The sequence below is a fragment of the Ammodytes marinus genome, assembly GCF_949987685.1.
Source record: "Ammodytes marinus genome assembly, chromosome: 3".
Lineage (NCBI taxonomy): Eukaryota > Metazoa > Chordata > Actinopteri > Uranoscopiformes > Ammodytidae > Ammodytes > Ammodytes marinus.
Genome location: NC_137232.1, coordinates 17,915,048 through 18,059,226, shown reverse-complemented (window position 1 = coordinate 18,059,226; position 144,179 = coordinate 17,915,048). Strand labels below are relative to the sequence as shown.

General features: G+C 40.8%; 8 protein-coding genes across 8 annotated transcripts; 5 read left to right on the top strand and 3 right to left on the bottom strand.

Moving 5' to 3' along the window:
- Positions 1-662: 662 nt before the first annotated feature.
- LOC307248365 (odorant receptor 131-2-like) lies at positions 663-1,556 on the bottom strand (the record flags this gene model as incomplete). Its single annotated transcript, XM_080024767.1, has 1 exon — positions 663-1,556. One exon carries the CDS (start codon positions 1,554-1,556, stop codon positions 663-665), a length of 894 nt encoding a protein of 297 aa, XP_079880893.1.
- A 5,488-nt stretch (positions 1,557-7,044) lies between these two features.
- On the bottom strand, positions 7,045-7,935 carry LOC307248364 (odorant receptor 131-2-like; the record flags this gene model as incomplete). Its single annotated transcript, XM_080024766.1, has 1 exon — positions 7,045-7,935. The coding sequence occupies one exon, from the start codon at positions 7,933-7,935 to the stop codon at positions 7,045-7,047; it is 891 nt and encodes a 296-aa protein (XP_079880892.1).
- A 5,982-nt stretch (positions 7,936-13,917) lies between these two features.
- LOC307248632 (diablo IAP-binding mitochondrial protein-like) lies at positions 13,918-17,169 on the top strand. Its single transcript, XM_080025075.1, has 6 exons — positions 13,918-13,984; positions 14,249-14,381; positions 15,308-15,430; positions 15,932-16,042; positions 16,195-16,291; positions 16,666-17,169. Exons 1-6 carry the CDS (start codon positions 13,950-13,952, stop codon positions 16,869-16,871), a joined length of 705 nt encoding a protein of 234 aa, XP_079881201.1. The 5' UTR covers positions 13,918-13,949; the 3' UTR covers positions 16,872-17,169.
- A 5,991-nt stretch (positions 17,170-23,160) lies between these two features.
- Positions 23,161-56,271, top strand: nectin3a (nectin cell adhesion molecule 3a). The gene is made up of 6 exons (XM_080025194.1): positions 23,161-23,296; positions 38,125-38,472; positions 43,058-43,357; positions 44,974-45,091; positions 47,736-47,887; positions 50,142-56,271. The coding sequence occupies exons 1-6, from the start codon at positions 23,209-23,211 to the stop codon at positions 50,798-50,800; spliced, it is 1,665 nt and encodes a 554-aa protein (XP_079881320.1). The 5' UTR covers positions 23,161-23,208; the 3' UTR covers positions 50,801-56,271.
- Positions 56,272-78,213: 21,942 nt separating this feature from the next.
- On the top strand, positions 78,214-89,474 carry LOC307270686 (uncharacterized protein). Its single transcript, XM_080053509.1, has 14 exons — positions 78,214-78,338; positions 80,224-80,559; positions 80,826-81,134; positions 83,422-83,703; positions 83,802-83,958; positions 84,669-84,838; positions 85,305-85,586; positions 85,723-86,022; positions 86,125-86,409; positions 86,523-86,685; positions 87,305-87,465; positions 87,628-87,703; positions 88,903-88,930; positions 89,034-89,474. The coding sequence occupies exons 1-14, from the start codon at positions 78,272-78,274 to the stop codon at positions 89,181-89,183; spliced, it is 2,766 nt and encodes a 921-aa protein (XP_079909635.1). The 5' UTR covers positions 78,214-78,271; the 3' UTR covers positions 89,184-89,474.
- A 583-nt stretch (positions 89,475-90,057) lies between these two features.
- Positions 90,058-95,382, bottom strand: rrp8 (ribosomal RNA processing 8). Its single transcript, XM_080025074.1, has 9 exons — positions 95,211-95,382; positions 94,988-95,106; positions 94,330-94,499; positions 93,710-93,924; positions 92,535-93,366; positions 91,438-91,567; positions 91,240-91,346; positions 91,052-91,148; positions 90,058-90,552 (listed from the first exon to the last, which is right to left on the bottom strand). Exons 2-9 carry the CDS (start codon positions 95,090-95,092, stop codon positions 90,439-90,441), a joined length of 1,770 nt encoding a protein of 589 aa, XP_079881200.1. The 5' UTR covers positions 95,093-95,106; positions 95,211-95,382; the 3' UTR covers positions 90,058-90,438.
- Positions 95,383-97,176: 1,794 nt separating this feature from the next.
- Positions 97,177-112,004, top strand: LOC307269815 (scaffold protein ILK). The gene is made up of 13 exons (XM_080052878.1): positions 97,177-97,275; positions 98,507-98,764; positions 104,856-105,021; positions 106,248-106,343; positions 106,458-106,554; positions 106,651-106,734; positions 106,951-107,036; positions 107,149-107,258; positions 107,497-107,624; positions 107,824-107,945; positions 108,083-108,182; positions 110,198-110,328; positions 110,442-112,004. Exons 2-13 carry the CDS (start codon positions 98,676-98,678, stop codon positions 110,589-110,591), a joined length of 1,359 nt encoding a protein of 452 aa, XP_079909004.1. The 5' UTR covers positions 97,177-97,275; positions 98,507-98,675; the 3' UTR covers positions 110,592-112,004.
- Positions 112,005-112,764: 760 nt separating this feature from the next.
- apbb1 (amyloid beta (A4) precursor protein-binding, family B, member 1 (Fe65)) lies at positions 112,765-122,066 on the top strand. Its single transcript, XM_080054011.1, has 14 exons — positions 112,765-112,886; positions 113,505-114,154; positions 115,347-115,546; positions 115,632-115,691; positions 115,866-115,945; positions 116,051-116,117; positions 116,634-116,780; positions 117,166-117,293; positions 117,966-118,080; positions 118,190-118,271; positions 118,355-118,435; positions 118,567-118,682; positions 118,897-119,073; positions 119,338-122,066. The coding sequence occupies exons 2-14, from the start codon at positions 113,527-113,529 to the stop codon at positions 119,491-119,493; spliced, it is 2,037 nt and encodes a 678-aa protein (XP_079910137.1). The 5' UTR covers positions 112,765-112,886; positions 113,505-113,526; the 3' UTR covers positions 119,494-122,066.
- Positions 122,067-144,179: the final 22,113 nt, after the last annotated feature.

Here is a 144,179-nt window from a genome sequence, read left to right as displayed (position 1 = left end):
CTGATGAAATACAGTAACTGATAGACCCTGTTGTGAATCATGGTCTCTCATTGAGATAGGCAGGGTTGAGAGTGCAACCCAATCTGAAAAGATCTAAAGTTGCATCTGAAATACAAATTTTCCAGCAAACAAACAGCTTAGAAATGCATCCTTACAGTAAATTACAACATTAGAGAAATTGATTTCTGTATTCAAATTATAGAGTATTTACACAGATAAATACTACATTTGGAAATGCTATCAATAAAATATACAAAATGTTTATCTATTGAAGCAAACTTCTGATTTAAATTTTTGTTCTCCTAAATAAAACTGGTATGTTATAAAATAAACAATTTCATGTGAAACAATTTCACCCTTTCATCAAAGAAAATATTACGTTACTCAAATTATTCAAAATGTGCTAATGCTAATGTAAATTTGTATCAAATAAAATAAGGTCACCTTAATGTAAGTTAGAAAATGTGTAGGGAATGGGATGGGATGGAATAAGTGCAATATAATCACACACATGCTCATATGTCATACCGTATAGCCATTTTGATGCCGTTGCAAATCGATCATTTAATAATTTCAGTACTTTTCTTAAAGATAATTATAAACACAGCCAGAGACACATGTAAAATGTGGTGTTTTAGCATAACATCATTACTTTTTTTAAATCAAAATACATCTGAAGGTTTCTTATAAATACCACAGAGAAGGTTGTATTTCAGTGCATGAAAAAACAATTCATCCCTAAAACCATAAATGAGAGGACTCAGACATCTTGGAACAAGAATGAAAGTGATGTAATTAAAATACCTGACATTAATAAATAAACTTAAATTAATTTCAAGTACATATGCTTCTATGAATGGGGACCACAACTGGATGAGACAGAGCACTAGCTGGAAAGCATGAAGCATTACTGTTTTGAGCCCTTTCAACGATGACTTCTTCTTCTCTCCTGATGCAGCTTTGGCCACATGCATTATTTTAACATAGGAGAATACAATGATGACACACATGAACAAGAAGTAGAATTGGCCTATGGCTGAACGAAGATGACCCTGCCACCTGTGAAAGATGAAAGATTCCACGGAGCATACTTTGACCTGAGTATAGAAGCTGGGGGTCGCAGATGCAAAGGAGATGGAGAGAACAACAATGCAGGGAACAAAGCTGATGCAGTGAATGATGAGGATAGAGTTCAGCGACCTGCGTATGGTGCACAGCTCTCCATGGCGCAGTGGCATGCAAATGGCCACATATCGCTCCAGGGTCATTGCTGTCAGAGTAATTGGTGTGATAAAAGTGCAAAGCGCCGAAATAATATAGATAATGACACAAAAGCCACTTTGTATAGCAAACCTAAAGTAGGCGAGGATGAGCAGGATATCAGACATGATTAATATTATGCTATCAGACAGTAGTGTAACAGCAAATAAGATGTAGCGCATGGTGGTGTAGAAAGAGTCCTTTGAAAAAAAAGTCACAATGAGCAAAATGTTGATGCAAAGGAAAACAATCACCAGAGTCTGCACAATAATGAGTCTGTCATCGTTCTGTTGCATGGCTCCGACATTAAAGAATGACTTATTATCTGCCATAGAGCATATATATATATAAAACCAAGATCACAGTCCTATTGCATTATGACCCAAGTCCAATGCCAAGCTTCTTTTAAGTCACAAGACTTTAGAATTCAGCCATTTAGCAAACCCTTCCTGCTGTAACATGGCATTGTGGCACACAGTTTTAAATATGAATGTATTCTGCTGAGGTCTGTGCAGAGCTCTGAGAGAGGACTGAGGAGGAAGAATTTATAGGATAGTGACTTGAACCTCCCAGAATATCACTAAATGAAACTTTGCTCACAGTGTCGTCACTAACCCTTAACTGTGGAGGACCAAAACTGCCATAAAGAAAAAATAAAGAAAAAAAGATAAAAATAAATATAACCATTCATTAATAAATCAAAATGTAAAAATAAATACATACCTGCCTACATACCTTTGAATATACAGTATTTCCCTATTTATTTACTTTCCAATTTATTTTTTTGTTTAAAACTTAGCATCTATAAATACAAACATGCTCAATGTACATTTAAATAAGGTTCACTATGCAGTTTGAGGTTAGGGGGATTACATTTAAACATTATGCAGTTAGTTTAAATAACATATTTTCTCTATGGCATTTTTAGCATTGAATAATTCTATCATAATGAATCAAAACTAAATTATTTTGAGGCAATTTGAACCAAACGTAAAATGAGAATATGTATGTAAACAGAACAGTGGGCCCAGCTGCTGTAAACAACAACAGTGAAAGACTAACTTTTAAAGGTGGGGTGTACAATGTCCAGAGAACATTTGTTTATATTTATAGGGGAGAGTGGCCTGAGTTGTGCCAGTGGGGAAGTTGTGCCACCCCTTGTTTCTAGAAAACCGTGGAAGAAATTGGAAATATGACCATATTTAAGAAGAGCCATCCATTTGACTAATCCCGTAAAGAAGGGAGACACAAGGAATACGATATAAGCACATTGTTCCTCAGTTTTCTTTTGTTCCTGTGTCCTCCAGTATCGGTTCTTGATGCTCTCTTAAGCATTGACCCCAAGAAATCCACTGGAGAAGACAACCTAGACCCATTCTTTCTCCAGCTTTCAGCCCCTGTAATTGCAGAGTGTATTACCCACATTTTTAATCTTTCTATATCTTCCTGCGTTATTCCAAGGATCTGGAAATCAGCTTGTGTCCTTCCTTTGTATAAAGCGGGAGAAAAAACTGACCCTAATAACTATAGGCCAATATCCAGACTGTCATGTCTGTCAAAAACGCTGGAATCCCTTATTAATAACCAATTGAAAACATTTCTCTCAAGTCACACTATTTTATCTGTTCACCAATCTGGTTTTAGAACTAACCATAGCACTATCTCTGCCATCACTCTGGTTACTAACAATATTGTCTCTGCCTTAGATAATAGTAAACACTGTGCTGCCCTCTTTATTGATCTCAGTAAAGCCTTTGATACAGTAGACCATTCTTTACTATTAGATAAATTGGCTAACATTGGTCTTAGTGAAAATGCGTGTAGCTGGTTCAGTAATTACCTTTCTGACCGATCTCAATGTGTGAAGCTAGGTAATATCCAATCTGGTTTCTTACCCATAACCAAAGGTGTTCCAAAAGGTTCAATTTTAGGTCCGTTGCTATTCACCATCTACATCAATGATATTGTGTCTCTTGTCAGTGGTTGTCAAATCCATTTCTATGCTGATGACACCATTTTGTACTGTGTTGCTGACTCTGCAAAGTCAGCTATTGAGAATCTGCAACTGTCCTTTAATGCTCTTCAGAATGCTCTTATTTCACTTAAACTTGTCCTTAACCAGACTAAAACTAAATTCATGTTGTTCTCTAGGGCTAGAGAATTGGACAACAGTGCATGCATCTATGCTGTAAACGGTTCTTTGATCGAAAAAGTCTCTGAATATAAGTACCTTGGTATCTGGCTAGATGAGAAGCTCACTTTTAAACCCCATATTGACAAACTTGTTCTCAAATCTCGTCAAAAAATTGGTTTTTTATATCGGAACAGATCAAGTTTCCCAAAAATTTGTAGGAAAAGGGTAATCGAAGCAGTGTTTTTATCAGTGTTGGATTATGGAGATATAGTTTATAGACATGCTTCTGCTACTGCCCTAAAACCCCTTGACTCGGTGTACCATTCAGCCCTTAGATTCATTACAGGTGATTCCTTTAAAACTCATCACTGTTCCCTGTATGAAAAAGTCGGCTGGACATCCCTGTCATTGAGACGTGAGTTACATTGGTTTTTATTTATTTTTAAATCCTTAATTGGTAAACAGCCACCCTATTTATCAGCTATGCTCGACTGGAACTCTCAGTCTTTTAATACCCGATCCAGTGAGCTGCTGCTTTTAAAGGTTCCTAGAGCTCATTCTAAGCTGGGAACAACTGCTTTTAGCTATAGTGCCCCCACCTCTTGGAATGCCCTTCAGAGCAACTTCAATATGACCATTCTCCCCACTTTTTCTTCTTTTAAATCTATGATTTCTGATTTTCACCATCACCACTGCATTTGTTTTAACTGAATTAATTTTTTAAGCTCTTTTATTGTAATTTTTTATTTCTTTTGATCTTTTTTATCTTGCTAGGATTTTGTGTTTCTCTGTTTTATTCTGTCACTCTGTTGTTATTGTTGTTGTTGTGTTTGTTGTGCGCTCGTCGGCGTTGTAAATGAGGGGAAACTCAATGCCTTTCGAGTTTGTTTAAATAAAGGTTTTCATTCATTCATTCATTCATTCATTCACATTTAAGCTAAAAAGAAACTGTGTTTTGCCTTTCAAAGTAAAATTTCCATGACCAAGGTTTTTTGATTATTGTGTCTGAACAATTATAGACAAGTTTGAAAACATTTGACACATGTTTTAGTGCTTTAGTATGCTACACTTTGAGTCTATACAGTTAGCACGATGTCAGTCCTGAACTGCTGCATCATGCTAATTATCCAAAATTCTGGGGTTGGGGTGATTTGTGCCAAAGGGCCTAGGTGAGTTATAAGTAAGTAAGTAAGTAAGTAAGTAAGTAAAATGTATTTATAAAAGCACATTTATAACAGTTTGCACTGTCCAAAGTGCTGTACATAGTGCATTCAGTAGGTAAACAATGAAGGTAAAATAACAAAAACAAAAGTAAAATACATAAAGCCCAGACATCCACATATAAACAAAGATAGTAGTGCAGAGGTAAGATAGTTAATGGGGAGGAAAAGCCAGGGTGTACATATGGGTTTTGAGCCTTGATTTAAAGGCAGAAATGGAGGGGAAATCACATTTGTCGGGTGGCAGTTGGTTGCACAAGCACGGAGCAACTAGTGCAAAGTACATGTCTGAGAGTTGTGCCAGTGGCATGGCTATATACGATGGTCACCAAAAAGAAAGTGATCGTCTACAGTAGCTCAGAAGAGACTGCCATCTCCATTCCACTTAACGACACCACTGACCAGAGTACAGATGGCCAGAAAGATGATGATGGTGACTTTGTCATTGTGAGCTTTGCAGGTAAAACCACCTAGATCTACTAGGCCTTGATTAGGAAAATGTACCTTCAATCTTTGTAAAATATTTACTTTATTTACTTCAAATAAACCTTAAATAAGTAATTGTCTTATGGATTTGTCTTGCATTACAGTTTATGAGATATATATCAATGGCACAACATACCCCATGGTATTTTTTCCGAAAGCTATATTTCTTAAACAGTTTATTCCAGATCCAAAGTTTTTATTGCCAGGGATGCACAACATCCTGAAATATATGTACATATTTGAGTTGGAGACATAACTGTCAAGGCCTCACTTTAAAATCACTTTGAGTAAAAAGTGGCACATCTCACCCCACTCTCCCCTACTAACCGCGGCAGTATTTGACGCTCAGAGCGAATGCTCCAATCGTCCAGACTGTCGGTTTTAGATACAAGCTGATTTTGACAAAAAGTGTCTGGATTACAATGACTGAGCATTCCTTTATAGCTTCCTAACTTCTTACAGTGTTCCAGGGATCCAATTTTCCTGTGAGGGAAATTAGTTTATTCAGTTTTGAGATTACAAATAGGAAAATGTTCACTTCTCTGACACACCCCAAGTTACATAGTGCACCTTTAATGTTGTCTTTGCTGTAAGAAAATTGACATTTATTAAATTATGAAAGACACCAGGTAATATGACTTTTGTCATTCAGCATTATGAGATATATAATATACTGTATAATGTTTGTTGTAAATAACAAAAGTGCGATAAAGAATTACATATTTTGTAATAGAAGACACAGGCAACCTCAAACTCTATAGTTTAATTCCCCTTTTTACATAAAATAAATCATAATTAACAATGTCATATTTAAAAAAAAAAATATTTTGTTATGCTGATTGACACTATTGTTACACATACTGCTTGAGAGCAAACCGGTTCGATCATAAAACATTTAGGAACTATCAGCATATGAACCGGCTTAAAATGTCTTTAAACTTTTGTTATATGTATATATCCTCTGGGATAAATGTATGTTAAATATTTGTTGGATTTTGCAGTTGGTTCAAGGTTCAAAACACTGTGAAAACGGGAGCAAAATGTATCTTAATTTTCATGGATCATGCACAGTTTAAGGGTATTATAAGTATGATTCATGCATTAGGATGATTCATCATTACTTTACTTCAGATAAATATGCAGGGATACAGGCTATCCTGCTATCACGATTGAAGCGTGGCAAAAACAAACTTTAACTTACAGGTCAGAAAAAAAAACGTTCCTAGTTCCATTTAGTCTGAGCGATGATTCACTGTTCATAGAAGACATAGAGCTGTAATTTCTGATGAAATACAGTAACTGATAGACCCTGTTGTGAATCATGGTCTCTCATTGAGATTGGCAGGGTTGAGAGTGCAACCCAATCTGCAAAGATCTAAAGTTGCATCTGTAATACCAATTTTCCAGCAAACAAACAGCTTAGAAATGCATCCTTTCAGTAAATTACAACATTAGAGAAATTGATTTCTGTATTCAAGTTATAGAGTATTTACACAGATAAATACTACATTTGGAAATGCTATCAATAAAATATACAAAATGTTTATCTATTGAAGCAAACTTCTGATTTAAATTGTTGTTCTCCTAAATAAAACTGGTATGTTATAAAATAAACAATTTCATGTGAAACAATTTCACCCTTTCATCAAAGAAAATATTACGTTACTCAAATTATTCAAAATGTGCTAATGCTAATGTAAATTTGTATCAAATAAAATAGGGTCACCTTAATGTAAGTTAGAAAATGTGTAGGGAATGGGATGGGATGGAATAAGTGCAATATAATCACACACATGCTCATATGTCATACCGTATAGCCATTTTGATGCCGTTGCAAATCGATCATTTAATAATTTCAGTACTTTTCTTAAAGATAATTATAAACACAGCCAGAGACACATGTAAAATGTGGTGTTTTAGCGTAACTTCATTACTTTTTTAAAATCAAAATACATCTGAAGGTTTCTTATAAATGCCACAGAGAAGGTTGTATTTCAGTGCATGAAAAAACAATTCATCCCTAAAACCATAAATGAGAGGACTCAGACATCTTGGAACAAGAATGAAAGCGATGTAATTAAAATACCTGACATTAATAAATAAACTTAAATTAATTTTAAGTACATATGCTTCTATGAATGGGGACCACAACTGGATGAGACAGAGCACTAGCTGGAAAGCATGAAGCATTACTGTTTTGAGCCCTTTCAACGATGACTTCTTCTTCTCTCCTGATGCAGCTTTGGCCACATGCATTATTTTAACATAGGAGAATACAATGATGACACACATGAACAAGAAGTAGAATTGGCCTATGGCTGAACGAAGATGACCCTGCCACCTGTGAAAGATGAAAGATTCCACAGAGCATACTTTGACCTGAGTATAGAAGCTGGGGGTCGCAGATGCAAAGGAGATGGAGAGAACAACAATGCAGGGAACAGAGCTGATGCAGTGAATGATGAGGATAGAGTTCAGCGACCTGCGTATGGTGCACAGCTCTCCATGGCGCAGTGGCATGCAAATGGCCACATATCGCTCCAGGGTCATTGCTGTCAGAGTAATTGGTGTGATAAAAATGCAAAGCGCCGAAATAATATAGATAATGACACAAAAGCCATTTTGTATAGCAAACCTAAAGTAGGCGAGGATGAGCAGGATATCAGACATGATTAATATTATGCTATCAGACAGTAGTGTAACAGCAAATAAGATGTAGCGCATGGTGGTGTAGAAAGAGTCCTTTGAAAAAAAAGTCACAATGAGCAAAATGTTGATGCAAAGGAAAACAATCACCAGAGTCTGCACAATAATGAGTCTGTCATTGTTCTGCATGGCTCCGACACTAAAGAATGACTTATTATCTGCCATAGAGCATATATATATATATATATATAAAAACCAAGATCACAGTCCTATTGCATTATGACCCAAGTCCAATGCCAAGCTTCTTTTAAAGCTGCAGTTGAGAGTTTCAGCCGTTGGGATCCCAACGACTGTTTTCCCAACGCTCTACCTGCTGTAGCTCCTCCCTCCGAACGACAGCTATGCGCGTTCATGTGAATTCAGTTACATTGACAGGAGACAAACACCATGTCCGATTCCGAGGTGATTAAACATTAGTAATGATAACTACATACGTACATATTGAGCATACATTTTAATCACAGACATACCATGTATGTTAGCTTAAAATCATTGTAAGTGTGCTGGTAGGCCTAACAAAAGTAGCTGTAACAGCCAGGCAAGATAGCAAACTAATTGTAACAGAGCGGAGAGGTGTGTGTGTGTATCTCCTACTATCTATGCTCCTGCTCTGACCGCAGCTGGGAGGGGCTGCTCGGGGCTGCTGCGCGAGGAGCGGGCTGTGTGTCAGTGCTCCTGCTGCTCGTTGAGAAGAGGTGATACTTGCTTTGGCGAAAAAAGTCACCAATAACACCAGAAAAAAAAGCTAGATTTGTCGCTTGTCGCTGTTTTGAAAAAAAAAAAGTCGTCCTGCTGCTAGCAGCAGGCAGCCTAGGGGCAGAGGAAGGGGACGAGGTCGCGGTCGGAGAGGTCTTGATGTGATAGAGCAAGAAGACATGGCCGGTGTACTTTTTTTCGACCTCTCTGCGTCTCCCTTTCAGCAGTTAACTTTTCAACATTCGTCTTTCCTCGTTTTTTTGCTGTCTTAGCGGTGTTAGTTGTTAGTATCCTGGGAATGGTAAATTGAGGGTTTGTTTGTGAAGACATTGCTACTCGCTGTCCGCCGTAGTAGCCTAGTACCAAACAGTAGGCTAGTGTCAGACTGCTAGGGTCGTGAACGCTCACGCAACTGACGCATCAACGTCGTTGCCAAGGTCCCACAGCCAATAAGAGCGGAGAATCTGACCTCGCTCTGATTGGTCAAAATTAACATGAGCGGTGGCAATTTTGGGGGGCAGCACACAGAGGCAGGGGGGAGCAAAGTGATAAAAATATATTTTCAGACTTCACCTACATATAGCTGAATGGCTATTATGACAGTTTTGCCAAATATTACAGTAAAAAAACTCTCAACTGCAGCTTTAAGTCACAAGACTTTAGAATTCAGCCATTTTTCATTTATCGATTTATAGTCAGTTATTAAAAAAACGAACAAGAAAGCTTATTCCTGTTATCCCCCGGACACCATTGAAGTGTGGAAGTGATGGTAGAGTGGACCTGCATACAGGGCCGGCGGTAGCCAGGGGCAAGGGTGGGCTCAGCCCACCCAAATGTGCACCCTGCCCACCCAATCAAAATTGAAGATTTTTTTTTTCGGACCTGTTCGTTCGCTGTCCAAGAAAATGTCAAATAAAATTCAGACAATTCATTAATACTATAGAATATACCATTACCATGCATTGCCTCTAATTGGGTGGGCAGGACAGCCTGCCTCCAAGTTACCCACCCGCTTATAGTGGTCACTTGTCAGCGAAGCCGGCCCGACTCTGAGGCATAAGCGAATTAAGCGGTTGCTTAGGGTCCTGAATGTTTTTTTTTTTGTGTGTTTGATATCAACATCATATTATGTAAATGTGAATTATCATCCAAAAAAGGAATACAATGTTTTGGTAGATAGTTAATAGCCTAATAATTGAATCAGTTCATCTGGGAAGTAATCTGAGGTTAACTGATCACGTCCAGACGTCCTAAGAAAATGGGGCTGCCCTCAGTTACCCATGCACTGTGTATAGTCTATAGCCTATTTCAGCCTCGTCTGTGGAAAAAAAGATAGCTGGACAACAGAGTTCTTCTGCTTCGTTCCTCTCACTGCATTTAAATGCATTCATTATATTACAGAAAAATATGTCCCGTAAAAGAAAAAGAGCACCAAACCCATCCCAGAGGACCCTGCATAATATTTTATTTTAAATGTATATTTTTATGGAAAATCCATGTGTCTTTCTTCAATAGCTTCTAATTCATCCGACCCAGTGTCTCCAAATTATTTGTTCACGCAAAATTCCTCAGATTTAGCCTCTTAATTTTCCTTTCAAAGTGCACCAGATTCATGCGTTTCACTTTAAAAAGGTAAAAAAAAATCTCCCGGAGGGGCACACCCCCGGGTCGTGACCTCGGCTGGCTACTATTTTCACCCAGCTGGACATCGGAGGCAATAGCGTAACATACTGGTTGTGTGAATGATATTTAACAATAGTCAATGTTTTGGGCAGCACGTTTCGAGAGGGCCCCCCTAATCAAATTCTGCTTAGGGCCCCATGAAGGCTTTGGCTCTGGTTGTAACACTCACGTGGAAAGCTGCTGGTAGCAGTGCTATCATACCCTGTCCCACGTGAACCAGCATCTTTGTGTTTTAGGGTGTATTCACACATGCCGTGTTTAGTTCGGTTGAAACAAACTCAGATGCACTTCTGCCTTCGGTGCGCATCTTTCAGGCAGGTGTGAATACAGCAATCGCACTCGGGGGCGGACCAAACAAGAGCTCCGGGACCCAGCTGAAGAGGTGGTCTCGGTGCGCTTCCATGCGCACTCTGCTGCAGTTCATTTGTGGTGTGAATTTGTCCGGACTCGATTCGACCCAAATGCAGGAGGCACTGTGCCTTTTCTTTCTTTTCTTTTTTAATAAATTGCCGTCAGCTTCACATTATGGGAAAGTGTTGTTATTGCTAGGACGATAAGTTATGACCGGGAGCTCAGCACAATATATTACATTTGATTGAGAGGACGCGTAAAAATGCTGAATGTGTTCAGCGATCAGATGAAAGAGAGGGGAGCATCTCCCGCACAGTGCCAAAAGGTTCACGCTGCGCAAGAAGTGTGTGTTTTTATTTTGCTTCCCATGTATGGGACCGTCAATACTATCCCAGTGTCATTTTGGAGCTGAACTGCGCCGAACTGACACCCAGCTGATACACAGCTTAAGCAGCTGAGTGTCAGCTTGAGCGCGTCCAGCAGCAAAAATACAGTAACAATTATGTTTCACATCATAGGGCTACATATTATAACCATATGAAACAACAATAATTTGATGTTTTCCTTCTTTCTTTATAGGCTAGATGTAGGCCTTTTTATTATTTTTAACCCAATATTATATCAATGATATATTTCGCAGTTTTTACTTCCTGCTTCCTGCTTCTCTCCATTCCAGAATGTCTGTCCAATGAAGAAATGACCTCAGATCACGTGTAGTTTTGCTTCGTAATGCTGGTTCACTTGCAAAAGGGGCAATATGAAAGTGGACCACACCAAACAAAAAAAATCTAAACTCTATTTGGTCTGGACCAAAGCAAGTGAACTAGCGGACTTTCCCAGTGTGAATACACCCTTAGAGTATAACAGACTATTCCTTAACTCCAATCTTTAAGTCAACCAACAAATTGAGTTGAATCGTTGTTACAGTATAATAAACAAAAGCGGTTGTAAACAAACTCTTGTTTTGCAATATTGTCTAAATCATCCCATCTCATCATGAAAGTAAAAGTCAGTGCACCCAAAGTGCTGGTTTATTGACAACTGGTCTTTTATTTGAGGACTTTGAGGATTTCTAAATCTGAAAAGTTAGTTTTCTAATACAATTTTGTGTTGTTGTCATTGTCTGGTCTGTGCTCTCAGTAACTATAGCAGCAACTTACACACACTGGTGTCAGAAAGCAATAAGTGGTGATGACACTCATGGTTTGTTTTTCCCCTGGTGGATTTAAACTAAAAACAGACTAGCGATGCTAATGAGGTGATCATCACTTTTTTTCTTATGGGAAATAAACTCCTGTGAAACTCATTAAGGGTGACGGTTAGTTGGTCATTAATTATTCAAAATATCCTTTGTTGATTTGTGCTCTGAGTAAAGTTAGTCGAAAAACTATTGTCTTTGTCTTTTGGCTTTTGGCTATTCATCGAACAGATATTTGAACAAATACCAAAAATGTCAACATATTGGTAGCACTAAAAGAAACGTGATGACCAGAGTTGGATTTATCACGAGTGGGACATTTTTTACTTTGAACCAAAAATGTCAACCTGCTGTTGATGCTACAAGAAAAGTCACTAAACTTACCAGAATACATTGTCTAGGAACAATGAGAATGTTACAAAATGTAAATAAAGAACATTTTACTTTCTTTAGGAAGAGAAAACATTGACCACATTGTAGCACTAAAGGAAAAGTCAAATGATCACCATAGTTATTAGAGTTTACCCTTTCGGAAACTTGAATATCTGTAACAACTATCATACCAATCATGTCAGGGTTGTGTAGAGTGTGGAGTTGAGGTAGCTGGCGAGGGACAAAAGGAGATTAAGGAAGAAAAAACAGTGTGTCATTATGTTATATCGAACTGCATGTGACATTTATGTCACTCTATATAGATATTTGTCACAGTTCTGCATTGGCTTGTCATGGACTCACTTGGAGAATACATTTACGAAAACACGCTGTTTCTGTGGGTTTCTGTAGCTTTTGTAAAGCCTTTAGTTTCAAGATCCCACCATACTGTTTCTGACTCCTCATACAGACACACACAGCTCCATACAGGAGAAGCAGCAATTGCTCCTCTTTCTTCTCATGCTTGTCATAGTTATCATCTGCAAACAAATTCATGGCCACCAAATCCCTGCATGGCAAGCTAACTGGGAGGAGTGATCCCACTGAAAAACCTGAGATTAGACAAAATCAGGCACAAAGAGCCGGTTTGTGGGCCATTACCTGGGTTGGGTTGTGTCTGTTGGGCCTCCTAAAACCAAAAAAGAAGTAATTTGAAAAACCCAAACACAGGGTGTCCTGATGGCCTGCTTGTTAATGTGCATACCATGTAAATGCATCTCCCTGGTTCAAGGATATGTTCATAATTTTCCAAGGCTGTCCTAAAACATGTTTTACTTGCTGTAACTGTTCCTTTTCTCAAGGCCTTTTTGAAATCTCTTTTACCATGCTTGTCATTACTATTATCTCCCATGATGTATACTCTGTACTATATGGCTTATTATTTCTCCAGCTTGAGTACAAATGATTATGCCTGGATTTTAAGGAGTTCACAGCAAGATAGTAATTTACTGAGAAATTTAGATACAACAAGTAGGAAGATTAAATTATATTTGTACAAACAAAGATGACAGACGACAATCAAGTTCGATCCTGGTTTTACAGGACAATAAACTCCGATTTTGCCATATTCTCGAACATAGAAGCAACAGTCACTTTACCCAAATGCTGGTTTAATGATACTTAGCAAAACTTCACTGGACTATTTCTGTATCTGACAGTTTGTTTTGCAATACAAGTTTGTATTGTTGTCATTGTCTGGTCTGTATACTCAGTTACTATAGCAGCAGCTAACACACATATCATTAAGGAATAAGATGGTGATGGTGGTTACACTCTGAAGTCATGGATTGTTGTTCTCCTGGTGGATTTGGATTCATAACAGACCAGCGATGCTAATGAGTTGATCATCACTTTTTCTATTGGGAAATAAACTCCTATGAAACTCATTAAAGGTGATGGTTGATTGGTTCATTAATTATTTAAACTATCCTTTGTGGATTTGTGCTCTGAGTAAAGAGGGATGACAACATATTACAAAAAAGTTAATTGTTGAAAACTAATTGCTCTTTTTTTCCTATGCATCTTCTGGGAACAAATGACAGATATATCGAATGTCATGGCAATACATCGAACGGATGAGATATTTTAACAAACAATCTAAAAAGTAGAAAAACGTTTTGTGCTGCATTTTAAAAAGGCCCATTGTATCTCATCTCAAACACATTTGAGCACAGGATTTAGTTTTTACCTTAACCACTAGAGGGCGACATAGGCAATACTGTGGCGGCCTGAAAGCAGTGGGAACCTTTGCTCGGTGACGAACAGTTTATTGTGGCGGACCACGATGGCCGCGCTGAGGAGGGTATCAGCCTGCCTCAGGTAGGGGCTTTATAACGTTATTCTGGTAACCTTTGTAGTGTCATTAATACACACTATACTAAAAAATAACACACTCTTAGACAATGTAGTGCTACTGCTGGGTTCAATGTGGGGAAATGTGAGGAACCGGAAGTGAACGTAATACTGGTTTCACTTGTTGTTCATAGTCTCAACATTAAATTCAGTGCTTCGGAGCTTAATTGTAAATATCCTGTATTTAACGTCACTAGTTTGATGCTGACATTGGTTCTGTGTTTTGTTCAGGAGTTCTGCTCGTGTCCTGTTCAGCAGCAGACAAAGTGGAGTGAATAAACCGATCAAATGGACAAATATTGTGTACTCGAGTGTGGCGTCATTAACCGTGGGCGTTGGGCTGTGTGCGGTACCTTTCAGACAGGTGAGTGTATCAACTCCCCGTCATGATTACAGCAGTCATCTACAGCATACTCACTGGCATTACACTGTCAGAAGTCTTAAAAATGCTAAGACATCGGCAGTAGGTTTTTATGATTCTTTCACCCTGACGTTGCAAGTTGAAACAATGCAAATAATTGGTGGTGGTACAGGTCTTATCTATTTTTCAGTAATCAGTTCTTGCCACATTATCATAACACAGATCAGCATGATATGATCTAAGATGGTCATGCTGCGACATGTTGTCTCTGGGAGTGCTGCTTTAATGTCGTTGTAGGCTATACTGTTGTCAGACCCTCAATATAGTGACAATAAACTACTTAAACTGTATCTTCTACAGTGTTTTTTATTGTAACATTGGTCAATAATGTAGTCCTGATTGGTTTAAAACAAGTCTTAATTCTAATTTACCTTAAAGGCCTACTTCACCGGTTTGAATATGAAGGTGTATTGAATTCTGAGATCCTATGTAGTATAAATGTGCAAAAAAAATTGAAATTGGTTCATCCTAGCCTGAGAAAAGGCAGAAAGAGTGTTTTTTTAACCCTATATTAATCTTACTGTGACATCACAGTAAGATAAATATAGGGTTAAAAAAAAACTTACTTTGTAAATATTACTGTGATTTCTCCTGTGACATCACAGTAATATTTACAAAGTAATTTTTTTTTAACCCTATATTTATCTTACTGTGATGTCACAGTAAGATTAATATAGGGTTAAAAAAACACTCTTTCTGCCTTTTCTCAGGCTAGGATGAACCGATTTTTTTTTTTTTGCACATTTATACTACATGGGATCTCAGAATTCAATACACCTTCATATTCCCACCGGTGAAGTAGGCCTTTAAGCTGTAGGAACCTTTCTTGTGTGTGTATGTGTTCTCTTACTCTGTTCCTTTGGTTGTAGGTGGAAAACCTCTCTCATGACACACTGATCAGAAGAGCAGCCTCTCTGGTGACGGACAGCTCAAGCACGTTTCTCTCTCAGACCACCTTGGCTCTCATAGATGCCATCACAGATTACTCAAAAGTAAGTAAGAGCTCTCACCACAATTTGTTTACCATAATTGAAAGTATATGACAAGTTATACCGAAGTAGCCTTTGTTATTGGCAGCCAGCGATTCTCTCATTTTCTCCACACAGTATGGTAACGTTTACACCTATTGATGCAATGTGATGACATTGAGCTGCACCAAGCAAAAAAGAAAATTAAAAGAATGTTATATGAAAATATAAATATTATGTATGAGGGACAAATATTTTCCCCACTTGCCTTAGTGAACGACATGTAGAGAGATTTGGTTTGAATTTGTGTTAAGAGGTAAAGGGCATTTTATCAGAGGTATTAAAGGCATCAAAATACATTTCCCCCATTGTCCAGTCTAGTGGGTAGGGATCATCTTAATACTTTTTTCTGTCTGAATTTACCAACTAAATGAGTTTGTAAAGTGAAAAATGTGTTCGCTCTGCCTCCATACTGGGTCTTTATTTAGTAAGTCATTTGTCTGTTTTCCGTCTGTTTGCTTACAGGCTGTGCACACACTCATTGCTCTCTATAGACAATATCTGGCCTCTCTTGGAAAACTGACTCCAGCGGAGGAGGATACAATATGGCAGGTGATCATTCGCCAACGCGCAGAGGTTAGTTTATCGTCTTCTTCCTAACAAACCCAAGTTTTTTTCCCACTTGTTGATTGCCACACCATAAATATGACCGCAGACATTCACAATCGAAAAAAAAAACCATGTTGTTTGATCTGACCCTGCATTTATAATTTTCTCTGTCTTGACAGGTTAGTGACAAACAAGATGAATGCCAGCGCTTCGAGTTAACCTGGGCCAACGCAATCAGGCTGTGTGAAACGGCAGTGGAGGCAGCGTATGCCTCAGGTGTGTTAAAGAAAAATGTCCGAATGTGGTCATTTGGCCTGCGTGATTGAACCGGCAGGTGTGTCATGGTTGAGAGTTGAAGGCAGGTTTTTTCTCATGGCTCTTGTAATGAGGAATACAAGTGTAAATCTTTTCCTCTGAGCTTTGCACTTTGACTTGCCTGTGTCTGTTCCTATTCAGCTGCTGTCAGTGTTACACTTTGGACAGTGCGCGGATCACTTGCTGTCAGTCAGCGGGGCTTTGTGTGAAATCAAAATGGAGATGATGGACGGGAGCGCCTTCGTAATGACCTAATGCCTAATGTCTGAACTTGAGGTGGTGTTATGGCAACCTTTGAACTTTTTTCATCTTTGTGTGTGTCTGTGTGTGTCCAGGAGCTGAAAACGCATCCATCACAGGGAGGATGAACATTCAGGTGGCCCAGTCGCAGGTGGAGGAGGCACAGAAACTTTCAAAGGATGCAGACAAGACGTTGGCAGAGACCAAAGTACTGGAGGTTGAAAGGATGACACAGTACGCTGCCTCCGTACAGAGTGATGATGAGGAAGAAGTGCCTGAGGCTTATCTAAGAGAAGACTGAAACAATTAGCCAGAGGGATCAGAATTTGAAAGTAGTCTTCTCTTTTTCCTAATTCCGTGATATTTTTGACTTGCAATTTGTCCTAGATTGTTTTCAAATGTATGCTTACACCTCCAACTGCTTAAAAGAAGTAAATCACACAAGATGGGGATAATGTCTCCATAATTTACTTTTTAAGTCCTTAAGACTAAGATTATGTTGTCTCTCTCTCTGCACTGTTTATTGTTTTGTGACTCCACCAACTTCATATTTTTGTGTTAAAGTTTGTCAAAATGAATTGTAATAAAAGCACATTATGAAAACATAAAATGGTTTGGTCTTCACTTTTTGCAATAACATCAGACAATTCAACTAGAATTGTTGTTATGGTTTGTCTTTGTCACATCGTGTTTATCAAAAATGACTTAAAAACACATAACCAGTGCTAAAAATGGAGGGAAAACAATGCGTCCACTTTGTGCTGTTGCCAAAAGCTGGGAGCTCGTTGAAAAAAAAATACAGAATATTCAAAAAATGTTTCCAGTTTAATTGTTGGTGTTGATGGATGTTACAGATGTGAGGTGTTTGTGCCAACATACACTACTATGTGAACACAATGTCCACTGTGCTCATCTTTGGAGGTATTCTGTTTTCTAAGGGGCCAGAAGCCACTTCGATAACAAAGTAAAACATACCAAACACACAATTGGATGACCGTACTGTCATTGTGATTCAACCAATCAGCTGATGGTTCCACCATTTTTACGCTGTACGTAGTATGGTTGCGTCACTTTCCAAACCGTCAATCTGCAAGGGAATACGTTTCCCCACAGATTTCCACTTTTCATGTACATCTGAGAACACCTTGAAGGTGGTGTTGTTTTACTTGTTATTTGTGTCTCACTATTTCACTCAACAACTCTACCTTCACTGCAAATTACCCATGTCCTGACTCTCTTCTATTGAGCTTTTAGGCCATTTCTCAACCCCCCGGGCCCTGACCCCCCTTGTCATCACTTCATCTTCAGCATCGCCTCTTTCCACACTGTCACAGAACAGTAAACAGACAGGCCTTCCTCTCGTCTTGTTAAAGTGGAAAACAATATAATTAAATACATCATTTCTTAACTCGATAGGTGTGTCTCCTGCGCACAAATTACAAAATGATTCAGATTTCTCAATCGGGTTTAGGCTAAAGTGTGAGGAGGTTGTCAAACATGCTAAGAGATGAATGCAACACTGGCATCATTTGCCTATATGTTTGACTTCGCAGGTTACAATTTATTATTTTACTTTGGACCAATTTCCCAAAGTAAGACAATTAAGAAATGTTAGTGAGTGGTTCTGCTGAGGGTAGACCTATATATAACTGCCTTGCCTTTCAAGCTTAAAGGATATGTTCATAATTTTCCAAGGCTGTCCTAAAACATGTTTTACTTGCTGTAACTGTTCCTTTTCTCAAGGCCTTTTTGAAATCTCTTTTACCATGCTTCCGATGTAAGTGATGGGGGAAGAAAGAAAACGCCACCATTTAGGAAGTATTTAGAAGTCACTTTGTATTGTCTAATTTGGGCTGGGGCCTCATATTATCTTATCTGTATGGTCAAATGTCCCCCCTAACACTTACATTTGATGTAGGCTACATTTGGAACAATCTCCTCATGACTCCTTATCTATTTATATGAACACCTGATTATTTTAAGATGGACTATCCTCTCATTCCAGCAGATGGCGATCTAAATCCATTGCACCACATTTGTATTTTGTACATTGCTGTATTAAGTTGAACGCAATATGTTTGCATTCACTATTTCTCATTTAACTTAGTTTAATTACAATAGATACGACTTCCACAATTTCCGTTGGTGTTTATGTTTGTGATTACATGGGAACCTGAATACTGCACACCTTGGCGCGTTTTCTTTATATTTTCATGTGGCATTTTGTCTCTAAACCAGCGTGTGCACCTACAGTATAGTACAGTACGCAGAACGCAAGACTCATGTGCAATGCCTTCACAGTGTACAAACTACAGAGTTAAACTAAACCTGCAACTATAAATCCTTACCCTTACTACTTACTGTAGTGTAGATGTCCTATCCTTCAGTGGAGTGAACAGGCTTTGTAACAGGTACACTTCTTCCTTGTCTCCACGTATGCTTTCCAAAGGTCAGCGTGTACTGCAGAGGGTCATTTTCAGAGGGAGCTCATTATGGGGAGGACCTATGTGGAGCTGCAGACTCCAGTGTGTGGCGTCAGCAGTGAGGTGACCTCCGCCTGCTCTAGATGGTCAAGTCTTGGCAGGGGATGGGACCATGAGAGTGCAGCTACAGAAGAGGGGGAGTAGGCGGGGGGTTGTGGGGGTGGGAGGTTTTTGAGGTGTGCAAGGACCGGCTCACCAATGTGACTAGTGAGGAATGTTGTGTTTAACAAAGGCTGTTTTCACAGACTGTAAAACCAAATGTCCCAGACGGTCTGTGTGGATGTGCACCCACTGGTCACACAGGGGAGGTGGTGCCAGTGGTGAAGCCTAGGCCTGGAAGAAAATATAATTGCACAAACCGAGTATCTTTGCAGTGTAAACCCTTCCAATGAGGTAACCACAATTACAAAGGTCATTGGCCATAAATGCTCATAAACTAGTCAGTGCTACTGAGGGAGGGATGGGGGGGAGGGGGCTTTGAGCATTCACGCAGCACAAGTTATGCCAATGGTGTTAAACAAGCCTCACTGAAACTATTTCACCCAAATTGCTTATTATTAACACGTTAAATGTTTTGCGGACGGAAACAAGAGGTGATTTGTCGTGCCATAAATAGACGAGCCTCCTCACACCTTTGCTGTACTGTCCCAATGCGAAGTGGCCCAGGAGGGGAGATTGATTGGTGAAAAGGGCAGCACTTTCACCTGGGGATTTATAGCTCTTTGAGGATATAAATACACCACCAGAGGGTATAAAGGCAGGGGGTATGCTGTGGTGACACATCATGGGTCATGCTATAATCACAGTGAAGCTGGGCTGTATAGTGCCCAGGAAAGAAAGCGGGTTAGATTTTGCAAGGGATGGAGTTCCCCCCCTGAGAGTTCACTTCCCCTGATGAGGACACTAATAATATTATTAGTAATACAGGCTATGGAGACGTCACCGCACAGTGTGAAATGATGAGGGACTAGTACCGAGACAAGCCTTTTAGCTTATCTCCAGTGAATAAATATGATGTTGGCCAAAAACTGCTGAGGGGAGCATGTTTATCACCTCAAGCTGCAGTGCATGATAATAACAGCGTGCTGCACACGGCGCCACACTCGATTCCTGAATGTGTAAACGCTGTAATTATCTCAAAGAAAAAGAACAATGCAAGAGAGCGTTTCGTTGCCACATTGTTTTATAGAAAGAGACATTTGCAGTGTGTCTGTGTTTAAGCGGCCGGCGGAAACACTTTTTAGTTTTTGTAAAAAAGAGGAACCAGTGAAGCACTGTAGTGCATGTGACTGCTTTGTCCTTCAGTAGCCGGTCTCCTGTGGTTTATATTAACTTTCACATTCACTTCCTCGTATGCTCCCCCCACAGTTAATTATTTAACATTGGTAGGACACTGTCTACAAAATATGCACCTTTTATCATCATTCTGTTGGTAACCTGTTCATTTTAATATTCAGATGCACAGTTTCTGTAGAATAAGGACTGGTAAGCGGTATACAAATGTTATTATTTTGTGTATTTCTCCTAGCAATTTGTCATATACACTGTTTTAAAGGTGACAGTGTGAGCACTCACAAAATGTATATGTTTCCATATTTGTATTTACTTAAGGCGACCCAATGCACATGTGGCAAATGGCAAATTAAGATTAGGCTTTGTAATTCAATTGTATCTGTATTTTGATAAAGGAGTCCAAAAGCCCTAACTGTATATTAATATCTATTCAAATTCATACTCAATCTATACATAGGGTGGTTAGAGAGGCTTCTGTGTAACCAGTTGCAAGTCTGATCCCACGGGACCTGCCCCAAAACAGATAACGCTTCCGTGTCTCCTTGAGCAAGACAATGAGCCTTTATCTGTGAGGAAGATAATCACGCTTTAAAAGTAAACAGTTATTTCTTTTTACAACTAATGGTTTCATTACAGCTTGTGTGTGCAGGCAATGCCAGTTTTCGCAAGTGTAATCTCAGAACAAGGGGAATACCCTTTTGCTCCAAACAGAATTCCCCTTTAATGTCATTATTTTTAAGAGAGAGAGATATAGGATAGAATATACATACAGATTACTATTTATATTTATTCACTATTTTCACTTTCTGTAAATTGTGTATGCATTAGTACGTGGTAATGATTTTGTGGTAACCTGATTGAATGCTTTTTGTAAAGGACAATGCACAATGTAAGAGCGACATAAACTGAAATCATTAAGGCGATAAGACTTTAAATTAGGGCCCCTTTACGAGGAAAGGCCTCAGAATTAGGGCACAAAGACAGTGTCAACTTAAGTCCCTTTCCATGGCAGATAATGTGTGGCCTTAGTATTACAAACATTATTAACTAAACAAATGTTCCGTTAATAAAATTACCAAAACCTAATTGCCACATGGTGAACTTGGAGCAGGCGGCCCCCCTGACTTTTGGGCCTGAGGACAGCTGCTCCCTTTGCCCAGCTGGTAATCCAGGCCCTCTAATGTTTTAAAGGGGTCTCTGCTACTTCTGACCTGCTACAACAACTACAACTAATACTATGGCCTATTACTGTCAATATAACTACATTATGTTTTTCATCTCTCTCTCTCTCTCTCTATCTATCTATCTATCTATCTATCTATCTATCTATCTATCTATCTATCTATCTATCTATCTATCTATCTATCTATCTATCTATCTATCTATCTATCTATCTATCTATCTATCTATCTATCTATCTATCTATCTATCTATCTATCTATCTATCTATCTATCTATCTATCTATCTATCTATCTATCTATCTATCTATCTATCTATCTATGGCACATTAAGATTTGTTACCCAAATTCGATGATGATGCATTTTAAAAGTTTCTCAACTGGGTAAAATAGTTTAGATTAATCTCATCGGAGTGAAATGCTTCTGTAAGTAAAAAGCTTTTTCCAGTATCACACATCAATGCGTCATCAACATTACTTAATTTCACCACTGACCAGTTTCAGATCCTTCACTAAAGAAAAAGTAACAATATAAGCCTCACATTCAATGGTCCCTATCAGTGTAACACTAGGCCTATATAAGATGTTTTTTGATTAATGTTCCTGCTGCATTAATGTGTATGCTGCATTTTACTGCTTTAGATGTTTAAGGTTGAGCTCATTTTAAACTAGCCTACTTCATAAACTGTTGGGTAGTTTAATGTACAGCAATTCATCATCTTTTATAAGATCATAATGTGTTTGTAGCATCACTGTCTTGTGGAAACCGTATAGGCCTGCCTGTAATAAACGTTTTCACTTTTCATGAGCTCAGACCTGTTTTCAGCTTTGTGAAGATCTATTTTACAGATAGTCCAAGAGGGGTTTTAAATTGTTTATTTATCTTAAGAAGAAGAACAATTTATTCAACCTCTAAAGGACATCCTAGACTGAATCTATACAGTTAATCAGAAAATCAAAATCAAAATCACCAAACTTCAAAATCACCAAAAAGAGATGCATGTCTGACAGACAAGTGATAGTCAAAAAATGTTTACAATATTTGCCTCTGAATGTAGTGAGTAAAAATATAAAGTTCCATAAGTTAGGGCTGAACAATTTATAAAAAATGTATCATTAACTCATTGAGGTAGTATAAGAGACTGTTTGAACTGTTAATGCACACCCTAGGCTCTGTAAATAAATAAGTATGCTATGTAAACAAAAAGGGTAGGCTATTAGGGTAGGATATTCACACATTTTGACAAAAAGTCTCCTCCAGAATTCCTGAGTAGACCTAAAAAGTAGGCCTACTGTATGCAACAATACTACTGTTATAGGCTACCACAGCACATTCTGTTTTCCTCGTTACATCTCAGAGGTGTCCAGTGAAAGAAATCATATGGGGATTATTGGAACCGTGTGCATGATGCGTGCGTGCTTGCATGCTACGTGTGTTTCTGTTTGTTGACCTGCAGGAGTGGTACGGCCCACGCGGATCGGTCGCTATGGAGAGCAGCTCCCCAGGAGCGCGAGCCAGCCGCACACAGAGAGAGAGAGCGAGAGAGAGAGAGAGAGAGAGCGAGCGAGAGAGAGAGAGAGAGAGAGAGAGATAGAGAGAGAGAGAGAGAGCGATCTGGGGACAAGAGAGGAGAGAGGAGCCGAGAGTGCCAAAGCGCTCAAACACACACATACACAGGAATCATGGAGGAAAGATCACCGCTCAGGAGGAGTTTGCCATCTAACGGACTGCGACTTTTAACATCACTTCTCACCTTATACGGACTCACCTGTGAGTTAACGGTTTTCTTTGTCATTTAGCAGCGCGTGCTACTTTTGGGGAAAGAAGTTTCTTGTTGGTGCTGCTGTTGCTCGGGAATCTCTGTCGTGACTCGTCAGCCATCGATACAAAACGCAAAAAAACGCAAAAAACCGGCTCGTCCTCGTTGTGTTGAAGTGGGCTGTGTTCCGTTGAAAGCCAGCTAGCTTTATTTGAGCTAACGGTTCTTGTATGCGGACAGTTACCCCAACATTACGTCGGTAGGAAAGTAGCTGCTGGCTGGCGTCAGCTCCCCGTTAGCTAAACCTTGCTCGCCTTTCCCATTTCAATACAACTTCTTTAACGTTACTAACAATAGTTTGTGTGAACCGTTACCACATGGAGCAGCTGCTGATTACAAACGAGTAATGCGAATTAGATTGTTTAGCCCAAATGACTCTACTCGGGAGTGGGACAGGGGATAACTTTAGGCGCAGCGTTGATTTGGTGGTAATTATACGCACATTTTCTAGCTATCGTTACTTCCAGTGTGTCACATCATGACTTGGCTTACATTACTAAGGGAGTGTGCGGTGTGTGGGGGGAATACCGACCGGTTTCTCTCCCACACAGATGGCTAGAAAAGTCACCGAGGAGCGGCTGTGATTCGTGGTGTACAAAAATAGAAACTAAATAGAGTATTCTGGGTGTCACTTGTGGTAAGCGAAGAGGAGCTCCTTTGTGAAAAAAAGTTTTTGGCTTTGGTTGGATGCAGATGGGGGGGGGGGGGGGGGTACACACACGTTATGTGATACAGGAGTGGAGAGGAGACTATGCTGCGCAGACTTCTTCCCTTTGGGCGTGAGGGGTGGCAGGGGAAATGAAGACATATTTCGAGGGAGGCACTGCAGTCGCAGAGTCTCTGGAAGTATTGACCTGCAGTTGGGCTGCATGCCAACGAGAGCACCTTCCAGTCACTATCCTGTCCTGAAGAGTGCAGCTGGAGGAGGAGGGAGCGTTGCCGTATCCCAGTCCAGAGCTGATAGTTACAATACATGAAAGGCCGGCTAAGACAAAAGAAGGGACAAACACTGGTGGATACTTTAGTAAATACTGCACAGGAATGCACCATTTGTTTTTTCTTCCTCTCCTGAATGCAAGGGCAATAACAGCTCCTCAAATATGCTACGGTAGCAGTTTCTATAAAAGACCATAACACAAGACCATTGTCCTTTATGACTGTTATGACAGTCCCAAAAAATACCAGCCTTTATTATGGGGCTGCAACTCATAATTATTTGTATTGATTAATCTTGCTATTATTATCTCAGTTAATCTCTGGGGTGTATAGAACATCAGAGAAAGTCGATCAGTGATCATTATTTTAAAATGAAAATGCTTGCCAAGTAATCTTCTAGCGATGGACTTATTTATCACCAATCTCAGCAATTATTTTGTTCAGTGCCTAGTATACCACGATCAAGCTGACGACACTGCTTCTGTTATTTTACAGTTTAAGATATTTGATGATACATGTGTTTACATTTTTTACAAGCATCACTTTATTAACTTAAGTATTGGCATTTTCCATTACTGCAACGTCTTGTAACACACTTTCAGACACAGATATGTAATAAGATAAGGGTGTAGTGTCTCTAAAGCTGCCTCCAGTGTCATCTCTGTGACACACACACACACACACATTCACACACTTAAACACAGTCCTCTTCATACCGTACTTTTTCTGTCGGCACCCACAAAACACTGGTTCATAAATCAACTCAGGGAACTGATAAACAACAACACACTGTTGCACACCAAGCGGATTAGCCTCCAAACGTGCTGTTTGGTGCAATGTGTATGCAGTGTTTAGTCTTAACTATTCATCGCAACAGCCAATTTAGCAGATTATTAACACAGAAGACAAACTAGCCAGCGCAAGGTTAGTCTTGGTGTAGTGTTTGGAAAAGCAAACGTGTGTGCAGTGCACTAGGCTTTTGATGCTCAATACCATATGGTCGCAACCCATGTGGTCCAGGTCTACTGTTGCGTGTGTGTGTGTGTGTGTGTGTGTGTGTGTGTGTGTGTGTGTGTGTGTGTGTGTGTGTGTGTGTGTGTGTGTGTGTGTGTGTGTGTGTGTGTGTGTGTGTGTGTGTGTGTGTGTGTGTGTGTGTGTGTGTGTGTGTGTGTGTGTGTGTGTGTGTGTGTGTGTGTGTGGCAGAGCAGGCAGGGGGACTTAAGTGACAAAAACAGAGTTGATGCCAGTTTCCTTGACTCTGTCATTTTCAGATTCTCTGTAGTGTAGGGGGTTGTGGGGAGGGGATTCGTACAGGGCGTGGTTTGGGGCTGTAATTGAAGACCGTAGTTTTGAGGTTTTCTTCTCTTAGGGCCACATGATTCATAATCTAAATAAATAATGTTGTAATGGAGCCACCGAAATTACAGACTCCATACAGAAATAGATATGAAAAAGCAGTTAACTGACTTCGCAGATTTGGTCTTTTATAGGGCTTAATGTGCTTCAGTGGTTATTAGTTGACGACGGCAAGATGTAGCCAATATGGTAGGTTAGTCATTGAAATTATAATAAGATGAGGTCAAGATATTTCTGTTGGACCTTTCGTTTCGGGAGGTGGTTGGATCTTAATGCCACTCTCAGTCTCAAAATGAAGTTTGGGTGATGATAGATATTTTATATTTTCTGTACATTTCTACAGTTTTATTAAACCAAGAAACCTTTAGTCACAATTACATTCATTTAATTCACCCTGTACACTTACCATTTTTCCACTTAGCCTTCTCCAAATGATTATTAACTTTAAGCTTGACTTAATAAAGTGATCTGACTTGTGTGATCCACTGACTTAATGTGCCCGCAGATGCCAAGATTTTGCTGATGCCTGGAGTTAATTATCAACACTGGTTATTTGGTATAATGGAATTTTACAAAATAAATGGTTTTAAAGTAAGTTTTTAGCTTTCAGGATTTTGGGCGCACGTCTGTCGGCCGCAGCTGTAGCATTCATCTCATCCTCTCATTTGGTCTTAAAACTGAGTTGTAAAGCGGTAGACTGAAAACTCCTAATCACATTAAATGCATGCAGTGTGTGTCTTTTTGAAGAAAAGCCATCAGCAGATGAGTTGGCTGCTTTATTGTGGGATATGGAGGCTGTGTGTGTGGGGTTCAGGGAGCAGGCTGTGGTCACCAGCTTCTGTTGACTCCACCCTTTGCTTCCTCTTCCCCCGACAGATGTGACTGACTGTCACAGGCTTTGTATGGCAAGCTGCTCCCCGGTGGTCCATTAGCAAATTCAGATTATCCCTGGACTTGATTAAGTTGAGCCCACTGCTTTGACAAGTCCATTCAGAACTTGCTAAATAATCCTCTTCTAAACTACCTGTAACCCAATAAGTACATTATATTTTTTACAAGGGTCTCTGAAGATGGAGGTGACTCACTCAAAACATCCTCTGCAGTGCACTTTGTACAGTAGTGTCTCTTATCCACTGGTCTGTCCCATACACTTCTTAATGAAATAACATCAGATTTATTGGGCAAAAATCACAATAGAAAGACTTACAATTGACCCTCTGCCTCTTTGCAGTAAGAGGGGTACAACAGTTTTATAGACATATTTTTTACTCTAAGAATTTTACTGTAAGTTCAACCATTTTTAGTCTTATGCCTAGAGGGATAGGATGGAAATAGTATACATTTGTATTATTAACTACAATTCCCATGCAAAGAAAACAACAACAATGAATCAATTCTTCTAACAAGTCTTGCCTGTGTAGGCCAGGCCTTCTATGGCTTCCTCCTCCATTGTTGTCAAAAAAATATTAAAAACACATCAGTGAGCCACACCATTTCTCTAGGGGGACATGTTCCTTCCTACATTATGAACTAGGCCACTTTAGATGTTGAATCAATCCCACATACACAATGCTGGACCCATGAATACTATAGCTCACTTAATCTCAGTAATAGTCAGTCAGCAACAAAGGCAGTACTTGTTTAAGTCATGTTTGCCAAAAGCGGCAGTGCCCAACTGTTAAAAGAAATATCTCAGCTTTGTTTATATATTTATTTATGAAGTATATATTTTGGAACGAATGGGCTATGGGCTAAGTGCCCTCATACAGGGTAGGGAAGACGGAAAACATTTAGAGGCAGAGTAGGTCATTGTTGAATTTGGTCTTTCCATGGGATTTAACGATAAAGACAAATATAGACTCGCGCCAGCCTTAACCTTTGACCCATCCGTCTAGTTTTGTGAGCCAATCACAGCGCTTCTGGTGGCGTTCATTATTTTTTCGTCTGCTTCCTCCCTAACAACACTGGGAGTAACCAGTCATTAGGACCACAGTGCATGGGTAATTAGCCATTTAAAATTAGGAGGAAAAGGGGGAGACATGCAAAAATTACATTGGAAATGCTAATATTAGCTAAACCTTTTTCACTGCATGTTAGTATACTTGTATGGCTTGTCTACTGAATTAATCTGGGATAGACAGGAATTGACTGTTTCGATTACTGAGTCATAGGAAACTGCTCCTTTTAAAAATGGCTTCCAGATATTTCCATGGTTAATTACCTACTGTGAATGAACAGAAGGAAACCTTTTTAGCCTGCTGTGTTTAGGAGTCAGGGTTTTTCCCTCGAAAATAACAGTTCACAGTATGTGACTGAGGTTAGGGTCACTCGGATACACTGTGGCTTCACAGTCCATATTAAAGAGGTAGACATGCAGGATGTGCCCAGTCAGCAGTTGAATCCCCCCAGGAAAGGAGTGCCGGGGTTATGGGAAACAGGTGTGGCTGCTGTTCACCACTAACTCTTATTTGTTTCTCTCATTCAGCTGTCAGGTGGCAATGATGTTTGGGATGCGCACACAGTCAGTTGTATACACGGACACACCCCCTACCACCCAAGTGGGAGATTATTAACACCCACCAGTCAAATACAGGGAAGTGCTGATTCAAACAACTTAGGGTATCAGTTGCGTGGCCTCTTTTGCTTGTTCAAAATGAAAAGTACTTAAGTTAAAAAATAAATAAATAAATCTCTTGTTTTGTTTGCGGCACATGTAGCCTGAATCGTCAGTATTACACTCGCTCTACACATCCTAATTCTAAGCTCTCCAGCACCGTGATCTGTTAGGAATCAAAGTGGACATTTGGCTAAATATATCTGGACAGTTTAAGGAAAGTCAGACACACCACAGTTCTGGCTTTTGTTAAAGCCGAGTTAGTCTTCACTCTCTGTGTCCGAATCACAGGTCTAAAAAACCATAAGTGAGCAGGAAATGTTCTCTGCATGCATGATTTAAAATAATCGCCTTGCTCATGATTGACGGACCAAAACTGAGGCTACGGCTTTAGCATTCCCGCATTTCAGTCGGAAACACTTGCATCATTTGAAGGAGCCTGTTCGTCTGTGATGAACATGAATCAGATATGATGAAGACATTGTTGGATTTCACATGTAGTTTTTACGATTGGATCAGAGCTGTTGACCAAGGTTTTCTAGGTTTAAGCACCCACCCACCCTGCCTGCCTCTGCCCTCATTGTGTGTGAGATAACATCAGACAGCGAAACTGAGGGAAAGAAAGAGCTTTTCCCTACCTCACAGTTCCCTGTTTCGCCTTGCTGAGCAGTCTTGGTAACTGGACGCAGTATATGTCGCAGTAATGGCTTGAATAGGGTTTTGAACAACTATATCCCTACTGGAATTTCGCCAAATGATTTTGTATTCCCCTGGCATCCCTCTTACCTCCCATTACACCCGTATACCAGTTTTATGCCTTGTTTTATATGAATAGGCTGAATATATATGTCTTCTTTTCTATTTGATTTGTAATAAGAACAAATAAACTGTAGGTTTTTATAACCGTTCAAAATTGATGAAGAGGGTAGAACTACACTGTTTTCAATAGCTACGCTGCTCTGTCACACAGGGGAAGAGTCATAGATTACTGCTCCCTGCTGACAAACATAATGGTTAAATGTTGCTATTTTTTGCCTCTTCTTGGATTGCGAAAAGGATCACAACAAATCAAGTGGCCAGTTCTATGTAGGGCTTAAAAACAATGTTAGCGTATCAGATGTTGCACAGATTGCATGCCATTTTAGGGAGGGGGCAGGGCATCACAGTTTAAAGGTTTACTTACTCTACACACCACAGCTGTTACACCGACAATAAATGGGGGTACTGCTGCCTTTTATGTACCAACAATATTTGTCTTTTACAGCTTCATATGGGAACATAGGGAACACTGTTGAACCAGACATGTAACCTGAGTCCCAGAAAAAATACACATGGATGTTGTCTTACTGACGTTTTTCTTTTCTTTTTAGAACACTGAATCTCTACAGACTTGTAGGATGGGAGTGTGTACATTGCAAAGAGGGGTGTTGTCAAAATCCCCCTTCGAATTAAGTCTGGACTAGATGTTCTTGGGAAAATACTGTTAAAAATACATGTTTTGCATATTATATGCACTTGTGTCTTACCGTGGGGTCAACTGTGCGTTTGTAAAATGGGATTAATTTAACCTAGGCACCTAAATCTCCTTGCTCTCAATGTTCAAAGTGGGTGGTAAGTGTGAATCAAGAGTACAGCTTTAATCTGTTGTAGACACAGGCTGAGAGTATGTGCTGGGAAAAGTGGGTGTGCTGGGAAAATGAACTCCCTCTGACCAGGATAATGCTGCTGAAATGCCACACTGACCACACTACGTTCTGTTTTTATTGACTGCTACATACAAACAGTAAGAAGGCAGGTTTTTGTTGGACTGCTGTACTTCCTCACCCGTTGTGCAGTGGTGATGCTGATTGGCCAAGAAAGTCCAAAGCAGCTTCCTTCATCAATGTATTTCTAGAGACTGCATTGACTGAGGGAGCTGCATCCAAATGTGGCAAAGTTTGGTTTTGATATACAGTATGTAAAATAACTACTGGAGCAACAAATACATGTACTTATTTGAATTATAGATTATTAACAATTACAGATAAATATTTGCTGTGATCTCTTTCCTCTGTTGCTATTCAGCAAATGTCCTCATAACCAGCACTTAAAACAAAATCTTGCCATTTGTCTTGGATAAATAATTTTTTTTTTGTGTTAATGTTGTTTTCTTTTTTGCTGGATCTCTAACATCAAATCATTAAGCAAATCTCAGTACATTGAGAAGTCCAGTGGTTGTGTAGCGTCCATGTGACAATCACTGACATGATGTGGGAAAAAACAACAACTTCATGTTGTTGCGGGTCGTTGGCAGGAACAGGAATCATGCAAGAAATTTAAAATTAGACAATCATGGGAATCATTTTTCAAGAAAAACAGTCTAATTCCCACAGGGTTCTATGTGGCATGTGGGAAACTATGTTTCCATTATGTTACATTGGTCTAATGAAAGTACAGTAGCCCATTTAGACCCAGTCAAGGGCAGTGGAGTCTGTGATTAGTACAGAACTCATTCTCTCTTTGCAGCAAAGCTCCACCCACCGCCAAAGGCCTGATCTGTTTCTGTCCTAATGAAAGAAAAGTGAGATAGTGGTGACACATTTTGAAAATTGTATCATTCTTGACTAATAGGCTTCCTGAGTTGAAGTTATTGACAGTATGTGTTTCTGTATGGTTCAGAGCAGGGTTGACTGTTGTGAGGAGAAGGATATTTCTCTTATTTTTACCCAGCAGTTTGGGTGAACAGTTGTGTTGGAGTGAACATGTTAAAGTTGGGACCTACATTCCATCACTAGATAGCCGCTCTATGCTGTCCTTGTTTGGCTTGATGGTGGATGCTGTGAATAATTTACTAAACTCCATTAAACAGATACCAGCCCAAGCGTGAAATGCCACTTGTTCTGAAAGTATAGACACTTCTTCAGTTGTCTTTGCATGATGTGTGGCTGATTGTTTTATATGGTAAGTGCTGTAACCATTCATTCATGGCTGTCAAGATCTGAGACGAGAAAAACCTTTATTTTGAGAACACTCAGCCATCTATAAAAGCACAGGAGCCGTAAGGATGCACTGGATGAGCTAGCAGGCTGTGACATAAACAACAATTGTGCCCTGGTGCAATTTTCAGCAGTATGCTGTGTAGGGATGCTAAGTGCAGTGCAGTCCCTATTAGCATCAACATGTTAGGGCTGTAGTACACTTAGGCTCTAATTGAGAAAGAGGACCATTGCAGCCTCCCTCCTTAAGATAGAAAACCTAAAAAAAATAAGTTATTTACTCGCACAGGAGATTGAAAAATGACTCTCCTTGCCTTCTGTTACTTGCCATGTTTTTTTCCGCTCCAAAATTGTACCTTTTTCTAATACATTTTCAACCTGCATGGAAAAATAACATTGCTGCCCATCTCTGGGTCCACACCACACTGCAGTGTGTGTACACATAGTGAAATACCTCAATCTCCCACAACAAACAATAACAAATCCCACACAATAAAGGCCGGATGCTGAAGGAGTGTTTGTGTTGCTTCGATAAACAGTGGCAGACATTGCCCTTCACAAGTCCTACAGCATAGCAGTATAGTTGACTGTGATGAGAGGTTGTAACCTATCCAGACACTTTGTATGTCAACACTATTGATCCTTTTCTCTTCAGCGTGGATCTTTAATCAAATGTGACCTGGATGAAGGACAGAAGAGTCCACGCCGCTATTTAAGGGCAATGAGGGAAAAAAGGTTTTGAAGAGGATAGTGACATGTGAAAGAGGCCCGTCTGCCCCTTTTTTTTTAAAGGCCTGTCAGCCTGTGTTTGTCTCCGCCATGAATTAGCCCACTGAATAAGCCTCACGCCCTCGCAGGACACAATGCTAGGAAGGAAGGGGGTAGATTAGAGCTGGTAGCGACTAATGTTCTCTTCACACTGCACAAATAATTCTTGCGATAAAGACATGCTATAAAACAGGGCAATTCACCACTTGCTCTACCCTCTCGCGTACTGACTGAGACAGAGTTATAGGCCCTCACAAACACAAAGAAAAAAGTCTGGGGGCCCGCCTGTGTTAAGCATATAGGCATTGTCTGTTTTTTTGTTGTTTTTTCCCGCCACCTCTTTACAGAGAAACAATGGCAAACAAATGGCTTCACCCTGCCTGTTGACTTGTTTGAGTTTGCATGGTTTAGAGGCATGGGATGACTCTTGGAAAGCGCACACAACCAGTGAAAGATTTGTTAATTGAATCAACATTGTTATTGGTCTATTCCAGCTGTCCTGCTTTTTGTTCATTTTCCAAAAAATTTCATACCTATGGCTGCTGAATATGGGATCTCTCTTTGATAAGCTTTTCTCAGGTTTTTCTCAATTTTTGGAATTTGTTCAATTGTTTTGTCCTTGTCTACTGAGGTGGCTTGGATTGGATGGTGATTGGAATAGTTGCTGTTGTGGACTTTCGTCCATTGAGTTGTTGTTAAATAACATTTTAATAACTAAATAGTCATTTATTGATCGATATATGCAAATCAGATGGATGTTTAATTGTTGCCATTGGTCAATACAGGACCAAAAGACTTTAGAGCTGGGAAGGAGTATGGTTTACTGCACTCATTAAACAGTAATGAAACACTGCCCTTCAGCCTGTGTCCACCTCCTACACACACTTACCAAAGCATTGACGAGGGTGAGGACCAGTCTCAGTGTAGTGCAGCCAAGGTTGCTTGTTAACAACTTAGAATGAATGACAGGGGCAGTCGAACCCAAACCCAAATCCTGTAAACATTTTTTGATAAGGGGAATGTAAATATTTTGCCTTTGGTTAGACCACCTTAAAATCTTTGTTGTGATGTCATCAGATTAGGCGGAAGGAGCCTTTCCAAAAATCCCCCAAAAAGCAATTTGAGGTTTTGTCATTTTGAATTACTCTTTACAAGATAAAGTGTTGCTATTGTTTCCATTGGTGATCGTAACATCACACTCCTCAAAGCGCTGAGTTGTGAAAAAGTAGTAAAAGACTTTTGACCCAAACTCTATCGACCTATTGTTCTAATGAGGGATGCATAACTGATGTGCTGCCTTTCAGTTGCAGATGTGAAAAAGTCTGCAAAGATTGACCATCCATTCCTGTGTTTTTAGTGCATACTACGTGTGCAGGTGTTTCTATCAGTAGTTTGGATCTGGTTCAACCGCAAACCTGGTCTGCAGCACTCTGTCATACCGTCATTGCCTGTCACGTTATAATACGAGTGTATAAAAATGATTGATTCAGCCGAGTTACCTTTTCTATGACTTTAACAACAGTGTGTGAACTACGGACGCTGTTGTTAAAGTATTTTCTTGTGTCCATCTCACTCCTGCACTTCCTCTCAATAACCCCTAATTCTTTTTCTCTGTGTTCCTTACTCATTCTTGCTTCACCGTATATTTATTACTAAATGCTGCAGCACTCAGAGTTTCCCCTTACATTAGTCCTAAACCACACTCCCTTCTGCACAGATCTCATGTCTACATTCTTCTCCTGTGAGGTCTTTCCGATCAGTCCCTCATGAGTGCTATTTGACATGATAATCTATGGAGATTGTCTACACACGAACATGACATATTGTGTATTTTGTTGCAGCTTGTGATTTTTTTTCCCGCTGGCCATGGAATCGCTCTTTTGTCTCCCACGGTCCTGTCATGCACTGCAGGCTTCACTGCGAGGATATCGCGCCAGGAGACAGAGGTCAGCGCTGCTACGAAGCTAGAGTTCAGGTCTGAGTAGGTGGAGATTTTGGCTCGTCAAGCGGCCTGACGTGGACTGTTTCTCGGCCGGTTGCTAGGCGAAAGAGGAAGGTTTTGATTTACCATTGCGTCTTCCGAGCAGCTTGTCGCAATTAGTGATGTCAGGAGAGAAAGAAACAAATATGAAGCATTTTTTTCTTCAAAGGGAAATATCCTTACCATGAGTTCATTCTTTCCTTGAGGTTCTCATAGGAAGAAAGGGGGCAAAAGTGCAGCCTGCTCCTTTTTCGGTTCAAATTAAGGGGTTGCGCAGGCCGAGAGCCTTCCTGTTCTCTGGTGCAGGGTGTCACGCTTTGAGCCGACTGAATTGGTTCCAAAGTACCAAAGCAGTGACACAGCATAAAGATGTGGCTCTTTTTAAAATGTTTATCCTATTGAAATTCAGAGCCGTTATTTGTTTTGCTGGATAAGATGGATAACCAGTAATGCAACTAGTGACAGCCCTGAGCTGTGTCTCAGCTTCGCAGCAGTGCGCCTGTATTTCCTTGATTAAAAAGCATGACAACTTTGTTTAACGCACTGCTTACATTTTATTTGCCTGCAGTGTTTTAAGATAATATTTTGCGTTGCTCCAGTTTGGGAGCGGTGACTGTGTTGTTCTGCCAGTGCCAAGTTTCCCTACTCTGGTCCTGGCTGTAGGTATCCCATGCAGAGGCCATCTGTCTCTCCTCCCCTAATGGTAAAGGGTGGAGTAAGTCCTCTTTAAGCACTTCCCCCCTGTTCTCTCCCTCCGCTTTCCTACGTACTCCCAAATGCTTACTGTAAAACAAACAGAACATAGCTTGGATGGAGTCTTGTTTCTTTGTATGCTTTGACAGGACTGAAAGCTGACACACTGAGACGGACAAATAGCGTACGGTAGCAGTTGGAGTGGCGTGTCAGGTAGCTGCAGTATGCAGAGCATGTTAGGATGAAGCCCGGTCTGAGACACATGTCTGCATGCATCAACGCAATGTCACGCATGCCAAGCATGTTAGTTTACTACTCAGGGCTGCAGGAGGATTTCTTTTTATTATCAGCCTGCTATCTATATTTGTGTACCTGTCATAGTTTTCTTTAGGTTTTTTATTTCGAACATGGGAAAAATAAATAATTAAATACAAGAGTATAGAATATTTTATTTTTTATTAATAAAAATATGTTTTTTTTATTTAAATTTTTTGCGAATAAATAAAACAAACACAGTAAATGAACCAAATAGATCAATGATTCCAACAAAATATTTAACCAACAATTTAACATTATCTGAAAAGGAGTTGTAAGAAGTATACCTATTTAATAACAACCCCCTCTGCACACTTAATAATTACAAATCATGTACTGACTTCCATTTTTAAGCAATTCCATAATATAATTTTTACACTTATATCACTCTCAAGCTTTTGTAATTGTAGGTTATTTTTAAAATATTTTTTAACACAGAAAAAAAACTAAGTTGTACTGAGTTGGTGACAACAAACAGCTGTTGTGTCATCTCAGACGACGAAGTAAAGTGAAGTGGACAATGCAAAAGCCACACGGGTCGACCCTGAGTTTTAGGGCACCCAGAGGTCTCTGGCAGACGCAAGGCAAACACAGGGTAACACATGCACTGCAAAACACATTATAACCGTGTGGGCTTTTTTTAGACCAGGTCATGATTCAAATGTTGGAAAAAGAGATGTAAATGGACCCCTAAATTATCTTTGAGAACTGGAATAATAATCCAAAGGGACTTTTCCCCAGTGCCGTTCCAAGTGAAAGAAGAATAAGGCAGGTTGAGTTAAATACTTAAGGTTAATAGGTTAAAAACCCTAATACAGTGCAGAATTGGCTGGATTACTTTACACAGTTGAGACATTAAGCACAGGGGAACGATTTTGAAAATGCGGGTCAGTAGAGGAAAAAAACAAACAGGAAAGCCCAAGTATTACAATCCAACACATTAAGCAGCAGCCATTCAAACAAAATGCCGGACTCTGACACACATGGTCACACTCCTATTCCTTATTTTGGAAGAGAGAAACTCTCCCTCTCTTTGTGTGTGTATAATCACTGAAATTACAGGGGACGTAATGGAGCCCAGGGAGCCTCAGCCTCCTTTTGGCTTTACTCCTCACAAACCAAGATAGCATTGCTGTGGCTTACCACTCACATTCATGCCAGACACTCAAAATACCAGCCAATGGACCACTTTTATAAGCTTTACTCCATGCACATCCGAGACTACGTACAAAGTGGAAATTTATGACTCCCAATATAGCTTGGTGCGACTGCAACTATAGCGTAGAAGTACTGTTTGAATATCTTGAATGAAATCAACTTTTTACATTTCATCCATAAAACAAATATTTAAAAAGGTTTAATAACGATCTACTCTACACATTTACTTTTGAATTTGTATAGGCCCTCCTAATAGTGTTTAAAGTTTCCATCAATGACTCATTTCTGTGATTATGTTCACAAAAGAAAAAGGAAAGAAGAAGGATTTTTTCCCCATTCAGAACTTTAGCTGGAACCTCTAATTTCCCAAGATACTGCATTCATTCCCACTGAGTTGCTTGTTTTTTTGTTTTGTTTTTCCTGTAGCTCCTGTATCTTTCAACAGTGACTTGCACTGGCCATACAGCTTGCACATACCAAATCAGAATCTTCAGCATCAACTATGTTAGTTTAATGTTATACCTTTATTGCAAAGAGATGTAGTTTTCATACAGCCATGTACATATTTATTGTGTTTTGAAAATATTTGCAATTTTTTCTTCTCTCTCTCACACATTATACTTTATACGCCCAGTGATATGTTATCTGCGACCAAATAGAAAAACAGAACAGAAAATCATCTTTGCTTGACTTGTTTCTATCATGACCTGAACAAATCAAAGCATTCAAATGGCCATTAATGTTCAAATCCAAGTTTACACGTTGTATTAGCTTAAAGTACCTCATTCAAAAAAAAACTAAACGAAAAAAAAACTGCTGTGGGCTTCAAGTTGAATTAAGGGTCTTATAAAAAAGGGACTAAAACCATCAAGTTGCTTGTTTTGTTTCATCTCCTTCCAGGGTTTTTTCTTTCTGCTTAAAAGGTGCTCTGATGATTAGCAAGCAGGACAGTCTGAGCGTCCTGCGGTGAAAGTGTGTTGCTCATTAAAAGGCAAAGCAAAGCTCTCAGTGTCTGGAATTTTGTCCAACAAAAAAAACATGTCGGTAACAAATGATGGCTGTTAACGAGACTACGCAAAGACCAGTAATGTTTATGATGAGTGAGGGGGATTCATGCATGATACAGTGCACTGCAGCTTGTGGAAAACATCTCATCAAGAATTTCATTTGAATCGGATCCTCATTGATGCTTAATTATTTGAAGAGGCAATCAGGAAAAACCTATACTAATATTGTTGTTGATCTATTGTGGTTTCAATTGATCTAGTTCACTATTAACATCCGCGCTCACTGGCCGCAACACCGCGTGCAAGACTAGTCATTTTTATGTAATCTCACATGCGAGTGGTGGTGGTGAGTTATGTGTCTTTGCATGTAGATTTAGCATGTGGGTAAATGCTATTGTCCCGTTCAAAGCGGTAACTCTGATCATCAGCACTCTAGAACTACAGCAATGTTCTCCACATTGGCTCCCTGGTTTGGCACATGATAGGAACTGTACTTTGAATTCTAATCTTGTTTGGCGATCGCACGTCTTCTCCTCATCACAATGGAAGTCGTACTTTTTGACAAATTTGATCTAGATTCACTCACAGAGAATTTTCTTAGATTGTTTTTCTTTCTTTCTTTTTTGTTTAAAGATGATTTGTTTGCATTTTCAGGGCTTTATTGATAGTGCAGAGAGACATAGATGAAATTGGGTATAGAGGGGAATGACATGCAGAGAACGACCACAGGTGGGATTTGAACCGTGGCCCGCTGCCAGGAGGACTGAGCCTCGGTGGGGGACGCTCTAATCACTTGCACCACGAGCGGACCCATTTTCTTACATTGCTTAAACAAATATTGCAATCTCTGAAACACCATGATTTTTATTATACATTTTTTTTAGATACAATTGAATTCGAACTGCAAAAATGACATGTTGCTATTGTTGTATATCTGAATGGGATGTCTCTCTCTCTCTCCTTCTCTTGTCAGCAGGCGTGAGCAGCAACCAGGTGGTGGTTCCTGAGAAAGTGAACGCCGTGCTGGGGAAGAACATCACGCTGAGCTGCAGAATAGAGGTGGGCTCCAACCTCAGTCTCACACAGAGCTCCTGGGAGCGTCATCTCCCTTCAGGCACCATCACCTTGGCAGTGTTCAACCCCGAGTTCGGAACCTCCATCTCTGCAGACTATGCCAAGCGCGTCTCCTTCGTTTCCCCGTCCGTACGAGACGCCACCATCACCATCGGGGGAGCTGGCTATGCGGATATTGGGTCCTACGTCTGTAAAGTGGCAACGTTTCCTCTGGGCAATACACAGGCATCGACCTACGTGAATGTATTAGGTAAAGTAGAGCTCACTAAGAGTCACTCCCTTTTTCCATTGTGTTGAGTGTTGTCCTTAAAGGTGGAGTTAGCGATTCTGGAGAATGCTTGTTGTCAAAATTACCTATGTCAAAATCAGTGAATATCTCCTCACGATCCGCTAATTGTACATACAGGCATGTTGCTAGCTATGGTGGGCCCCCTTTGTTAGCATACCAGTTAAGAGAGCCCAGGCTATATGTTAACACTAGATTTATTTTTAGCACTGATTTTGACAAAAAGGGATTTTGACAACAAGCATTCTCCAGAATCGCTGACTCCACCTTTTATATCTCACTTTTCAATAAAGGACAAGGTTGTGATTACAAAAGGCTAAGGTGGCCATACTACTTCTCCCTAACTTTTGAAATGACTACCTAGAAAAAGGCCTTGTAAACCTCAAATCCTTATCGGAATCTGCAGCTGTGTAGAAGATGCTGTTGTGTGGTCCAACTCGAATCACTCACTGTGAAAAACAGCTATGTCAAGTCTAAATCCATTTAGCTGAGTCTCCATAACATTTTCCATTTACATGCTCCACACAAAACGCACACACTAACATCTGTGTCAAATATGCAGACTCGTCCGTATAGCAACCATGTAAACAGAGTGCAGAAAGTTCAAATAGTCCCGACTAGATGCAACTAGTTGCCTACAACAGCAAGTTAATTGCAGGGTGTGATAGAGAGTGACTGTCATTACAATCAGTTGCATTCAACCAAGAGTTTGATCTGTAGCACTGGTCCTAAAAACTACAATGAATGCACAGCTATTTCCCTGGAGGCAGTGGGGACTGTTGTTTTTCTCTTGCCCTCTTTACCCTTTGTCACTAATTATGAACCCATACCTCAGACTTGAGACATTGGCATTTGTAAAGTTCTCACAGGCATTGAAGGAAGCAGATGCCAGACATTTGAATTTGCTGTGTAAAATATGTATACAACAAATATGCTATAATCTTTGGTGTCACATTTAGCTTCACTATAATTGTCTATCTTATATTATGATTTATTCTGTTGATGATATGACATCTTTATGTAGAGGCTATTTGTCTTTCTTTCATAAACCCAACAACAAAAAATCCCACAGTATATCTTCAGTGAACCAAAAAAGCAATACGAACTGTAAAGAAATACATCAAACATCAAGATCTATGTAGTGTGTGATAAATTTTAATGTGGATTCTCATTGCCAACGTATTGAGCCCACACACAGTGTACTGGAGTGTATATATACAGTATATTTCACACTGTATGTGCACATCATCCCCTCTCTCTGACACGCGTGGATGTTGAACTTTCTCTGTGGTCAGCGTATGTTTCAAAGCCTAAATGGTTGGTAGGATTGCACTCGGGGCAGAGATGAGAAAAGGAGATTGCGCTGTAGTCGGTAGTTTCTCGTGTGCCATCAGAGAGCGAATGAGACTCTGATGACTAATGAGTGGTACATTAAATGCTGCTGTGACAGCCACAGTGTCTGGTATTCAAAACACCTCGCTCTCTGAGACTCACGCAAACACCCATACACAAATGCAAGCTTAGGCCTACTTTACAATTCAGATGTAATTAGGTTGTAATTACGGTGGGGAAATGTATGTTCTTTGCAATTTGATACATGTCATGTGGGAATAAGATTATCCCATATGGGTATTTAACTTGGAGAGAGCACATCACAATTAAGAGACCTAAAGTCAGCAGATTACATTTCCCAAGGCAGCGATGAAGTGTGGCTTCTTCATAGGTGCCTTGTTTCTGAAATGATTTGTATCTTTTTTTAAGACTGTTGTTCTGGCAAAGGACAAGATGGCCGTAGCCCAACAGCTGCATCGTGTCCAACACATCATACACTCATGCAGAACCACAGTTAATCAACATATTGTTCTAATATACAGAATATACTGTATATTAGTTTCAGTTTAAACAATGTTTTTTTTCACTCAGCTCAAAAGTTCCCAGATCTGTTTATACTTTGCGGTTTATGAAAGAGGACTTGACTTGACTTCCTTTCAAATGTACTAAAGTGGGCCGATGAAACAGCTCAAGTCTATGAATAATAGACCTAAGTCACGACACGCAACATAATGATTAACAGGTGCAGTGGACATTGACTTCATTTTAAACGTCACACTCTTGATACAAACCTTTTTCTTGCATTTAATCAGTATATCGTGAGATACTCAACACACTATTTGTTCTGGCACAAATGCATTCTCGCTTTTCCTTTCATCCATTTGTCTACAACTTCTCATAGAAAAGGCCCGGGCATCTCAGGAACTGTTTAGCAGGAACTGCACTGCAGTACGTGAGCCAAAAGCCCCCACCAGTAAGCAATAGGAAGGAACCAGAGGTGGAAAATATAACGCATAAAGTGAATTAATTATAATGACCCTTTGTTTGAAAGTGCTGACAGGTGAATGGGATAATCTAATGATCCTTAAAAACAAAAGACGCACACACATTATAGTTGGCAGCTTAGCTTTTTATTAGCGAGCAGTGTGGCTGCAGATACTTCTTTAACTATGTTAAGTTCTAAATATTTGACATATTATCCTCCAACCATGAACAAGCTTTTTGTCTATAGTTGTCTGTTCATTCATGTGGCCAATATTGCAGCTCTTTTTGTGCTGAGTCATAAAACAGAGAAATCGCTCCCACATAGAGACGGTAAAATTGCTTACGCGTTGGAGCCAAAAATCTGAAGAGTATTGTGGTTTTTCTGTTGTGAAAAATGTTTCATTTCTCCTTTCAGTCTAATCAGCTGAGGGTTGATTTCCCAAGTGAAGTATGTGTCACACAGCTACATATTGTTTTTCCCACAGAGCTTTAAGTCCTATATCTCTTGTTGTTGTTCTGTTAAGTGTCAGCTAATGAGGCCAGCCTTAGCTATTAGCCTACTTACAGGCTGTTTCATTGATCTTACCTGCTTGTACTGTGCGTATTCATTTGTACAATGGATTACGGTGGTTCAAATTCACAGATCTTACTTTGCTTTTCAAACAAAAAACACGCGGCATGACGATCTATAGCCAGTGTGTCTGGTTAAAAGTACAATTTATAGTTTTTTTTTGTTACTGCTAAATCTTACTGTTAAAATGTCCAGACGTGATGCACGACCATTGAACAACCCGTTAAATCCTGCCTTTTTAGGGGTTCCCACTCTGACGTCAGTGTTCCGTGCGTGTGCATTCTGTATGTGGGCGGGGAAAGGGCCAATGCAGCCAGTTTGCTGAAGGGAAATCGTTACCCTTTCCCCTCAAACGTTTCCACTCATCCAAAGTGTTCCCCTCCCTTTGCCTGACAGTAACTCCAAATTAACACGTCTGCCTGATTTAGTTATTCTGAAGCTTTTGCCAGCTCGCCTGCCTCCTAACATAGAGCTGTTACTGTTTTTAGTCAGCGGGCCTGTAAAGGAGGGGCAGAGAGACGTGAGTGAAAAGAATGTGAGGTGGAAAACGGCGTCCCTCCCACCCCCCTGCACTGGGCACAGGAGACGCCAGGTTTATTTTTGGAAAAAGCGGGTGTCAGAAGTTATTTGAATATGTTGTTGGACCCTGCGGCTGGGTTGGAGAGGAGCAGGGGTCGCAGATGTCTTAACGGTGATGGCCTTGTCCTGTGGTGTAGGCCCGTGTGTCCACCCCACGTGCCCACCGTTAAAGCTGTCACCATTGCATTAAGTGGAGCAGCTGTTTGTGTTTTTTTTAAGAAGGACAGAGATGGAGGAGGACGAGGTGCACTGCAAGACAAAGAGGGAGGAATGAACATAATAAGTGTAACCTTGCCGTGTAACCTGTGTAGCCAGTTTACTTCACTGGCCCTCCATTGTGTCTGTCCTTTTGTATTTCAACTGTCCCCATTTCCTCCTTTGTCTTGCTGAAAATGTAATTTCTTACAGTTTTTTATAATTAACCAGGGCCCTTTATGTTTTTTTTTTATGTTAGAGAAGCATAAGCTTGTTAAATGCTTTGGACAACAGGTAGAAGGTTGCCTTATTCTGGTCACGTCCCTCTTGCATGGATCTGTTTTGCCTCTCTGTGGAGTAAAATCCTCGTCATGTGTAAACCTCCAGTTATTCTCAGAAGCCTAGTATAATATTACCCCAGCCCTGATAGGTTTACAATACCTCAGCTCATCATCTTCCAGTACAGCACAGTCAAACATAAACACACAACAGTGTTGATGACAGTGTTTACAGTTCATTCTTATTCTGTAATATTAAGGGTTTTTATCCCAAAAGTCATATTCATACTTCAGGCACCGATATTGCTTTGCTGAAACCATACAGTTTTGTTCACTCAAAGTGTTTCACATACAACAATAAAGACAACACTGAAAAAGCCTCCATATGATTGAGTGGCACGGTTCATACATTTTTAATGCATTTACGTGAAATGGAAGGAAGTCGATCTGCTCTCTCTGGCAGCTAAGTACACAAAGGCCACTTCCTACTGTCCGTATTCTAAATGATGGACATTATTTATTCATATGCATACACCAAAAAAAAATCAATATTCATTTTGTAATCTTTTCTCCATTCTGTCATCTCTCTCCCTCTCTCTTTTTTACCCAGTGGAGCCAAAGGTTTACGTGTCGGCCGGCCCCGCTGCTTTGCTGGACGGTGGGAACGAGTCGCTGGTGGCCACGTGCATCGCCGAGCGCGGCCGCCCCGCCGCAGAGGTCTTCTGGGAGACGGAGTTGTACGGCCGCAGTGAGAAACAGAGTCAGGACGAGCCCAACGGCACCAGCACCACACACGTACACTACATGTGGCAGCCGCAGAGCTACGCTCAAGGGAAGACGCTCACCTGTGTGGTGCGCCATCCCGCCCTGCAAACAGAGTTCCGCATTCCCTTTACCCTGAATGTCCAGTGTAAGTGCTGATAGGACCTCCTTAACTTCACTGATGTCTCATATAATAGACTTACTGACAGAATAAGTCCTGGTGATAGTTAAGTTTTTTTCGTATAAAAAAAAAGACCTCAAGCAACAATCCATTGATCCTATGACTTCGACACTTTGCCTGACCTCCACTGTTGTGCTGTCAAACACTGTCACTTTTCCCATTGCATTAAAAATGGAAAAGTGACTGCTTAACAATGTTGAGAGTTCCTAGGAGGCATACATTTATTTGTGTTTAATTTAATTTCTTGTTTTATTTGATTTTATTTGTTTTTTGGGGGGACCTGGACAGGAGAAATATCTGCAAATGTTTCGCACACTAATTCCCAAAAATCGCATGAGTAAACCACATTGTTCCACAGGGTGACAATAAACACAACTATGGCTGCTCAATTAATTATGTAATGTTATGCAGTTTATTGATTTGTTTAGTTATCACAAACATTTTAATTAAATAATGGATGCCCAATGTTGTTCGACAAAAACAGCAAAACGCATGTGTTCCTGAAATACCAATATGAGTAATCATGGTAATGATATGTAGCAAGTAATGATTTTCTGAGCTCTAATTGTGCATCCCTAACAGGTAGAGTATATCTTATCGATATTAACCCGTGCTGATAGCTTGATTTATGAATAGCCTGCTCACTACCTTTCCTTCTTCACCCATAAAGGGGCCATTTAAGAGTCGTCTTAACGTTATAATCATTGACGCATACTTCCTTGGCTAGCAGTACTGTGTGGGTTAATGTGTGTTCAGACTGTGTGAGTGCAGGCTAATGAAGGTATTTTATGAAATATTGATCAGGCCCCCAGCAGAAACACAAGTAGAAGGAGGCTGCTGGTGGCGGCGTATGGAGACGCAGAGAAACCAAGGTTAATACTGCAAGAAAGAGGACTTCCCAGCTCAATAAATCATGTCAAATGCAGAGGCAAGGGATTTTAAGTGCAATATAAGCACAATTTCAACGTTGAGTTGTGTGAAAAGGGTCAGTGGACACGACGGGCCAAGGTATCTTCCCGTGCGCTGTAATGAGTTCCTCATTTGTCCTCCAGAGAAATCAAAATGAAAAATTGGATATCTAAGCTGGTGTTTGCCATGTTTTATTACAGTGACATGTGCTGGGCTTCATTCGGGCATCCAGTTTATTATTAGCCACAGTACATCTACTGTCTGAGTGAGTCTGCCATCTCCTCACTTCCCACCAACCCAGGGTCATTTGTTTGTTCTGTTGGCTCTCGTTCACCAGCAGATGCAGTGCCCTGCTACAGTCCTGCACAGCCCTTGCTTTTGTCATCGCTCGCTACTGTGCTTATAACGCACACTTTGTTCCTTCTGGAAAAGTTCATTTGTCATCAGGCTGCTGGTACCACAATGACTGATTATTGAGGCCTAGTCTTTTAGCCCTTTGAAATGAAAACAAAATAAAACACGTTGGTCAGCACAACCAACCTTATTACTGTAGGAGGTGAAAGAACAAATCAGCATAACAGCCACATGGTAAAATGTATAAAATAAAAAATGTGTTCTTAGTAAATAATGCACATTTCTATCATAACCCTTTTTTCTTTGATTTTGTTTTACAGTTGCACCAGTGGTGACAATAAAAGGAATTGACAAGAGCTGGTATGTTGGTCAAGAGAATGTGAGGTTCACCTGTGATGCCAAAGCCAACCCACATGCCCGTCTCTTCACATGGATCAGGTCAGTAGCCCCAAAAACTGTGTACCTTTTGGGAACTCTCAGATCAAATGTCACAGATTTTTTCAAAAACCTACCATTTCATGTAGATTTTCATATAGGTGAGGATGCAGTCCTGTAAGTATTGTAAGGACGTGAGTATTCGAGGACATTGCTACTTTGTCTCTCATAACAACGACACAGTGTGCTTTGTAATAACCATAAACAAAAAACCTACATTCATATTCTGTTACAGTAAGCAGCAGTCCATATCAATAACATCTTGTATTATGAAACCAATGCGGAAGTGCACTTAGATTCAGTTTCTCTAATGGGCACTTAATGGTAGCTCCACTTAATAGTGTTGCAAATGTTTGCACACCTAAAAAGTGACATAGTTGTGTGGAGACTGAAGGCAAGGCAGGGCCAGTTTATTTATACAGTCATATGAAAAAGTTTGGGAACCCCTCTCAGCCGGCATTATAATTGACTCTGCTTTCACAAAAAAAAGATAAAAGTGGTATGTCTTTAATTTACCAGGAACAGCTAACTACTGGGATGTTTTCCAAACAAAGATTTTTTGAAAAGCAGTATTTGGTTGTGTCAAATAAAATAAAATGTGAAAAACTGGCTGTGCAAAAATATGGGTACCCTTGTGGTTTTGTTGATTTTAATGCCTGTAACAGCATGTAAAACTGATGACTTTAAACACAAAGTTGGTTGGATTATGTTGTTAAGTCTTGAACCTCATAGAAATGTCTGTTTAATCATGAGAAAATGTATTTTAGGTGCCTAAAAGCAAGTTGCACTTCTCTTTGACTCTCTGCTGAAGTGAGACAGAATGGGACCATCAAAACTGCTCCCAAAATATCTTAAAAACAAAGATTATTCATTATCATGGTTTAGGGGAAGGCTACAAGAAGCTTTCCCAAAGGTTTCAATTGTCAATTTCTACTGTAAGGAACGTTGTCAGGGAATGGAAGGACACAGGCACAGTTGCAGTTAAACCCAGGTCTAGCAGACCAAGAAAAGTACAAGAGCGGCATATGCGGCGGATTGTGAGAATGGTTGCACACAACCCAAAGATCACCTCCAAAGACCTGCAAGAACATCTGGCTGCAGATTGTGTATCTGTACATGGTTCAACAAATCAGTGCAATGTTGCCGGCTGAGAGGGGTTCCCAAACTTTTTCATATGACTGTATAGCACAATTCAGACACAATTAAGGCTACTCAAAGTGCTGGCCACTGAAAGTGAAGAAAGAACTTGAGTTTAAACCCTGTTTAATATAATATATAACTGCTGGCAAATCATGGCCTGAAATGTGTGTGTGGATGGGGTAAGGTCTTCAACGGAAAGTTCCAAAAATTGTTGTTGGACACAGTCCCCCCTATTCAAACGTTGGAAAGGTGTGGGGGGAGGGGTTGCCCATTTCTTTTTTACGGAGGGCAGTTGGCATGTTGTCTTAAGGCTTGTGGGTGTGGAGGACAGGATTTAGTACGTAGTAAAAGGCCAAACTACAACCATGTCCAGGGCTGCGTCCTGAAAATCCACCTTTCAAAGTTAGAATATGCCAAAACAGACTCACATATTCTGTCAAAGTTATTTCCGTTGTGGCAGCCTACTCTTTCCCTCTATCACCACCACTGTTAGAGTCCTTAGTTGTGTCGGAGTGCAGTCAGTCGTTCATGTGGTCCTTGTCAACTCATAAACGTTGGAAAGATTTGTCTCCAGGTTGTCAGCAGCTAATGTTGAATTACGTAACGTGATCTGGACCGTTGAAAAAGCCATTGCAGAATGTAAATAAATGAAGCTGGAACTGTTTGTTCTTTTTTTTTTTTTTTTTGTCTGGACAAGTTAACAGTTTGTCATGTGTTACAGTGAAATCTCACTCACAGCCTTAATTGTGTTATAATGAAACCTGGACTGAATATAACACTGGTAATTCTAACAAAACGTATAGTGCCGCTTAAATGAGTGGTAATGAGTTTTTAAGTTTTTGTTCATTTATTAACAAACAGGCAAGAGGAACATATTGTTGAGTAACCAATGTAAATACTACATAACAGATCAGCTACTGTTTGTCCCAGCTGCAGAGATCTAAACTGGGGTTTAAACAAACTTTTATATTAAGCAGTGAAGTGAAGAAGCTTCTGTCTATAAATTACCTCTGGCATAACTTTGGAGCCTGGACACTGGAGCTGTCGAATGGGCTGCTGCACCCATCGGGGAAGACTCCCCTGCTATAAATAAATGTTTCCAAATGGTTCAGAAATGCAACAGAACACTGGTCTATTGGCAGCCCTTTGTCATCATCTTGCTTTGAAAACAAGAAATATGAGCTCCTTTGAGCTGACAGTACCAGTAAAGTCTAGACAGCCAAGCTCTTTATTTTCTCTCTTCTTCCCCTGACGTTGAAACCTTGTCTTCGTGTAAAAAGCTTTTTCTCTCGACTCATGCAAGTGCAGTCGGCTCCAATTAATGCAATCGTGTGATCATATAATTGTCGCAACAGGCCCACGAATGGCAGAGGATTGGTTTTTCAATTACAATTTTGTAAATCACGTCTCTGCAAACATATGGTAATAACATTAAGCTTTAGGGTATTTTTATGCAGGTCTATGTAATGCACTCACTATATGATTTTTGTAACTTTTGGTTCATCAGGTTGGATGGATTGATGCCTGAGGGCGTTGAGATCTCAAACAATAGCTTTGCTTTCACTCGTCCGTTGGAGCGCAATGACTCTGGAGTATACCGCTGTGAAGTGATCAACGACATCGGCCTGCGCACTCAAGATGTAAACCTCTGGGTACAAGGTATGTTTTGACTTTATCACTCAACTGCCACTAACACAATAAAGAAACTTTAGACTATTTAAATAACTCAACTTAAATACTTGACTTAAATAAACCACCTTTAACCCCTGAGGTTGAAAGAGGAATCTGTGCCTTTCGACATTCATTGTGATGTAAGATTACCCCTCTCAGTACGATCAGCCCTCAGTTCAACACTTCTAGCAGAGCTAAGCCTCCGTATAAATGTCCCTACCCGGATCCACTTTCACACATTCCTGGAAACAGAGGAGTGCAGATAAACAGTATCACTACCAAACGTTTTCACTGTTGTGGTTTTGGCAACATTGGATTTCTTCAGATAAGAAAAAGAGAGTGTTTGTCCCTGCTGGTTCAGCAAAGTACATACTCATGTAGCCTTTTCCTTTTGTTTTCTTTAAGGTCAGGTTTCACAGCGGGACATGATATATTGTGTTCACAGATTTGCTGTACACAGAAGTATGTGTGCCTACTCCATAAAAATTGTTATTCAACAGTATATCATATTCTCAACGCTGTGCTCTTTGAAATGTGATTAGGGTTATTTAGTTTAATTGAACAGTTGACAGGTTCAAAGTAATAGCCAAAGAGGGAACCTTTCTGAATCATCGAAAGGGGTTTTCCTGCACTCTGATTTGTTAAATGCCGTTGATTCCGTGACATAAATCCTGGTCAGAAAACTAACAGGATACTGAAGGACTCCCGTCTGCTCCCCATGTCTGTCCATGCTATGCTACTGGAGTTCATTATTGTAAAGTCTGGGTGTGGATCCTGAGAAACCCTGCATCTTTTTTATTTTCATTTTTCCGCTGCTCCTTTTAATCCTTGTCCAAACAAAGCAACTGCTGCTTTTGGAAACCCACTCGGCTAACACACACAATCCTCCTCGTTTCTCACTGTCGGGAGCAAAGAGCTGGAGAAGTCCCAGAAAAGCCTGTCAGGATCCATCTGTGTACGGGCCTGCTTTTCTAAATCCTGCCCCAACCCAAAGCACAGCTGACATGCTGTCCGAGGCTGGACTCGCACTGACCAATTATCTTGCTTCTCTTGTCAAATAATAAGACTTGGGGCATGCGGCCTCCTGCCTGCTCCACTCCCCCTGTGGAGATAGCCTGGTTGAGCCCATGCTATATTCCCTTTCCCGTCCATGGCTGCTCTCTGTAGCTGTTTCACATTCCCAGTTGCTTTTTGGACTTGCGCGTCGTCTCTCAGCTGATCAGCTACATGGTTTCACATGCTCATAACCTGAGTGAGGTTAAAATGTCACGCTGCAGGGTGAGATTGATGACTGACAAAGGACACGATTGCCAGTATATCAGTTCACTGACCTTGATCCGTCTCCATTATCCCCCTCACTTTTCGAAAGTGATTTTGACAACAAGTATTCTCCAGAATCACTGACTCCACCTTTTTAGCCCTTCTCCTTCAGGCTCCCACACACAGTCTATACTTGTAGGTAATTAGGTTCTTGCTCAGGTAGCCAAATTGTGGAAATCATTACAGCTCTCCAGGGAATCAGGTTGTTGATAACTAGTACTTTAAAAAGCTCCCAGAGATCCAGACCTCCATTAGAGAGAGAGTCATATTGCCTTGTAGTCAGGCCTTTGATGTGCCTGTGCAGACCAGAGATCGACTAGTGCTATCAGGCAGCTCTGAGCCCCAGAGGCTGGAGGTCAAGATGTAGACACTTCTTCTGACCTTGAAGCCCCACACAGCCTCGTTGTTTCTCTGGCTGCTATCACATACAACGCCAGCCCACCGGAGGACAAATCAGATGCAGGAACCCTCACATCGATCACACAGCGTTTCATCTTCTCACATGACTTCCCCACAGAAAGGGGGGGAGAGCCAATCGCACTCCCTTCGAGTGCATGCCCTCCGTCCTCCTATCCCTATTTGTCTTTCGCTAATGCGCACACACACACACACACACACACACACAAGCACGCACAAACACGCACAATGACATTTAGCACTTAACCTCCTTCTGCCCCTCTCATTTCCCCCCTTTTTTGCTCTACAGCACAGCTTTAGACAGATTCTTAAGTCTCGGGGGAGAAGCATGGCTCTGCTCCCGACACCGCTTACAGTTGCTATAAACGAATCAAGAATCATTCACACATGCCTTTTTTGACTTGACAGAACATAAAGTGTGGCTTTTTTTTTTCTCCTCTCCATTTTTTTTATGACTCCTCCTCACTCACACAAATCTTTTCATCACGTTTGTCGCTCTTTGCAGATCCTCCTCCCACCACGGCCGCCCCCAGCACCACAGCGTCGCCGCTCCGCGACACCTCGGGGACCACCATCGCGGCCGACCAGCGCCGGGCTCTGTTCAGCTCCCCGACGCTGGCCTCCCTACCCGACAGCAGCCTGGGCACTATAGTGGGCGGGGCCGTGGGCGGAGTCTTGTTCCTCATCCTGCTGCTCATCCTGGGCGTGGCCTGCTTCATGCGACAGCGTCGTACCTTCAGAGGAGACTACTACACCAAGCAGTACCTGGGGCCCTCCGACATGCAGAAGGAGTCGCAGCTGGACGTGCTGCAGCCACACGAGCTGCAGGAGGTCTACGGGGACAAGACCAGCAAAGGCAGCCAGGACCTGAAGCCCAAACTGGGCGGCGACATCATTTACCCAGACTACACCCCGGAGCGTAAAGACAGGGACGACTGGGCCGACAGGGGGGACTCCACCCACAGGAGCCTCAAGGAGGGAAACTTCTACCCCGATCACTACAACAACCAAAACATGCATCCCTGTGGGCCTCCCGTGCACAGCCCCGTAGTTACCAACGGCTCCCCCTACGTCCCGGAGGACTCCTTTGACAATGGTACAGACAGCGACTACGTGTCGCACATGGACGGATCTGTTATCTCACGCAGAGAGTGGTATGTTTGAGGAAAAGGAGCAAAGACGAAAAGAAAGAAAAAACGGACAAATGACGACTGGCTGAGAATCATTTAACTAGTGACAGATATAAATATCATTAAGAGGCTGTGTCATTTCAGTTAAAAGGATGAAAACTATTTCTCAGCTCAGTTTCACAACGAGCTCTATGAACAATACTGCTCTGCCTTGACTGTAACCACTTAACCTTAAGGAAGTGTATGTGGATTGTATTAAACCTTTGTATAATTTCAAGGAGCTACAAACAAAAGCTGGAACGCCTCCATGATATTATCTGTGTAGGCTTAAGAGGCTTCGGCATACAGTGACGTTTCAACTGATGTGAATGAGGTTTTGTATTCTGCTTGTTTGTGTTTGCACCTGTCTTTCACACAGGTCACAGGTCAGGTGTTCAGACCCTTGTTAGTGAAGTATTTATATCCCTGACTGACTGAGCTATGCTCCCGTAAAACCCTACGACTTCTGTGGCATTTTGAAAAAACGGTCTCTTGATTGCTTCCAACGTTTTCATACAGGTGAAACGTTTATCATGGCTGCAAACAGTATTTATAGCAAGTTGTATTGCATGATCTTTTTTTAAGAAAACAAAATGTGTCATCGAGAAAAGGGAAAGATTGTCAGTGGCATGAATAAAAGGGAGAATTACACAGGCATTGTACTGAGGGAAAAGCAAACTAAATGGCTAGTACATTACAACAAAAAAAAACTGCCCTGGCCTTGTAAACTTTTGGTTAAGTTCTTCAGTGGCTTTTGCACACTTCCAGTATTGCCTGTAACCTATTCAAGCCTGTCACCTAACCGGGAAGATGTCGACAAAGTAAAAGAGGTCCTTCCATGTTGAGCTACTGTTACGTTCAGCTTATGTTTAGCTTATTTCTATTACATACATCTCCGTTCCCAAAGTTGTTATCCTTAAGATTTCAGTCGGTGGTTAATACTCAGTGAACAGCGACTTTGTCAGAAATTCTAGAGGAGCAAGTGGCAAGTCTGTTTACAGGGCAGCCAAAATAAACAGTTTTGGTTTTAACAAAGAAATCAGTCGGCGATAATTGAAAAAATGGGACCTAATTTCATGCTGCAGACGGCGTGAGTGGCGTGACATGGTAAAAGAAGTTGGCTTGCTGAGGAGATGGTGCTGCCGCTTCTTTTTTCACTATCCTTAGGTAAAATTAGTTGATACGCTGACTAAAACAAACCAGAGAAATGACTGTTACCTTGTTTTGTAGGTGCATTCTGGATAATCGATCGCAGTCAGCCCTGACCGAGTGGCAAAAACTTTAATTTTCCTGTTTGTGCTTCACGACTAATGCCACCCTGGTCTTGTCAACCAGTTAATTGATAAGCAAGGCTGAAATCAATCAAATACAATTGTGTTGGATTAACATGCATGCGTTTCTTCTTCTTGTGAAAGGCAACCTGGATTTAATGTGGGTATGACGGACTCTGCCTCGACCATTAAAGAAACCATTGAGAGATAATATAACTAAATATTTAAATGTGTTAATGCAGTCAGTTTCTTGAAAAAGCACAACTCTGTTATTACAGTTGTCAGCAAACATCAAAGGAAGACAACCAGGCCAACTTGGCCTTCTCCACCAAGCCATGATAACAGGCTGTCTTTTCAATTTTCCCTCCTCTGTATCCTCTGATTTCTGTCTGCAACGACTAATACCAAATTCATTTTTTTTTCAAGTTTTTATTTAAAACGGAGGATCAAAGCAATGTGTTATAATAAGTGCCAGATGTGACTATCGTGGCTGTCATCGTCTGACGTTATGTGGCCCCATAAACCACAAACAGTTTCACTGCTCCCGCTCGACCCTCCGCAGCCGTGATTCACAACGGCTAATTAGCAAAATATACTTGTTGAAGAAAAAAAGTTGAATAGCTCAGCAAAAAAAAGGGGAGCACTGAAAAACTGCTCCTTCAACTTCAGTTTACGTGTGGTAGTTTGATTGTGTGAAGGATACCTCACACAGCACAGTTGGAAAGCAGCTAGTGAGCCGCTGACATCACTACTGATCACAGCACAGGCTATATAATGTTGGGGTTTGGCTCCTTGGCAGCTCCACTGAGGATATACAGCGATCATGGAAATTTAGAAATGGAATCCACGAGTGAAAAAAATCTGTTTAGGAACCATCAAGGTTAGAGCTGTCTGTGTAATGGCTCCCCAAGGGATATATTATCTGTTTTTTTTTCTCTTCCTACAAACAACAAACCCAGTGACATTAAGTTGAAACTTAAAGAATTGACATCATCAGTGATCTCATGCTCTCCATGCTTGATTTGACCTTACACTTTTCCATTCAGTGCTTTTTTGTGTGTGTTGTTTTGTTTTTCTTGTTTCCTCAGGAATTATACATGGATTTAAAGTGGCCTCCGCCAGAGCCTCACATGAAAGGGAACACACATACCCCATTTTTGGAAAGATTCCTGTTCAGTCAATCAAAGTGTAAGTTGCTAGAAGACGAAACCATATATGTGCGTTACAGTCAGATCGGGATGGGGGTTGAGGGGTGGATATATATTTTGAGGTCTAAGATTTCTTTCTTATTGGGGTTTTATAGATTGTGGGTGCACACAGCGCCGTCGTTAAGGGGGTAAAGGTTATGACGATTATAAGGGCCCACAGCCAGCTAGGGCCCACACAGCCCCCAGTAGAATCTATGACAAAATTATTGTGTAGGCCTATACAGTGAACTAATAATCATACGAATGAGTCCGAATTAGAACAAAGCCACAAGTCATACAATATTCTAATTGTAATCATTTCAATAACCCCCTTGGCCCCTTCTTAAAAAATGGTTTGGTCCACCCCGCGGTTCGTTCTTCCTCATTGGAATTAAGTGAGCGCGAGCGAAGTGAACTCCAGCAGGCGAGGATGCCCCCAAAAAAGCACAAGCTCGCACACCAGAAAAGAGTTGAGAAGGAGGCCAGGAGTAGGATATGAGCAGCAGAGCAGGGGCCTAGGACATCAAAAACAGTTTTTCTAAGAATGGTGAGAGTAAAACTACAGAGGGAGGCTGAAACAATTAGGCCTACCCTACTACTTGTTTATTCATAACATTACCTTTGACGGGGCGCAGGCTGGAGCCTACGTTAGCTGTCATCTGGCCGCGCTACACTCCGATCAAGTCGCCAGTTCATTTAAGAAAAAAAAAAAAAAAGTCGCCAGTTCATTGTAGAGCAACGGTTCCTACTGTAGTTATAATAACTGAACGTTAGGCTACTACTACAGTGACTATGTGTTTTACACATATTACTGTCTGACAGTGCTCCAGTAGCCTATGCGCCCATTCAGAGGCTGCATTGTATTGTATTATTATGACGCATTCAACTTCTACTCGGTAATTATGAGCATCTGACGATGGTCAGTTCCGTTCAGGGCCGTAGGACTGCGAACAGGCTTGGGGGGCCCAAGGCAGAGGGGGGCTGCACCCAAAAAATATAAAAACGTATTTTTTTTTATTTAATTTTTTTTACTGGCTCAATTTAGGCCCCGAAAAATGTTATTTAGGAAAAAAATATATATATCAGGGGCCTTTCATTCGTCAGTACACTTTTGCTATTTTTTAAATAACATTGTTCGGGGCTACGAAGATCAGGGGCCTATATTGGGCCATTAATAAATACAAACGAAGGGAAAATTCCCAAAGCTGACTGGATTTTTTAAACATGTACATTTCTTCTTTCTGCTTTTTGGTCATTCTGTGTCTATAAATTATTCCAGAAAATAGTACTAAATAGCTTACATAGGAAACAGTTGATTTAGCCTTAGTTTTCTTCTCAAAGTGCACCAGATTGATGAATTTTACTTAAACATTTTAAAAAAAATCTTCCGGGGGAGCATTCCCCCGGACCCCCCTAGAAGGTCCAGGGTCCACGACACAGTCTCCCAAATTCCTGTGAGAAACACTGTGTGTGTGCATGTTTATTAAGAGTCATTAGACCAGGGGTTGTGTTCAAGTACGCGTAATGATTTGGTCATTCATCAATAGAAACATTGTGTTGTTATCTGGCTCAGAGAGGGACCAGTCACTCATACGTTTTGGACTATAGACAAACATAGAGACCGCCTCTCAGAGGGCCCATCAGGACTTCCTGTATAGGGGCCCAGAATTTGGTGCAACGCCCCTGGGTGCACATTTTCTCCCTCCCTCCCTCTCTTTATTTTTTCTCTTCTTTTTAACCCTTCTCCACCCTTCCCCACTCTCACATGCCAGGGCTTTGGTTTGTAAGGTTTAGATGTCCGAGAATAAACTACTTTAATCTCACTCTCATCGTCGCACGCCCGTAACCCAGCCACCGCACATCTGCCCCTGTGGCCCGTGTTTCAAGGAGCAGTCCTCGCCTCAAACCCGTCAGCTTTTTAATTAACTTTTCGTCTTTCTCGTCACACTTGGCAACCAAAGTGCTCAAACTGTGATATATAAGGACACATTCAGCATGTATTTTTTTTTCTTTCTCTTTATTTAAAGAACGACTGATTCAAAGCATTCAACTTGTTTCTTATTTAGCAAAGTCACTCAATGCAAAACGGATGCCTCTGCTCCAATTTTGTTCTTTCTGTCTCTCTCTCTCGCTGCTTTCTAAAGACTGTTTTTTTTTTACAAAAGAAAAATGAGCTGGAGTGATGAATGTCTTTGTAAAGTTCAGTTTTGGTCAGTCACCAACTGGTATGCATGTCATTTTTAAGTTATTCGCTGCCTACCACGTTCATTCATCTTCATCACCGATGTTTATTAACACACATGTACATAATGCTATTAGGTTAGCGTAGGATTAGCTCTTCTCTCCGTTTTGATTTATATGTCCGTGTACAGTTTGTTCTGGACTCCCCCCTACTGAATAGTTGGTGCCTTAGATGGGCTTAGCAATGCACAGAAACGTTGAGGAACTACAATAACTGAAAGTGTTAATATAAAGCATAGAGGAGGACTGACTAGTCCGTTTAAAAGGTCTTTGGTCTTGATATATAATATTTGCTGTTATCAAGATATCAGAATAGACAAAAGGTTTTTGATTGTCATGCCTTAAACACTTTGAAAAGGACACGTGTAACAAGTTAGTTACTGAGAAAAAACTCTAATAAGAAAAAGTTTCACTGGGAATTTAGGCAAGCCAGATGCATAGAAAATATTATCGTCCTGTAAATATGCTGGCAATTTTTATTATTATTATTATTATTATTATTGAAAAGAAAATCTTATTTTTTGTATGAGGTCTGTCATTTTCACAGAGTATTGGTTTTATCTTCCAAGCGTTTCGAGGAATCCTAGTCTCATGATAACATAGAGGGCGATGCTGTTTTCTCTGCATTTTATATTTGTTCTCGAGTGTTTTTTCTGACCAATTATTTTGTACGCTGTTCTTTGGATGATTGATGTCTCGCAGGAATCAAGAGATGAAAGTGCGGTAGATTGTATTTTTGTTCCTTTGTTTGCAATAAAAGACTGTCATCATTGCACTCAAGTGTGTCCTGGGATTCTGTTTCACTTTTTTCCCCCTTCATTAAGCTCTTCAACTGGCATCAGATTTATTAGATAATTACTCTGTTATAAGAGGATTCAGATTTCCAAATCCTTCTAAAGCTTACAGATTCATACAAGGAAGGACAATAATTACAAAAGATTAGGTCGTACAAAACCCTTACAGGAATATATCTAAGGGTTTTAGTTTGTACAGTATTAGTAAGAAAATTGTCTTCTTAACTGATGGTGGTGTTCTACCAAATTACAAAATGTTGTAATAATTGCAAGAATATTAAATGTTACAATAGAGATGTAAAGTGTATTCTTCCTTTGTCAGCACTAGTATAGGTTTGTTAAGTACTGGAGCTACTCTCCAGCCTTAATCGTATCCCACAATATTTTTCAGCAGAATGTTTTTTCCCAGTTATGATGGATTTGTAGGAGTTTAAATTCCTGCTGAGGAAGACTTTGAAAGAACCTTTGAACCTTGAGGTGAGACTGTTTTCTCATTTACTGTTTCCAAGGTAAAGAATGAACTTTCAGACACCGCCTTTGAGCAGCAACAATAGTGAGAAGCTCTCCAATAGTGCTCAGGAAAAAAAAAATGTAATTGAAATATCAATGATTTCTATAAAAAACTGGCCAACCTATAAAGGATCATGTCATGTGATATGACTGAAAGGGTTCACTAGGGCTACCTAACTGAGGTAGGATTTTTCTGTCAGGATGACAATTAATGAGACCAAGACCATATAGTTCTAATTATCCATCAGTTTTTAACTCAACTTCAACTTGTTAGGTTAGATTTCTTCCAGAGCTTGCTGCCTCATAGTGATTGAGTAACCACTGACAGTGACAGCCAACATATTATCATCATTTGACCAAGTACCACGAGATGTGGCTGAAAGCTTTGGCACAAAGTAAAGAGGGTTTGACAAGAAACAAAGCTCTGTGGTCGGAGTCAAACCGGGGTCCATTAGGCCACACACTTAAAGCGCTGATGCATGTAATGTATTTCAACTAATATAGATTGAATTTTCTTCAAACCGCCCTATTCATATAATGATGGGTTTCATTTACAGTTTATTCTGAGCTTTTGTTATGAATAGTAGCATTCTTTGAATACTTCTTTATATGGATTGTTGATTCTTCTTAATTGAAAGTAAGACGTTTTTTCTATTTTGTCCTTTTCTCTGGTTGGTGCTGGTTGGTTTATGAGTTTAAATGATGCATCAGAGTTTTGAATGTGAAGCAGCTTAATAGTAATAGGTATGTTATTTCAATTAGATTTGCTCAACCTTTAGCCACCAGGATGCTGCTTGAGGTAAGATAGATAGATAGATAGATAGATAGATAGATAGATAGATAGATAGATAGATAGATATTTTTTCTCCTCCTAAAAAACTGAAGAGGTTTTCGTCTTTTTAGGCCTGTGGCCATCAGTCTCTGTCACCCTCAGCCTCTTACACTGTCCACACCTGTGTTAGTGCCTAACTGACCCATTTCACGCTGCTCTCCATCCTGTCTAACTCAGCACCCTCTCCATCACCGGCTCACAGAGTGAAGCCAATGAGACCGACGGCTTTTTTTTTTTGTCACACCTGCATCGAGGAGACGGCCGCTGACCACCCACAACCGCGTCCTGTCATCCATCAGTCCTCGAGGGGTAAGAGGTGCCTACTTAAATATTGTGAACCTGTGCGTGTGATAAGAAAATTATGCCCTCAATACATTTACAAAGGAATTTACAATGGCCTCCCTAATCCAAGTCCTCCCACACTAAGTGCCTGGGTTTAATCCCCAGCGTTAACCTGGCTTTGGAGGTGGCACAAACACTATCAATGTGCGTTGTTTAGCGGAGGCAAAGTCGTCCCCTCTGGTCCAGATTAAGAGCAGGAGAAGAAACCAGATACTTAATCCTCTGTGGCATGCCGGACAGAAATCTCCCTTCTTGGACTTCACTTTCATCACTTGAGCGTCCACGTCTCCCTCGGCCCAAAGCACTCACTCTATTATCATGGTGTTGCCTGACTGGGATAACCCCGGCCTAATCCATCACTGCTACCATCTGCATGTTTGTGCAGGCACTGTGGGTAAATAACGCTGTGTTGGTGGGCTTGGGTTACCTTTCCTTTTTCCTTTCTTTAGGTTTTGGCAGATGGGTGCGAGGGGCATTTTTTCACACATAATGAATCCGTCAGCAAATGTGTTTAGTTTTGTTACCTCGTAAAACAGCAGCAGGCCCTTTCTTAAAGCATTCCTAAAGACCCCACCCAATGAATTTAAAGTCGAGACGGGTTCCAGCATCAAACTTTAACCTTTTCAAACTATGCTTGTAAAAATACCTATTTGCTGCTTCCTGCAAGTGCAATCAGCAGCTTTTTCTTCTTTTGTCTGCTTTCATGATTTACAGTATTAAAGGTGGAGTCAGCGATTCTGGAGAACCCTTGTTCTCAAAATCGCTTTTTGTAAAAATCAGTGAATATCTCGATCCCGATCCGCTACCTGTCCCTACTGTATGTGCGCTGAAAAAGAAATTCTGGTGTCAATACACATCCTAGGCTCTGTAAACTGGCATTTGAACAAAGGATGCTAGAAACATGCCCGTTTACAGAGCCTAGGCTGTGTATTTACACTGGATTTTTCTTCAGTGACCACACTGTACGGACAGGTAGAGGGATCGTGAGCATATATTCACTAATTTTGACATGAAGCATTCTCCAGAATCACTGACTCCACCTTTAATTCGCTGAAGAAAACAGAGGTGCCCCCCCCTCCCACACACACACACACCTCACCCTCCACTCCTCCAAAAACACTGATTGTTACCTAATGAACACGACTGCAGCACCATGGGAGCTCACATCAAAGGCCACAGCTGACTGAGCTGAAGAGACAAATTGTTTGAGCTCATGGGTTTGGAAATAATGCAATGCTGCAGAGGGTGGGAGAGTGCGGAGCAGTTACAACAAAAATGTTGTCACATGGCCCGCGGTCTCGGTGTGAAGTGTGTGAGGCTTCAGGACAGCAGCCACCTGTGGCCGAGAGAGAGGCGGCGAGTACCGGGAAAAAGACTTTAAATCACTGGTTTTAAGTTTCTGTCATAAGTCCTTGATGTGGTTCCTTTATTCATTTAGTGAGTATTTTTTGATCCCAACCGTATTATGTCATCTGTTGAATCTCACCACAAGACCCATTTACATGGTAGCTGTTCTTGAGCTTTCTATCACACGTCTTCCCTGACAGATGGAGTTTGCCCACTCGTCATAAAATTGCAGCTGGACACATTTTAAATGTGGGGATTTCTTGTCAAATTAAAGCTGCTTTAATCAATATTTTTTGTGCCAACAGTGGATCAAAAACATATAGGGCCGGTTTCGCAGACATGGATTAAGCCTAGTTCTGGACTAAATTGTACTTTCAATGGACAATCTCCATTCAAAATTCCATTTAGTCCAGGACTAGGCTTAATCCATGTCTGTGAAACTGGCCCATAGTGTGAGAGGAGTCGCCCGTAGTCTCTGCAGTTCCTCCCAGCTTTACGAACCCTTCCAGCCTCTTTCAGCTCATTGTTTTGGTTTTACAGCCTGCAACCTTACACTCAGGTTTACTCTCAACGTTCTCATTAGCATTTCTTTACAGCAAAAAGAGCTCAATAAACTGACTGAATGCAACCTCTCCAGCACTAGACAGCAAATAAACACAGTTAAATTGCATTTTTTGTAAATCTGTGGGTGCATGTTTTAAGATGTAATTCCTTAAAGTGCTAAAAAAAAAAGATAACTCCAGGCCAGTATCCATCCATCCATTCAGGAACATTGTGCTATACAGCCATACAGCCACTGAAAAGACTTGCCATTTAGATTGTTTGGTCAACAGATGTGTTTATGTGTGGCAAGCCTCGGTTAGTCAATCTTGAATTTGCTATAATTTCTCAATAGTTTCTCAATCAAAGACCATCCTAAATAATTGAGAAACTAAAGAAGGAGCCCTTTAAAACATATTTTCAGTTACAATATAGCCTATTATAAGTCCAAACAACACAAATGAACATGTAGCAATGTAGAAGCATTTCTAATCAGTATTGAACCTAGTGCTCTTGAACACAGCCTGCAAATGGCCCAGTCCCCTAATCAATCCCTGTATATAAAGCAGGTGTGTTGTGCCAGTATGGGGTTGTCTCTGCTGTGGCTGGTGACCATGTGAGTATCTGTTTTTAGAAGATGTACTGAACGTAATTTTAAACAAGCATCCATTAATTTGGTATTGTTTCTTTAAGCTTTAGGATAGCCCCCCTGTGACCGAGTGAATTTCATGCTTACCCCCAAACCCGTGGTGGTGAGTAGTTTGTAGGCCACACTAATTGATTCAAGTATGCAGCATAGTGAGCCAAAGTTAACTTTATTTTCCTCCATGTTGTAGGTTCACTTGCTGCTGTTTTGCCTTAGTTTAGTATTTAGTTGTTTGTCTTTCTTTTTGAGTGTTTATTGAACCAACTGGGGGTTAATTGTTGTTTTTGATTGATGTTTTAATAGTTATTTTGCTTTAGGCTGGAGCTGGGTGCCAAACTGTAAGGAGGTTAGGCACCCCTGGTGAGGTCCCGTCACTTGCATGCGAGTTAAAGCACAGGGATATAACACGTTTTTCACCAGTTTTAGTGTGTAGTGACTATTGACGTGAGGCACTTGTGGTGAGTGGTAGCACCCCTAGGCACTCCTCGGCGTAGTTTGCCTCTCAGCAGTTGGCCTCAGCTTTAGTCTGTTTTGTTTTGTTTAAGTTTGGGACTGCTACTTTAGATATTGTGACTTTTAGACGTTCTATATAAGTGAGTTTTAGTAATTTTGTAATAAAGAATATTTTCTCTTTAGTTATCTTGTTTGTTCATTTTTACACACTAATCCCTTTTTTATCCTTAGTAGTTCCAGTTCCTGCACATTTTATCTGTTTTCCATCAAAATAAAGATTTGGTTTATTTTGAATTCCCGTCTCTGTCTGTCAGTTTAACGAATCTGTTTGCTTTATCAGCATTGTTCATATTATTCAACACAAAAGTTACATCCCTTATCTTTACTTTATTTCCAGGGGTGTAATTCCCCTGGTGGCGTTGTCGGTACTCTCCCATTCCCCCCCCAATTCTTCCCCCTTTATTGCCCCGCTCGCTACAAACAGAAAAAACATGAAGAAATGGCTGGAAACAGCCTGTGGCCTCTGCTATGTCCGTTTGCAGACTGCTACTTTACCCTGCCTTTTGTGATTTACAAGCCACAAGCGCAAGTTTTCATTGTGATGTACAATAGGGCATTTAAATGACGCAATATATCACTAACATGACAGTTATATACAAGCAATCTTAATCACCTGCTTTGTGCTGTAGGGTTGGTCTCTTATTGTTTAACCCTTCCTGAATTTTTTTTTCTTACCATCACAGACAAAAGACAAAGAATTTTCATTTTATTCTGATAAAAATCTCGCATAAGCAAAACATAGAGAGAGATGTTATGTAACTCAAGATATATCTATAATATGTGTGCAACCTTAACGCAGTACATGGGACTTGTTTGCAGTGGCCTATAGATGTGGACTTCCGACAAAGACGAGAGGCTGGGCACCGTGACAAAACCCCCTTTGTGCAGTGACTCCTCTGAGACCGTGAGCAAAGACAATGAAGGTTTTCATCGACGATGAGCCACATTGTTACTCTAGATTGCACTGAGGGCCATTCACAGATCAGATCCTGCGTGCTGTGTTCCCAGTTCACTGTGAGCCTGCGCTTCTCTCTGCTGACTCAGACACTTTTCCAGAGACAGTTTCTTAAAGAAAAGTACTGAGAGAAGCATATCTTATTGCACAATATGAAATTAAAGTGGAATGATGGAGCAGTTTCCTCTGGGGGCAAACAAAAAAAGGTATAAACATACACATTGGCCGGAGTGCACCACGGTAAGAAAATATCCATAGGATTATTTGTCCTTTTGGCAGACTGACCCACTCTGCCGCCCACTGCTGTAACAGGCACCTTTAAAGACAAAAACACGCGCATGTTGGAGTGCAAGGGGCCGAAAGTTACATGGGTTTACATATGAGGCTCAGAGTTCTTCTTATGGACCAGCCTCTAATTGGGCTCTATGGCATGCCACAGGCTCTGATCAGAATGGGTGGGCATCCATCTTGCTGGGCCGTGACAGGGAGACCCCCACACCACCCTGCATTGTTCTGCAGTGCTGGAGCAGATATAATCTTCAGTGAATTTTAATCCCTGGAAAACAATGCAATGTTCCCTGGGAAATGTCCGTAGGGTATATAAAAGGAAACAACAACATACAATTGAATGGAGCCGGCTTAAAAAGGACTGGACTGGACCCGCAACAAAATATCTGAGGTGCCTGCAGGAAGTTACAAACCACAGCTTAGCATGAGTCTACAGCCTTGCTAGCAGCTCTTTGAAGCTCCACCGAGACACAGCAGAGGTTTAAGTTGATTGTTGTCACCAGGATGCCAACATACTTATGATGACAATGCTAACATGCTGATGCTAAGCAGGTGAAATGTTTTCCATTTTCAACATCTCAGGATGTCAGGATGCAAACATATGCTAATTAGAAATGAACACATAGTACAACTGATGCTGAAGGACATGTCATTAGGTTTAGTTACAAATACATTTTGGCCTGGCGGCGCAACAGGAAAGGTCAGTAAATGGAACTCGACATTCATCCTCTAAGAACCACAAATATGCATCAAACTTCTGGGAAATCAATACAATGGTTTTCCAGATACTTCAATAGAAAATAAAAATGTCTTGCTGGTCACACTGGAGGAAGATTCCCAAACAATTCCCAAAATCAATAGTTTTCTTCCTGAGGGATGTCGGTACAAAACGAAGTGGTAGTCATCCCAAAGTTGCCTGTGGCGCTAGTGGAAAAAAAATGACAGGATCAAAGGAGTAATCTGAAACCATTGTCTGGGAACAATGAATAACATTTCATGATTTGGTGCCTGTCCATTAAGTTATTATGGATAAACAGTATTCAATTGTGAAACTACAGTGAAAGACAGGGAACTACAAAGTGGTTGATGATACCCATGGACTTTGAGTATCTTCAGCAAATGGCAATCGATCCAATTGCTGTCAAGCAATATTTAACCCTGATCCACAAGTCTCAAACTCATGGGGGCGCTAAAGACAGAGGTCAGGGAATGGTGTAAGGATTCATCCTCTGGGGAACATGAATGTCAATAGCTACAATGTTTCATGGCAATCCATCTGATAGTTTTAGATTCTAATTTTTGATAGATTGTTGAGATATTTCAGTGTGGACCGACTCACTGACCCACATTTACATCCCTGGATCTAAAACAGACTTACAATTGACACGAGAATTCCACCACCATCTATCACTTTCAGGGACGTCTGTCCATCTGTCTGTCTGCATATCTGCGTGTTTGCTGTTCTCTGCCACTGCTGTTGTTATTTTTAGTGTTAAAGTTGTGTTTCTTTCACCTGCCAGTGTCCGTCAGTCTGCGACTACTGCAGGGCCCAAGAAGCAGCCTCTAATCTGACCTAGCAGACACCCGTCTCTCCCTCTGCATGCTGACTGTGAACAGCTGGACCTGGTCGTGTGGACATGGTCTGACAGCCGGTCCGTCCGTCCGTCCGCTCTCCGCCCGGCTACCACCACCAACTGTGTGCATGTGACGGCCCCTCGTCACGTGCCTGCTGCGTGCCTTGGTGTCAGAGCTCAGCAGCCAGCAGCCAGCAGACCACCACCAGCGGCTGTTGTTGTTAGTTCCAAGTACCTGGAGCAGATGAGTTGGTCGTAAAAAAAAAAAAAAATCACCTCAATTTAAGCCCCTTGCCCTGGTGAGCTCAGCTTATTATCATGCAGTCAGATTTTTAAGTGTTTTATCATCTGTTTAGCTCTGAATTTCCAGGCCTTCCTCTGCAGTCTTTTACAGGGAGACCAGACCTCTCCTGACTGGGACAGATGAGCCTGTCACACTCAGCTGTTGGGCTGGAGGATGTATCACCAGGCCACACTGGCTTACAGTCAGGACATGTGCTTTTCTGTTACAGCATCAGCTGCCTTAACATATGTGATTTATAGCTCAGATTTACGGCAGGGCCAGACAAAGCATACACATATCTAAAGCTGATTGAGATCTACATTGTTAGGAGTAATTCCTTGTACATTTGTATGACTGAGATTGTCACATTAGCCCATTTTGTCTTTGATATTTCAATTATGTCTGTTCCTGATGCTTGATTTCCCTTAGGAACACGTTTATTCTTTCTATAAAAGAATAACTAAATGAAATGTAATGTATGTATGTCTCTCTCTCTCTCTCTCTCTCTCTCTCTCTCTGTCTCTCTCTCTGTCGCTCTCTCTCTCTCTCTCTCTCGCTCTTATGCAGTACTGTCATCATAGAGCCAAGTAGGGATATCGGGAAACAATGACTCTGAAGACTAAGACCCTCAAGGGGCTTCAGGCCCTTAAGGCTCTGGGTTTACAGTGTGGTGACAGTGGTGATTTGATGAATCACTATTATAACTGTTTGTTAACCCATGCACCATGAAAATCATGATGTACACAGACACTTCACATGCCCTCAAGCACTCGAGGTCCTACTGCATGTTGTGACCGTGGCTTTTTAAAATTTCAGTTTATGTATTTTTTAGAGTTACCTTGTGTATTGATATGTATGTGAAACTAATTTAAACGTTGTTGTCCCATATTTAAAAAGTTATTTGTAATGTCATGTAGGAAAACCCTGACAAGCCAAAACACATTGCTCTTAACACTAGGGTTGGTCACGATTCGACCTCTGTCACCTATATCCCTAGAAAAAGTAGTGCCTAATCTTATAACCACAGACTAATTATTACCTAATACAAAGACTACTCAAAACACAGAGAGTGGGAGAAATGTTGGGTCAATAGGGACCCACAGCGTATTTTTGAACCAGGGCCCCACAGAGGGTTAATCTGGTCGTAAACCTATTATAATATAGGCTTAAGCATTTTTAACAATGTTGACCTAACAATATATTCACATAAGAAACTAACTACACCATTGAGTGGACTGAACTAACAACAGTCATCCATCATTCTCAGCTCGGTAAAGAAGGAAAAAAGTACAGTATTTATCTAATGTTTCCTTTGTCTTGCACCCGTCTTCTGACAATAGTTTCCTGATTGACCACTTAACTTCCCTAATCATGTATGCCCTGATCGAAAACAGCCGCTTTTGACTTAATTAAACACAGCCACGATCATATACAGACCCAGGGTTGACAGAAGCAAAGACAGACAAAAGGAGGAGAAGAACTCCTTTGTTCCACAACAACACAGGCATGTGTTGCAGGAGAGGCGAGGATGAGGTGAAGCACAATTCATGTCAAATCGAATAAATTGCTTTTAACAAGGAGGGTCGGGCATCAGCGGGGGGCCCATTTAGGGCTTTTAAAGTCGAACAGCGTGAAGTCTTAATTACTAAGAATTAACACTGGCCAGCACTGAGCTCACGTTGCGACGGTCAGGAGTTGGAGGCTGCTGCTGCCCCTGCGGCTTAATAAGTGGAAGGAGAGAAGACCGAAAACAGAATAATAAAACAGAACAGTACAACTATCTCTGCCAGCAGGAAGGAAAATAAAGGTTGAACACATTTCATTTCATGTCTGGGTTGTTACATTAAAAGCAGCCAACTCCTCACCCTGTGCTCTACTTGGTGTCAGAGTGAGATGGACAGCCAACCTTTTTGTCCCTCCTGTCAGATTGAACCTTCATGCACACTCTGGTTTATGGACAGTAATGATCCCAGGTTACTCCCCGCTGACCAATCACATGTTGATGCTTGCTGTTCAGATGAAAGGGGGGAGGGGTGGGTTACTTGGAAAATGACCAAAAGCAGTGAGAATCTCCGGTTTCATTAGTAAGAAAGTGTGATGGTGTGAATGATAATAATCAGAACATACATGCTTACCCTTGACCTTTACTCCCTCCTGGAAATGTCAGGTGTTCTGACGTGCGTTTTCTGCTTCAGCATCACTTCACACTTTGGTGGAAAACATGGGCTATTCCAACAGAACACGTAGTTGTCAACACAAGTATGTATGTTGACAACTACATTCTATGTAAAGATCAAACAAGGTGTGCCACAAGGCTCTATGATACTACCTGTTCTGTTTTCTATTTTAAAAAATTATGTTGAAAGATTCAACGTTAGTAAGTTTCTATGCAGATGATACGCTTATCTTTCAACCCAAATTCAGTTATAAGTGTACTTATCTAAATTAACCTTAAATACTCAAAACATTTATTTAACCTTCTTCTGGGAATCAAATCCATTCAGCACTTAATGGAATTGAAAAATACATTTATATTTACCCATTAGATCTTGAAACTCATTGTAATGGATTGGTGTAACCTGAAATGGCCTTCAAAAAAATAGGAAGTAGGATTCATGCGTCCCTTTTTAATCTTTGAAGCCGTTTTCTCTACTTCTGTCAAATATTTTTTAACCAGTCAGACATGATTATTTGAAAAGATCAGTTTCATTGTCTCCAGAGTTTTTTCCTCAGCTTGACAAAACGTTGCTTCCTGGGCTTGGAATACATTCAAAGATTAAATGTATTTGAAATACTCTTTACTTCCTAAAGTATTGAATTGGGTCTTATACTTGAGTAACACATTTTAAGTACTTCCATTAACACTGCATATCAGGCACTTAAGCATTTATTAGGTTTAATAAGTAATGGTATTACTTTAAAACAAGCTTCCTTTTTCATGCCTCTCAGGTCTTATTCATTTTTGTATTTTTTTTGTAAATGTTGTGGATGAATTATGTGCGACTCTGTCTTAGCTTCTCTATGCTGTCATGTTGGCCATGTTTCTCTTGTAAAATAGATAAATTATCTCAGTAGGGGAAAGCCAGGTTTAAATAAAGGTTTAATATCTAACACTTAAAAAAATCCGGCGTTAGCTGTTATTTTGGCCAGTCGTCCATTTGTTATCATTGTTTATTAATAGAACTGTTTTATTGGGAACGTTTTATTGCAACTAAACAAAACCTCACCTGATTTGAACAACACATTCTGCACAGTCAGGTCTCTTTTCTTTCCTAATTAACTGAATATCCAGGTGTCCCCTGTGGTGATATCTGAACAAATGTCACGGGGGAAATTCTTATTTTGGCTGAGGTGCGTGTTTGTTCTTGTATAAAAATTCTCCTTCAGGCTGTGTTACCTCTAGAGGTCATGCATTGGCCCTTCAGCAACCGTTAGGATCAGGGGTCTGGTAACCGTGACAATACACTTTCATTTTAGCCAGCAAGTAATCCCACAATGCAATAAAACTGTCTGGCCCCTGCGTCTGGCTCCAGTCAGACCAACTTTACTCACAAAAAATGCCCTCCCCCTTCCCCTCCTCGACATTATTAAGTGGAAATGTAAATCTCAACATAGAAATTTAGAGCCATTCTCTTCTTTCTTCCAAGATGGCATCAAGCAGCCGTTTGCCAGGAGAGAGAGAGTCAGTAATTATATAGAAGAGTCGTGTGTGTTATAATAAGGGAGTGCATCTCAACCAAACCAAGACATCAGCGAGGGCAGAGGTGACTGCAGTCTGATCCGGCTGTGTTGATGTTTGTGTAGAAAGTTTTTCCTCTTATGTTCAGACATTATCTCATAGTTGGTTTTTGTAATTTTTTTTTCAAAACAAACAAGCGGTTCCTGCATTGTCCTCCATTGTCTTTTAGTAAAGATGAAAACCAGCCCCAAATGGATAATAAGTGCTGAAATGGTTTAGTCCTAAAAAATTATCACTTATGACTCAGTGAGCTTTTTTCCCCTTATTTTAGGAAAGCCACTGTTGGTTTTCATAATAACATGGTTGATGCAATTCATCCTGAGGGCACCGTGGATAGCTGTACCAGATTTCATAGCAATAAAGTCACTATTTGTTGAGACATTTGACTGAAAAACCACAAATACCAGCCTCATGGTGACGCCTGAGGGAAAGTGTGGGGATCACCAAGGGAATTAGGGTTCATCATCAGGGGGGACATGAATGTCTGCACAAAATGTCATGGTTATCCATCAAATAGTCGTTGAGATATTTCAGTATGGACTAAAATTGGTGAAGCGTCCGACCACAATCCCTAAAGCCACGCTGCTAATAGATATATAAGATATGTATATGAGCACTTACATTTCTCGCCCCTAAAAATAAAACTCATCTTGAATTCCCATATGAATCTGCCCAGCAGTGATTGACTGTTTCAAAACTCCGTGCCACCCTCACAATGTAGAAAATACGAAACCTAATGACGACCTCAGTTTCCTTAATACAGATCCATTTCATACACTGGGGCCAGAGTCGCTGTTACTCGACCCCCACATATTAACCTTACTGCCCACATATTCTGTCTTCATGTGAGGTTTAAAGCTCAAAATGATCCTCTCAATCCTGACATGAACCAGATTTAATTATAATCGAGAGCACAGGGTCATGTAAGGTAAACCAAAGGTGTTGTGTATTAGACCACGTTCATTGCTGTGTTTAACTGAGGAGCGTGACTATATGCACGTATTCATACTCTTAACTTATTTCTGACGAGATGCCAAAACATGGGCCTGTATAAGATGTTTTACTTTTTCATTCAAGACAAAATTAAACTGAGTTCAAATAGTGTTTCTTGACCTTAAAGTGGTTTTTATTATTGTTATTATTTTTAATAGTTTATGTGTTTTCTGTTGTAGCAGATACATTTTATCTACTCATACTCTTTCTACTTTAGCCTACTACTTTAACTTAAAAAAAACAACAACAACAATTGTGTGCTTGAAAATCATGTATTAATCTAATGATAAAGGACTTTTATTGTCCACAATAAACATATAGGGCAAAACGTATTTCCCATCGTTAACTTTTGCCCGTCAAAGGAATGAGTAAGTGTCTGATCAGTGAGTCTAGATCATTGGGATTTTGTGGCCTCTGGCTTTTTAGGCTTTTAAAATGTGCTTAAGAGGATATTGGACTGATCCTTGCCAAATACCTCTCACACCCGCCGGCGTCACCAGCGGCATAATCACTTAACATTAAGCAGCAAACGCTGAGTCAGTGAAGGTAAATCGAAGGTCACGCTGTGTTTGTTTCTGGCAGAGATGGAGAGAGAGAGGTCACTCAGGGACACTGAATGCACCTCCCGGCTGAGAAGTCTCATTTAAACTATTGATAACTCCAGGCAGACTTGATTTCCCCTGTTGGGGGCCTAATGTGTGGGAATGTACCTTTAGGTTCTGTTGTCATTGTGTTGCATTGTGTTTTAATGTGGGCCAACCTACAGTGGAGTGTGCTGCAGGAATGCACGGGTTGAGCGATCAGTGCATATACAAGAGGCGCCACAGGGATTTCTGATTTTTTTAGGGCCTCCCTTTGTGCGGGTGCATGTGTGTGTGTGTGTGTGTGTGTGTGTGTGTGTGTGTGTGTGTGTGTGTGTGTGTGTGTGTGTGTGTTTGTAGTTCCTGCATGCTGTATAATAGCATGCAACTCAGCTCAGCAGGCGATTTGATTATCATAATCAGGTGCTCTTAAATAAAAAAATATATACATACTGCATGCTTGGTTTATTTAGGGTTAATGTGATTTGATCTGTGACACACTTGATCAATGACACTAACAATACAATTAGGTTAATACAAAAAACAGGTAAAAATATGGTGACACTCCCCATAAATGTCTAGATGCATGTGCCGGCTGTGGCTTCATCCTTTAATCGCTGTGTATTGGTGGAAGAGGTATTCAGAACCTTCACTTAAGTAACACCAACTCCATGGTGTAGAAATACTCTAGTCTAATACTGAATGTTATTAAAGTAACAAGTACCCATTGTGTACACTCACCTATGCAGTATCTTAGAATAATGTTATAATATTATATTATGATTATTGATGCATTAATGTGTTCGTAACTAATGTTGCAGGTGGTGAAGGTAGAGCTTATTTAACTATTTTATGTACCATTGGATATTTTTTAATCAAAATGTATTTGTTGATTTTTTTTTAAGCTGAATAAACCAAATATTAAGCATCAGAATAAAACATATTAAATAGTCAAGGAGTACCTAGAAATTGTATTTATGTACAGTAATTGAAAAACATGCAAAGACTTACTTTCCACCACTGTGGCAAACCTGCTCCTCCTGTCCAAATGTTAAAATTCCATCAGGAATGGAAATCTGTTTGTCCTGCTAAGGTTGAAATAGTAAGCAATCTATTTACCATGTATCTGGCAGGATGTGAATGCAGGGAAGGACGTCTTATTCTTCAAATCTCTTTTAAATGATCTGTTTTGCCCGTAGATGGCAGCCATGAGTTTATTTAGCTGGAATCCAAAAATGGCCACAGTCTTGTTGCCCAAACTTTGCACCAAGCACTTTTTTGTCTTTTAGATTTTTGACCTGAACCTGTACAAATTATACATGTGGAATGGGCTCACAGAGACTATAAAACCAGATCCAACAGTCAGAACAGAGACTTCCACATCAAATAATGGAGAGAGAAGCCATTATCACCTCCTTCACCGGGCCTGTGTGTGTGTGTCTGTGTGTGTGCCGCCTCTTTTCCTCTCTATGACAGAGAGATGAATGAAAAGAACAGAGCTAAGAAGGAACATTTAGGCGTGATTCTGGTCTATAAAGCTGTATTGATTTGCTCCTCTCCTTCCTGCATGGTCCCTGCCTGGCCGGTGCCAGAGTAATTTGTCCCCCAGGTCTAAGGTTGCATGTGAATTTTCTGTTGTGTCAGCTGGGTCTGCAGCAGTGCATGCTTGAGGGGAGGTGAACTCTCATTATCCCACACTGCTTTAATTAAGAGCTCGCTGTCAACGAAAAGCAACATCTTTAACTCATCTATTACCCCCCCGCAGTAGGCATCTCCAAACAGCAATATTTCATTTTCCGCAGCAGGCAAATCTAGTGCAGAATTATTTTTTTATACACAACACAGCAAAACAGATGCATTTGTGTGTATCCCTGTATCGCTGGCAGTGTATGTAGAGGGATACATTGTGATTTTATACAATAAACGTCCAGTGCCACCAGATAAGGTAGTGTGTCCTTTATATAGAAAGTTTGAAAGTAAAGGTGTGGCACACATTATGTTCATGCAGGAGGTCATAGATATTTTCACCTCACTGACCTGCGATTCACCTTTGCCTTTATAATAACTGCAACTACACACTTTCTCTATTCTCAAAAAGGTGTTTTAGTTGTCTTACCCTGACCATATCACAACAATAACCTATTTTTCATGTCCACAATTCTTTTTATATTTGTAAAAAATGAATGGGACAGGAAATAATTGCACAAATTTTTGGGGGGTTGAATTTATTTTTATCAATATGTCTCTATTTGTAAAGGCCTTAACTGTGAAGTATAACACACATTTAGTTTGGCCAATTTGGCTATTTCAGTATTGTTTGACCAAGTACTGCCGTCTCTCGTTCATTCGCTTTCTGTGAGGACACGTAATCTTTCAGCTCCGTGAGAGAGAGTAGTTAGGTGACACTGCTGCATCAACTCATTGCAATCAGGTGTGTGCACTGACTGGCATTAGTTGATGCAGTGTCAAAACCACTCTCACTGAGCCGAATAGAGTCCTCACACTTTCAACACACGGACATGCACTATATTGCGCCCTTCTCAGTTCACACTCGCACGCCTGGCACGAGCTAGAAAACAGCTTTGCGACAGCGGGCATCGTAAAAATACTACCGCTTTTGTCCAAAGGGGACGCCAACGTGCCATGTTACTCGTAGTGGCTTTAAATAAACGTTCAGACAGCGTTAAAACTCCATGAAGATAGGCTCTTAATTTCAGCACAAATTAGCAACATTTAAACATTAAATCTGTTGTTGATGTAAATAATGACTATTTCAGATAATGGTTATCTGATGATGGTGAAGCAAAGCAAACTTTGTGTTAGTACCAACCGCTCATTCATTTAGGAGTAAACACTGCAGTCTAGTTTCGCTCTCGTGAAATTGTATACACGTTGCTTGGCAACGCCCTCGTCCCGCCCGTAGCCTATATCACTCTCCCTTTTAGCTTTTCTTCATTGCATTCTCTTTTTTTTCTTTGATGGTTCAGCCCCGTTATCAGTCATTATGACGACAAATAACTGTCTCAAACAAGGCTCCCGCTCCCCTTCCCTCACCTGGAGGGATTGGCTTCTCAAATCGCGTTGCAGCGCCACACTGAAATCTGCGACCAATACGGATATGTGACCATAGAGCTTGCACGAGCGAACCGAAAATCGGACTGGTTGTGCGACCAGACCAAAAGCAGTAATTACAACTATATTAAAACGTCTTTCTTTGCACTGATGGTCTCGTTTGCTGTTAAAGGTAATTTATGATTATCAGAGGAAACATGAGGCTGTTTAAAAGATATTTAAATGTTACTCGTAGCCGCTTTAAAGGGTACAGGAGATACCACATAATATTAAGTGGAAGGGTGTTTAGTGTCCTTTAATGTGAATTTCCGATTTTCCATTTTTCTATGTGTTGTGAGAGGTAACTTGAATATAATGTAAGAAGTTGAAATTATAAATATATGTACATTTTCAAGTATCTGATCTGTTTCTTTAGCATGCCATGTAACCTAAGGGTGACACTTCCTTTTGCTGTGGTAGGGGTCAAGGTCAATATCAGTGGCAGGCTATAAAACGCACTTAGTTTCCATGGAGTGTGGCTGCTGCCAGCCCAGCATCATATGTTTCCTGTGGGCTTCAGTATTTGTGTTGAGAACCATATCCATCATTTTTATTTATGTTCTTGTTGGTGAAATACACACCTGGTTGCTCTCCATCTTAGCTCCAACTCAAGCCACCTGCATTGAATGTCCAGACACAAAACATTCATCTTAACCACTCTGTACCATGTACGCAACTACCCCAGTTTGAGTTCAGGTGGAGACCTTTGTGGCAAGTTTTTTTTCTCCATCTCCATATCTCTCCCCCTCATTTCCTGTCATCTCTCTACTCTCAGCTATCCAATAGAGGCATACAAAGGCTTCACCGTTTAGAACTTGTGTCCACCCAACACCCATGGAAGGATGTGTTGATATTGCAACAGTTTAATGAATGGTATTATGATTTCTTGAAATGGCTGTTTGTGCATCTATGGCTATGATTAATGCAATGTTAGAACTCTGAAAATTTAGAAAAAGCCCTGCAGATCAACCGCCGATCGACCCTTTAACACGGCATCTAATGGAAGTGGTTACTGAGGTGTGGCCTTCAGGTTCTGCAACAACAAAAAACAGCAGCATTGTGGTTAATGTATCAATACAATGTAAGCAGTGCACAAGATTCAAATGTCACTCCCTGTGTACCATACATGACAGTAAAAACGATCACAAACGTCCTCTCTTCTTGGGCCTTTTTCTTTTCTTTTCTTCATTTAGAAGTGGTGCCATCCCCTTCCCCTGATGGGAGTTGTACGTTGTGATAGCACAGACTCAGCCTGTCTGTTGACGCCTCCTGTGGTGGGTTGGGGGGGAGCTAGGGCTGGTGCCAGGTCTGGAGGAGGGGGGGGGGGGGGGTGCTGCTCAGGCCCAGCCATGCTCAGCACGTCCCAAACAACCCGGTGCACGGACCCGGAGCCATCTGCTATCCATTTCACTTACATCCTCACTTGATGCCCTGCCAGCCGATCGCTTTATTCACCCCTGGAACAAGACTTAATCCTCCCGTCCTCAACACCAGCCACCTAACGTTTCAGGTTTAGCTGGCAGGCAGGGACACCATGGTTATACTCTTCTGATTTCGGCCTGAGAAAAAACAAACAACCATACTTCCCCGAAACCGTATTTCACAGACGTATCATTTATCACAAAGCCTGTTCTTCCGAAGCTCCATCCTCGTCTACTTACCGTAATGACCAGATTCGCCTCTGCACTCTTGTGTGGAGTGTGTTCGAGTAATTTCCATTTACTAAATAACCATTAAGCACTCAGCAATCCGGCCTCAAACTGTTGAAGTAGCCTACATAAATGGCTCATGACATGGACTTCAGATGTATCATCTTTAAGACCGCCGCATCACTGCTTTAGTAATTCCCACCAACTAAAGAACCATTAAGCACTCAATTTCCTGCCTTCCTCAACCCTTAAAGCTCAATGGGGCATCAAAGAAGAAGTAGACATTGATCAGAAAAGTTTTGACTCATAATGGAAAGAGGACAACTGAAGATTCAGTTGGAGATCTTTTAGACGAAAGCCTTTCTATGTTGAAAATTGCATTTGTTAAATTTTTACTGACTCCATATGCTTGCCTTTGCAGAAATACTTTATGCAAGAGTTGCGTGTGAAATTGTGTTTAATGATGTTGTTCAGACGAATTCTGGCAGTTGTGAGAAAATTACAAGAAGCAGAATTTCAGTATGAGTCACGTTACGCTAAAAACACATGACAAAGCGCTCATAGAAAGCTGTGATTCATCAAGAATTACAACTTATTACTGTTTGTGTGTGTGTGTGTGTGTGTGTGTCAAGTTTCTTTTTTTTCTCTTTGGGTAATGCCATACTGTTGAGTGACGCATCTGAAGAGCATTAAAATAAATGGGTCTTTAGAAAGGTTGTCAACAACAAGTCATAAACATTGAGAGGTTTATGATTCACTATGGATCTATAATGTTTTATAGGAGCTGATAAAACGCATCAGCAGCCATTACCTGCTCTTAAAAACAAGGTCAGAGTGTTTTGTGAATGGACTCAAGTCATGAGTGTCCTTATATCATGCATTATAGATATTTGAAATATAGAAGACTTTTGAGGGCGTTGTGAAACTTTGGCTCTCCGCTGTTGCGAGTTGTGCAGCTGCTGTTCTGTGGTCAGCATCTCGTCACCACCTGTGTGCACTTCGCAGCGCTCGTTTTGTCTGCAGAAAGGATTATCAATCAATCAATTGGATCAAACCTTTGCAAACTTTCATGCAAATCATACATGAACATCAGTGAATTAGGTAGTAGATGATAAAAGTGACGCACCTTTTACCTCAATACATTTCATACAAGTTACTTTGCAGATAAAGCTTTTCCTATAACCAGCTAATAAAAAAACAATGTAATAAAAATGAATAAAACTGATTCTTACTTGTTTTTCCAGAACCAGGGGAGTGAACTTAAGAGGCCTTTCCAACCAGACACGTTGTCCTTTCTCTGTGGTGCAGACCACACGTGTCCTTGTTATATTAAATTACTTGAAGATGTATATTCCAGAGAGAGGTGTGCGCTGATGATAATGATACATCTGTTAGAAGAAAAAAAATCTTATTTCTCTTTTTACACGAATGCCAGCAGTGTCACAGGCCAATACTGGTATGTGGCTCAGAAAGATAGTGGCAAATCAATCAAGTTGTGTGTCACTGTGGAATCTATTCAAGGTTCTCTTTGTGTGTGTGTGTGTGTGTGTGTGTGTGTGTGTGTGTGTGTGTGTGTGTGTGTGTGTGTGTGTGTGTGTGTGTGTGTGTGTGTGTGTGTGTGTGTGTGTGTGTGTGTGTGTGTGTGTGTGTGCGTGTGCGTGTGTGTGTGTGGGAGTTCTGAAGGGTTTAGTGATAATTCAGCTGTAAATGAGAAGCAGCAGCAGGAAGAGCTGGTTGCTGATGATCAGTTATTCCTCTAAAGAAAGTGTTGATAAGGATCCACAGAGTTAAGTAGGTTACCACACACACACACACACACACACACACACACACACACACACACACACACACACACACACACACACACACAACCTTTTCACAGACCGGTTTTCAATGGTGCCTTTGCTGCACGCACGTTATTACTGGCCGGTCACCAACCAAGCTCTCTACAGAATAAAATTCCTGCATGTGTGTGTGTCCGTAGAGAAAGCGATAAAGAGAAAACCAGGAAAGGGAGGGGGGAAGGATGCCAGTTGTACATCTGTGAAATGTATAAGCACCTTGTTTGTGAAATGTGAACAATTCATTGTCAGTGAAATACATTAGCTGCAGACGGTATAGGGTACACCCGGGAAACACTGAAGCTTTCCAGACTCCTCCAAACTCCGCTCTATACCTCCGCCCGCATACCTTCAGGGAATAACTATACTTCAGCTCCTTTAATTATAGCCGGACAAATGACCAACAGCTCCTTGTTCATGTGATTACGTAGAGATAGACTTGATTGCCCCTCGAAAAATCTTATGTTGCATGTAAGTTTGGCAATAGACTGAACTGTGTTTCACCTTCCGGAGATATGATCATCCATCCACAGTCAGATTCAAGTCGCAGAGCAAGACAGGAAGTAATGAGAGCTCTTTAGTCTTGCTTGGATCATGCTGAGGAAAACCTCTCATCCAACTGTGAGGCTCACAAGCTGATTCCTGTGATAACAAAATATCCCAATGTCGCTTCCCTTCAACTGCTTTTCAATCTGTTTTATGAAAAAAAAACACTCAAAAGAAAGTTAAATAGAAACCAAAACAGAAGGATAATGTGACTTGATTACCGTAACACTTGGATACAAATGTCCGTGAAGGTCTTGCAAATATAGAGCTGTAGGTTAAAAGTGAGCATTACTCAATACCTGTAGGGATTAAACATCTGAATATGATGTCTGAATATGATATCATGAATGCTGCTTCCCTGGCTTCCAAACAAATGTTTCAGCTGTCTAACCCCTGAGGAGTCTGAGGTATATTCAAGGGACCTTCGCCTCTGTTAACATGCAATGATATGACAGAGCAGAGGCTTTACATTCTGCATTTTAATTGGAAGTGTGTGGATGAAAAGAGATTCAAGGCTTTTCAACGGATGTTTGTGGAGTGTATCATCCTGCTGTGTGTGTGTGTGTGTGTGTGTGTGTGTGTGTGTGTGTGTGTGTGTGTGTGTGTGTGTGTGTGTGTGTGTGTGTGTGTGTGTGTGTGTGTGTGTGTGTGTGTGTGTGTGTGTGAAGTAGAGAGAGAGGATGACACAACTATTTCCCTTGTTTTAAAACCTACTTTCATAGGCAGTTAAAACGTCTCACTGTGGCAGCAAGTTCCATACCATGAGATGCAAAAAGCCGTTACAAACCACACAAAATCATAATCGTATTCTTCTTCTTTTTTTAGGGTCAAGTAACTTCATTCACTGTCATCCTTCTGTGGTCTTGATGACTCAATGCTAAAGTTGATTAACTTTAACAGGAAATAAAAGATGGCAAATTCTCATAGACCAAGGCCTGAAATGCTGAGCACTGCGGTGCCCCTGCAAAACGTCTTTCTCACCCACATTTGTCTGTGCTTGCAGTTTGTCCTTGCAGGAGGGTTATAAACTTACCGGCAGATAATGCAAAAAAAAAAAAAAAAAAACCCAACCTCAAATGAAGCATTAAGGAATGAAGTAATACCCAGAAGTGAGTGATTTCCATAATTGCAATCCACAAGCTCTCTGGAGGACAGGTTAGTCTCTGCAGGCCCCAGCTGGGATGATATGGTATGAATGAAGCATGGCTTTACCATGTCCCTAGGCGACCCTGCTATAGGAGGTGGTCCAGTAACTAATCAGAAACATGCACGGTAACTCAGAGAAAAAAGAATCATGCACATGCAGCAGACAGTGACACAAAGCAGCCTAGTTATTGTTTCAGAAAGCAGCCAACCTGTGTGTGTGTGTGTGTGTGTGTGTGTGTGTGTGTGTGTGTGTGTGTGTGTGTGTGTGTGTGTGTGTGTGTGTGTGTGTGTGTGTGTGTGTGTGTGTGTGTGTGTGAGAGAGAGAGAGAGAGAGAGAAATAGAGCATATACGCATGTGTGTGTATGAGTGACATCTGATGTGCACACACACAAAAGGCACATCAGTGTCAGCTGTAGAGGGCGTATGCCTCCTTACCATAAACCACAGAACACACATTCACACACACACACTTTAAATACCCTGATGCCTGACGTACAGTCAGTTGGTCCAACTCTATTTCAATCAATGACTCCATCATGGGATGCTCAGGGCTGTTGATTTTGGGTCTTGTCCTAAATGTTGCTCACTGCTTGGAAATTCTGGGTAAGTCTGCAGGGTTACAATTTGTCTGTGACTGTCAGCTGTTTATGGGGTTATTTTACTGGCCTCTTGAGGTCTTGTTTAACCTGTGGCATTCACACTAAACAGCACTGCCATGGTTTACCTAACTTATTAGTCCAATTATAAATGCACACAGGCAATAAAGCCACACACTGGATGCATCTCGAAAGCAGTAAATAAGTAATTCCGCGATATATTGCTGATGGCATGTTGGTATTGTCACACTGGCATTCGGTTTGTTAATATTATTGATCAGTGGAGTCACCTAAAACCACATTAGTTTCTTTACAGCCTTTTAAAGGTTATATATGAGAGTCGTTAAAGTTTTTTTTAAATCCTGTGTGTAAGGGGGAAAACCCCTCTGCAGGTTACACTTTTATACATGTATTCTACCGTACAGTTTTGGATTCAGTATGCAGTCTTTGTTCTTGCACAGTCACTGGGACTTACAGTTGGAGATGAAAGTTTAAATGTGTTGAAAAGCTTTGTGTTTTTGAACAGTCGAAAGTCTTGTTTACCACATCCCCACTCTGCAGAGGAAGGGTTGCCTTGTGCAACGGCTGAATGGGTTTCTGCCTGGTGAGAAAAGAAGCCCCCGGAGCTCAGGAAATATAATGCAGCGCATGAATACCCGATTCCTTTCTATTTTATTACTTAGTTTGTATCCTTAAGGTGTGCCTTTTTCCACGCTTGGCTGACCTTTGTTTTGGCCATAACCTGCAAGGACAAATGAATCATGAACCCACAAGGCATAATTGAACCCCTATACAGCGTATTTATTCTCTCCCTCTGTGTCCTCTCCTCTTAAAAAAGGCTTTGGAGGCTCTCCACATTGTTTCCATTTTTCCTGTGATTTGAAGTAAGACCAAAAGCAATCCAACTTTAACAGCATTAAATGCAAACAGTTTAGTTCAGACTGTAGCAGATGGCTGTGTGTCCCATGGTTTCCCATAAAGCAGTGCGGCAGCAGCAAGCTTTTATCATTTCGCTCATAATGTTTCTAAAGCTGAATAGAAGTTCTCAGCTTCATCTGGTTAATAGAACAAAGAGTGTCCTCGAGTGCACTTTGATAAAGTCAAGAGTCAGAGGATGCAGGAGGAGAGGGAGTTTATATGCAAACAGTCCTTACTGCAAGTGCTAAAACCTGTCACTTCTATTAAATGTCCCTTCCTCTGAAACCTCCACTAATCATGGCTGATTTCTCAAGTGTGGAGGGAAGAGGTCGGCGGTGTCTGGGTATGGATCGGGGCGTAACTTTTGGACTGTTTTCATTTCATTAACATAATGGAGTCCCCTATTATATATACACTGTGGGGACAAGGCCACATTTCTCAAGTGTCATGGCGGTGTGCACAACGTCCAATTCAGCCCTTTAACTACTAGACATGACTACATCTTTAACTAAGAATTTCACGTTTTTCTTTTCTGATGGATTGTCATGAAAATTATAATTTTGTCATTTCCATTTTTTCCATTTTCCACACTTTACTTGCTGAGCAGTTAGCTCTAAGCACTAGCATCATTTAGCACCAGCGGCGTGGCTGTGTAGACTCTTAGTCCTGTTAATATTGATTGCTCTTTGGCACTTTCTAATTATGATAAGATGACTGAGAGCCTCATAACCACTGACCCAGTTATTCTGCCTCATCCATCACAGGTTCGCTCAAGTAGTGAAAGACAATAGGATGTGCAAAAAGCCCTTTCATAGGCACAACAGTGGACGTCTATCAGCCCGCTGTCCGTCCTCTCAGGAAGAGGAACATCACTATTTTCCCATCTAGACATTTCTGCTTTGCTTGTGTCCGCAATTTTGAGACCGTTCTGGTGAACTTTTGACCTGGAACACTGTGTTGTCTCCCTGTCTCAGATGCGAGTGGAAAGCCCATTATTGAGATCACGCAGAACATCACAGGAGTACTGGGAGAGGACGTGTACCTGAGGTGCAGATATCTGGGCCAAAGTCAGATCCAGAGCGCCTCGTGGAAACGGCAGATCAGCTCCAACTTGAAGTCCAAGGCACTGGCAGGATTTCTTAACGATGAGCCATTTGCTCGCAATGTCTTCTCAGAACCAGACTCTGTCACCAACCTCACGGTTATGATGAGTGTGTCCAGTGTGGGCGTAGAGGGACAATACATCTGTGAGTTTGATTCAGAGATGGAAGATTTCTCCATCTCCGGCAGTGTATTCCTCAATGTGGAAGGTAAGTGAAGTTAAAACTGTAGGCAGAGTTTTCTGTAGATGGCTTGTTATCAAAATCACCGTTTGTCAAACCAGTGGTTATGGATCGTGAGGAGATATTCACTGATACTGACAAAAAGTGATTGTGACGACAAACATTCGCAAGAATTGCTGACTCAACCTTTTTATAATGTATGTTCAATAAGTTATTAGAGATGCTAATTATTTGACTAAAGACCTGCCTGCATCATTTACTGTAAGGACTATTTTACTTACATTCGTTCACAGCTCGGCCTGACGTCCACACCCTGGTGAATGCAGGGACCATAAACGGCTCTCACGTTCAGTCGGTGACGTGCTCTGCTGTTGGTGGCAGGCCTATTGCTCAGATCAGCTGGTTGGTCAGCAGCCTGCCTCCCCCAGACGATCCTTATACAGTGGATGTGATTGAAACTGTTCACTCAAACGGCACCTCCACCCTGATCAGCACCCTCAGCTTCCCCACCCACCTGCAAGACGAGGACAGCGTGACCTGCGTGGTCCAACACTCCACCTTCCAGAACCCTAAACTCACCACAGTGAGGGTGGAGACGTACAGTAAGTCCACTTACAGCCGAGTGTGACGGTGTTGTTGTTGTTGTTGTTGTTGTGCTTGTAGCCCACATCTGTGTTGCAGGCAGGTCAGGTATTTTACTGCATCACCACCACTCAGAGTTTTTGTAACCGTGCGTCATGACTCAGCATCTCACAATAACTTTCTCCTGATGATTTTTCACGCGGGCCGTTCCTTCTCACTCTGCTCCACATACACCGTGACAGACCATAAATCACAATGCACAGTGGCAATGCATTCGTGTGGGAGTGCACTCTATCCCTGGCATCCAGCCTATGGATCAACTTAATGCAGCAACATTCCCAGTAACTAATTAATAATGATATCCGATCACAGTGCGGGGTGCAGTTGGGTGGCTGCATTTCGCCAGTTCAACTTTTGTTTTTACTTTTTCGCAAAAAATCTTTAGACCCATTATATAAAAGGTCTTTTGAGTGGTTGAAATATTGAACATTTTACAACGTTTAGCTACAACAGAGTTCTTGCACAATAGGCTACACCATAAAGTATTGCTGATAGGTGCCTACCTCAGCAATCCAGCTTGACTCCACTTTATTAAGACACAATGCTTTGAAAAAAACTTTTATCTGCTACATTTACAGCATTAAAGCCACTATAATCGATATTATTTTTTATATTATTACAAGATCAAATGACCATGTGTATATAAAGACAAACAACGTAATTGTATTGAATGGTCCAAAGGGAATTATAAACTGAAGCTTTTCTATTGTGTTTCACTCTTAGCAGCGTTGTTTTCAGCAGCAGAAAGCTATTTTCAGCAACAACAAAAAAAGCTCAGATGTATCAACTGTGCACTACCTGCTCAGCATTAACAGCAGACAGACAGAGTTAACAGCTAGCTGGTGCATTTAGGAGCTAAAAAGACATATACTGTATGTCCCTCAGGAGTTTGTGGAGACCAAAAACAGAGCAGGGAGAATGAATACTGAACTTGCATTTGCCATGCAGGTGGCCAAAAACTCGACTCCAAATGAATGATAATGTTCTTTCTGATATGCAACTGTTTGCTTACAAATTTACCGCATCAATTTAAAGGGTAACGATATGTACCGTGTTCACAACTTGTTACTGCTGCCCCCTAATGGCCAAGAAAGTCACTAATGCCAATTTAGAGAAGACTATTTATATGAACTCACTGATATTTCAATTAGACTATGTAGCATAAACCTTTCCAGATGTTACTCAAGTGTATGCATATTGAAGCCAAACGACTCGTGTAAAATTTTAAAGCAAAACTACTTGAGCTTATACAACCCAGGCTGGCATTATGCGACTGGTACAGATAAACAAACAAACAAAGAAATAAAAGACACAAAAACTCTGACAATTGGTTTTGTTTTCATCTCAGTATCTCAGAGCTGATTCAGCAATGTTCAAGTTCACACCCCGTGTTGATGGCTCTGGTTCCCATGGCACATGGACTACCTCTAGCAAGGACAGACTCCTGTTTGGTGCAGCATAATGCCGATTGTTAGGATTGTAACACCACCACCATATTTAGATTACAATCACTGCCAAAAGTACATAACAACAAATTGTAGTAATTAATTAATTTTCCAAATGTTTTTCTTTTTTGGCCACTGCATCCACACTTTATTCAGTCACAAGCGTCCAGATCCCTGCATAGAGAGAGACTGTTGGATAACAATCCCATTAGCGTGACCCGGGCCAGGCAGCTCATTTGTCCTCAATACATTCACACTCCACTGGAGTAATTTTCTAACTGGTGTGTAAATCAAAACAAAAGTGTTTGTGTTAACAGATGGATTTTTTTTTGCTTAAGCCAAAGTGCTTTAACTCACTCTAATAGTTCGTACCCTTCCCCAGCCACCCGCTGTTATGAGGTGTTAGCTCACTTGTCAAACCCGTTAATGGAAGCTGGCTATTGCATGACACCACAGCTTTTATGTATTTGATAGTAGACTCTGATCTCTGCTGATTCCCCTGTATTAAAGCCTGCGGTTCTCTCAGCATTGGTTGGACAGCTGCTGGGCCAGACATCTGCTCTCAGCTGCAGCCAGGCCAACAGATGGGACAGGTGATAAGCCTAAGTCAGCATTCTGCACAACCCAAGCAGAAGCCCCCTTACGGCTTGTGTTTAGCTAATATCCCGCTCATCCGGCCACCGCTTCCTATTCAACAAAAACACCCAGAGCCTCAAATTGCTATCTGACTTTTTAATTTGCTGGAAAGAACATGACAGCTCTCGGAAGAATAACTCTTCTCGCCTTTCTTCCTGCTCTGCAGCGCGGCCAAATGTGAGCATTAAAGCAGAGATGGTACAACATGAAGGAAGTGAGTTCTGGGTGGTCTCTTGCGTTTCGTCTGGAGGGAGGCCTGACACTGACATCTCCTTGGCTTTGAACGGCGATGAAGAGCTGCAGAGAGAGAACACTGTGGACCCAGACATCCAAACCAGCTCAGTCCACCTCCCTGCAGCCGTGTATGAGGGACACAATGTCACCTGTGTGTTTGACCACCCCAAATTTACCCACAGAGTGTCACGAGTCATAACTCTGCCGTCTTTTTGTAAGTAGGCCTATTACCAGGGTTTCACACTTGGAAAAACTTTGCTGATGCTCATCATGTTGAAGTTACAATAAACAGATGTGCTTTCTGTTCTGCAGATTTGTCAGGAGTTGAGTTGTTGTACTCCGAGCCCGAAAGCAAAAATGACGACTTCCGATATACTGAGTCTTTAGAGCTGCAGGAAGGACAACGTGACACAGTCTTCCACGTACAGGTCACTGGGAATGTGCCGAGTTACAATGTTACCTGCGAAAAGTAAGAAATGTTTGGTGGTAAAAGTAACATTTTACACAAAGTTCAGTTCCCTCCCCATGGCCTACTCAACATGTGAAGATAGTAACTCTTCTGAGATTTCTGCGGTACGAAAAATATGCCAGATGATGTCATCAGGGTATTAAGCTGAATTATGGGAAGTGTAGGATCCAATATTTTAGGAGTTAAACCCAAATACTGAGGGCTTTAAGTCAGGAAATCGCAGCCTCAGCTGCTTTGAATTTGAACGTTATTTTTTAAATCTTTCTTTTGTGAGTCCAACAGTAAATCTCTGGAGCATACACCTTTAAGGCAGAATGTCTTGTTGTGTCACTCGTACAGGTTTGATTGTAGGGATGATCGAGCCAAATGTAAAATTCTGGCCTCTGATTGTATAGATTCTATTGTTTTGTTCATTTTGGTTTTGTTACGATTGTAATTTTTTCTATTGCACATGAGAAAAAAAAAGAACAACAGGGGTAAATGGGTAACAACACTTCTTTCCTCATGTACGGTGACTGAAACCTACGTACCCTGTGAAGGATGTGGTAACACGTTTGGTGGCATCAAACCACAAGTGATAGACAGCAGGAACCAGACTTAGAAGCTTTTCCTTATCGAAATAATAACTTCTTGTAGAATGTTACTTGCCACATTTTAACATCAGTAAATTGAGGAATGGATTCCCAATGTTTACCTGTGTTTCACTCTAGAGATGACGGGCCCTTGCCTGAAGGTGTGGAGTTGAATGGCAGCCGCTTCACAGCTCACGGTCCTGTGGGGCCTCAATATGCCGGCCTGTACGAATGTTTCTACTTTTATCACCATCTTCATGCAACACTGAGGTTTAATATCACAGTTAAACCTCAAGTCACACAGCCTGGTAGGTCAAATTTGTACTTTAAAGCTATAGTGCATAACCTTTTCATATAAATGTACAGTATGTCAGTTACATCCAAGCCATCGCCAAACGAGTTGAGACAAAGTTGATAAGGCCTATCAGCTCCACAAAACTCTCTCTGTATTTCTCAGTATGGCAGAGTTTACAAACTGGTGCCCCCCCCCCCCCCCCCTCAGACACTGGCTCAGGTGCTTTGAAAAAATCCTAGGAAGCGTCCAAGACATTTTGCAGTTGTTGATTCTACTGCTATGAAAAAACCTGGACGTAAACTGAAAGCTTACCTCATGTAGCTGCACCGACAGTGTTGTAATGACTCAGGATTCCTCATGGGGAGCCACAGAAGTTACGCACTATTGCTTTGAGACTGGATACATTTTAAATTTCATGCACTGTCTGACTATGAAACATTGATGTGGAACCCTCTCTCTCTCCACGTTTTTCCTCTCAGTTCCTCCCACGATACAAGTTGATTTGCAGACTGAAGATGGACACAAGGTGATTAAGTGCTCAGCAGCTGATGCCGTTCCTGCAGCCAACATGTCCTGGCTTCTACCAGAGGGTGTGTCTGGAGTCTACTGGTTCAATTTCACTTCTCATAATGGAAGCCACTCCGTCAGGGGAGTCTTGCTCCTCCCTGCCTGCTCGCCTTGGGAGCTCACTGCGGAGTGTGTGATAAATCACCCTGCGTTTGAGGAGCCAGAGAACAGAAGTATCACCCTCCCTCTTTGTGGTATGCTCGACAAATCAAGCAACGGATAATTTTTGTCTGAGTAGCAGCCATATTTGGCCAAGTAAGCACAAGCATAGATCCATTATTCATTTTGTCTCCTAACTTCCTGTGGTTTAACTTCTCTTTGCAAACGCAGCTCACCCCAACATCACCATCAACTCCAGCAGCGAGTGGAAAGAGGGTGACGTGTACACAAAGGTGGACTGTTCTGTGAGCAGCGTTGCCCTGGCAGCAAACATAACCTGGAGTGTTGGAAACAGTCACATCAGCATCAGTCATGCGTCGCAGACTGAAGTCCAGGCCGATGGTTTGGTATCGGCCCGAAGCTCTGTGCACATCTTGTCATCTTTGTATTCTGGTCAGAATTTGACTTGCATGGTGGAGCATCCAAGCCTCCAAGCACCAGCAAAAAGAACGATACGCATTCCTTCGCACAGTACGTTATGTCTTTCTTAGACATATTTCTTTTTTTGTGACACATGCACACTTGCACAGCTGCTCATCCCCTTTCTGTCACCCCCCCTGTTCTCTCTTTCAGAGCCCCCTGTGCTGAGTGTGTATGTGGTGAGACAGCAGCACTCTCCCCTCTGGATGGCAGTGTGTGAGTGTAGAGGGGAGGGTGTGGGGACCAACCTCACCTGGGTCCTTTCCCAAAATGCAAAAGGCCAAACACCCCTCAACTCAACGTTAGTAGGCGACGTCCAGAAAGCCAGGCTGACTTATCAGTTCCCTCTTGCCCTTCTCGAGGGGCAGGACCTGACCTGTGTGTACCATTTCAAACATGGAGCCACGGAGAAGAGGACCATTCGTCTCCCCAGATACCGTGAGTTTAACAGAAACAGTGCCAATGTGAACTTCAGCTCGAATGTACTTAAATGCACTCAGAGCTCCAAAGATACAAGGTTCATCCTCAAGGTTCAACTGACTTTTCTGCAGATATCTCCTCTGTGAGAGTGTTAAACCACACCACTCCTCTGAAATGCCGCTCCGCTGGTGGACCAATCGTACACAGTATGGCTCTCCAGGAAAATATTCACAACCAGAGAATTCTGCTCCAAGTCGAAGGCAACGTGCCAGAGTACAACCTGGACTGTAAAAGGTGGTGTATCCTCTAGTCGATTGTCTACTTCCTAATCATCAGGAGGAAGCACCTGTGCATACAGTGTACTCAATGTTTCCCCCCATTAAAAAGAGCGAATACACTCTGAGTTGATAAATTATTATCAGAGTGAAAAAAATTCAACTGGATTGATTCCAGCAAAAAGATTGATGTTAAGGCATAAGTTTGTAGGTATGCTGATTTTTTCTTAATGTAAAAAAAATCCCATGAGAAGACTCAAACCAACAATGAATTCCTATTGCTAACAAGTATTGTCTGGATAGCCAACGCCCGATATCTGGTATTCCTCTGTAGCGTAATCCTACTTTTAAAATGTGGCCGCTCTACTGCAGTTTATTTTGAGTCGATCCCACACGCACATCCTGCTGCTGTACATACAGTAAATACAAATGTGTGTTAATCCATGTCTGAAAATGGCCCCCTCAGATAATGCACTTTAAAAAAAAATATATAGTGTTACAATTTTGAAGAGTTGCATCTTTAGAAGATACATACACATTGTTGGTTTCGTTCCTTTTCAAGTGATTTGTTGACATTAAGGAAATAGTGGCTATTCCAGCATTCTCATTCTTCGGTTAACGGTGAATTTGTGTTCCAGGAGTGATGGTTCATTGGTCCACATGGAAGGAGTTGCAATGGTCTTCCAGTCGGAGCTCACAGAGAAGGACGAAGGCCTGTACACCTGCTGGGCGTCCTTTTATCACCACTCAGCCACAGTCAACATTCAAGTGGAGGTCACGAGCCAAGAGAAACTGTTTGGTGAGTATACTACTTTCCATCTACACTCTCTGAGCAGACAGACATGTTTACTCAAGAAATTCTGATCATATCGACGCGCTGAGGTATAGTCTACATTATCAGACATTGGCCTTGAACTTGTGGCTTTTGACAACTGTGCATATGTGTGTGTGTGTGTTTCAGCACTGGTGACCACGATCTGCATATCTTCGGCCTTGGCCATCATGCTAACTGTGGGCGTCACTATCTGGGTGTGCTGGTGAGTTGATTGCATAAATACAGGTGCAGCTAGGCAGGTGAAATGTTGACGGGCAAACGAGGGCAACACTGCCAGTGCCATACAAAAACGAGACAAACAGGATGCACGCATTGTTAACCCCAACTCACTAAAACCCCAGTGTCGTGCAAGGTATTCACAAACAGGAAGCAATGTGGCTAAAGCAGACAGGTGCTTCTACCACCGCAGGCCAACTCGTAGACAGGTAGAGATTGTTTATAGGCTTGATTTATTTTTCCACTTCTGTAGTCTGGCTTTTAGCAGTGTTACTCCTGGCTCTTTCTACTAGCAGACTGATGTTAGTTGGCTCATTATTATCAAAGCCACATTGAAGAAAAAAAAAAAAACAAGTGGGAAAGGTTCAAAAAAGTCCAGTCCAGTCGGAAGTTATTAGTGTAATGAAATTGGAGCTGCCATTCATCAATGAGGTGAAATCCACAAATCCACCTCTTAATCTTATTGCTGTTGGAGAAAAATCAGTGAGTCACTTGTCTTTTTACGACCGATGTGGGATATCTGTCACAATCCCCCCCAGAACTGTTTATGGTTTCTGTCTGCAAGAAGTTTGCACATTTCTACACCCACTGCCAAAATCTTAACGTCTCCAAAGGAATGTCTGTCAGGATCAGATCAGGTCTGGCTCTGGATAGAGCTCCACCAGAACAGTAGGCTACAGCTGTGTGGCCCACAAGCTTTTTCAATAGGCCTCTGTCCCTGGTCACAACCGTTTGGTCAAGGTGCCATTGGTTGAATGAGCCACTGTCCCATTATCCCCTCGCTCCAGTGGGAGGGTCCTGTCGAGGCTAATTTGGGAAGGTCAGTCACACAGCGTACACAAGACAACATGAGTCCCCGAGAGAAAAGCTATTTTGAGACTTATACACCCCCAGTCTCTCCTACAGTCCTGGGGACACTTTTGGATCGTGGCTGGTCTTTATGTCACCAGGGTCATAATGTACAAAGTGAGCTACTGCCTCTGACATCAGAGATCAATGATGAGGCCTCGGGGTCATAAGTCATCACCATCAATATTCCTGTCTCTCATATTGTTTTAACACCTGCAACTTTGCCCCTTTGAACTGACCCGGGGTTGTCAGATTAAGTCACAGTGCCATCTAGTGGTAGTCTTCGGTCATTTAAAAAGTGGTAAATACAAATCGTTTTGTGATTTTGTTTTACAGCAAAGGAAATAGCAAGAAGCCAAGTAAGGTAAGAGCAACTAAAAATGAAATGCAAGATTATTTTCCTTTACTTATATGTTCAAAAACAAATCTTGATTTGGTCACATGGCTGCACTCTCCCCATAATACAGAAGCGGGAGTCACTGTCGGCCTTAACGACCCTGATGCAAGAGCCCGGCTCTCCTGAGGTGAAGAAGCCACCGGCAATGGAAAAGGACAGTAAGGAATACGCTCAGCTGATCAGCTATTCCATCGTCATTGACGTCAAGAGCACGGTGTGAAGATAACGGTGCTCTGCAGGGCTTTAGATTACACATTCAGCTTTACTTTGTGTACAAAACAAGCTATGAAGGCTTACTGGAACTGCAGCATTATTTTTTTCCCATGATTTCAGTGTATTTGTATCAGCATAAGAAGTGAAAGGATCCTCTTTTTATGTACAGAAATATCAGTTTTTATAGTGTTTTAATTTTGATTGATTGGCATTAATGATTTTGATTGAATTACTTCTGCACTTTGACATTGCTCGAATGTTCTATTGTTTTCATACATATATTTTCTGATATTTGAGAATAAAGTCATCCACATAAAACTCTTTGTTACAATATGACTACTAGAACAAAAACATTCCCATATATAGTAGAGCTGAGTGACCAACTTTCCCGTGACTTTAAGTACACACCATCTGCCCTTGTGGTATCTTTGGTCGACTACATTAGTGAAGCACCATCTGTTGTGACAACAGGCATAATCCTAAAAATAAATTCTCATACTGAATATGATCCAGATGCACAGGAACTCATATGCAGCTCACCAGCTCACATTTAGACTGCAGTTATAGTGCTGTTACGCCCTCTGGTGGAAATTGATTGCACACACAAGGAAGCAAATCAGAACTTTTATCATGACAAATTGCCAATGACTTTGGTTCCTTTTAAGGTTCTTACTTAGAGAACGTCTAACATCCATTTGCTATTAACGTTTCTAAGAGTTATTCAAATATAAGTAAATATTACTTTTTTGTGTGCATTAACAGTTTTGTTTCACGCAACTGCAGTACTTTACTAGATAAATTACTACAATCATGAATGATATGTAACATACAGACACAAGACAAATTCATTTAAAAGATGTATATTTAGTTTTTCACTTTTCCATCATTTGTAAGATAATCAAAACATATACATAACTTAGTAATAACGTGGTGGCCTGTACGTAATGTACATATGGTGGTTTTCATTCCAACAAAAGTCGACAGGGTTATTCCACTGATCCAAAACCAGAGACTATGGAAGTTAACCTGCATTCATCTGATCTGAATATTGATGGCATGTATAACATGAAAGATCTAGTACAAATAATAAAGGTATTTCAATTCTGTTGAAATCTGAAAAACAAACAGATCCCAGAGGCTTCAAAATGTAGAAGAAAAAAAAATACAATTAGACTAAGTATGACTACTGCTTTGACAAACAGTAGACCCAATCTGCCCATACAAAAACAGAAGTGAACAACACATAGTCCTCTCACATAAATTCATCTTTTCTTGTACACACAGGGCCTCAGCTCAAGTCCATATTTCTTCACATTTTCTGGAGCTTCTTCCGTCTTCACACATTCAAAAGAGTGGAAATGAGTGTTCTCTGTGCCCTAAAGGAAAAAGGAAAAGAAAAAAACTCCAATCACCCTGTACATACAGTCAGTCAGTGAGTAGTCACCATGGAACTTTGCTACCTTTAATACATTTAATCAAGTCTCTTTGTTGCCAACGATAAAGCAGTTCACTGAATGTTCTTCTCTACCTGAGGTTTCCTGCCCAAAGCGCCACAGCCAAAAGGTATAAATCATTAAAGGTGCAGCTGCCAGCTACTAACACACTCTTTGAGCAAACTGACTTCTTATAAAACAAATCAATTAAACATAATGATGCTGCCTCTGCTGACATAAACAAATCAAACGGTATTAGAGATTTTTAAATGATCGGATTAAGATTCTTTAGCTGGAAACAAACATGTAAAATGTAGATATTTGCATGCCAGAATAACCATTTTCTGCATATTGATAATTGTTTCATTTTAGAACAGCTGTGACAATGTACCCACTTATTGAGTATATTCAGAAATAATTAATTATGATGTCATTGCCTCACCTTGGACTCCACCTTGAAACCCAGATTTGCCAGCCCAGTGATGAAGCTCCGCACGTTCTCGAACCTACTCGCCACTTCTGCTATTTTTAGGACACCCCTACAATAATAGTGCAAAAAAGTTATTTAAGAATACACATAGAGAACTGCTATGTGTCATGCTTGTACTGAACCAATGTAACATGTTTTACCCCATCTTTAAGACACGATTGGCCTCTGCTAGAAAATCAGCCAGGTTGGTTCCCATGAGAGAAAGGCAGAACACAGCGATGTCCACAGAGCCATCCTTAAGCGGGACCTGCATACAAACACAGAGAAAATGTGTTAATGCTCTAACACAGTCACACAGGCTGTATGATAATCTGCTTACAGAAAAACTACACACTCACGTTTGCCATGTCGCAGACCGTGACAAGCTCACAGATGGAGGCCAAGTCGAAGCTGTGCACCTTGTTCTTCACGCTGCGCGCTATTTTACAGTCGCCGCAACCAAAGTCTGCCACCACCAGAGAGGGAGGTCTGAAATAAAACCATACAGATGATGTTTACAATCACAGCATATTAAACTGAAAGGCTGAAACGGCTCAACAAACCAGTGAATGTTAGCCAATAGCCAGATTCCTTTATCTTCTCCCAATCTTCTGATATTAGCAAGGCTTCTGCAGAGTGATGGAAGAGCTTTACTGAATATACACAAGATAAATAAATAGTTTGGACCCATAGAACAATTACCTGTCTGACGAAATGTATTCTTTTTGGAAATGTTAAGATATCAATCTTGTTAATGGCTTGGGAAAAAGTTAAGTTAAAAAAAGTGTGTCTAAATCATAGGAGTATAACAATGCATTTTGTTGTGCTGTATTGATCGATTGCAAGAATCTACATTTAAGTATCTGCTGAGCTGAAATTAAAAAGGATCTCTTGCCTTTGCCACAATTGGGTTGTAAAGTGAAGTGCTGCTTTTCTTTTTCTAAAATTCTGCATGCGGCTTCTACAGAATGCAATTCAGGAAGGTAATGGATAATAAAAAATAATGTGCAGTGATATTTGACACATTTCGTGATTTAGAGGATTCCTTGTCATTTACTGTGTTTTTGGTTCTGAGTTAAAATAATTATCGGAAAATGTGTGTTGAACCTTTGCAAGGTGCCCCTCTACTCTAGTACCAAGCTTCTATTTCAGCCATTCAAAATTTTAAGAGTTAAGTTGACAAATCTTATAATGTGTAACAAAATAATGTAAGTTTTTTATAGCATTGTATTCGTCATTGAATTGGGCTGGCTTGGGTACCCTCACACGGGAGATTAGTTTTCAATTTGTCATATAGGGGTCATACATGTTATCAAGAACTCTTGGCTCACAATGGGTCATCTGAGACAGTTTGTTGAAGAAGACCATGAGATGCTTTTGAAAGCTCCTAAAATGTATCTAGGTTATTATTTTGTCTCATTAAATATTGCCCTTAACTTGCTTGTATTTATCTCACTTTTTTTGGATGTCGGCGATGATGGCATCCACTGGGTTGGCGGGCCACTTCTGAACCTGGGCGGTGTATCCCCGGTGGTAGATCCCGAAGGCCTCTGGATCCTGGTTGAACATTCTCTTGGCCTCTCCGCTGGACGTGCTGTACAGGAGCTCGTTGATGTAGCGGAAACGGGCCGACTCCAGGCGCTGCTGCATGCGCGACCGCAGGGAGGCCGAGCGGTCCAGTGTCCCCTCTTCTCCTTCTGATGCCGCCATCTTGTCTGTCTGCTCCACGGGACACTGCTCCAGATTGGTCTGGGTCTCTGGGCTGTGGAGCATTTTCCGAAGCTTCTCTCTCTTCATGATCTGTTCTTTGCTCAGCTCGGGTTTGAGTTTTTTGGCGGGCGTCTGAACATCTGTCACCATCTCCACTACAGGTTCAGGTGCAGGAGATTCAGTCACTGTCTTTGTTTTCTTCTCCTTTTCTCCTGTGAGGGTCGGTGTTTCCGTGGTTACATCAGTGTCCTCTTTCGTCTTTTTCCTTTTCTGTGGTTTAAGTTCTTTCCTCTTTTTCAGGGCCGGCGGCGGTGTGTGGAGACTGTTTTTGTCTTGGTTATTGTTGTTGCCGTTGCTATGTGAATCTGTTTTGATTTTGTCTGCTTTATTTACTTCCTCCTCCGGCTTCTTCTCGCTGTATTTATTTTTACATTTCTTCTTGTTCTTCATTTTGTTTCTCCATTGTTTCCTGTTTAGTCCGTCTGTGTTCTCTGGTTTGTTTACATCCACTTTGGCAGGTTGTATCGTTTCCTTTTGCTCTGTCTCGACCACAGATGTGGTGTTTTCCTTCGATTCCCCTTGAGGAAAATTTTAATTTTCATATTATTATCTCATATTTAACTGTGATCAACATTATTCTCAATCCAGTCAGCGATACTGGAGAACGTTGACTCTGTAAACTGGTATGTAAACAAAGGGGTCCACTGTTGCTAGCAACATGGCTGGCATTAACAGAGCCTGGCCCAATGGCTTTTTTTGAGCGGACACAGTACGGACAGGTAGCAGATTGTGAGGAGATATACATTTATTTTGACTAAAAGTGATTTTGACAACAAGCATTCTTCAGAATTGCAGACTACACCTTTAATTACTTAAAACTCTAAACTTGATATGTTGGCAGTTAACCAGTTAATTACTCACCATTTTTCTTGTCTTTCTTCCTCTTTTTTGTTACAGGTTTATCCTCTTCAACAGTCTGGTCTTTAACAGTCTGGTCTTTAACAGTCTGATCTTTGTCAGTCTGAACTTTGTCAGTCTGATCTTTGTCAGTTTGATCTTTGTCAGTCTGATCTTTGTCCCCATCATCTTGCTGCTCTTCTGTTGTCTCCACTTTCTTTCCCCTTTTTCTTCTGTAACTGTAATCATTAAAAATATAATTTTATTTCTATTTCCAAAAAACAAGCAAGGGAATTCATTTCATTGATTGTTACGTTCAAGGTCTCCATTTTAAGGTTAAAACGTGATCTAAATAGTTAATAAAGTGACGTCACAATTAAGCCATATTGTGCTCTCAGGTGAGCAAAACGACATGCATTAAGAGGAAGGTGGCCATTATAATTCCCATTTTGTAGCATGCGCAGCCAACAAGGTAAGTGTTTTCATTTCATTGAATATTGTTTGTTTTCTTGTTACTTTCCATGCGGTGTACATTTTATGGTTTCATGATATGGTATATCGTTTTTCACTGTGGATTTGAAGAAAACCACTTCAATTAAATCAGTTGCAAGGAAACCACTGGTGCTTGAGAGGCAGTTACATACATTCGTTTCTTCTTTTCCTTGACTTCCTCCTCCTGTGATGTGACAGGGACTTTTTCTGTCTCACTGTCACTGTCCTGCTGCTGGCTCTCGTTCTTCCACTCCAGTTCTTGCACTTTTCCCAGGCGCTGCAGGGTCCGCAGCAGGCTCTTCTTTCCAACAACCTTTGGTTTCTGATTAGAAATTGAGACAATATGATTCAGTAATAAAGTTTTTAAGCCATATTTACTTACTTTAAGTATCTAAAGTAAAAGCAATCTTCACGCACAATGGCTAATGTCGGTGTTGTTGTACATTTATAATATCGGATATATACTGTAATCCGTCAACTGTACTTTAGTTTAATCAATGGTCAATATAGAGCTCAGTTTGAATACTTTTTGTTATTTAATCAGTAGCATTGGATGATATTTTATAGACTGGTCATATGCTTAGCATTAAGAATCTTTCATAGTAACTAGATACTATATATCTTCTATAAATGTAATTACCGGTAAGTAGTGTACAAGTATAACATATCCAAACAAAGTAGAAGTAGTCTACCTCATAATGTAACACAAGTACAGAATACAGCCATGCTCTGCGCACCATTGTATGTGGTATAGAAATACTGGCTCGCTCTGATCCTAGCAGCAGGCAATTCAACAGAATCAACATTTACCTTGACATTTGGACTGCTGCTCGCCTTCTGGGGGTTTTGGGGAACAGCTTTGGTCAAGACTTGATCGTCTTGTTCGTCATTCCAGTCTTCATCCTCATTAAACATGTTTCCACCGAGGACTGTATTGAACAAAACACATGTTTAAATCACTTTGGGAGATGAGAAAAAAATCTTACCAGTGTCACTTTTTCTAGGCGTTTACCCTGCTAACTCAGTTACTCACAGCGTTGTCTCTGAGGCGGGAAAAACGAGCTGATTCAGTAGACAAACAGCTTATTTCTTCAATGGCAGCGTTTATTATTAAATATTTTTATTAAATTAACATTTAAATACGTGTAATAGCTGCGGAAATATCTTTTCAGAGGCCAAAGCCACGTTGGTTCATTCGTCTCATGTGCGTGAAGGAAGCAACATGTCAACAGAACTACAAGCGCATGTTGATGACGCAGGCGCACCAGAGACTTATGGGACATGAAGTCTTTCGTCAAAATGAGGTAAGGGGCCAAAAATATAGATGAACCTACACTTAAAGCTGTTGTTGAGAATGGTTAAAGTAAAACAACTCCACCAGATGTATTTTAGGATTAGGGTTGAGAAGCATAGCTGTGGTTTTATTTGATGAATTGTGATATATATATCATATATTGGATATATGAACTTTTTCTCAAATGAATTTCTGGAGGTCCAGCTTTAAATAGGCTTCAAATAGTTGGCTATCCAGAAACACTAACTCCAATACAAATTTGATGTATTTATATTTTCATCAAGAGTTTCCATAGGCCTAATTTTCCTTGCTATGTATTTAAACTCAATAAAATAATAAAAAAAAATCAATAAAACACAAAATGTAATTACTGGTCGAAAATATAACTAAATACTGCACCCAAAACGTAAAATCATTTTGCCCATAATGTAACAACTTATTAGATATGGAGCGATCAATGTGATTATCCTATTATTGTAAGGATTTTATTACATTATAGAGTGAGTCAATAATTAAATCGGTAAATTGCTTCAATATAGAGTGTTGCATTATACACAAAAGCCCACCATGTACTGTATATGTATATATGTGTGTACACACCTTTTAGATACTATCTATGGTACACTCTTAAAAACAAATACTGCACATTACTTAATTTAATTGGTGTAACATTATTACACTCAAAAATATTGAGTACATTTCAAAGCTTAGAAATCAAGTAAAACAAACCATGAATAATGAGTAGATTTACTTAATATTTTCCAATAGTATACACATGAATTGATTGAGTAAATTTAATTTAAATACTCTATAAACTGTATAGAAAATATGAGCTGAAAGCACTGAAGAAAATGAGTAGATATAAGTGAAACCATTAGGAGGATATAACTGACACACACACATACACACACACACTCGCACGTACGCACACCCACACACCCACCCAGCCACCCCCCCCCCCCACACACACACACACACACATCCATTAATCCATAAATCATTGATACTATTAAGAGAAAAATATTAAATTTTTGCTTTCACCAAAATGTAATAACTGACCCTAAATATTTATTGTTAAGATTTTGGGATTTAAAATGACACTATTTTTATAATAAACTGAACTAAGCTTTACTTTATGGACTATCCTGGCTTCTTAAGATATAGGCTATACATTATTTAAAAACTAAACCCACCTCATATTAGCTGGAAAATAGCTGATAGCAGGATTGGGTTTATGAAGAGCTGACTTTTTAGAGTTAGCCTATGTCTCTCAAAGGACTGCGATGCAGCTAAACATATGATTATCTTATTGAATATAATGCTTTGGAGTATATTAAACCAACCAGCTGTATATTAAAATGAGCTCAACCTTAAATGTAAAAATAAAATATTGATACAACAGTAGCATACTAATGGCACCACTAAAACTATTGTGTTTGTATATAGGCTTATGTCTGGTTTGAACCCCCAGCAGGACTAGCCGGCTACCATTACATCAGCTTATGTAGAGCCTTTCAATAAACATATTAACCTGGGCTTGGTTGTTGTTTTAAATAATAAAAAATAAGTATGACCCGAGGCGGTGAATATTTTGACCTGCTGCAGTTCTCCCTGTCGCCTGTAGGGGGCGGAGCGCTCTCCTCCACAGCTCCGTGTTACCACGTACGTACGGCGGTGCTGAGGGTGTGGACGTCCCACGGTCTCACAGCATTCAATCAAATAGAGACAACATAACGCTGCTAATAACTTCTGCTGCCTCTCTCTCTCTTACTGCGTTATACACAGCGACAGGCGGATATTTCCGGTAAGTTCGTCTGCCTGGAGAAGCATGTATTGAACTGTTTAAACCAACAGTTGTTTTTATTTTCGTGCTCATTTCAGTCAAGTCACCGTCAAATGAGAGAAACATAAGATAGTGCGCAGCGGTTAGGGTAGTCGGTTAGCTTGTTAGCCAAACCTACCTGTGTCGTATTCAGTCAACAAGGAGCATGTTAGCTTATATGTGGAGCTAGTCGACTTACTTTTTGTCTTTGTAAATGTAATGAAAGCGCACGGTTGTTCTGCCGAAGGGATGACCAGCTAACTTAGACGAGTCCCGTGTTAGCTCTATAGATAGCAGTGCAGCTAGTGACTAGTCAGACTGTTGTAAAGGCAGCAAAATGCTAAACCTGTGAACTCATTACTGTGACTCCAGACTATTGCAATGTTTATGTTCAGTATACCAACTAATCACAAAGTAAGTCGGTTTTGTATAAGCGTCAGATTCATTGCATGATAAGTTCAACTGCAGTTACATTTCCCAATGTGAGTGCTTGGCTTATTCATAAATTAAACACAGAACTCTTCATTGATGGTGATTGTAAATAATTGCAATTAATGCATCACAGTTCTCTGCTAGTGCAATGCATTATTTGTTTACCCTGTAGTTATCTGTTGTCTTCAGTAGTGACTTATAACTTTTTGAATATGATCAGGAAACAATTTAATAATTGTTCAGGCAGTCTAACATTTGAGCACTGTTCTATCCCCATAACCCATTCATTGTAAAAAAAATTCCATGATTTCAATTATTCTGCTAATTATTTCCTCGATTAGTATTATGGCCTATACAAATGTCAGCTATCAGCATGTGCAAGTGGCTTGTTTTGTGTCACCAATAGTCAAGAAAACCCCAAATATTTTTCAGTTTAATTTCACAAATGAATCCTCAGAATTTAAAAACTGGAACCAAGTAATTGTTTTACATTTTTGTTTGTTAAATTACTTTATACACAATTAATTAATTATCAGGGAAGTATAATGGATTCTAACATGACACTGTTATTGTGAGTCACAATGCTGTAGACTTCATACCCACCCAGTATTACTAAGTGGTTACGATTACTCAACACTAGTCTTCTTGGTTTGCTTGAGTTTCTTTTTATTGAGGTTTGTACCAAAGGATCATAGGAGATAGGATCTAACTTTTCAGGAATAAATTGATGTGGAAAATGTGTTTACCGAGGAACTCCTCTTCCTTTTCCCATATTTTCCAGAGGCGGTGTAAGAGCTGCGTAGCCTCTGTAAACGTATCCCTCGTTGTCCCAAATGAGGGACTGATGCTGGACAGGAGTCTGCTGAACCCCATCGGGTCGCCTCTCTCACCTTCTGTTCCAGTTTAGTTCTGGAACTACACCTTTGGGTGCACCTTTAAGAAGCACCAGAATGGATGATATCTTCACGCAGTGCCGCGAAGGCAACGCAGTGGCAGTTCGCTTGTGGTTGGACAACACAGAAAATGACCTAAATCAAGGGTAAGAAAAAGATTTTATCTACTGTGTATTTCCTTTTAAGTAGGATGTAGCATCGAGAAATAACTTCTATCCTTCCTTGGATAATCAAATGCTACTCAAATGGAATTTGAACTGAACTGCATCAAGCCAATGCCATTTCAAAATAGCATGTAGACTTGTGACTCATCTCCAGCAGGTTTCCGTTGTCATCAAGTTACTGAATAAAGGTGTTAAAGTTGAATTTTTTCTATTTAAAAAGCTTACCATGGCCTAGTGAGCTTGTCTTATCCTTTTAAAGTATCTACAGATGGAAGAATCATCACACAGGCTTACAGAAACTAGCTCACTCTTATCATTAGATTACCTCTTTTGTATCATACATTTTTCAGCCAACAATTACTTTTCCACAGTTGAATTTAATCCCCACCAGACTTTCCACGACACAAATTTGTGATGCCGGATAACGTGAACCGGAATCACAAGGAAATATCGCTTCCACCGCAGCGTCAAAATTGCATACTTTTTAAAAGTCGCATTCTTAAAAGCCAACTTTCTGGTGCAGGCAGAGAGCCCGCCTCTTCAGTCCCTAGTGAGATGGTGGCCTGTGATTGAACCCATTTCCTTGTGGGCGCATGTTGTTTATCTCCTGAATGCCAGCAGAATGATTCAAAAGGCCGATGTTGGGACAGGAAGCCTGCTGCGATGGTGGAGTTAGACACGCTTTGCAGTAGTGGCTGCAATTAACATTACGCCTTTCAGACATGTAGAAGACTGGACATACTGTACACACACTACAGGCTTTTTGTAAGCTCTGACATGTTTATTATACACAATATGTGTCTGGTAGTTACAGATCACCAGTCAGACCTGAGCTGCTTCAGTATCCTCAGCTGACTCTGTAAAGAAAAACTAAGCTGAGCTTGCCGCTCGAGTAGCTATGGCCACCCGGGAAGCTTCTGTTTTGGACTTTTCTATCCTAGATTTAGACCACCGGTATTTGTTTGTAAAGCAAGCAATGGGAATGAATTAATCCATCTTAATTATGATGACTGTGCACCTTTTGAACTGCTCTTTTTTTACTATGTGTTATTACAATTTTGGTTTGATGGTTGGTCGGCGGACACAATAACATCTATTTGGATTTTATGATATAATAGTGAGTTATTTGCAAAGGTCATTGTCTTCAAGTTTGAGAAGCTTTAATTAAATAACCAAATACTTTTTTCATTTCCTTTTGTCACTGTTGCAAAGATGAACATAACAATGTTCAACTAGTCATGTGTCCAACCCTTTCAATTTTACACGTTACCAAGGTGAGGAAATGATTCATGCGCCTTTTGTTCAAGAGGTGTGACTCTGATAACACCCCAGATAGCTACTTTTAGTCTAGACATTGTGAGTTGCCCTGTGAGGCACAGGTACATTTGTATTAAAGTTTACAATATTATAATTGAAACAATAGTTCATAAGTATATACCTAATCTTGTTTTGTAGCAGTTGTGTGGACCATTTCCCCTTCATACAGAGCCTTATGTCTGTGATCATGACCTCATGTTTGCTCTGTTTTTATTTGCTTTTATTTGCCATTGTTGTAACTTAAGGCTGCATCTGGCCAGGGTGGATACATGCACTCCTACATCTGACCTCTTCCATTAGCTGATTGCATGTCAGGTTCCCTTTTCCGGGTGATATATCTCCTTCAGTGGGTGAAATGCACTTGTTTCTTTTCATTTCCCAGCAGATCTTGTAATTCTTCTTTTCCTATATTGCATTGAAGCCACTGTATCTCGGCAGCCTATCAGATCCTGTCTCTGCAATATTTTCTGTGCTCCTTGATGTTTACACTGATGTAACTCCCAGACAAAGAGTAGTAGAGGAATGCTGAATCTCCTTACAAGGAATAACACACAGGCCTCCAGGGAACCATCTACCACCACCAAAACTGAGAGAGAGGGGGGGAGGAGATTATTATAGTAATGAAGGCAGGACTAGAAGAGGTATGTGTGACGAGACAGGGGATCTGTGTGTGTGTGGAAAATAGTGAATTTTTCAAAAAAGAAATGCACAGTAAGCCATGGCAGAGCACGTAACCTTCCCCTCCTCCGCTTATGCGTTTCCGGTATTCGTCCCAGTGGTATAAGATAGCTCCACTCATTTCCCCTCAACATTTCCTCCCAAGTTCAGGAGAGTTAATTGGCTCTCAAAGTTTTAAACAAATTCTTCTAAGCGTTTATAACATAGTCGTCATCTCTGGTCTAGCATCTGTATTATACTGCCGATTTACTCGTTGCATAATGTTTGAAAGAATTGTAAAGCTGAAGAAATACGCTTCATTTATGAAATAGAGCTTACATTTATACAATATTTGGCTTTTTTAATCAAAATAGTTAACCAAATAGTTTAACGCGGCTTCCAGCCTTTCAAATGTGCACACTTGCTTTTTCCCGTTGTCTAACGTTTTATAGCATATAGTGAAATATGTTGTGTTTGGTCTCAAACGCTGGACTGAGTATAGTGCTCTTGTGTGTCATTGTGTCTTTGATGGCCATCCCAAATTTCCATCAGGAAAAAGTGTGTGTGTGTGTGTGTTTGTGTGTGTGAACAACAGTTTAAGCAGAAGTTTCCCTTTTACTCATGATTGTCATGAACGGCACATGTTAAGTTCGAGGTGATTTGTTTGGGGTGGGGAGAGATTAACAGTGTGTGTGTACTGATTTTATATATAACCTCTTTGGTGCGGGCAGCAGTATGAGGTTACTATTGCAAGCAGACAGTGGTCTGGCAGGTAGTAAGGCCTTCAGAATAAGCAATATCAGCACGTCGGCCTTACACTTGGTAATAAGGGCTGATTAGAGATGCAAAGATATATAGAATTTTCTTTTCTTTAAGATGTAAATAGTTTCTCATTTGTAGCCCTCAATTCCATAAATTCTGCTTTCTCAAGTACTGTATGTTTAACAGTATTTAATGTGTCATTGACTTTTCATGAGATGACAGAAGAAAGAAAAGACATTTCTACAACGTTAGTGTCTCCCTTGTTAAAACATTGTTGCACCAACACGTCAATTACAGAAAAAGTGAGAGGCAGACTAACTACATACATACAAAGTCTTAGGAAATGTTTTTTTTATTCTACATCTGTGGATTTTCTTCATTATTTGTTGGATGTTTTGTGGATTTGTATTTCCTCATCAGGGGCCTGTTATATGAGCTGGCGCGGGGATGTCGGCCAGAGACGTAAACGGTGCAGACAGGGGCTCTTCCTCAGGCTTTTCCATCTGCCAAACTGAGCACTGTTGGCAGGTGGAAGTGCCTGAAATAAATGACCACAGCCAGTGTGGAGGGGGTTAGGGGGAAGGATACCCTGGCACTCAAGTGCCTTTGGGTTGTGGGGATGAAGCTAGCTTAAAGGGAAAATCTCTCCTGTAAAAATGTGCCGCCGTGAATAGAAATCACACAGAAAGTGAAAGGCCTGAGCCAAACTTGACCTGGTACATCAAGTGTTACATTTACAGCAGTTTATGTGGATTAGGGCCCTTTTGTTTATGACTAATGTCATCAGTCCTAAACACACAAGAAGAAAAATGTGAAAAGGAGATTACCTGAGATTTCTGTCATGAACTGATCTCTGTAAGAAGAGTGCACGTGCACAACAAATAATCAGTTATTCCATTCCGCTGAATTATGCTTTAAATTGGTTAGAGTAGTTTAGATTTGTTTCTATACATTGATTATTTTATTATTATTATTTATTATTTATTATCTTCTGAAATTGGACTTTCGAGCAGCAGGATTGAATATTGTTTATCTAGAATTATCTTGATAGACAAATTGGAGTAATACATATTATTTTTTTTCACTGGTTATCTAAAAAGAAGGAATCTCAGATGAGACAGATATTAACCCCTTGCCTCAATAATTCTCCATCTCCCCCTAGGCCTAAACAGGCGCAAGCTTCACACAGAAAACTAATAAAATCTACGAAGTGAGTCTGTGGGGAGGCTTTCTCTCATAAACGTCGGCTAATTAGTTTGTAGGCTTTGGCCTTTTGGTCTGAGAGGAAATTGCCCTTAGAGCAGAACTGGTGTGACTGCTGCAGGTCACCCACATGCACAGTTGGATGTGTGTTGTGGGACTGAGAGGGTCTTTTGATGCTGTTTTGAGCACAACGTGGCTGGATTTGTGAATACAAGCCAGTGAATTGATGGTGGCCGAGTGGGGAGGGAGGGCTCAAATTCCCGCTCATTCATAATGCTCCCTCAGTTCTTAGATCATTATTATGCCGTCTGCCTGCTCGTAACGTCAGAGAATAGTGCATAACTCTATTATCTGCAGGATTGTGCTATGTCTCGGGCTATGGAAAGTGGAACATCATGGTCGATACAGTCCAGCTGTTTTAGTGAAACTGAGAAGGACAGGATGTAATTTGAATGAGAGGATGGGGGAGTGGAGTATTCAGAAGAGTATTAGCGCCATGGGGAAAAATAAACAAAAAATGACAGGATGTTTTTATTTCTTTAATTATGCATAGACGAAAATGTCGAGAATAAAGTGGAAATACAAATTTGTGAATAAGGAGGACAAGACTGCTGGAAAGATGTTCACAGATTCAAACTTTAGGTTTCAACTGCACTGTATACGAATGGAATGGAATATTTTGTTTGCCCTGCTTTGTAGACAGTCTTGAACATTCAATTATATTCTAGACTTTGTATTCACAAATTTCTATTTCGACTTTATTCTCAACATTTCGACTTAATTCTAAGTGCATTATGGGGAAAAAAAGTCCTTCTCTTATTTTGTTCTGCTCCTGTGGTCTTTCTAATACTCTTCCGTTGTGGAGAGACTCAGATGAGGGAGGAAGCTTTGTAAAGGAAGAGGAGGAGATCACCACTGGCTGGCTGGGAGGAGGACAGACAAATGGAGAATGACTCTATCGCACTTTGGCACAGCCGCTGGAGTGTGTATGTGTGTGTGCTGTGCAGCTGGAGGAAGTCACACTGCGCCTTATAAGGACTGCAGCAAACGCTACTGTTTTTTCCACCCCTCTCTTTTCCTGATTGACTGTCTGTCACTTAGGTCTTGCTGGTTCTAATCTCCTTGTCTTTATCTCTCATTCTCAGAGGAGGTTCTCCATCAGTCACTCTGACATGCAATTGAGGCCACTGTCCTACATGTGTCGTCGTTGCCAGTGTCACAGACACAAAGAATGAGGAGCGCATGAGGCTTACTAGCTGTCGTCTCAGTTACAGTTGCATCAACTTCCTGTTTTTAGAGGGAGCTGGCAAAATGGTCCAAAAAAACAAGTTCCTCTCAAAGCTGAGTGTCACACTACTGAATAGCCTAAAGCAATGTAATGCTGAATTAAATATTTATCCATCGCCAGTTTATAAATCTGTTTGTCTACAAGTTTGTCTATTACAACAGTGCTGCAGTACATCCTGTCTCCATGAAGGTTAGAACAGTCAGGTTGTTGATGATGTTGCGTGTGGGCTACCCAGCGTTTCTCTGGAATTTTGACTTTTTTTTTAGACCTCCTACTACAAGGAACTTTTAAATGTTTATGAAACATCTAATTTTTCCGAGACCATCAGCGAAAACAACACAATTTTTTTTATTATTGAGGCCTTTACACATGTTTGATCTCCAGGGATCTTTCTTTTTTTCGGCAGGCAGACGGGAACATCCTGTTTCCCGAACTGTACTACATCTAAGTTTACTTTGCTTTACCATTGTCGTATTACCATTATTAATCTAACATAATCACATAGTCACGTATGAATATATTAACTCATAGTGGTGCATCCTGCTGTCTCTCTTCCATTAGTCCCTAAACAAATTCACGTGACGCTGGTAGTAAGAACATTACCACGTTTGTCCAAAGGTGCCAGTGTGCCACTAGAATCAACAAAAAACAGAGAGCTCCTCCAAATCACATACACTCAAACAAAAATAGTCCCTTCAAGCTATAGAAAGAGTTGTTGGAAGTTGCCACTGTATTTTTTTTCGCCCTCAAGTCATACACTTTCCCTTCCAGTCCTTAAGAAGTACTTGGTTGCTGTTCTGAAGTTTCTGTCAAACTTGAATTTGAATGTGTCTCTGTCCCTTTTAGAGACGACCACGGCTTCAGCCCTCTGCACTGGGCGTGTAGGGAAGGCCGCTCCAACGTGGTGGACATGCTCATCATGAGAGGGGCTCGCATCAACGTCATGAACCGAGGAGACGACACGCCTCTGCACCTGGCCTCCAGCCATGGACACTGCGACATCGTGGGAAAGGTAGGGGTCATGTAAACACTGAAGCATGCACACACACACACGTGATGCTGGAAATGGCTCCTTTTGGGTTTCCTTTTGGTCATCCTGTCAACAATGTAACTATTTTTTTATGATTCTCAGATTACGAGCTACTTTGTGGACATTCAAACATGACTGACTCTCCCTCTATGGTATATTTCCTAACAGAATATGATGAACTAATATTTGTCGGATATATCTTGTATTGGGCCAACTATGTAACATGTCCTGTCTAGAAATGAAGTTTAAAAACCTTAAAGCAAGTTTTCAAATCTCAGAAGCCAAAGTGATTATGTATCTCTTAAGGATTGCTCCATACACCCAGGATATTATGAAATCTAAACTGATGCCATCCACACCGCTATAATGAAGACAAAGGTCTTGTCTGTTCTTGCAGTTCCACAATCAGCAACTTGGAACTGAAGGGAATACTTTAGCAATTTTTTAGTGTCAAGGGAACATGTTATGTGTTAAGTATGACTATACTCCTGTTTCACAGTAGAACAAGCAAATAACAATGTGAAAAATTGTTTTAAAAGTAGTAGTTGTATATTAATAAATCCTTTGTTAAACATGGACAGTAGCTTTCTCATTATTCAAGGACACAATCTAGCCAAACTGTAGCTGCAAACACAACCAGCAATACAGGGATTCATTCACTGATCTGCAGTCTGTCTGCACATGCTCGTAAGCAGCATAAACACCAACTCACCTGCAGGACTCCACCTTTTGAATATGACTCGCATGGACTGTATGTCCTGCTTTAAAGGCTTTGTAAACCACTTTGTTATACTTTTGGACACAGCAGGACTGCAACATGCAGTGTGAAGTGCATGTGTGTGGAACTCTGTATGGCTGCAAAATGATTGTATAAGGGTTTGTAAAACAGCAGGTCTGGTTTGTTAAATAGTCTTACTATGCTGACACACTTAATGTAATTATTTAAATAATACAATGATTTATTATATCTAAGTGTATGGTATGCCATACTGTGATGCTCCAGGGTGTCAGATTGTAGAATAACTGCCAGGCACTTAACATACAGTTTAATATTAGGCATGTCTCAATGCCTCTGGTATGTGTCCACAGGCAAGACCAACCTCCATGATTAATGTCAGCAGCTTTAACACTCATCCCTGTATACAGTCCAAACAACATCTGACCAGTCTCGTTTTGCGTATAATCCTTTGTTTCTGCTTCTCTTTTAGCTGATCCAGTGCAAAGCAGACACCAATGCATCCAATGAACACGGGAACACACCACTGCATTATGCCTGCTTCTGGGGCCAGTACCAAGTGGCTGAGGTCAGTGCGCCCCCTGCTGGCATTAAACATGAGGCTGATGTGTTTTTCTATTGTGAACTCCCATCATCATACACTATTCATTTCACTGACACCAATCTGTCATTTTTTACTCAGGACCTCGTGACTAACGGGGCCCAGGTGAGCATCTGTAACAAATATGGGGAAACTCCTCAGGACAAAGCCAAACCACACCTGCGTGAAATCATCAGAGGTATTACGACTCCCCGTTACCACTCACCTCAAAAGTATCTTTGATTTTCTTTGCGTTGAGTAAACACTGAACACAATCTGTCCCTCAACCACACAGAAAAAGCGGAGAAAATGGGACAGAGCTTGACTAAAGTTCCCTTCAAGGACACGTTCTGGAAAGGCACCACCAGAACCCGACCTCGTGAGTCCTGCACACACATAAACCAGTTTAATAGCTGACCAGTTTCCATCATTAGAGAGCGCTGCCTGCATGTGAGAAATGTTCCATGCTGGCCCAAACAGTCTTAATGTGCTGTTTGACATTTCTACTACTTTTCCATCTCCTTGTTGGTGTCACATGAAATGAATAATGTGGCTTTTGTCTGAGTTTCATCTTGTTTCGATCTTGTGTTTTAAGGCAATGGCACCTTGAACAAACATTCAGGCATTGACTTCAAACAGCTCTCGCTCCTGGCAAAAATAAACGAGAACCAGTCTGGAGAGGTACTCTATTATTCTTGTTTTCCCTATTTTACTTTTATTGAAGAACTGCTGTTTATCAGTTAAAGTCATTTTTATAGCTTTTTTCTACAATTTTCTTCTTGTGTCAATGTAGTTGTGGCAAGGGCGCTGGCAAGGAAATGAAGTTGTTGTTAAGGTGCTTAAAGTTCGTGACTGGACCACAAGGAAAAGCAGAGACTTCAATGAGGAGTGTCCTAAACTCAGGTTATTATTTAATCCTGTATTAGTCTGCCTCTGTGTTCCTGCGCTGTTGACGTCACTCATTTGTCTGTTTGTGGTTTGTCAAATCAAACTTAATGTATTTATTTTTGGGGGACGTTGCATCTCACACGAGCCGTTTGTCTATGTCAAATCCTCTGTGGGTTTTTCTTCTTATCTTTTCTCGTCTGTCTGTCTTTTTGTGTCTCTCTCACCTGTCCCTGCCTCTTGGGCTCCATCCCAGGATATTTTCCCACCCGAATGTCCTCCCCATGTTGGGAGCATGTCAGTCTCCTCCCGCCCCTCACCCCATCATCATCACACACTGGATGCCTTATGGCTCCCTCTACAATGTGCTGCATGAAGGCACCAGTGAGTACCTCTACTCTCGTCACAAAGTCCCAACTTGTCACCATTTACATTGGTTTTGCAGGGATTTGTGATTTGTTGCACTTATTATGCATTTGTCATTATGTTGCCATCACTTTTGGTACAGTAGCAACTGTTAGTATGTGGTGAAAGTAAAGCGTCGCTGAGACGTGATAATATTGGTCACTCTTCCTGCCTTCAGACTTTGTGGTGGACCAGACCCAGGCGGTTAAGTTTGCTCTGGACATTGCTTGCGGAATGGCCTTCTTACACACGCTTGAACCCATGATCGCCCGTCACTATCTCAACAGCAAGAGTGTTATGGTATGTAGAAGTTGTGATATCAGCACAGGACCATAAATATATACCATTTGTCACATATGATAACTGACATATCATAGGAAATTGTGTCATAGGAAAAGCCGAAGTGACATCTCAATGGCTGTTTTTTGTTTCCACAGATAGATGAAGACATGACAGCCAGGATCAGCATGGCAGATGTCAAGTTTTCCTTCCAGTGTCCTGGCAGGATGTACTCGCCTGCGTGGGTAGCCCCCGAGGGTAGGCATCACTCATACAGCGCTGATCCAAAGTGACAGCTGAAACCGCTAAAGCTCCAGCGTAAATGATGGATGCAGGCAACCCTAGACTTGTCTCACAGTTAAATGCAACGTACAGCCTTGAGATACAGTGAAATCTAAGCTAAGTTGGAGAACATAAACTGATTTATGAAATGTGAAAATAACCAGGAAGACTTTTGCAGCAGTAATGCAAACAGAAAAGAGCAACCCACGGGACATTTTTTTTTTAAAGTTGTGTGTATGAAGCACGATGGCCGTGACCGCGTGGGATACAGGAGATTATTTGCAGCGAGTTACCATGGAAACAACCATAAAAGATTTGTAGAAGTGGGTAGTGAGCCATGAAATTGAGTGCACACAGAGCTTTAAGATAAGGCTAAGGTAAAGAATTCTTCAATAAGGCCTTTTTGTAATATTTACACCTGGTAACATAACAGATGGCCACAGTAATGAAATGAGTGTTTAATAGAGTAAGTAATACATGTAGGAAACTGTTAGCCTGGCTCCGCCCGCCTACCTACTTCCGCCCAAATTCAATTTTCCCTTCAGTAGTCAGTCTGGGGCTGGGATGTATTAGTGGGATCCTGCTCGAACAGATTTATGAGTGTCCAATCAGCGAACAGAGCGAGTGGCTGAGAACGATGACGTCGAAGTCGCGCTCCAGTTTCAGTTGAATGCTGCGTTCCTTTATACTCGGAACTCGGAAATGTCCGACTTGGTAGTTCCGAGTTCCGACCCGTCTGTGTTCCAGTGCATCTGCTCGGGAAAGTATGGACGCCTACTACCTTTCTCATCCAAATAACTAAACGTTAGGCTCTAGCAAGTTACCGTTGCGAGGTACCGGTAGATCCATAGACTACAATATGTAGTGAATTTCCGAGTTCCCAGTTCAACTGGAACGCACCGTCAGAAGCCGGCTCAAGACATACGTCACGACCAAACGTTATGCGATTGATTGGTTGGTTGATCCAGAGTGGCACTGGGCAGATCCAATAGTTTTAAACTTTACCAGACACCCGCCTCCAAGTGAGTGAACGTTTGCCAAATAGAGAGGTTCCAGACCTTCTGTACACATGAAATGAAGTAGATGGTCTGGTAGCACCAGGCTAGGAAACTGTAATCATGAATGGAATTTATATCCTAGCAGAAGAAGTTACATATCCATGACACACATTTTCAGTTATTGGAAGAGTTGGGAATAATAGTTTTGTGGGAAAAGGAGCTTGAGGTTTAATTTGAATACAAAGCAACTGTCAATCACTGGTTTTGTTGGGGCAACATAAGTAAATACCTCTTTAATAGTGAATTACTTTTTTTTCAATCTTAAATCATTCTGTAAAGCTTTCATAACTTAAGTTAACAAAACAAAGCGCATCAGATTTCAGAGGGATTTCTAAAATACCTGTGTAGCCTATGGCAGCTAAGAATGACAGCTCTAGTTTAACTTCACACATCAATTGGATTTCTGATTACTTCTTTATTTTTAATTCAGCTACACTTTTATCACTACAAAACACAATGTATTCCCTTCCGTGTGTTGATTAATTGTGTAGAAGTGAGTCTTAATTAATATAGGTGACATAAAGTCAAGGCGATAAATAGACAAAGATTTATTAGACATTAAATGCAAAATATATGACAATCGCTCATACAGAATAGATTAACACTGAAGTACATGGTGTGTAGAGACTGGTAGATTTACAGCCCAAACGTGGATGATGCTCATTCTTCTTCTACATAAAGTGCAAATACATTTAAAGATTTCATCGAGTGGAGTTAATAATATTCGAGTAATAAACCACATTAATGTAGAAATACTACATTTCAATAACAGTCACTGTATCTTTGAATGTAGAATGTGCAAACTTATCTTTTTCAATTATATTTGATTAGGAACTTTTTGCACAAGGTGTATGGAGGCAGTGCCTGTTTCGGTGTGTAGTTTGGTGTTTAAACTCTACGTAACATTTACATATTGCTCTTAATGATTTCCAGCCCTGCAGAAGAAGCCGGAGGAGATCAACCGTCGGTCAGCAGACATGTGGAGCTTTGCTATCCTGCTTTGGGAGTTGGTGACCAGAGAGGTGCCTTACGCTGACCTGTCCAACATGGAAATTGGCATGAAGGTTGGCTTCTTTCACTCATTAGATTACCCACTGAGTAGCAGGCAAAATAAACTCATCATAGCTATAAGAATATATTTTCTTCTGTTCCTAATATGTCCTGTCTTGACCCTCAGGTTGCCTTGGAGGGTTTGAGGCCCACTATCCCCCCAGGCATTTCACCCCACATTTGTAAGCTCATGAAGATATGCATGAACGAAGACCCAGCAAAGAGGCCTAAGTTTGACATGATTGTGCCAATTCTAGAAAAAATGCAGGACAAGTGAAACAAAAAAAAGAAAGAAAAAGAAACCCTCCTCTCTGCCCTCCTGTACTGAACCGGATATCTTAACCCCAAATGGTGGTGTGGTGCTGACCAGTATTGCCTTAAACTCTGACTCTGCCGCCACATCCAACGCCACTGTAGCTTCTGCTTCTGAGTTCAGCAGCAGTCACTCCTTTTTATATTGTTTTCATTGTGATTTCAAGTTTTCTTTGAAATTTGTTTTCATCTTCGTCACTGATCCGCTGAGAATGTGTTCAGAGGAGCCTAATATTGCCTGTTCATCTTCAAACCTGTAATCATGTGGACAATCTTCCAGACTGAGCAACCTATAGAGGTCAGCATGACGGTCTCCTACTTTGCTTCAGTGGATTTAAGGCCTTATTTTGTATCTGGTGTTGGCTCACTATTAAAAAGTCAGCCCGTAAGGATCCTGCTCCACTATAATGGTGGCTCCTAATAAAACGAATAACATATTAACTCAACTAAAGCTTGTATTGTGCGAAAAAAAGTTGTGTTGGCAACAGATTGTATGCAAGTGGACGAGCATGACATACTGTATATCTGAACACAATGTAAGATTAGGAAAAGGTGTCTGCATAAGTGGTGCCAATGTGAGTACCTAGCAGTGTTGTACCATTCAGCTTGGCTGTGTTGTGATCATGTGTAAAGCTTGACCTGTCTTGAGCACTGGCCCCTGTACAACCTGCTGACAATGATGTAAAACTGGCCATACAAATCTTTATTTCTTGTTATTATTATTTTTTCCCGCAGCAGTAAAAATGTCAGTTTTGATCATTGCAATTATGGGAGGCTAACTTTCAAAAACACATTGCAAGTTTGCTGATTTTATTTTTGTTAACTGTAATAATGTGATGTAATTGACTAGATTACTCAAATGTATTACTGCTATTTAGTTTATTTTAATTATTTTCCCCTATCTTCCCTTCTCTGTATCAAGATGTGAAAAGTGTAATTTTCATGTTAAATACTGGCAATCTATGTAATACCATGTTTTTCTTGTAGTGTCATGAATGAATGCCACAGCCCAGACTATATTTTATTCATGGACATTGTAGGTACATTTATATTTTGTTGTCGAGCATAGACACTGCCTTTCCTCAAATTTTAAGGCTACATCAAAAGCTGAGTGGGCCATTAAGGGTTGAATTAACATCTTGCAAACTGTCATTGTTGTTTCACTTTTTTTATTCTTATTATTTTGGTCCTCAAGATAACTTCTGCCTTCACCTTCACTTTACCTTTATGGGTTGTTTCTTCTACCTGCATCGTATCTGTGCCTCCACCAGCTTGCTTGTTTGTGCCGAATCACAGAAGCCAAAATCAAGAATGACTTATACAAATGTATGTATTTATATATAAAAGTATATTAAAAAAGAAAAATGGGCAACTTGAATGTGTGAATTCATTAGCAACATAAATATCAGACCAATTTTAAAAGGGTATATTATTAAGCATCGAAGCAATTTGATGAAAAACATACTAAAATGTTTTATAATGTTAAATATCCAGTGAAGTGTTCAGAAACTTATTTTATTTGATTAAGTATATATCTTTATTTTCCATCATTACCTCTAAAGCTATATATTCATAAAATATTTTGGTTACACTTTCTCATAACCCAGGGTTTATAAGTTATATATTTCCTTATTAACAGTTATTACATATTTAATAATTATTTATATTATATGAATTACAAGTCATTATTTGAAACAGCATAAGTCAGTTTATTACTTTCCAATAAGCTGTACATTTGTATGAAGTTGTAAAATATCTGTCACTGGTTTCGCTCTTTTTAATAAACCATCAACTAGACTTAGTTAATCATATGCTGTTATAATATCCCTTTGTCGTTAATACATACTAATAAACCTCAAGTCAACAGAAAAAGTCAGTCAATATGATTTATTGAATCAGCAATTATGCAAATAAATAGTTTACAGGGGGATTCTGGTTTGGACACATTGACATTTGCTGCTAATATAAGTATCAGACATTGTGGATATTGCTGCTGGGTACGGAAGCTAAGCATTGTGTTTTACATTAGCAATATATTCAATTAGAGTAAATAAAATAAGTCATGTCTGTCTTGTGCTCCAGGCTGTGTGGTTTCTTGACGTGACGTCAATCGGTGACGCAAGTTTGCCCTCCATCACCGGCCGAGCCCACTGACAGAAAACACCTAGAAACGGAGCGAAGCCTTTACCACTCATGGAAATATGTAGCTAGCTCGCACGGTTCATCATATATCGACAACAGTGGGGCTTTGGCGGAGCTGGTAAGTCACACGTCTTCACATAAACTGGATAAATCACTGTCATCGCGCTCGCTTTGGTTTTCCTGTTGGAAAACATTAGCTAGCCAGCTGAGGAGCTAACCTTAGCCTAGCCAAGATGACGACGGCCCGTTATTTCCAGCTGCGGCGGTGGCACCAGATTAATATCGTAGTATTTTAAGGCACTGATTTTAGAACAGTATTGCACACAACAGTGAGCCCACACAATGTAACAATATGCTATGTATTGAGCTCAATCTCAAGAGAGTAAAGGGTCGTGTTGGCAAATGGATGGTTAAACTGCTGAAGTACGTTTTGTATTCGTCAGAATAATCCAACAGTGAAAGTAACCGCAGTAATGGCCAACCCGGAATAGACGAATGTACAACATACTTCAGATTGCAGACTGAAATGTATTTTTCCAATCAATATAACTATAGCATTTTGCGAGAGGTAAACAGTAAACCCTTAATATAGTAAGAGCCAGTTACCACAGTACATTGTATTGAACTCAAATGAGATACTCGACTAAATTCCTCTGTTAGTAATCGCTAGCCTGGTAGCTAGCATGCTAAAGGTGATGCTAACACATCTCTCTCTCTCTCTCTCTCTCTCCTCCAGAGCTGTTTCATGGAAAATTAGCATGGGTGGCCACGATGATGACGATATGGCATATGTCGTGAATAAACAAAAACAAGACGAGGAGCTTAAGAACAAGTTGAACGACAGCAGCCACTGGTGCGACCCGGAGTCCACCGGCAACAATGCCAAGTGGGTCAAAGAAGGTCGGAACCAGCTGCGGAAAGTAGCCGAGGACCAGGACCTCAACTGCAACATCAGCCAGAATGGGAACAAGGAAGACTTCCCTCACCAAACCACCACTCAGGTAGAACAACAGGGGAACGACGAGCAGACCAGGTCTCCCAAAACTTCAATGACCCCCGGCCTCAGTGAGGAGGAGTCCAAGAACATGCTCATTGAGCCGCTACTCATCGACACTCTGGAGTCCACAGAAGAGAAAGAGAGAGAAGAAGACGGTAAAGAGAAGGAGAATGCATCAGAGGAAGAGGAAGATACATCATCATCAGGTGATACCAGAGAAGTGACAGAAGAACAGAGTAACATGGAGTCTCAGAAGGAGGGCAGTGTAGTGGGGAGAAATCCCTGCCTCCTGTTCTCCAACATGAATGGCACACCAAGTGAAGAAGAGGCCAGCTGGCCCACAGTGTCTCAGGACAACACAGCTGACAGCACTCCAAATGGCAACAGAGGTAAATAGAAGTACATGGACTTGATGTTTAGGGAACACATTTATGGTGTAATAAAATCAAAAACAATATACCATTATAGGTGGAGTGGACAGTGTGAACACTTTAGTATATATTTTCAAAATACAACAAAAAGATATGATCAGAGCATTGAGTAGATGAAAGGTCAAGACTTTACTGTCAGCCCCCCTTATTTAGTATTAATAAGCGGGACACAACAATAGTATAGAACATGCATCATAATGTGGCTAAAAGCAGATTTAGTTTTTTTAATTAATGTACTGTCTGTCCAACATCTATAACTCCTACTGATACACACCCATGGGCTGAGTTTGTTTTAAAAACAGTCAGTCAATGACAATATAATAATTAAATTGTTACAATCAAATCAAACTTGTCTCTTTATGATTAAATGCTATACAGGGATTACAAAAAACTGAGATATCTGCTTATAACTGTTAATTATTATTTGTTAAATGTTTGTACCGTTAGATGTAAAACCTTTTCCTAGCGTACTTTCTGTTACAGGGTCATTTGTTTAGTTAATTTAGTTTTGGACTAGTTGTGCAATGGTCTATTGTATGATACACATTTTTCTGAATAATTTACTGACCACAGAGGCCCTCACTATTAGTCTATAATCTTATCTTCAAACAAATAAAGCTAAATCTGTATTAATTTATGTATTGTATTGATCTGTTCATCAATGGATGCAGTTGTTATGGTGAGTCAGGTGGAAATAAGACAGGTTCACTTGACTACCAGACACAATAAGGCGAAGCAACATTACTAATGCAGCACAGGATGCTGTGACGCATGTATTTTGAGGGAGTGGAAGTTATGAAGTTAATCTTCAATACTATTGTTAATGATTCTCTTTCTCATTAGCAAGCTGATGAAAGCAAGAGTTAAAACACTCAAAGATAATTTGAAGAATAAACAAAAGATAACTCTGGTTTTTGACTAAGTTATAAAGAAGATATGCTGGCCATGTTGAATGAATCAATATCCCCATTTGTTGTACATTCCTGTTTATCTCATTGTCAAGCTCCAAACCTAATTGCTGTACAGAATCAATTATTTCAATGCTGTCATCTTTGTGTGTTTGTCCTTGTTCTCTTCCTGGGTTGTCTCCTTTATTTTTATTTTTATGACATAAAAAACACTATTTCTCCTCTTGTCCCCTGCCTTTCAGATTCCTTCTGGGATTCCAGTGCTTTTGAGACGGACACGGACCTGCCTTCAGGATGGATGAGGGTGCGAGATACTTCAGGGACTTACTACTGGCACATCCCCACAGGCACCACCCAGTGGGAACCTCCTTCACCGTTGGGTAAAGTTGGCGACTCCATGACGTCTATGTCCCTGGAGACTACACCCTGTGAGGAGCCAGAGGTAAAGTCCTGACACTCATTTAGCTTGAATAGAAGCATTGGCAAGTGGTTCTGTTGACGCTAATATCTTTTGTTAAATTTACCAGGATTCCTGGGCTCAGCTTTCCAGCACAGATGAAGGAGCAGGTGATGGGGAACTGTGGAAGGTAAGTCTGACCAAGAATGTTATGAAGTGAACTCAAACTTAACTTATGTTATCTCTAAGTGAACATAATGAACGTTTAAATGGGAAACTTGTTACAGCTGCCACATTATTCCAAGAATTCTTCTAGCTGGAGTAAGTTTCCATTTCCATTATTCATTTTTATTTGTTTCATCAGGAGGAGGGAGAGGTTGCGTCTGATCAGAGTCTGAAGGAGTTTGAAGGGGCAACTCTGCGCTATGCATCCATCAATCTCAAGTATGGGCTTTTAAAGTTTTCTGAGTAGTTATTTATTTATTATATTGTAACATGTTGCAACTTTCTTTCTGTTACTTATCCTTATCACTTTCTCTGTCAATATAGTTACAATTGCTCCCATTCTGATGAAGAAGAGAAGCTCGCTCCTCTCTGCACAGATTTAGAATCAAAGGTAAACCAGTGTTGTATTGTTAGATGTATCCAATATGTTTAGAGTAAATTGAGAGTCTCAAAACCAGATTGCCTATGAAGAATACTGTCATTGCTCTTGAGAAAAAAAATACTGACCTCAGAACTGGTCTTTAGACGCTGCACTGTGGCTGAAACAGTAAGTTAAATGCAGAGGGTGAAATTATTCCAAAGGAAATAATAACATATCTCCTAATATGTTGTTAACTGTAATGAACATGAAAAAGCAAAAGCATCAAAATGTTGTTTTTGTGAGTTATTTTCTTCAACCTGGACACGGAAAAGCAGTGGACAGTGTTATACTTTTTATGTACCGTAGGTTGAACAGCAAGGCTTGGTCTCGCTGTTTGTTGCCAAGCAAGGATTTTCTTAGCTGTGCAGTAACCAACACAACTAATTTGGTTTAAATAAGCATTAAATCAGAGTCGCATTCATAGACCAACACACCTCAAATGTCCATGCCGTTTGGTGCTAATGTGCAGCATATTTGTACGGTCAGTGTTTTGCAGTGCGTTCTCTGGGCTGGGTAGAGATGTCTGAGGAGGACATGGCACCCGGCAAGAGCAGTGTCGCTGTCAACAACTGCATCAGGCAGCTCTCCTATCACAAACACAATCTTCACGACACTGCTGGCATCTGGGGAGAGGTGAGGGGTTTTTACTTACACACACTTAAGCCACAATTCCTGTAATGTCCGTTTTATTGTAGATGGATACCATTTAGAAATGTGGTGTACCGCTGTGGTGGCTGGCAATGACCAATGCCCAGAGAGATTTGAGTGTTGTTGCTAACCACAGTTCAATTATTTTGGTTGAAAGTGATCGATTACAATACATCAGCCATCTGTAAAGTTTAGGCTATTAATAAATATTTTCATAGCTAAATTCATATTGCATTTGAAGTGAAACACCTGAAATGTGTTCTAATACATGTATAGATATGCTGTCTTAATATCAGTCCTCAAATGACCCTGTCAGGTGAAATGTTTGAAAGCCAGGCAGCTCATACATAGTGTGTGTGTGTCGTCACAGGGTAAGGACATGCTGATGGTGCTGGAGAATAACACTATGAACTTGATCGACCCACTGGGCCAGACTCTGCTTCACGCTCAGCCCATTGGCAGCATCCGTGTCTGGGGTGTTGGCAGAGACAACGGCAGGTCAGTATCCACAGTACAAGACCAAAGCAATGATGGCTGATCGACACAGGATTTTTTGCAGATTTGCTTTAATCAAACCATGCTTTCGTTTGCAATTTTTCAATATGTGAAGAGGCTCAAAACATGTTGCTAAAAAACATCTAACACCTGTTTACAATGAACTGATCTGTTGGGTTCTTCCCATTATCCTATGGACTCTGCATTTAGTTGTTGATTCCCCTTTTAAGTTAATGTACAGCCTCCTGCAGTCATGACTCAGAGGTTTGGCATTCCTTAAGAAATCTGTCATAGCATAACACTGAACTCTTGTGTATATGCCTTTTTATTGTGCACTGCTGTCCTCTGCTGGATTGTTAGGAGCATTGCAGACAAAGATAACCGACTGTTTGTGCCTACTATCTGTCTCACTCTATTCTAACAGTTATGTTTTTCCTTTCATGCTGCATTTTCTATCTTAAACAGGGAAAGGTATACATTTTAAAATTAATTATTTTGAATTTTTTTGAATTATTGTTTTGTGCTGTTAGTTGCAAGTAAGTAAGTGTGTGTGTATGTGTGTGTTTGTGCTAGATATATATATATATATATATGGATATATATTATCTGAATTAGCTCATCTATTAATGATTTGATGTATGAAATGTGACCTTTTCCAACTAATTCTACCTGCAGGGATTTTGCTTATGTGGCTCGAGACAACCTGACCCAAGTGCTGAAGTGTCATGTCTTCCGCTGTGACTCCCCTGCCAAGAACATAGCGACTAGCCTTCATGAGATGTGTTCAAAGGTCAGCCACTGTTGAATTTAATCTGGGCTCATAATGAGTTTAATGCAATTCCTTGGTTCAACCATGGATTTCTCTACTTCTAACTTTTCTTCACTTAATTTGCCTTTAGATAATGATGGAGAGAAAGGCGACCAGGCCAGGGGTGAGCAGGCTGAACTCTGACCCGAATAACCCTGTGGTCCCTATTGAAGGTATAGAAAAAGAAACTTTAGGGCTTTACACACTCTGAATATGTATGGGAAAAGGTCACTTAATGCTTACTCTTTCTTAACAGAGTTTCCTGCTCCGAAAAATGAACTCTTCCAGCACTTCCAAGTGTATTACCTTGGTGTTGAGCGCGTGGCTAAGCCAGTTGGTAAGTAAACACGTTCAGATATAAATTCTATAATGGTTCATGTGAGCACTTCAGCTGTTTAGCTGTTTGTTACTGGAAAAAGTGAACTGTCATTGCATCACATGCCATGTATTTCTTTATGCATTTCACAGGTATGGATATAATCAATGATGCACTAGAGGCAGCAATAATTGGCAAAGACAAAAATGAGTGGACTCCTGTCTCCGTGAATGTTGCACCAGCCACCCTCACTATTCTTTCAAAACAGGTAACAGACAAACTGAACATGAAATCATGAAATGGTGATTTCAAATAAGGGTTCTATCATGATGTGACTTTACCTGAATGACAGCAATATGTTTTAAGTTTAAAAGTGTCATGCATTAATTTAAGTACGTACTATTTTCATTACTTGCTTTCACCTAACTTGATATTTTAGTACAATTTGATCAAAATTGTATTTTTTCATTTTCTAACCCCAGAATGAGGAGGTGCTGTCAGAGTGCAGGGTGCGTTTCCTCTCCTTCATGGGTGTGGGGAAGGACGTCCACAGCTTTGCTTTTATCATGGCGGAGGGTCCCAGAGATTTCTTGTGTTACATGTTTTGGTGTGAACCCAACGCTGCCAGTCTGAGTGAGGCTGTGCAGGCTGCATGCATGGTAAGACATGAAAAGAACACCATTCAGGTGGAAGAGAGATGAAGGCATGAGATGCACATGTAAACAAATGGTAAATTATGTCCAGGGAAGAAATGTGTTATTTGTGTGTCAATTCTGTCAAGACTTTGATTTATTTTACCTCAAAGTCATAAGCTAATTTTACACACAGGTAAATCAATATAGTTGATATGCATGAGCCAGTTTTTAATGAGTCTGGTTTCTGTAATACAGCATTAAATCTGTGTGTGTGTTTCTGTTTTCTAGCTCCGCTACCAGAAATGTCTGGACGCCCGTCCGCCCGGCCTGGCCTCCTGCCTGCCCTCTCCTCCTGCTGACTCTGTGGCTCGAAGGGTCAAGAAGGGCGTGCAGAGTCTGCTGGGCAGCTTTAAGAGCTACAGGTCCGGCTCCCAATCCCCTTGAGATGGAGTGAAGAGGATTCACAGTCCATTAAACACAAGGTCCTCCACCACAGCCCCTTGTAAACATCACATCTCCTCCTCCTCTCACCCTTCTGCCACTGTTTTCGCCTTACAACCGTTTCACTTGTCTAGTCACTAGTCTAGTGTGTGACGTAGTTTGTGGGGAAAATGTGTGTCTGAAAAAGAAATGCATTTATTTACATTTTTGGCTTTTACTTTATATAAAAAAAAAAAGTTTTAAAACTCCCATCTTCAAACAGAACTCCTGGCATCTATATTTTTTTCTTTGCTGGGATTCCTTCTGTGAGTCTTAACTATTTTTGTGTTTTAACAAACAATGCTATGAATGTTGGATATGGATGTATTATATTTTACATGCAGATGCTAGAATTTGCTTGAGAAGAGGTTGCTAGATTCTCTCAGAAATATACTCTTTCCCTTTTACTCCTCGGTGCAATTATCATCTCGTAACACTCCTGTTTTTCTACTGTTTTAAAGAAAGGTACTGTAACACAGTTGCTGTCTGTTGGTGTCAAATATCCTGATACTGATTTTCCCAAATATCAGTGCAGTTCTCTCTCTCTCTCTCTCTCTCTCTCTCTCTCTCTCTCTCTCTCTCTCTCTCTCTCTCTCTCACTCTCTCTCCCCCTCTCTCTCTCACCATCGGGTGTGAAGCGCTGTAGGCTTCTCAGTAGTGTGCCACGTAGTTCTATGTCCCTCTCCCTCCAGAACCACGTATTTTAGTCTTCCAAAGAACTGAATGGTCATATGTCACATAGTGAGCAAGCACTGATTTGAGTGTAGTGTGTTTCTCATACAGTCTGCATGGAACATTTGCAAGTTCAGTGCTAGTGTGCAATAATCAGATGTCCCTGTATGGTGTGGTGATAAGATTGCTGCCGTGTGATGATTTGTTCACTTTATCGAGAGTCTGGGTAGATTGAGTGTGAGGCCAATGGAACAATAGAGCCATGTTAAAAAATCATTATGGTGTGATAGAAATAATAGTAATCAAGACAAACTCTGGGTTTTCGCCACCCCTTGTTACCGCCACCAAACACTGAATAGTACTGTACAAACCCGCCACAAGCTGCATGTTTTGATAGCTTAGAGTTCTTACTGCTTGCGGCAGTTTAGCGCTTAAGACCCATCCATGTATCCTGTAAATTCTCTCTCTGTGTTTCTGTACGGTAAGAGGAGGCCTGAGGTGATGTGTTGTTTCGTGTTTCATAGGCATGTCACTCTAGTAAGTGTCAGTGTTTATCATATGCTAGCAGTAGAACGTTAGACTGCCTGTCTTTCCTTCACACTGAAAAGATGAGAGCTGGTTAATGTTTGTGTTTGTGTATATGGGAAACCTAGAGATGATTTCTCCAGTGGTATACATTTTTTATTATTTCCCTCTGCCACATTTTGACATGTGGGCCCCAGACACTCCAGTTATGTAATGTATTTTTTTTAATTGTTTCCGCACACTACACAATGTACACAATTAAGATGGATTTCACATTAGCTTGTTAGATTTACTTTTTTATAAAGAACAAACTAATTAGCCAAGTTGTATTTTATCTTTGTGTGTCTGTCGGTGATAAATACTGTATGTAGCACAGTAGTAATAGTCATCTCTAATGTTAAAGATGCAGTTTGTAAGACTTTGTGGTGGTTTTGACCTCTGCACTGCATTTGTTTGGCCACATTGTTCAATACATTGGTAGCTTCCGTACATGTACTAAGTATCCTCCATGCTAACTGACTTTGCTTCATAGAGCTAAAAATAAGTCCACAAATATAAATGCAAATGTATCAATTGTCTATATCATGCTGATATAAACAAGAGACTATGTTAAATGTTAGAGACTAATTTCTGAATATTGATTGACATTTCTGATCTAAAATGAATCCCTTTTTGAAATAATTTTAATTACGTTTCATTAACCCACTGTCGGCAATGAATTGTTCATATTTCTTTTAACTATCTAGATGTTATGTTTAAAGGAGAACACTAATATTTGATATTCTATCTGTATTGCAAGAAGCAGAAATCTGAAGTGTCCTCAAAAGCTTGCTAAAAGTGAATTGTGGTGCATAGTGCATACATGTGATCCATGGTTGAATCATAAGGATTTGAATGTGAGTAAGGAGAAACTGTAAAATCTGTTGTGGAGTCTGTTCTGTTGTCTAACTTAGTTGATTCTAAAGGCAAAGCCATGCTTTGTGACGACTGGCCTTTCCCAAACTCTTAACTCTTATTGATTCCTATAGATGTTTTTAACAAGTTACCAAACACTACAACTCTTACCAACTGCTTCTTTTGTGTGTAAGATATAACACTAATGGAAATAATTAGTCTACATTGACTCATGTTACTGCCTTGTCACTTCATGTGTCACTTGGAACTATTTAGCTTTTTTTTTTCTCCTTTTGAAAGTTTGCTGTGCCCAGTCAGTGGCCACACTAAAGCCAGATGAATTAAAAGAACATTAGCAGATTAATTTATTTCTGTTCATGTAAATTAGGTGTATAAAAATGTATGTATATAAAAGTCACTGCACAATAAATGTGAACATATCGGAACTGGTTCTTTGTGTGCTCTTTTTAATGTGATGGTTGTGTGAAGCCAAGTGTGTCTGAAGTAACGTCTCTGGTCTGGATCTTATGGCCTGAAAATGTCTCCTTTGGTTTCCGGCTGTAGAGGTAGAGGCATTTTTCCCTTTCTTCTTTTTTTCCTTCTATTAATGGCTATATCTTTCACTCCCAGCCTTTCCATTCAAATATAAAAGAAGCCACATACAACCTGTCTGGCAATTTTGCATTTGCATTAAGCCTGCTGACACTGGTTGTACCATATGTACTGACCCCCCTCTCCCCCTCAGTCCCTCCCTCCAGTCACCTGTTCACTTCATATCAACACCGCTGCCCCCACCCGGTGAGTTCAAAAGGATGGGTAGGTCTGGCCATTGTTTCCCTAAGAGATAGCTTTTGGTAGATGAAAGGTGCACATCAAGTGGAATCCACAGCAGTTGCAGCCTGCCTGGTAATAATTGGCTTCACCATCTCCCACACAAATATACCAGGACGGTCTGCTGTCAGCGGGATCCCAGGGCAGGGGGACAGATCAAGGCTTTGGGCTGTAATCGCTTGCTTTTGAAGAGATAGAGTGGCACCTCCTGTGTGCTGGGCCACTTATTGTTGGCTGCTGTTTGTATATATTAGCCCCCTATCAACGTCCGCTGTCAGTCTGTCCTGTTGCATTGTGAGTGTTAAACATTTCATTGGTGTGTGTTTGAAAACTAAAAAAAAAATCTTCTTTAATACACGGCAGGTTTGCACTTCAGGGTTCTAGCTCATATTTAGACCGATTATTATGTACACCTAACCAAAGCTAATACTCTCTAATACAACAGCCCTGCAATACATCACTCCCTTATGGAACAATCAGACTTGAAAAGTCATTTGCTTCTTACATGGTTTAGAGCAGCTCAATGCTCTGTCAGATGAAAACAGATCTAATCGTTATCTCAAATTCTAGCATTGCCATGCCTGTTGGCAGCAATTCACACAGTATGTGTGTATACTAGTTTGACACCCACTTTACATACCCATGTTTTCTTGGCAAGATGTCTTTATAAACCTTTTCAGCTATTCATTCCTATTCTAGTGATGGTACTGCACACCACAGACAATACATATCTAAGCTATTCAATGGGCTCCCATGTCATTTTGTACAGATACCCCAGAGGATGATTCATGTTAACTTTGGTGATCCCCTGACATTAGCTGAAATACCACCAGCTGGTTGACATTTGTGTATTTTGGTGAAATGTCTCAACAGTTATTGGCTTGATTATTGGGTTGATATTCAATTTGGTAGAGCAGTCAAATAAATAAAAACTTGTTTAGCTAAATGTATGTATTTAACACCCTAAACTTAAATGACATGGTCATTAAACCTGCTAAATAAGACTTTAGCAGGCGCACATACAATTTCCTTTGTATAATACTTTTCAGCAGGTTGATTTCTTTGTACACCAAATGCTAAAACAATATAAGTATGGCATATGTTATTATGTGCTGTTTGTATACAATTGAGTCTTCTGTGTTTTTATTATCTGTTGATTTATTGTTTCTGTTTTCGTTAGAAAAGTATCTATGGTCTTTATATTGGGAGGTGTTTCTATTCATTGATATCAAAGGATGTAATAAATGAAAGGACGATTTATTGCAGGGCTCCTGTGTGGACTAGTAGTACCCAATAATCTTTATATTCTGTGTCATGTGATGTGTTCTTTGACTGATACAACACACACACACACACACACACACACACACACACACACACACACACACACACACACACACACACACACACACACACACACACAGCAGGTGTGTGTAGCCTTGTTTGTATAGCTTGGGTTATGATTGCGTGGTGGTGGCATGTTTACAGCCTCCCGTGCCCTGAATCCCTTTTGTGGCCTCTGGGTTGTGCTGCTTGTGTATTGTGCTGCAGTGTGTGTCCGTGTATCTCTGAAGCCAGATTTATGCACTCCAGTTTTTTGCCCGCTGTCAATCACAATTTACATAGGTCGGCCCACGGAGAAACTAATCACAATTATAATTATTCCTATAGCCTAATTATGCATATGGCATTTGTTTAATGGAGATTTATTTTGAGTAATGAAAGTGTAGTCTTGTGGAACATTGCCTCTCCTCTCACTGTGAAGGAGAAGACTTGGCGTCTCTTCAATCTAATCGGCCAATCTCAGACTAGAGATAAAAGCAAGCCGGTGCAAGCTGTGTGTCTCAACCCATAGTATCAAGGTCTGAGCGAGATGATGAAAACCCCTGAAGGGCCTTTTCTCAATGATTCATATTGCAAAGAATACAACCTCTTTGAGCAAGGATTCTCATATCCTCTGCAGCCTTCTTTTCAACAGTGCTTTATCCATTATGATTTCTGATGCTATTTTTAAATTATTATTATTTTTTTAAGTTTTTGTTTCTGTAGAGATCTGGGGCTTCTGGGTAATCAGCGACGACACCACCGCTTGGCTAAGCTTTGGTCAGGGCCGCGGCAAATCAAACACATCCACAGGACATGTGTGAGGGCACAGAGTTGGATCGACTACAAAGAGAAAAAGCCAAAGGAGAGGATACAACCTTCTATGCTACCGCTGTGGGGAGTGTTAGATGAAAAACAATCCCTGCATCCACAGTGCTATAAAATCCAGAATGATATGAGAAATATTGAAAAGCATGGAGTGAGAAGTGATGGAGAAGAAAACACAGACCATTCATATACAAGGGAGGCACAAATGTTTGGTACAGTCTCTATTTACGCCCCGAGGAGGCCTCCATTTTGGGGATTAGGGCGGTCTAATCTCAAAATGTTCAGTAATTCTTTCTCCCCAAAATAACACAGTGATTGCTTTGCCAGTGGGAGCGGCCAGCCGCCCACTGGCGTCTGAATAATCGTTTCTACCAGTGGTCCTCCAGCCATTCTATAGCAGCTCAACACCTGTTAAGTAGCAGTTCTCCACACACATGCACGCACGCAGGCAGGCAGGCAGGCAGGCACACACGCACGCACACACACACGCACGCACGCACACGCACACACACACACACACACACACACACACACACACACACACACAGCAATGCCTGTCTCTACTGACTGCTGTGGGTGAAGCATGCATTACAATGTTAACCTACAGGGTTCGTACAGATGCTTGAAAGTCTGGAAAATGCTTGATTTTCAATCGAGTGTTTTCAAGGTTTGAAATGTGCTTGAAATCTGAACACTGTGCTGGAAAATGCTGGATTTTCTCTTTATTGACCAGTGTCGTAATTCATCAAATTCTTTCATTTTTTTATTCTGTAAATTAAAAAAAAAATCTGTCGCAATGTTTTCTTCGCCGCCGTCTTGTATGCACGAGTGCAGTTGCTCCCCGTGTTTTCTTTCCTGGGACACGCGCCACACCTGGCGATCGCTCCAGGAATTATCCAGAACCACGAGTCGCTGCTCATGGACCTATTGCTCCCGATACTTCCATATCAGATATCCGTTTCCATTTGGTTATGACGAGGCCCTAATAACCGACAGGCATAGGCTACTGTACGGTCTGCTTAAAGTACCTCCAGCTGTAGGCTACACAATGGGGGAATCGGCACTTAGAGTTCCTGCCAAAGGTAAATCAGTTGAGAATTTTTTTTCGTTAAAACGTATCGGACTATGTCACTCTGGTTGACTGTTCAATCATGTTCTTCTTTGCAAGTTACACCAAATCCCGAGTTTGTATGTGTAATTGACTTGTTGATACAAATAAATAGCATGCTAAATTGATGCTCAACACCGTTAGCAATTAGCTGACCAGCTAGTTTTCAATAATGTATTGCTCCAAATTCATGTTGTTAGCTAGATAACGTAAGCTTGGGGGTTACTTCATTGTAACGTGATGTTACACTCATGCGAGGAAATTGAGACCTCCGCGAACGTTTGGAGACAGTTTAGAGACTCCCTCGCGACTGCAGTCTCCAACTTGTCGCAAACAGTCGCAGCCCAGTGAGATACGGGCATGAGTGCCGTGACTTCCTCTTTCTGAACGCGCATTAACGTTATACTTTGATGTGCACTGTGCATTCGAAGCGTGAGGCGAGCCCCCTCCCTGCACCTTCTCTATGTGTGTTGATAGCGTGCCAAGTTTCCGCTGATAAGAATTGTGTCCCCGCCGGCCGGTGAGCGCGCAATCGCGCATGCATCAAACATATTAACGCTTCAATTTCACTCTAGTAAATTCAGAAGTTCTTTGGATCGTTTTGTACATTGTTTTTGGTACATTTGTTTGAAAATTAGGTTTGCAAAGTTATTAATGGCTCATCCGCCAATAAAAATGCTTTTATTCTTCTGTGTAATTAACTGTATCCTATGTATTGCACATTTATAGCACTTTTCATAACACAAATTAAGGTAGCATAGAGGAGGGAGCCTACTAAAATAAAATATCTGGGTTGGTCCCCAGATGTTTTTATTTTAGTAGGTTGGTTTGCATTGGTGTTGAACTGTTCCCTACTTGTTTTCTTCTTTGAATAAAGCCTAATGCTGCTAGTAAAATACCACCAGCCACTCAACCCTCAATAGTAGACATGATATAGAATAATTACCTTTATTACAGTTTAACCAAATGTTTTAACAATAGGCTACAGGAGATATTTGAAAGCACTACACATGCATTGTAGGCTATTCAATTAAATTTGTGTCAGCGGAACCGTGAATGTTCTCCTTTTTTTCATTAAAATGAATGCAGAAAAGGCACACATTGCTTCATAAAAATTCACCAGAATGCAGGAAATTAAGTGTTTAATGCTCAAAGATTTTTGGGGGGGACCCCCAGACCTCCACTTCTAATGTGTCCACACCCAATGTTTACTTAAAATTTGTCCTACGACTTTGCAATTCATGAATTAGTTTATTTTAATAAGATTTTTGATGTTTTATCACATTGTCCAATTGTCTTTATTTCTGATTTATTATAAACAATATGTAAACTTGCAGGACACTAGCAAAAATAATTGGCTGGGAGAGAGGACACTGCAGCAGCACTGATATAGAGTGACAATATGCTCCATCTCATGTGATATTGCTCAAGTATAGTCATGTTGTTATTAACCTGATAGATGGTCATTTTTGGCATATGAACTAAACTGATAAAGGTCTCCTTAGGGCCATACTGCAATTTGGTGATTGTCCATACACATTATATTATGAACACTCCCATTTTACAGATAAGGCAATGTATGAAATCATAAGCATTTATTTATATACTGTATATATTTAAAGCTTCGGCTTCCTTGAAAAAGTTGACATTGTATCTTGAAAGTGCTGGAAAAGTGCTTGAATTTTACTCTTAAAAAGCTGTACGAACCCTGAACCTAGATCATAACCTCAACCATTCATATCCCCCGAAAACACAGCTTGTTCTTTTTGACTGGTCCGTTTTAAGTTCACTCATATTAGTAATTTCCAGTATACAGAGGGAAGAATTGAGATTCTTTACTTGAGAAAAGTGTATACATATTTGCCTTTCAAATATAGTTGGAAAGAATCTTAACATATTTTGCTGAATACTCTCCTTGAAACGACTCATGCTGACTAGATATGTTTAAATTGAATGGTTGAGAGATAACCTGTATTGTGGATGCAAAACATTTCTCTGTTTGATAGATCTTCCATTGATCTTCCCAACAGTTACCTTTCGTATTGATTTTTTTCAGAGTTTGTCATAGACCTGCTGTGTGCAAGAAATGCATGAATGGAAATGCCAGAGTCTGCAGCAGAGATCTCAATAGGATTCACTGACAACTAAGTCCTTTTGTTCCAAGACAAATATACTTCTGTGGCGCACCTTGGCTGCCTCTCTCTTCCACCTCTAATCATCAGTCATTTTCAATTTAAATGTGTCAGATTCCATAATAGAGTAATTGCTATGAGGAATAGCGACTGTCGTGCCTGGGAATGAATGGTCTTTATTTTTGGTTCATTGCCATGTCACTGGAATCTTTAATCATTAAACTTGAGATGACAGAGAGCAACCAATTCATATTCAGACTGTGTGATGATTCGGACCGTTATGTTCAGTGATTGGAGTTGGTGGAAAATGACATGTCTCATTATACATGAGGGTGAAGCATCCTGACAGTGTTACACATAGGTTGGAACAGACACAACACTTTGAAAAGTCTCCTTATTTCTACACAGTTAATTCACAAACCATATCACGCGAATCCTCTTTTGACAATTTTTCACCTTTTTGTTTAATTATCTCTTAAATGCAATTTCAATATTTTCTCAAGTCTTATTTTTTTTAATGTTATTATACATACATTTTCTTCTTTTATATTGTATTGCTGAAGGGAGCCTGAGACTCAAGGATTCCATTGCCAACGACTAGGCTACTGCTGTAATTGTTGCACATTACAAATGAAGCATCTTGATGAATGATATGATCATGCGATGTCGTTCTTATATTGTATACTTTATAATATAGAGTAAAGGCTTGTCACATCAAATAAGCTAAGTTAATGTTCTGCTGGCTGTGGTTGTATGGCATCAATGTTCTCACTCCTAACTCTAAAACAAATATGTGTATTTCCCCAAATGTCAAAGTATTCCTCCGACTCTCTACAGCTCTGTGCCGCATTTGAACCAACCGAGCCCACGCTAACTCTAAACAGTTTATTGTCCTACAGGTGTTATAATTAACAGTGAGATGAATTTGCTTGCAGACAAGTCTCCTTTCGAGTCTCTCCGCAGACCCCACCAATCTGACGGGCCCCTAAAACCCTCCCAAGGCATACTGCAGCAATTGCATCGTTACTCCGCAAATTTGTTCAAGCAATCAACTCAATCTCACTTGGGGTATAGCGATCTGACAACAGGAATGATTAGAATCCTGGGCGACCCACAGCTTGTCACTGGGGACCGAGATGAGAGAGGAATTACAATGAAGCCTGAAATTGCTTGCTATTGTTGCCTGCCTGTGTTGATGTCCTCTTTCTCTATCCACACTTTTCCCCATGCCCCCCCCTCTCTCTCTCATCCACCCCTTTCGTACACGTGGTAACAAGGTGTGACTGTTAGAGACAAAGCCAAAGGGTAATTCTCTGAGATGGGGGACTAGAAATAGCTCCTGTCCCCATATTTTATTACAGAGAGCACACACCTGTCATCCCCAGAAACTCCCCTGATTTGGGAGATGAAATATGCAAAGTTTGAGTGGGAAATGCAATGGAGGATTAGACTTGATGGCCTTTAATGTGGTATAGTGGTGGGCAGGGAGTGCTTTAGAGGAGGATGAATACTTCATCACGGCTTCCATTTGCAAAGGAATTTTGGTGCGAGAGAGGCATGCTTTAGTCGAGGTACCTTTGGTTTTGGACAGAATACATCGAAATGACCTCAGGAATCGTGGCGAAATGCAGAGGGCAGAGGCAGACGCGGCTCTCACTTTGCTTTCTATTTATCAGTTTCTCCTCACAGGTTTGCCTTTGAGGGGTGTGTGTGTGTGTGTGGGGGGGGGATTGACCTGACGGGAGCTGAGGGGAGGAGAAGCAGGCTGTTGATTCTCATTTCACCGCTGCCATCTCCCAGCAGGATTGTCTGAGACATAGATAAATACTGCCAGCACTGCGATTTATAAGCTGTGCGGCAGACACAATTTTTGCCCATTACCTGACTGACTCTAAAGTCCAACACGCTCCAGTCCCCTGCATACAGAGTGCCGTGATTTCAGCTGCCTTTTGCCATTCTGCTGCCCCCCTCTCCTTGTGCCTTTCATCTAACTCTCTCTTGTCAACACCACAGAGGCACAAGGGACATCTCCAGCTCTGAATACTTATTCTTTTTGTCTATAGCGGGGATGTGCTTTGTGTAAAAATTAGTAGGTGTTTCATTTGGTTGTGTTTTCTCGGTCCGATCAAGTCTTGTGTTTGTTGTGACTGTTTAATCTAAAATCACAGATTTCCGATCAGTCTGGGCATATTATATGGAAAGAGATAGAGGGATGAGAAGAAAAAAAGCCAATGGATCCAAAATAATTATTTTCTTTCAAAGTATGGACTGATAGTGATCTGAACTGGATCTCAACAGTCACAATAATTAGTCTTTGCCTACAAAGAAGGACTTGTGATTGTTCACTCAAACTTCAAACAGCCTATATTCTTATCCGCTTAATGACCCTTTTAACAGAAGGATCATACCCAAGTCCCCATCCTGCCAAGACCAGGTGAGGTTAGGACATAATGGGCTCCAGCCCTGTATGTATTAAACCTCCCTCTTAATCTCTATACCTCTAGAAGCTTCTTCAGTTTTCTATTTTTAATCGTGTAGATTCACTCTGAATAGATTGGCTATGATGGGTCGTGCAAAAGGTTGTTTACTGTATATATTTTTATGTGCACAACTTTTAAGGATAACGCGCCCCACACACATCCTGCGTCTACCTCTGGAGCGCGTCGCGTTACCTTACTGCTGCCTCTCTCGGACTTTTCTCGGACACACATGCAACGTCTCAGCAGCTGCTGCTGCAGCGCTGCTTCTAAAAGCCCTATCTTTCTACATAGAGTTTTCATAGATAATTCCCATTAAAAATGAAGTTCTTTCATGTCATCTATGATGCATATGATTTATATTGAGTCTGGACAGTAATCCGTGCGCCCCATTGCCATTTTTTTTCTTTTTTTTTTGCCATATTTTCGCTTGTTGGAAGTTTTATTTTGAAGGGGACACACCAGGAAATGGTGAAACTACAGCGAAAGCTGCCAGTATGAAGTCAATATGACTCTCAGCAGAGTATTTCAAAAATCACTTTACTGATTTATACGGGAGAGAGAGAGGGGGGTGTGGTCGGGGAAGAAGAAGGCCGTAGACACAGATAGAGCAACGGAAAACTGTTGCGCTCATCATGATCTTTTTTATTTCTTCACTATATTGGATCTCTATATGTGTCATTTATCCAAAAATGAAATGCCAGAACTAATTGAAAATTAGGTTTTAAATCCCTCGGATTTTGATTGCACAATTAAATCGTGAAATAAAGGGATTATTCGCGTATACGACTGAGGGATGTTTTATTTTGAAATAAACACACCGGGTAAACGTGTAACTAGAGTGAATGCTGCTGGTATGACTGTCAACAGAGTATTTCTCTATCAGTTAAAGCACAGAGACGCGAGAGAGACGCGCTGCTCTCAGAAAAAAATAGGCGAGCCTCCTGAGGTGAAGGGGAGCGGCGCTGCAGACGTGCCTCCGACGCGCCTCAGCAGTGCGTCTGAGGTTGGATGTGTGCTCGCTCTACGTTGATTTCACAGTCTGTGACCAAAAGCCAGACGCAGACGCGAGGTAGACGCGCAGTAGAGGTAGGATGTGTGTGGGGCTCGTAAGGCTGTAGTAGCATTTGATAAAAGGACTATTATACAGCTGCTGCAGACTTGTATACAGACTATTAGATGCACACGTGTTTCTTCCTATACATGGTACAATCTGGGGTCTTCGCACACAGACATGTTCCATACATGAGCACTAGAAAACAAGGTTGCGACCTCATGGCAGCAGGGAGAACAGCTCCTTTGTTATATTTGGCTGAACAACAATACAAAAGGAAATCGCTTTGTTACCTAGAATAGGACTGAGAATGGTTGGAATACAGTACATAGATTAAGGGCCCAGAAATAAATGTGGCCAGTTTGGCTTTCTAGCGCATTGAGAAACGTACAGTCTACCCGGAAGATTATCACTCATTGTGTTCTTTCTCTTTTGTCTTATTCTTTGGCATCAGCCCTCTGACAGGCTCATATTAAATGAGACCCGCCCTCTGGAAAGCAACCAATCGAAAGCCACAAATGACCAAGTGTGACTTGGATGAAAACCTATTAAAAACACATCAGTTGCACTTGGTGACATGTTCCTTTATTGCAATGACCACAGTCACTATAGTTTATTTTGAGTCAATCCCACACATTCACTAGAGCGTCAAATGTGTATCCATCCGCTGATTAAATAGTCCCCTAAAGTACATGCTCTGTTTGCTTTCGTTTAAGTAACGTTAGTGGTATCGTGACCTGTTTATTTTTATGTCTTCAGTAGGAACAATTGTGCTTGGGGCTGAGAGCAACAGACAGAGGAGAGAAGATGAAAAGTGTTGAGAAACGGATTGATAGATGTTTTGTCTTTGGTCTTTTTAATGAGATTTGTTTGACCAACCATAGCTTTACCCTTTGGGCATCTCTTGCTTGTTATACTAGTTGTACATTTCAGCTAATTACAGCACTACATATGACTGTCTTCTGTAGATAAGCACGTTTCCTTTCGTCTATACAGTGTAGCAGTAATTGAAACCACTTGAATACAAGTTTTATTATTATTCTATTATTAATAGAACGAAAAAGTGGAGTGTAAATAAGATAGTTATTTATTTAAAGTGTATCTGGTGAAATACTTTCACTACATTCATGGATTACTGTATTACTGCATAATTTTAAAAAACATTAAAAAGATTTAGAGGCCTCGTTTAACACCTGGTACCAGAAGCAGCAAACTCTTTTCTAAACTTGAGGCTATTTTGTTTCCTGTCGTAATAAATACCACAGGCTTTCCTCCCCTTTCTCATTCAAAGTCAAATTACTCCTTCAAGGCCTGCCAGTAATATGGGTTAATTGTTCTGGATGACTGGATCACTTCCAAGCAGTTCATCCAATTTCCATTTAAATTGAGCTATCGGAGCGTGACACTGGTGACGCTTGGCTCGCCAGTGTTGCAGACAGGCGACACCGACGCACCCGTGGGCTGTGGTGCAGTGAGAAACCTGTTTACAGGTCAAACCGGAGACTCAAGTGGATCGCAGCAAATGAATTGCGAGTGCACAGCTTGCTGGTTTCCCTTGATAGGGCTTTGAGAGTGAACAGAGAAAAAGCACACATCTAGTCAAACCAGTCAAGTGTACATACATTAATGTGTAGTCACTCTCCGATTGGCTGAGGGCTCCTATTGTGACCCCATAGTCTGAACATCAGAAGAGGACATGGTGCTCCTTTCTTCATCCTCTGCTCTCCTCTTCCTCTTCCTTTGTTCTTTAAATCGAAACACTTGGTGTTAAGATGTCCTTTTTCATCACTGTCCCTTCAGCTTTTATCACAATGTTTTTCAATCTAGTCGGCAGGTTCACCGCCAACAGCACAACCCACTGTTCATAATTTGACCTGCTGATTTCTAAAATAACATGTGGACTCTAATGAGCCCAAATCATTTGCCTCCAGTGCTATTGTCATACACATCTTTGTATTTTATTTCTAATCTGGGTCTGAAATCAAGGCAGTGCACATTGTATTTCAAAGTGAATAAGTCATCCTTCATCATACAAGTCATGCTGATTGTTTGACATTATACAACTTTCTTCTGAATATAAGAGGGTGAATTCATCAAATACACAACAGGACTCTTTGTTGCTTAAAGTTAACACTCTGCCTTCTGATTGCACATTTACATGAGCGTCAAGGGACCGGAACTAAATGACGGAGGATATTTGACAGGCTCAACAGCTACCCTTGACATTTTGTGAATATGTCTAGACAATTGATGAACAGTAGATGGTGGAAATGCAACATTTAATTGGATGCAATCTGCAGTTTAATAACACAAGAACAGGAAGAAGTAGTAAGTGGTGTTAGATAGAGATAGGAGTTATTGGAGTGCTCTTTTTGGAGTGCCACTTCAAAACTGATGTCTACTCCAAAAGAAGAAAAAGGGAAGAATTGGGACAAATGCAATCATTCCTCCTATATTACAAGTGGATGATAATCTGCCAGAATACACTTCTGTCACACTCACACACACACACACACACACACACACACACACACACACACACACACACACACACACACACACATACACGCACGCACTGTGCACCCACACACTCTGATCCCCTCCGAAGAGGAAAACTTAAGGGATATGTAAAAAGAAAAATTTCAATGTGCCTTGTGTACAAGTGACTGAATTGACTAACTTAACTTAAGTTAGTCAATTTACACACACACACACACACACTCCTCTTTAAACAGCCCCAGGCAGTGCCTCACATCCCTGCTTTTAGCGTTTCATTCTCCCAAAAAAGAAAAGGGTTCAAGGTTTGATAATAGTACCGCCCTCCTTGACCTCATGCCTAGCTTCTGTAAAACATGGGAGACACAGACCACAGCTCTATCTACGGCAGCCTCCAGCCTTACTTTACCTCCACACGTCACAGAGGCAGCCCCCCTATGCTCTGTGGATCAGCTTGGCTGGCTTGCATCAGTCATACCCCCACAGCCGAGCCAGCACAACTTCTCATAAAATCCAAACCATTCCGTATCATCGATTCGTTCCCTTCTAGGAATGAATGGGCCCCCATGTCATACGTATACTGTTTCTAGATTGAAAAGGAGTTTGCCAACATCTGCTGTTAATCATGGACTCCCATTAACCAGAGGGATCCATCTTGCCACCACACACCAGATCCCTCTCCCTCTCTCTTTGTCCTGGGTTAAACCATTGTCTTGGTTTCATTTCTTTTTTTTTTCTTTTTTTGCAACCTCAGCATGCCAGGCCCTCCATCACTGTCTCTTCTCCCCCCATCAGTGAGAGGACTCTGGTTTGTAAACACAATGATGTGGCGTACAACATTAAAACGTTTAACCAAGTGAAGGGACTCCGTGACCTCCCACGCTCTCACTATCAGTGAGGTCAGGATGAGAAAATGGAGGTCACATAACACATATTATTCTAAGGCACTAAATGACACTAAAGAGGAAAGTGGGGTCAAACCCACTCAGTCTCATATTTGGTCTATTTCATCTCTGTATGGTTGTCCTTTAATTGAGTTAAAGGGTCAGTTCACCCAAACCAAATAAAAACATTGTGTTGTCACTTACCTCTAGTATAGTGATATCTAGCTATAAATATCATTTTGGTTTTATTGTTTCAGATTTAGAAATATCTACCTCTGAACCATTTATTTTGGTTTAGTTTATTTTTATTTATTTTTTTAAGCTATTTTTTGGCATTTTCAAGCTTTATAGATAGTACAGAGTTGAAATGGGGAGACAGAGAGAGAGGGGGATGACCTGCAGTAAAGGTCCACGGGTCGGATTTGAACCTGTGACCACTGCAACGAAGGCCGGAGCCAATATGGTACGCGCTCTATCCACTACGCCACCGGAGCGCCCCGTTTGGTTTAGTTTATTGACAACTAAAGTACTGACCTTATTTCAGTTGTCGTCCCTGTTGTTTACACAGACCACAAACCATGGCATTTAATGAGTGATATTAAGATAAATGATTAGATATATTATTAAAGGCTATAACCTAAAATAAACATATCAAATACTATCCAGCAGCCATTACCTGAAGCAACCTTAAAAGGAATACTTAAACAAAAAAATACTCTTGTTTGCTTTCTGGTGGAATGTTTGATGGGAAGATCAATATGATTTTCACATTTGTCCATTAGATATGATACTACAGCTGGCCCTTGTTTAGCTTAGCTTGGCTTAACATATAAAGTCTCAAAAACCGTGGAAACAGCTTGTCTTGCTCTGTATGATGATAAACAAATCCAACTAGAAGCACCGCTAAATCTCACTAATAAAATGTTTTTTTTTGGCATTTTTGTTCCGTCCAAAAACTCGAAATCCCAGTCAATGAGTCTGCTGGTTGCCAGGCAACTGGACCTAGTAAGACAAGCAACCCTTTGTACAATGTGTTTTTTTGCACAGATTAAACATTAAATACACAATCAAAGCTGTTCCCCTCTGTTTCCAGTGCTGAGCTAAACTGCTGCTGACTGTTTTATTCTGTAAAAACATCAGAACATTTGCATCTAAATCTCCCACAGGAAGCCAAAAAGGTTCATTTTCAAAGTTGTCCTTTTAAAATCGAAACTGTTTGCATGGCTCAATATCATTAGCAGTAGCCCAAGTGAGACATGGTTTCTTTTTTGTGATTGGGTGAACTGACCCTTTGAAAAACACGGCATCTTTTAAGAAAGGAAGTTGGGGAATGATGTAAAAACAATTTGACTCCTGTTTCATTTGGTTAGTAATTGTGTGAAAGCAACTCAATCTTCCACACACTATAATTTATGTTTTTGTCTACGATTTCATCCACCCTGGGTCAGCCTGGTGAGAGAGAGGCTCATTTTGAAGCAGACTCAGGTCTCCCACATTAGCAGTTCCCCTTGAGCTGCCCTTGACTTGAACGCACTGAGCCCGAGGCGCTGGGCTGAGGGCTGGGCTCCCCCCCAGGCTCCCCTCCCCCAAGGACACTCTGCAGGTTGCCCGCCTGTCTGCCTGCAAAAAAGAGAGAGAGAGAGAGAGAGAGAAAGAAAAAAATACATGTCCAGATACTTCTATTGTTCTGCGCTCTGATCTTCACACAGGTTGCTAAAACAAAGCCCTCCCATTAATATTTATAGCCGCTCTGATGGGACGGGATCAATGGAGAGATGATAAAGAAAAGAGAGAGTGAGCCTGAATAATCATCATCCATCTACTTCCTGCCCTCTCTCTCTCTCCCTCTTTCTCTCTCTCTCTCGCTTCTCTCCATCTCTCTGAAGTACAAGTGATGTTTTAGAGAGGAATTCAGCGTCTGAGCGTGGGATGGAAATTGTGGTGCGATAGGAGAGAAGAATGGCTGTCTCTGTGTTCGAACATGTGTGTTTATTTCAGTTTTTTGGCAGTCACCTTGACAGGACTCTTATTGAGTTATTCTTACACCCATTTTCCTTTTCATTAATAGCTAAATAAAGCCATAAAGCACACACCATGAGCCTGTTTTCCTTCATAAATACAATAGTATCCTTCTGTATCGACATGGGTTTAAATCAACAGCGTATTTTTTCTGGCTTCTGTTATTTTTTTCTCATTTTTCCACAACTGAAGATGTGTGGGAGAGTGTTAAAGGGTGGATTTGAAACAGACTCCTGGTGTCTTCATTGGCAGGCGCAGCATGGTGGATTCTCAGAGATGAGAGTCTGACAGGCTGAGACAGTCTGCTCTGGGTATTTGGTATCTAGGTGGGCACGCTGCCCAGTGCTCAGTAAGCGAATTAGTGGGCACTGCGCCCGACACCGACCCGCTTGACTGACAGTGGCCCCGCCGAGCGCTCTTTAACTGCACAAGGAGAAAGTTATTAATCAGATGTGTTTGTTTCCTCCTGCTTCTCCTGCAGAGGAGGAGGAGGAGGGAGGAGGAGATGGTAGGGGGAGACCTGGCCTGGTGATGAATGCCTTCACTTCTACACGTTTCAAAAGTACAGTTTATCCATGAGGAATGGAGCGCCTTGTACATGGGGCTGAGGGGAAAATTGCCTTTTTTCTTTTGACCTGCTGGCCAAGGGTGAGGAAGTGAATGGGAAGCGATATGAGAGCGTGTGCCCTCTGACCAGATGAATACTGTACGGTGCAAATTAGGAGGAAGAAGAAGAGGCCTTTCAATCTCCGGGCACTTCAAGTCCTCCCCTCCTCCCCATTCTTACCGCTTTTAAATTGTTTTCTGTATTTCTTTCTCCTCCAGCCCATTCCAGACTGCCTCATTTTTTCTCCCCCCTTAATCTTTCTTTTCTTCCATTTTTTAAATCTTCCCCAACTCCATTGCGTCCATGTTGCAGAGCAGCTGCGGGGTATCGGGGGGTTGTGCGGGGGTTGACGGGTTGAGCTCAGGGAGGTCGGCGGGGGCAAGGGCAGCATTTGCAGATTGTTTGGACAGAAAGCTGAGGCAGCACGGCCTTCAGTGAGAAGAACACAGTGTGCAGCACGAATCAGCGAGGCCATGCGGAGTCACCGAGAACCTCGACCTTGAGCCGTGAGCGGAGAGAGAAAATCAACACTAATCCATCGAGTCCGGACATGGGCTCGCAGGCCCCAGCGCCCCGCGTGTCTGCGCTCATTGGCATATGGTGTTTTGCTCGAAAAATGGATTGGACGGAACCCCTCATGAATTATTGTGTGAAAGGCCCAGGATATTGCAGTGCACCACTGTGAGATAAACAAATTAGTTTTTTTTTTATTATCATGGCTGACTTTAATTGATATTCATGAATGCAGAATTTCACATGGAACAAAAGGTTTGGTCCAATGCTGCACATTTAAAATGTGATTATTAATTACTATTATAACAATCCAGTTGGTGAGTATTCCTGTGTGTGTGTGTGTGTGTGTGTGTGTGTGTGTGTGTCTCTCTCTCTGTGTGTGTGTGTGTGTGTGTGTCTCTGATTAATTTGCACACACGAGATCCATAATCTTCTGTTGTATCCGGCAGCTATGATGCGTGTGTGTGGCATACATAAGTGCTCAGAATAATACTGCAAAGCCAAAAACTACACAAAGTATCCAAGAGAAAGCCTGTGGGACATGAATCTTTGAATCATACGTGAGTGGAATAACAACACTGCACTGTCTTAGAGGAGACTGATGGACTGCTTTAAAAATACATGTAATTCCAACTGGACTCAGTCTTTACTTGGAACCCGTCCTGCTGGATCGACCCTAATGCCACTGATGCCAATACCTGGGAAAATGGCTCAGTTGTGGGATTTTTTAAAATTTTAACAAACCCACCTACTTAATATTAATCCACATAGACCTAGATGTTTTTGACACACTACTTGAGCTGTGTTTATACATATGTGCATATATCAAACGCTCCTTGTCTAATATGTTTAATTTAGAAAAGGCTCCTTCCAGTCATACGTCTCAAAACGTAGATCCCCCACAGAGCCCGTGGCAAGTACAACTTTACTGACAGCTAGCACCCACAGATTTCCATTTTGAAATTCTAGTCAAAATGCCAGCATCCACACTTTAAAGTATGCCTGTCACAATCTGCATCTAGAAAAGCACCATTTGAATACACAAACTAGTGGCTGGAAGATGCCATTTTGTCTTTGTCATATTGGCAGAAGGTAAAACACAAAATACATACACTTCCAACAACATCCAGAGGAGACATAAATATAATACATAAAAGGTATAAAAACATACAACTTATAATAATACAACATACAACTTATAATAATACATTTTGTCAGTGACCGCACAGTACTATAAAACACACACACACACACACACACACACATATATATATATAGGGGAAGGTGGGGTGATTTGTGCATTTTGGAAGTTGCAAAACCCCTTGTTTCTAGAAAACCGTGGAAGAAATTGGAAATGTGACCACATATTTAAGAAGAGCCATCCATTTGACTCATCCTGTAAAGAAGGGAGACACAAGGAATAAGATATAAGCACATTTAAGCTCAAAAAACTGTGTTTTGCCTTTCAAAGTAAAATTTCCATGATCAAGGTTTTTTGATTATTGTGTCTGAACAATTATAGACACGTTTGAAAACATTTGACACATGTTTTAGTGCTTTGGTATGCTACACTTTGAGTCTATATAGTTAGCACAATGTCAACCCTAAATTGCTGCATCATGCCTATTATCCAAAATTCTGGGGATGGGGTGATTTGTGCGCAAGGGCCTGGGTGAGTTATAAGTAAGTAAGTAAGTAAAATGTATTTATAAAAGCACATTTATGACAGTTTGCACTGTCCAAAGTGCTGTACATAGTGCATTCAGTAGGTAAACAATGAAGGTAAAATAACAATAACCAAAATAAAAGACGTAAAGCCCATACATCCACATAAACACAGATAGTAGTGCAGAGGTAAGTAAGTAGTGCAGAGGTTAATGGGGAGGAAACACCAGGGTGTACATATGGGTTTTGAGCCTTGATTTAAAGGCAGAAATGTAGGGGGAATCACATTTGTCAGGTGGCAGTTGGTTCCACAAGCACGGAGCAACTAGTGCAAAGTACATTTCTGAGAGTTGTGCCAGTGGCATGGCTGTATACGCTGGTCACCAAAAGAAAGTGATAGTCTACAGTAGCTCAGGAGAGAGTGACATCTCAATTCCACTTAACGACACCACTGATGAGAGTTCAGATGGAGAGTTCAGATGGCCAGAAAGATGATGATGGTGACTTTGTCATTGTGACACAATGTGATTTGTGCGACAAGACAACTTTTTTTCCGAAAGCTATATTTCTTAAACAGTTTATTCCAGATCCAAAGTTTTTATTGCCAGGGATGCACAACATCCTGAAATATATGTACATATTTGAGTTGGAGACATAACTGTCAAGGCCTCACTTTAAAATCACTTTGAGTAAAAAGTTGCACAAATCACCCCACCTTCCCCTATATATATATATTATATATCCCAGGACTTGAAGTCATGGAGGAGTGGTTCGACATTTAATGGAGAGATTATCTTTTTTCCTTGTGTTGCTTTCAATAAAGAAAAGGTGATATACTGTGGATATATTTCTTTGAAGCGTGCCTTTAGTTAGTGGCATTTAACCAGAACTGGCACAGTGTACAAAGAAAACCAAATGCAGAAAACTGGAAATTAGGGCCTGCAGTTTAGTGGGCTACATTCAGGCCATACACCACTGAATCTTCAAATTGCATCTTAGGCATTTCACACACAAACACACACACACACACACACACACACACACACACACACACACACACACACACACACACACACACACACACACACACACACACACACACACACACACACACACACACACACACACACACACACACCAGACTTATTAAGATGATGGCTTCTGATTTCAGCTTCAGCCCCACGGCTGCGATACCAAGATACTGTGTAACATTGCTACTGTGTTCCTTTAAACGGAAAACAACTTGGCCAAATGGTAGATAGCGTTCCTTTTTGTTGGGATGCTTTTACAGTGTACAGGTGAAGTGACAGTGAGTCCCAATTACAAAACCAGGAAACTCTTGCCTGACCCTAGCCAGCCACCATAGCAATACCAGAGCTAGCAGACTGTAATGTTAGCTTGGAGCTGCTAGTGTGCTCAGTGAGTGGCTCATGCACTACTGCCCTCATTTGTGTAGTTTCTTGTTTATAGTGGCATTTTGCTTCACAGTTGTTTGTTTTGATATTGACAGGTGCTTTACAAAGATACTGGTATATAAAAGGCAAAGCAGACTCAATTTGAAAATAACATCAGCCAGCCAGCACCACCTGAGTATGGAAAAGTTTGTTTCCCCTTTCCAAAGGATCCTGTGGAGAGGCTTCCATCCAGATTGTCCTCCAAAAGTAAGTTTTTATCTCTAGTCAAAATGCATTCACTGAAACTGTCTTTGGAAAGTGTTTACAGCCTGAGAGCCTGAAACACCTGTGCATGCCTAGTTCCCTTACCATTGTCTGACTAGTTGAAGGGTGTAAAAGGTTCAATAAAACCTCTGTCCTCTGGATTTTTATGAGGTTCTTTACAGTTATTTGACAAACTGGCCGGGTTCTCCTGTTTGGTTATAGATTATTTAGCCAATTTCTGCTTCAAGTATCTCTTTTGGTTCAAATCTTCAAATGTAAGTTGAACATGAATATTTACAGCTGAATATTTACCTGAACAACAGCTTTGTGCTTAAAATTTCTCACACACTCCAACTAGATATTTTTTATTTAAAAAAAAGATCCATCTTTGAAATGAAACGCCATCCACTTATGTTGCTTAATCTCTTCCTCTTAACTCTAGCAACTTTTATTGAATCAGTTTATAGTATGATATAGTAGTAAATTGATCACTAGTCTTTTTGGTGTCGTAGATGCCCTGACTAGTGCCACCACAATGCTTCCTCAGCCACCACCACCACACACAGACTATTTAAATATGTTTCTCTTGTGAAAGCTGACCTGGCCAAGCTCTGGCACAGGGAGAACAATTCCCTACAGTATGTTTTGACGTTTTAACGAATGGTTATGCCTTACTGGCATTGTACACCAGCATCAGGCTTGAGCCTCAACTAGGGCTGAACCAGCAGTAATGATGGATGAGTTGCTTAATAGAGCAGCTTCCAATCATCCCAGAATGAGTGTTTTTCATGCTGGGTTACATTGCGTGGGACAGTGTTATTCCCTAGCTGATAGAATTGAGAAATTATGAACAGTCAGGCTCTCTGCTGGGCGACTACTTCCCTGGGAGATGTCCCTCCTTTTCTCAATTCCATGTGAATATGTGCAGGAGACGATTGGAGGCGGATGATGATGCATGGTCAACTGGGAAACTGGATCTGCGATTATCCAAAACTGTGCACAGACAGTAGAAGTACACAGTCATGCCCCAAACTATTCATACCCCTGGCGAATTTTGACTTAAAGTTACTTTTATTCAACCAGCAAGTTTTTTCTTGATTGTAAATGACACAGGCTTCTCCCAGAAGATAGTAAGTCGATGTACAAGAGTCATCATTGTGGGAAAAAATATTTTTCAGCTTTTATTTACATTTGAACAAAAAGTGATGCAAAAAGCTGGTCAGCAATTATAGGAAGCGTATGATTGCTGTAATAGCCAATAAGGGCTTTCTCTATTGATTATTGAGAAGGGTATGAATTAGGGCTGTCAAGCGATTAAAAAAATTAATCTAATTAATTACAGGCTCTGTGATTAATTAAGCTAAATTAATCGCAAACTTATATGACACTTTTATGCCTGTTTATAAACAACTGTAGGCCTATAGGCTACCGTTCGTTTCTCTCTCTCTCTCTCCCTCTCCCTCTCCCTCCGTCTCTCTTAACTTCTGTCTCCTCCCCTCAGCCAGGTTTCTACATGAAATACATTTAGGAACTACTAGCGCCGAAAAAAAACACACAAAAAAACAAGCAGGCTAAATGACGCACACACACACACACACACACACACACACACACACAAAGGAGGAAAAAAGACAGGCATATGCTAGGAAGAGTGAGAGGGGGCGGGTGTCCGTTTGCGAGAGACGATCGCAGCTAGCAAACAAAAGTGAGACACAGAGGAAGATTGAGAGATAGGCCTACTGTTTTGAACCTACATTGTTAATTAGGCACCCACTAAATCAATAATGCACAGACACTGCGGAGAATAACATAAGACGTATTCCTACCTTCATGCTTATTTGCCCGGAGCAGCCCATAACGCATCCACAGAGCCCTCGGTCCCTTTCCCCAGCTTCTTTCTTTACTCTTTAATCCCATGCGGGCCGTGTCCGCAAGCTACAGGTGCAGCTCCGCTATCGTCTCACCTCTTTTGCACCGGGTCAAAGGGCAATATAGAAGTGCGATTAATCTGCGTTAATTTTTTTAATCGCGTTAATTGTTCTGTGATTAATTAATCGAAATGAACGCGTTAATTTGACAGCCCTAGTATGAATACATTTTGACATGCTACTTTTTTCGGGCATGACTGCATAAAGATGTGGCTGTTTCCCACTTTGCAAAATAGTTGTGTGATGTTTTGAAGTGCTCTCTGTGATTTCTACCATTGTTTGAATAACACTGGCTCTTCCACAAAGTAGATTTATTTTTCTTAAAACTGTGCGGTCCTTATTGATTTTTTTTTGTAAATATGTTTTAAAGAGTTAGATAAAAATATGGACACACTGTATGACCACAGCTGGCTGACACTTAGCTTAGCATAAAGACAGCCACGCTAGAGGTCTTATAGGTGCCCATAGGTGGATATTGGATAAAGCCAGGCTAGCCGTTCCCCCCCCCCCATTTCCAGTCCTTATGCGGGACTGACCAGCTGCTGGTGTGAGGATAGATATGAGAGTGGTATACTACTGATCTTAACATGTAACTCAGCAAGAGAGCAGATAAGCATTTTTTCCCCCAGGTATAGTCTTCCAGTATATCATGGCATTTTCAGTGTAATGTGGCTTGATCCCAGCTCATCCATAGAGTAGGTACAAAAGACAAAACAAAGGAAATGGCAGACATTCAGTTGTGCTGACACATGTGCAAATAAATAATAGCGCTCAGAAAAGTGTTCCATACATCACTGAAAATGATTTTGGTCTCATCATTTTCTGAGATTTACAACCATTCATCTAAGTGAGTTATGCCCCCCCCCCTCTTCTGAAGGGGAAGTGGATCCATGCTACCTCAACCTTCACCTCACTTGTACGTCTTACACCCACTGCGCTGTGCTTTTGGTTTTGCCCGTCTGAGCGTGTAGTGTAGTGACACATCCGCTGGGACAGCAGACATGAGGTTAAAGCAATCCACCATGGAAGAAACTGG

Excerpts from the sequence above, each read along its gene's own strand:
- LOC307270686 (XM_080053509.1), top strand. The coding sequence starts at position 78,272 with ATGGGATGCTCAGGGCTGTTGATTTTGGGTCTTGTCCTAAATGTTGCT. Across the intron at positions 78,339-80,223 it reads TCACTGCTTGGAAATTCTGG|ATGCGAGTGGAAAGCCCATT; the intron begins GTAAGTCTGCAG and ends TCCCTGTCTCAG. Across the intron at positions 87,704-88,902 it reads GTCACTATCTGGGTGTGCTG|CAAAGGAAATAGCAAGAAGC; the intron begins GTGAGTTGATTG and ends TTTGTTTTACAG.
- nectin3a (XM_080025194.1), top strand. The coding sequence starts at position 23,209 with ATGGAGGAAAGATCACCGCTCAGGAGGAGTTTGCCATCTAACGGACTG. Across the intron at positions 23,297-38,124 it reads CACCTTATACGGACTCACCT|GCGTGAGCAGCAACCAGGTG; the intron begins GTGAGTTAACGG and ends TCTTGTCAGCAG. Across the intron at positions 47,888-50,141 it reads TGTAAACCTCTGGGTACAAG|ATCCTCCTCCCACCACGGCC; the intron begins GTATGTTTTGAC and ends CGCTCTTTGCAG.
- LOC307269815 (XM_080052878.1), top strand. The coding sequence starts at position 98,676 with ATGGATGATATCTTCACGCAGTGCCGCGAAGGCAACGCAGTGGCAGTT. Across the intron at positions 107,037-107,148 it reads ACGAGAACCAGTCTGGAGAG|TTGTGGCAAGGGCGCTGGCA; the intron begins GTACTCTATTAT and ends GTGTCAATGTAG. Across the intron at positions 107,259-107,496 it reads GAGGAGTGTCCTAAACTCAG|GATATTTTCCCACCCGAATG; the intron begins GTTATTATTTAA and ends GCTCCATCCCAG.
- rrp8 (XM_080025074.1), bottom strand. The coding sequence starts at position 95,092 with ATGTTTAATGAGGATGAAGACTGGAATGACGAACAAGACGATCAAGTC. Across the intron at positions 91,568-92,534 it reads ATCGCCGACATCCAAAAAAA|ACCTCCCTCTCTGGTGGTGG; the intron begins GTGAGATAAATA and ends GTTTTATTTCAG. Across the intron at positions 90,553-91,051 it reads GTTTCAAGGTGGAGTCCAAG|GGCACAGAGAACACTCATTT; the intron begins GTGAGGCAATGA and ends TTTTTCCTTTAG.
- apbb1 (XM_080054011.1), top strand. The coding sequence starts at position 113,527 with ATGGGTGGCCACGATGATGACGATATGGCATATGTCGTGAATAAACAA. Across the intron at positions 115,547-115,631 it reads CACCCTGTGAGGAGCCAGAG|GATTCCTGGGCTCAGCTTTC; the intron begins GTAAAGTCCTGA and ends TAAATTTACCAG. Across the intron at positions 118,683-118,896 it reads TCACTATTCTTTCAAAACAG|AATGAGGAGGTGCTGTCAGA; the intron begins GTAACAGACAAA and ends TTCTAACCCCAG.
- LOC307248632 (XM_080025075.1), top strand. The coding sequence starts at position 13,950 with ATGGCCGCGCTGAGGAGGGTATCAGCCTGCCTCAG. Across the intron at positions 14,382-15,307 it reads GTGCGGTACCTTTCAGACAG|GTGGAAAACCTCTCTCATGA; the intron begins GTGAGTGTATCA and ends CTTTGGTTGTAG. Across the intron at positions 16,292-16,665 it reads GGAGGCAGCGTATGCCTCAG|GAGCTGAAAACGCATCCATC; the intron begins GTGTGTTAAAGA and ends GTGTGTGTCCAG.